Here is a 144,179-nt window from a genome sequence, read left to right on the forward strand (position 1 = left end):
ATGACTTAACTTCTGATTTTGTTTTTTTAACCTTGTAAACCAGAATATGTGAACAAATGAGAGAAAATCCCTAATAGCACAAGTGCAAAGGGCAAGGAAAAGATAAAAAGAAGAAATATTGTAAGTTTACAATTCACTTTCTAAAAATGACGAAGGAAATTATTCAGAACTGAATTAACAATAAGAGCAAATACAGTATAAATTCAGCTAAACAAACCCATTTTGACTATCCTGCACACAAATGGGGCACATTTATCTTTGATGCCTAGGAGACCACTGGAAATTCATTCAAGGTGTAACTTCATTAGATGTAATGCATTTACACCCTGAATGACTTTGACCCATATTAATATATACCAAAGGGAGATGTTTCCTAGGTAACAAAATCAGTTCAGAGTTTCCTCTGGCTTATGTAAAATGTCAACAGTTTTGAGGAGCTTAAATAAATCCCATGACCTTAAAACGTTACTATTGCTACTCAAAGGTCACTAGGCAGCCAATGTTCACATCTACTTAGCAGCTCAGCACATCTCGGCAGTTGACAACATATTTTAACATCTCTCTGACTTTCTGGCCATCCAAAAACATGTACTTATAAAGTAGACATCTGTCAACATGCTTGGAGAAGCAGCTGTGAAGTAACACACTTTCAATAAGGATGTGGACAATGAGATTGTTTTTGAAACAGTCAAACAAACAGATTAAGTGGTGATTTAAATGATTCCATGTGCAGATTTCTCAAATAGCCCTAACTGTGGTCGCTTAGAGATTGTGGTGGGTGACTGCATTGCAGAATTGCTTTAGATTACTAGTAACATAAAAACTACAAATATAATAAATGTATTTAAAACCTTATAAAATATGCATTCTGAAAAGTGTCTTTCATCTAAGATCAGAAAATTTATGTAACTAATATATTCAATTGACCCAAGTAGCTTGGTGCTAAATAAATTAGATTGGATTATTTTGGCATTTTATAAAACATGAAGAATTAGGACTATACAAAACTACAAAATTTTGAAATGGATATATATTAGAAGATCATAGATTATAATAGATATTAAACAATCATAGAAAGACCTCCCCAATATTCTCTTGTCTCTTCTGCTTTGTTTGGGAGTTAGAGTTATATTTTTTGTTCTGGTGAGCAGCAAGCCCCTAACTCGATCTTTTTATATTGGAATGACTGAGTCCCCTTTAAGGGACATTGTAATCAGTGAGAGTTGGACTATGACTTAAATTTGTCAAAGATCAAATTGAGAAACTGAAGTCCATTTCTACTTTGATTGGGTGGAGAGTATTATTTTTCTAGAGAATACCTTGGCTTCAGAAAACAAATGTGTTATTTGTATGGGCTAAATCTTTTATGTATGGTAATTGACAAAATATTTACTATGAATAAGTAAATAAAAAAAATCCATGCCATTGAATTGTATATCATTTCATATTTATTTGTGGTTTCAGATATAAACTCATTGAATTCCAGTTGAACATATGTTTTCAAAATATACCGTCAAAATTTTTCAGTTTACAGTTTTTCAAAGAAAGCTTGACATTTTTCAACATCTAGATAGGCATGTGCATTGCAGTGGAGGAGCTGGTAGTTGTGATACATGACATAAGGAAAAGTAAGTAAAAGGTCCTGGTGGCCAAATTTAGGCTGCTAAATAAGATATTAAAGTCCAGCACCCCGCCATCAACCTCAGCCTGGACCAGTCCACACAAGAGATCCACTTCCTGGACAGTACAGTACAAATAAGTGATGGTCACATAAACACCACCCTATACCGGAAACCTACTGACCGCTATACATACCTACATGCCTCCAGCTTCCATCCAAGACACATCACACGATCCATTGTCTACAGCCAAGCCCTAAGATACAACCGAATTTACTCCAACCCCTCAGACAGAGACAAACACCTACAAGATCTTTATCAAGCATTCGTAAAACTACAATACCCACCTGGGGAAGTGAGGAAACAGATTGACAGAGCAAGACGGGTACCCAGAAATCACCTACTACAGGACAGGCCCAACAAGGACAATAACAGAACACCACTGGCCATCACATACAGCCCCCAGCTAAAACCTCTCCAGCGCATTATCCACGATCTACAACCTATCCTGGAAAATGATCCCTCACTCTCACAGACCTGGGGAGGCAGGCCAGTCCTCGCTTACAAACAACCCCCCAGCCTGAAGCAAATACTCACCAGCAACTACACACCATACCACAGAAACACCAACCCAGGAACCTATCCCTGTAGCAAACCTCGTTGCCTACTCTGTCCCCATATCTACTCTGGCAACAGCATCAGAGGACCCAACCACATCAGCCACACCATCAGGGGCTCATTCACCTGCACATCCACTAATGTCATATAATCCATCATGTGCCAGCAATGCCCCTCTGCCATGTACATTGGCCAAACCGGACAGTCCCTCCGCAAAAGAATAAATGGACACAAATCGGACATCAGGAATGGTAACATACATAAGCCAGTAAGTGAACACTTCAATCTCCCTGGTCATTCTATTACAGATTTAAAAGTCACTATCATTGAACAAAAAAACTTCAGAAACAGACTTCAAAGAGAAACAGCAGAACTAAAATTCATTTGCAAATTCAACACCATTAATCTGGGCTTGAATAGGGACTGGGAGTGGCTGGCTCACTACAGAAGCAGCTTTTCCTCTCCTGGAATTGACACCTCCTCATCTATTATTGGGAGTGGACTACATCCACCCTGATTGAATTGGCCCTGTCAACACCGGTTCGCCACTTGTGAAGTAACTCCCTGCTCTCCATGTGTCAGTGTATAATGCCTGCATCTGTGACTTTCACTCTATGCATCCGAAGAAGTGAAGTTTTTACTCACGAAAGCTTATGCCCAAATAAATCTGTTAGTCTTTAAGGTGCCACCAGACTCCTTGTTGTTTTTTCAACCTGCTCTATTATCATTCTTTATTGTGCCTGCCAACAGGAATTTTCTTTCTTTCTTTATATTTATTTATTTCAGTCAGTCAAATTTTTATATTTTTTGTGTCCACTTAGTTAATCTGAAGTTTGGTAGTTCATGAAATCTGCCACAGAGTTATGAGATAATGAGAACATGAGCATATACATTTTACTGTAGTAAGACAAATCTCAGTGATATTATTATGCATGAACAGAGGATTTTAAAATCCTATCCTGACAATAAAATTTTATTGTGGAAATTATTCTCTGTAATGTTAAATAAGAAGGATGGACAGCAATGAAGAACAGAGGCCCAGATCCTCAAAGATATTTGGGCACTTAACTCCCCCTCTCAAAACTGGCCTTGTTATAATCACAGAATCATAGAAATGTAGGACTGGAAGGTATCAATAGGTCATCTAGTGCATTCCCTTGCACAAGGCAGGAGAGAGTATGAGCTAGAACACCTCAACAAGTGTTTGTCTGACCTGTTCGTAAAAACCTCCAAAGCCAGAAATTCCTCACCCTCCCTAAGTAATTTGTTCCAGTGCTTAACTACCCTCACAGTTAGGAAGTTTTTCCTAACGTCTTACCTAAATCTCCTTTGCTGCAATTTAAGCCCATTGCTTTTTGTCCTATCCTCAGTGGTTAAGGAGAACAAGTTATCAAACTCTTCTTTATAATAAACTCTACATACTGGAGGACTGTTATGTCACCCCTCAGTCTTCTCTTCTCCTGACTAAACAAACCTAATTTTTTCAATCTTTCCTCATAAGTCATGTTTTCTAGACCTTCAACCATTTTTATTGCTCTCCACTCTCCACAGACTTTCTCCAATTTGTCTGCATCTTTCCCAAAGTGTGGGGACCAGAGCTGGATACAGTATTTCAGCTGAGGCCTTATCAGCACTGATCAGAGTAGAAGAATTACTTCTTGTATCTTGCTTACAACACTCCTCCCATTCCTCCAGAATGATATTTGGAGTTGTTGGGTTTTTTTTGCAACATTATTAAATTGTTGACTCATTTAGTTTGTGATCCACTCCCCTTCCCCCGCCCCCGCATCCTCTTCTGCAGTACTCCTTCCTAGGCAGTCATTTACCATTTTGTATTTGTGCAATTGATTATTCCTTCCCAAATGTAGTACTTTGCATTTGTCCTTATTGAATTTCATTCTACTTAATTCAGACCATTTTTCCAGTTTGTCAACTTCATTTTGAATTCTAATCCTGTCCTCCAAAGTGCTTCCAACAGTCCCATCTTGGTATCGTCCACAAATTTTATAGGTGTATTCTTTATGCCATTATCCACAATATTTATGAAGATATTGAATAGAACCGGCCCCAAGAAAGATCCCCTGCAGATCCCCTTCCAGCATGACTGTGAACCATTGATAGCTACTCTCCAAGTTGGTTTTCCAATGAGTTGTTCACCTGCCTTATAGAACATTTGTGTAGACTATATTTCCCTAATTTTGCTTATTAGAAGTTCATGTGAGAGGGTATCAAAAGATTTAGGGTTGTCATCACATACAACTGTATGGCCGTAATACTTTGGTGAAGACACTACTACACCAATGGGAGAGCGTTGACCATTGGCATAGTTAATCCACCTCCCCAAGAGGCAGTAGCTATGCTGACTGTAGATGCTCTCTTGTCAACATAATGCTGTCTACACAGGGGGTTAGGTTGGTATTACTATATTGCTCAGGGGTGTGAAAAATCCATACCTCTGAGCAAAGTAGTTACACCAATATTACATCTAATGCTTCCCACCATCCAAGGCCTGTTGTCCTTTCATAGAAGGCTATTAGCTTGGTTTGATATGATTTGTTCTTGACAAATCCATGCTGATTGTTACTTATCTTATTATCCTCAAGGTGCTTACGAAATTGATTGATTATTTGCTACATTGTCTTTCCAAGGACCAAAGTTAAGCTGACTAGTCTTTAATTCCTTGGGTTACACTCATTGCCCTTTTTTATAGGTAGGCTATACTCTGTTTACCCTTGTCCAGTCCTCTAGGTTCTCTCCTGTCCTCCATGAGTTCTCAAAGCCTGTTCCTTAAGTATTATAGGATGTATTTTGTCAGGTCCTGCTGACTTGAAGGTATCTAACTAGTGATGTTTACTATGTTTACTTGAAGGTATCTAACCAGTGATTTCGTCCGATCACTGCTAAACTTTTTGGTGAAAGCAAACAAAAAAAATCCAAATTTAATATTGCAAGCATTGCATAATCGATCTGTGTCTAGCCCAACATCCCGTACCCTGTGCTGCAAGCAGTATGCATTGTGTAATCAAACCCAACAGTGGTCTGGAAGAGGCAGTTTACCCCTCCAGCCTCTACCTCTCAGTCTGATGCCCAATCAGTTTTTCTCCTGAATTCTCATGCAGACTTTTATTCAAATAAAAGCCCTTTGTTAACCCTGTGGTACTTGAACCTGATCAATCCAGTGCATGTATCTGCCCAGGTGATAGACTTCCAGCAAGGGATTCATTGTATTGTTCATCAAGTTCTGGCAATTGAATTATGATCATTGCCTAGTTCCTGGTCATGTGTGGAAAGCTCCAGCTGGAATTACCAGCCAGACATACCCCAGAGCTCCACCAAATAGAGAGATACACAGTATTCATTAAAAATAAAAAAATAAAAAGACAAGTATCTTCCATGCCCTTCACAGAAGTACAATGGCTACTCACCACTTAAGTCTCATTTAAGACTTAAGACTTTATAAGAATGTTCATAGGCCACAGACCTTCTGCTGATCTCATGCTATTGAACTCATTTCTGCTTAAGGCTGATCCAATGGAAGTCTTTCAATTAAGGAGAGTTAGATTAGGCCCTGAGTGAGGATGATGAGACTAGGCTTTGAGTTATGGAAAAATACACATCAAGGGTAGAAGATCAAAAGATTATGGAATTCAAAAATTTCTTGAAGTCACTCTTCCTCTTAAAGAATAAATTCACTATATTAGTTCATTGTAACTAGAATTTCACATTGCATTGCAGCAATTCAAATGGGTCTTGCATTCCATTTCACTATAAATGGAGTTTCATTATAGTTACTCGGAGGCCTGAACCTGTAGGTGAATGAATGCCTCCACCCAGGGGATGAGTGCTCTGAAATGCCATTGATTTAAATGTCAGGCAAGCAAAACTAATCCCCTATCAGGAGGCTCTTAGGGCCAGATTTTTAAAGGCCTTTAGGTGCCTAAAGATGTAGATAGGCACCTAATGGGATTTTCAAAAGCCTAGGTCCTTTCAGCATCTTTAGGATGCATAAAGACCTTTACAAATCTTCCCTTCAGCTCTTTGAAGGACTATAAGGAGCTTTGACATGTAATATAAAGAAAGAGGATGGTGGGGAGCCAGGGAAGGGAGCAGGTTAGTGTTCCTAAAGAAAGGGTTGGAGGCATAGAAGGGTCAGAAGGGGGGGGGGAGGTCAAACAATTGGATGCTGTTCAAAATATATTTATATGATATACCAAGTTATATATCATATACATATATTTTGAACAGCATCCAATTGTTTAAACTTCCCCCCCCCCCCTTCTGACCCTTCTATGCCACCAACCCAAGTCAACTTCAAACACACTGAGGCCACTGTCTTCGTAATTAATGCACTCCACTGGCTTGCTGCCACATTGTTTTGTTTTGCTCCTTGAGTTGAAGCTTTGAAGAATGTACAGTACCATGATATTGCAATTCATTATAGCTTTATATATCCCCTGCTGTGGCACCTGGATAGAACTGAATTCGATTATATATTTAAAGAGTTTCATGAGAAAAAGGTTCATGCTTATGGCCCTCCCTATTTCATTACACAGAATAGATTCAGGTCATGTAATTTTCACCTCAGCACCTCCCTAGCTCGGACTCACAAAAGGCCCTTTACTACTGCTGTATCGTACTGAGGGGTTAATGTTCTAACTCTTGGGTCTAGCAGACTCTGTTGGATTCTGATCAATTGTTATATTTAAATACTGCACATTTCAGAGCTTTCCAGGGTCAGAGGTGCCCTCAAATGTTATGCCACCCTGTTTCTGGAATGCTACATTGGATTTCATCTGGCCTAGCAGAGACAATTGGACTTCTATCAATGAGAGCCTTAGAAGAAATTAAAGGAAGTTGGCTTCCTGGGGAATTGTGGTGTGCTATTAAGAACTTTTGTTTTCAGTTTTTACTGAAAAATTCCTGGGTTTTACAAAAGTTATTATTTGGCTTTTACTGACTTTCACTTGAATTTCGAACCACTCATACATGAAAATTATGTTAAGAAAATCCAGTACATCAGATAGATGAGTTTATGTCAATAATACATTAGTATGCGTGTAAATGTGAGTGTAACGGAGTGCTCACTATGCCACGCTGGCTTCAGCCTCCTGGCCCAGCTCCCCAATGAGTCAGGACAACTTCAACCTGGTGCAACGCCTGTGCTCTTTATTCCTGTGTCTGGTCCCCACCACCCAGCGCAAAACTATTTACAGCTTATTTACAGGTTTTGCCATCCTCCCCCTCTCCCGGCAATCACTGCCTCCCAAGTTTTTAGACCTTGTTAACGAGGCTGGCAAGTGTGGCCAGTTTCCAGGCCAGTCCTAGCTAGTTACCCAGCACCAACCCATTTCCCCTGATTGTTGCTGGAGTGGCAGGAGCTGATTAGGGCTTTCCCTGCAGCGCCCTGCCACAGGGAGGCTATCTGTTAAAGTAAGATAATGTGGCGGAAGATACCGCGCATACACACGCTTGTGCATAGATGTACATACAGTTCATGAAATAAACCACAGCATTAAACTTTTTACTTTCAATACTCTTAAGTAACGCTATTTGTTGCTTTTTTCTATCCTCTCATCCCCTCTGATATTTACCAAGAAAACTTTGAAGTTAATTTTTTGCACTGATTTTTCACCATTTTTAATTTTTGCAATAAACATTGATAAATTTATGTGAAATTGTCCACAAAATAAAAGCTGAAAATGAGTCCTTGTATAGTATTTGTCCAGACTTCTAAATTAAAAGGCAAGATTTGGGATCTCAAACAGTAAGGAGAATAGGAAATCGTATCAAACAACATCTATTTTCAAATGGACCAACATCATAACTTTGAGCCATGTGAAGTAACTACATCTGCTCTAGCTCATGCAAAGATTTACAAGTTACTTTGCGGCTGACCATCCAGAGCCCAATCCTACTCCCACTGAAGTCAGTGATAAAACTCCTTTAACTAATATTGGATCTTTAAAGATTACACAGGAATTAACTGAAGCACAGTTTGAAAAAAAAAACACAAATATTAAATTTTGCTTATAAAATCAACAAAAAAGCTGACTGGCCAAGTGAACATACTAATCAGTGATACAGTGTCTACATCAAACCAGCTTAGAAGTTTGGGGCCTCAAGGCAACAAAGCTTTCAAAGTGAAGAAACAGATTGACAGAGCCAGAAGAGTACCAAGAAGTCACCAACTACAAGACAGGACCAACAAAGAAAGTAACAGAATGCCACTAGCCGTCACCTACAGCCCCTAACTAAAACCTCTCCAGCCCATTGTGAAGGATCTACAACCTATCCTGAAGGACGATCCCTCACTCTCACAGACCTTGGGAGACAGGCCAGTCCTTGCTTACAGACAGCACCCCAACCTGAAGCAAATACTCACCAGCAACTACACACAACACAACAAAAACACCAACCCAGGAACCAAACCCTGCTACAAACCCCGGTGCTAACTCTGTCCACATATCTATTCAAGGGACACCATCATAGGGCCTAACCACATCAGCCACACCATCTGGGGCTCGTTTACCTGCACATCTACCAATGTGATATATGCCATCACGTGCAAGCAATGCCACTCTGCCATGTATATTGGTCAAACTGGACAGTCGCTACGCAAAAGAATAAATGAAAACAGACTCCAACGTGAGGCTGCAAAACTGGAATTAATTTGCAAATTAGATACCATCAGATTAGGCCTGAATAAAGACTGGGAGTGGCTGGGTCATTACAAAACCTAATTTATTAATTAATTTCCCCAATACTAATTTCTCCCTACTGTTACTCACACCTTGTCAACTGTCTGTAATGGGCCACTCTCTTACCACTTTAAAAGTTATTTCTCCTCCCTTGGTATCCTGCTGTTAATTGATTTATCTTGTTAGACTGACTTAACTCTTGGTAAAGCACCCCACATCCTTTCATGTATTTATACCTGCTCCTGTATCTTTTTCTTCATACATCTGATGAAGTGGGTTCTAGCCCATGAAAGCTTATGTCCAAATAAATTTGTTAGTCTCTAAGGTGCCACAGGACTCCTCTGGGTTTTTTTCCAACAAAACAAATATTCATATGGTAAATGGTGCCTACTGCTATTTTTAGAATTGATCACAAAATGATGGTAAACTCTTTAAGCTACACATTTAAATGAGAATCAATTCCAAATTGAATCCTGTTGAAACTGGAATTGGCATTATCTGAATACGTGAGAATAAAATAGTTATTTTTTCATCTAAAGAGTATAAATCTTGGAGCAGAAGTTGTCTAACATTTTAAAACTGCAACTATATCATTGTACAGTAATAGGATATGAAATGCTTTTTCCTTTACAATATTTTCTGCAAGATGAACTTTATAATTGCCACCCACAGTATTTTAATGGGTCCAGCTAATTAAATAAACCCATATTTCAGCTACATTATTGGGAAGAAATAAGGGGCTATTTAGCTGTTTATACAATAAAATGCAATGTTCAAAAAAAAAAAAAAAGCGCAAAACTTTATTACTTTTAGCTTCCTTGAGGCTCTATATTTTGGGCTCTATATTTTGTTTTGTGTTTATCAGTTTATGAAATACACCTCTGGAAAGAAACAAACAATGCTAAATTATTTTTCTAAAGTAATCCCCAAATTTGATTTGACATTAATACTCATGCCAGAATCAAAATTTGGGTAATTGTACATATTGTTTTTAAAGGAACAGCTTAAGTAATTTTTATAGTCTTAAATTTAGAATTTCACTTTCATATTTTGCACTTTTCCCTTAGACATTTCTTTCATTTCTGTTTACCACATAGAAATGAACAAAAAATGAATGAAGGTATTGTAAATAAGGGTTAAGAAGATTCCACGTTCAGCAGAGAGCTGGTTGAACAAAGATTAAGGGAATGTGTTCTCAGTACTCTGTATAGCTGTGAAGAGAGACCTTGCTACTTCCTGAACTACTGCAACTTTTTTCTAGGTGTTATTGCTTTCAAGCAATCATACATTGTATTGCAATAATGTATTTTCAGGGTTGGCAGTTAGTAAGAGGAACAACTTTTAATTTGTAAATATAGGAGAATGTGATCTGGAATCAATTAAATAGCATGAACACAGAACCTCACAATATTATTTGTCTAGTCGCTTTTCAGAGTAGATGTGCACTTCAAAGAGGAATGAGTTGCATATGGTGAGACAACTAGTCAAAAGAAAAAGAAATCTGAGGTGCATGTGAGGCACATTGGTCACGAATGGAAAAGTCTTTACATCCACAAGTCTGACATAACATTCACCAATTAACTTTGGAGTGCAGATATAACCACCTTTTCTTTGGTCATTTTTCTGTATTTTGCATGACTTTTCAGCAATGATGTCATACTGAATATGCTATATATGGGAGCAGGGTATGTCTATTGGGAATGGAGTTTGTGGTCATTTCAGGTGGGGAACAAATCCTATGGGTTTATTCTTGTTTATTTTTTGACTTTTCAATTTGTTTAGATTTTTCAAACCCATCACTTAACATTTGGGGAACAGCTCATCAGATTCTGCAGTGCTGCTGCTAGTATCATGCTACTTTTTCCAAATAGTTCCCCCATTGGCAAATTTACCATTTCACCTTAGTATCTCCTTTGCTTCCACTCTCTAATATTTAAATAAACACCTCCCCCACAAAAAACGTATCCTCCTTAAAGTAAATGTATTTAAACAAGTTGTCGGTACCCCAAAAATTTATTCCATACTTAGGAAATGACAGACACGACATGACTTCTTTAAGACAACTTTAAGTGCCGGTCTTAAGGTATCTTTGTTCTTGGTCCACCTTGTATGGTTTATAAACTCATACACATGAGAATTTTGAATTGGGAAAAGCAATTAAGTTCGCCTAACTGTGTCTTGTTTAATTTAACCATTTAAATAATAAATCTTCCTTAATATGGTTGTTTTGATTGAAACCACATCTTCACATGGCTGAAATGTTCTCTCTTTATTATGACTATGTTAAATACCTTGTTTTTTTTTTTTAAATTAGAATATTCATAGAATAGTGCAAGTCTTCCAATAAGGATGCAGGTGAAACAAAGTGCTCCTTTGAAGAAAACATGTTAATTCTTAGCATTTATACTATCTGCTAATGAAGGAATTAGCATCCTCCTGTCGGCAGGAGCCATGTCAGATCTTTTTAAGAGTCAAGATCGGTCTAAAATTACACATCAGAGTTTTGGACTCTCAAAACTCAGTTTTAATATAAGAAATACCCAGGATTTTGTTTTTATTGTGAAACATTTTATTTTGTATTGACTGAGTTGTTCCAATTTCTTAGTACTGTACACTATGTACTTGTGTACAAAAGAATTAGGATTAACACAAACCCAAGTTAATCTGAAGAAAACAAGTGCAGCTATGTAAATCTAAGAAATAATTGGTTTTGAAAAATATCAACAGTTATGATCAATCTTTATCAGGATGTGAAGCAAAATTTGCCATTCAGGCCTGATCCTGCAAACACATGCACATGCACTTAACAGTAGCACCATGATTAGTTCCATAGAAAACAAAGGAACTACCCATAGTATTAAAGTTAAGCACACAGAAAAAAATGTTTGTAGGATCATGGCCTCAGTTCCTATGAAAAAGAATAGAAATAATCAGCTGCCCATATAATTCTAAAGAATTAAGAGATTAAAACTCACTGTGTAGCTAGATTAAAATCTTGATGCAAATGCTGACTTCTGTGGCCCCAATTCAAGAAAGCAGTTAAGCACATGCTTAAATCTATCCCTATTCAGAAAAACCATGTGAACACATGCTTAGGTGCTTTCTTGAATTGGGGCCTGTGTGCTCAAGACAAGATTTATTTTTTCATAATATTCAGTTGTCTTGAGAGTCATTGAATGGATTTGGGTTTTCTTAGAGGAAATGATAAAATATTTGTAAAATATGTTGCAATATGAACCGCTAAACAGTTTGGGCAGAGTGTAAGCACAGCACTTACATCAGACATGCACAGGGGAGAATTTTACTCTTTGAGAGCTTAGTGCATAGGATAATAAATTTTGCTGAATTGACACCTTTTCCCCATGAATTAATTTCCCAACAGCCATACTTTGGTTTTACTCAAGCATTTTCTTTTAAAATTTTGATTCCAGATTACAACCAGGTTTAGTAGCTGGTAGGTCCTCAAAAGGGGGGGGGGGGCGGAGGGGGAGAAGGGAGATTCCTTTTTAAAAGGAAAGGAACACCAAATCACAAAATATGTTTATAATTTGTGACGTAATAGAGGTAATTTATATAATCCAGACCATTGGGGGGGAAAAATCATCCTTTCTTAGGCAACCTAGGACTTTTAAAATCATGATTTAACACTTGTAAAATGGTTCCAGGCTGTCATTCAGTTGTCTGGAGGTGATCCTCAGCAAGTTTAATAGTATATTAAACAAAAGATTCACTCAAAAATACTATTTAGTTTAATTTCTCTTTCTAATGTGAACACACTCTTAACCTCCCCCTCCCTCCCCCACACAAATAGAAGTATTTGAGTGTTAAATTGATGATAAAAAGGGAAAATGGTCTTCTGCTGCAAAGATGAAGTGTTTATTTTCAAAGCAGGGTACATAGTAAAACATCATCCCAGGATCAATGACTCTGTTTACTATACCAAATGACTGGCGTAGATTTAATGAATTGAGCTAAAGAAAGTTGCTGCAGGAGAGTGAAATTTCTCACTGAACCATGTCTATCCTAACTGGCTCTGATTATAAGGCCTGTTCTACACTAGGAAATTAGGTCAGTAACTACACTGCTCAGGGGTGTGAAAAATCCATTCCCCTGAGTGATGCAGTTGAACCAACCTAACCCCCAGAGTGTAGACAGTGCTAGGTTGATGGGAGAATTCTCCTGTCAAAATAGGTATTGCCTCCTGGCGAGATTGATTATCTATGCCGATGAGAAAACCCCTCCGTTGTCACTGGTAGGGTCTTCATTGAAGTGCTACAGTGCTATAGCTGCATCACTGCAGCATTTCAAGTGTAGACAAACCCTTAAAAACATACATTCCCTGAGACCAACTTTTCCTACGAAAACAGTTTTGAAAAACTATTGATAAATTAGAGCCGGTTGGGAGAGAGGAGGAAGTATGTCTGTCTTGAAATGTGGGGAACTTTTTATCATTTTGTTTGAATTTTTTCACACTTTGTAATTTTTGTTTGACATTTATTTGAAATATAGTGTTTCATTTCAGGGGGTGGGAAATGAACTCACAAACATGTTTATTTTTTCTCTTTCTCCAGTAGGGGGTGAGATTTTTACTTTTTAAAAAATGTGAGTATGATTTTTCTACTAAAAGAAAATTATTTTAATATGTTTTTTTCCTTTTTTAACTCAAAACATTTTAAGTGCATCAGAAGCAGGAAGCCTGCTAAACAACCAGTGGGGCCCCTTGATGATCGAGATACAAAAGGAGTGCTTAAAGAAGATAAAGTCATTGCAGAGAAACTAAATGGATTCTTTGCTTCAGTCTTCACGGCAGAGGATGTTAGGGAGATTCCCAAACCTGAGCTGGCTTTTGTAGGTGACAAATCTGAGGAACTGTCACAGATTGAAGTGTCACGAGAGGAGGTTTTGGAATTAATTGATAAACTTAACATTAACAAGTCACTGGGACCAGATGGCATTCACCCAAGAGTTCTGAAAGAACTCAAATGTGAAATTGCGGAACTGTTAACTAAGGTTTGTAACCTGTCCTTTAAATCGGCTTCTGTACCCAATGACTGGAAGTTAGCTAATCTAATGCCAATATTTAAAAAGGAATCTAGAGATGATCCCGGCAATTACAGACCAGTAAGTCTAATGTCTGTACCGGGCAAATTAGTCGAAACAATAGTTAAGAATAAAATTGTCCGACACATAGAAAACCAAACTGTTCAGCAATAGCCAACATGGTTTCTGTAAAGGGAAATCATGTCTTACTAATCTATTAGAATTCTTTGAAGGGGTCAACAAACATGTGGACAAGGGGGATCCAGTGGGCATAGTGTACTTAGATTTCCAGAAAGCCTTTGACAAGGTCCCTCACCAAAGGCTCTTATGTAAATTAAACTGCCATGGGATAAAAGGGAAGGTTCTTTCATGGATTGAGAATTGGTTAAAAGACAGGGAACAAAGGGTAGGAATGAATGGTAAATTCTCAGAATGGAGAGGGAGAACTAGTGGTGTTCCCCAAGGGTCAGTCCTCGGACCGATCCTATTCAACTTATTCATAAATGATCTGGAGAAAGGGGTAAACAGTGAGGTGGCAAAGTTTGCAGATGATACTAAACTGCTAAAGATAGTTAAGTCCAAAGCAGACTGTGAAGAACTTCAAAAAGATCTCACAAAACTAAGTGACTGAAAAACAAAATGGCAAATGGAATTTAATGTGGATAAATGTAAAGTAATGCACATTGGAAAAAATAACCCCAACTATACATACAATATGACGGGGGCTAATTTAGCTACAAGAAGTCAGGAAAAAGATTTTGGAGTCATCGTGGATAGTTCTCTGAAAATGTCCACGCAGTGTGCAGAGGCGGTCAAAAAAGCAAACAGGATGTTAGGAATCATTAAAAAGGGGATAGAGAATAACACTGAGAATATAATATTGCCCTTATATAAATCGTTGGTACGCCCTCATCTCGAATACTGAGTACAGATGTGGTCTCCTCATCTCAAAAAAGATATACTGACACTAGAAAAGGTTCAGAAAAGAGCAATTAAAATGATTAAGGGTTTGGAACAGGTCCCATATGAGGAGAGATTAAAAAGGCTAGGACTCTTCAGCTTGGAAAAGAGGAGACTAAGGGGGGATATGATAGAGGTATATAAAATCATGAGTGATGTGAAGATAGTGAATAAGGAAAAGTTATTTACTTATTCCCATAATACAAGAACTAGGGGGTCATCAAATTAAATTAATAGGCAGCAGGTTTAAAACAAATAAAAGGAAGTTCTTCTTCACGCAGCACACAGTCAACTTGTGGAACTCTTTACCTGAGGAGGTTGTGAAGGCTAGGGCTATAACAGAGTTTAAAAGAGAACTGGATAAATTCATGGTGGTTAAGTCCATTAATGGCTATTAGCCAGGACGGGTAAGGAATGGTGTCCCTAGCCTCTGTCTGTCAGACGGTGGAGATGGATGGCAGGAGAGAGATAACTTGATCATTGCCTGTTAGGTTCACTCCCTCTGGGGTACCTGGCATTGGCCACTGTCGGTAGACAGGATACTGGGCTAGATGGACCTTTGGTCTGACCCGGTACGGCGAACAGCAGAGGCTAACAGAGGGAGTTTGCCTGGGAGCTGTCCGAGAGGAGGTACGCTAAGTGCTGCATTAGGGGGGCTGTGTTGGTGAGTATCTGAGTGTCTGCTGCTGGGACAGTTGGTCAGTTTGACCGTGTGCTTGATTGCTTGCTTGTTTGTTTGAAAAGTGTGAATTGGGAGTGCTTTGTTCCAGGTGGGCCTTGAGTGGGCCTGACTGGTATATAAGGGCAGTCAGCTGCGAACCAGCTGCGTGGCAAACAGCAGAGGCTAACAGAGGGAGTTTGCCTGGGAGTTCGCCTGGGGAGAACTCACTGAGGCTTTCATCTGCAGGTGTCTCTGAGTAGTTCCTGCAACAGTTGAGGAAGCTCTTAAGAGGACAGTGATATGGAAGGTGAGTGATCAGCTGTTGTAACCTGCACAGGTTGTGCCATGTTTGTCTTTCTTCCACAGGACAGAAGCGACTTTGTCTGTACAAAGTGCAAGCTGGTCTCCATATTGGAAGAGAAGGTTCGAGGGCTGGAGAAACGAGTATCGACTCTGCATTGCATAAGAGAAAACGAAGATTTCCTGGACAGACATCAGGAGATGCTTCTACGGCCACAATGTTCTGAAGATTCAGAGCAGGCGCAGCAGGGACAGAAGGATTGTGAAGAGGTTTGGCAGCATGTGACCTCCAGAAGGAGAAAGAGGAGTGTCCATGCACCACCAATGGAGATACAGGTGAGCAATCGTTTCCATGTTCTCTCTACAGGTACTAATGTGGAGAGTGGACTAGATGACCCATCTGAGGGAAGGGAGCAGAAGGAGACTCCACCGATTGGAAGGCAAAAGATGCACTATCGTAGGGATGGGGGTTCCATGACCACCACTCCCAAGAGGAGGAGGAGGAGGGTGGTAGTGGTCGGGGACTCCCTCCTCAGGGGGACTGAGTCATTTATCTGCCACCCCGAGCAGGAAAACCAAGAGGTCTGCTGTATGCCAGGAGCTAGGATACACGATGTGACGGAGAGACTGCCGAGACTCATCAAGCCCTCGGATCGCTACCCCTTCCTGCTTCTCCACGTGGGCACCAATGATACTGCCAAGAATGACCTTGAGCGGATCACTGCAGACTATGTGGCTCTGGGAAGAAGGATAAAGGAGTTGAGGCGCAAGTGGTGTTCTCGTCCATCCTCCCTGTGCAAGGAAAAGGCCTGGGTAGAGACCGTCGAATCGTGGAAGTCAACGAATGGCTACGCAGGTGGTGTCAGAGAGAAAGCTTTGGATTCTTCGACCATGGGATGGTGTTCCATGAAGGAGGAGTGCTAGACAGAGATGGGCTCCACCTAACGAAGAGAGGGAAGAGCATCTTCGCCAGCAGGCTGGCTAACCTAGTGAGGAGGGCTTTAACTAGGTTCTCTGGGGGAAGGAGACCAAAGCCCTGAGGTAAGTGGGGAAATGGGATCCTGGGAGGAAGCACAAGCAGGAGAGCGCAAGAGGGGAGGACTCCTGTCTCATGCTGAGAAAGAGGGACGATCGATGAGTTATCTTAAGTGCCTATACACAAATGCAAGAAGCTTGGGAAACAAGCAGGGAGAACTGGAAGTCCTGGCACAGTCAGGGAACTATGATGTGATTGGAATAACAGAGACTTGGTGGGATAACTCACATGACTGGAGTACTGTCATGGATGGATATAAACTGTTCAGGAAGGACAGGCAGGGCAGAAAAGGTGGGGGAGTTGCGTTGTACGTAAGAGAGGAGTATGACTGCTCAGAGCTCCGGTATGAAACTGCAGAAAAACCAGAGAGTCTCTGGATAAAGTTGAGAAGTGTGAGCAACAAGGGTGATGTCGTGGTTGGAGTCTGCTATAGACCACCAGACCAGGGGGATGAGGTGGACGAGGCTTTCTTCTGGCAACTAGCAGAAGTTGCTAGATCACAAGCCCTGGTTCTCATGGGAGACTTTAATCACCCTGATATCTGCTGGGAGAGCAATACAGCAGTGCACAGACAATCCAGGAAGTGTAGGGGACAATTTCCTGGTGCAAGTGCTGGAGGAACCAACTAGGGGCAGAGCTTTTCTTGATCTGCTGCTCACAAACAGGGAAGAATTAGTAGGGGAAGCAAAAGTGGATGGGAACCTGGGAGGCAGTGACCATGAGATGGTCGAGTTCAGGATCCTGACACAAGGAAGAAAGGAGAGCAGCAGAATACGGACCCTGGACTTCAGAAAAGCAGACTTTGACTCCCTCAGGGAACAGATGGGCTGGATCCCCTGGGAGAATAACATGAAGAGCAAAGGGGTCCAGGAGAGCTGGCTGTATTTTAAAGAATCCTTATTGCGGTTGCAGGAACAAACCATCCTGAAGTGTAGAAAGAATAGTAAATATGGCAGGCGACCAGCTTGGCTAAACAGAGAAATCCTTGCTGATCTTAAACGCAGAAAAGAAGCTTACAAGAAGTGGAAGATTGGACAAATGACCAGGGAGGAGTATAAAAATATTGATCAGGCATGCAGGAGTGAAATCAGGAAGGCCAAATCACACTTGGAGTTACAGCTAGCAAGAGATGTTAAGAGCAACAAGAAGGGTTTCTTCAGGTATGTTAGCAACAAGAAGAAAGTCAAGGCAAGTGTGGGCCCCTTACTGAATGAGGGAGGCAACCTAGTGACCGAGGATGTGGAAAAAGCGAATGTACTCAGTGCTTTTTTTGCCTCTGTCTTCACGATCAAGGTCAGCTCCCAGACTGCTGCACTGGGCAGCACAATATGGGGAGAAGGTGACCAGCCCTCTGTGGAGAAAGAAGTGGTTCGGGACTATTTAGAAAAACTGGACGTACACAAGTCCATGGGGCCGGATGCGCTGCATCCGAGGGTGCTAAAGGAGTTGGCGGATGAGATTGCAGAGCCATTAGCCATTATTTTTGAAAACTCATGGCGATCGGGGGAGGTCCCAGATGACTGGAAAAAGGCTAACGTAGTGCCCATATTTAAAAAAGGGAAGGAGGAGGATCTGGGGAACTACAGGCCAGTCAGCCTCACCTCAGTCCCTGGAAAAATCATGGAGCAGGTCCTCAGGGAATCAATTATGAAACGCTTAAAGGAGAGGAAAGTGATCAGGAACAGTCAGCATGGATTCACCAAGGGGAAGTCATGCCTGACTAACCTAATTGCCTACTATGATGAGATAACTGGCTCTGTGGATGAGGGGAAAGCAGTGGATGTGTTATTCCTTGATTTTAGCAAAGCTTTTGATACAGTCTCCCACAGTATTCTTGCTGCCAAGTTAAAGAAGTATGGGCTGGATGAATGGACTGTAAGGTGGATAGAAAGCTGGCTAGATCGTCGGGCTCAATGGGTAGTGATCAATGGCTCCATGTCTAGTTGGCAGCCGGTTTCAAGCGGAGTGCCCCAAGGGTCGGTCCTGGGGCCGGTTTTGTTTAATATCTTTATTAATGATCTGGAGGATGGTGTGGTCTGCACTCTCAGCAAGTTTGCAGATGACACTAAACTAGGAGGCGTGGTAGATACACTAGAGGGCAGGGATCGTATACAGAGGGACCTAGACAAATTAGAGGATTGGGCCAAAAAAAAAACCTGATGAGGTTCAACAAGGACAAGTGCAGAGTCCTGCACTTAGGACGGAAGAATCCCATGCACTGCTACAGACTAGGGACCGAATGGCTAGGTAGCAGTTCTGCAGAAAAGGACCTTGGGGTCACAGTGGACGAGAAGCTGGATATGAGTCAACAGTGTGCTCTTGTTGCCAAGAAGGCTAACGGCATTTTGGGCTGTATAAGTGGGGGCATTGCCAGCAGATCGAGGAACGTGATCGTTCCCCTTTATTCGACATTGGTGAGGCCTCATCTGGAATACTGTGTCCAGTTTTGGGCCCCACACTACAAGAAGGATGTGGAAAAATTGGAAAGAGTCCAGCGGAGGGCAACAAAAATGATTAGGGGTTTGGAGCACATGACTTATGAGGAGAGGCTGAGGGAACTGGGATTGTTTAGTCTGCAGAAGAGAAGAATGAGGGGGGATTTGATAGCAGCCTTCAACTACCTGAAAGGGGGTTCCAAAGAGGATGGAGCTCGGCTGTTCTCAGTGGTAGCAGATGACAGAACAAGGAGCAATGGTGTCAAGTTGCAGTGGGGGAGGTCCAGGTTGGATATTAGGAAACACTATTTCACTAGGAGGGTGGTGAAGCACTGGAATGCGTTACCTAGGGAGGTGGTGGAGTCTCCTTCCTTGGAGGTTTTTAAGGCCCGGCTTGACAAAGCCCTGGCTGGGATGATTTAGTTGGGAATTGGTCCTGCTTTGAGCAGGGGGTTGGACCAGATGACCTCTTGAGGTCCCTTCCAACCCTGATATTCTATGATTCTTATGTTCTTATGTCAAGGAAAACCTACATTTTATTGTGAACATTTCTTTTATCGAAAGTCCATTTTTCACTGAAAATACCTTTCAATTAAAAATAAAAATGTTGTCTAGCTCTAGCTAAATTTCCATTTTACAAAAGGCTCAAGTGGACGGTCAGCTTATGCCCCTTGAATTCAGTTCTCATCTGCCGTCTATAGAGGTGTTCCTTGTACATCCAGAGGACTGCAGTCTGTATGCAAAACACCTTATGGGAAATGGCCCCTTAATTAACTTTCTTTTGACCAAGAAGTCCCAAAGTAGTACTCTCCAGAGACCTGTAAAAAGAAAACGAGGAGGAAAGCAATTTTTAGGGCTGTCTGGAAAACATTTCCAGTTTGTGAAAAATTGTGAATATTCAACATTTGTTTTTGTTCTGATTTTTTTTTAAATGATATGGGAAAGAGAAAAGGAGTGAGGGGAGGGGAAGAGAGAGACAGACACATCCCAGAAAAGCCATTAGGCCACTCACTTGCCTGATTCAGATCAGGGATTTGCACCCAGTTTTCCCACACCCTAAGTGAATACTCTAACCTCTAGCAAGGGGTTTTCTCTCACCCTCATAAGACATAAGACATGTTGTTGAATGGACATAAGAAATGTGGTTGAATACATGTTGTTTCAATACAACTTTATTTTCAAATGCAAAATCAAAAACAGAAAAATTCCACCACACCCCGCAAAAAATTTCAGCTATTTTACCTCTTTGGGCTGGTCTTCAGGAAATTCTCAGATAGAACATGCCATGCAACTTTTCCTCAAAGCATTCTAAGATCTAGTGGTCTACCTAAAAACAAATTTATGAAGAGAGAAAACCGAGAATAAAACAAAAGTAAAAGGATGAAATTCTGGTCACATTGAAGTCAATGGGAACTTTTCATTGACTTCAATGAGGCAGGATTTCACCCAAGGTCTTCATCATGTGTCTAGTCTTAAATGCTGCAGAAGCTACCCTAGCAAGCAGGGTCCATCTTTTTGTTGCATATGTAAACAGTGCTAAGCACAAGGAGGACCTAGTTCTTGACTGGTGCCTGTATGTGATATCACATTACAAACACTGCTACTAATATTAATGGATAGATAAAATCTGTGTTTTTAGAAGAAATAAGCAGTATTTTACATTTCTCAAGCATGCATCCTCAATTTTTCCTTTTGACCCTGTATTCTGTGGCTAACTTTATTATGAGCTCTCCTCCCACTCAGGAGTTCTCTATATTAGGTACCTGTGGAACCTTTGGAAAATGGTTGTTGAATGGCCATGCCCGGGTGTTCAAACTGGACAACTTTTAATCTTCAGCAGATTTGGCGGAAGCAAAGGAGTAAATATCTGAATTTGAAACTAGGCAGGCACTTTGCTATGTTAATGTTGGCCAAAATGAAATTAGATTTAGGTAGATGACCTAGCTTTTCTAAATGGCAGCTCAACCAGCATGCAGGCAACGACTGAAAGATTGTCCAGAATCATAAGAAATGTAAGTAGTTATGGAAAAATACAAATACAATGAACACCAGCAACTCCCAGATCAAGCATTACATGGAAGGCAAAGGTATAAAAGAGGAGAGTCAATTTACATGGCTTGCATGCTATTGCCAAGGTAAAGTGGATGTCCAGAAGGAAATAATGTCATAGGTTGGCAAATTGGCATATGCATTCATCAGCTTAAGCTTTGGTCATAGAAAATTTACAGTTTAAAGACCCAACTATGAATCTTGAACTCAAATATTATTTCCACTTCAAGATATAGATATTAGATCTGGAAATCCACCAATGGTACAGAGAGACATCTAAATACCTTTGAAAGCAAATGTCTTGGGAAAATATTAAGTACTAAATGAAATGAATTTATAACCAATGCCAAAATTTGTTAGAAAGTTCAACTCCTTATCTCCAAAGCTATCCAGAAAAGATGATGAAAATAGTTGGGTCATATGTTAAGGGTAAAGCCAGAGCATCTGCCGTGACAGGTGCCAATGGTGGGCAGCTGGAGGGGCATGTACAAGTGGCCAACTGAAAGAATCCCTCTGAACAATGTTTAGAGAGGGAAAACATAAGATTTAACATACAGGAGGTGGAAAAACAGCCCAAGATAGGCAAGGATGGTGGAGATTTGTTCATACCTTAAGCAATATTTGACAACGAGGGAAGGCTTCTGTCCTAACTATAAAGGGAAGGGTAACAGCTGTCCTGTGTACAGTACTATAAAATCCCTCCTGGCCAGAGACTCCAAAATCCTTTTCCCTGTAAAGGGTTAGGAAGCTCAGGTAACCTGGCTGGCATCTGACCCAAAGGACCAATAAGGGGACAAGATACTTTCAAATCTTGGTGGGGGGGGAGGCTTTTGTTTGTGCTCTTTGTTTTGGGTTGTTCGTTCGCTCTAGGGACTGAGAGGGACCAGACATCAATCCAGGTTCTCCACATCTTTCTAAACAAGTCTCTCCTATTTCCAACTTGTAAGTAAATAGCCAGGCAAGGCGTGTTAGTTTTCCTTTGTTTTCTCAACTTGTAAATGTACCTTTTACTAGAGTGTTTATCTTTGTTTGCTGTACTTTGAACCTAAGACTAGAGGGGAGTCCTCTGAGCTCTTTAAGTTTGATTACCCTGTAAGGTTAATTTCCATACTGATTTTACAGAGAGGATTTTTACCTTTTTCTTTAATTAAAAGCCTTCTTTTTAAGAACCTGATTGATTTTTCCTTGTTTTAGATCCAAGGGGGTTGGATCTGTATTCACCAGGAGTTGGTGGGAGGAAGGAGGGGGAATGGTTAAATTTGTCCTTGTTTTAAGATCCAAGGGGTTTGGATCTGTATTCACCAGGAGTTGGTGGGAGGAAGGAGGGGGAATGGTTAAATTTGTCCTTGTTTTAAGATCCAAGGGGTTTGGATCTGTATTCACCAGGGAATTGGTGAAAGGTTTCTCAAGGCTTCCCAGGGAGGGAATCCATTGGGAATGGTGGCAGCAGACCAGAGCTAAGCTGGTAGTTAAGCTTAGAAGTTTTCATGCAGGCCCCTACATTTGTACCCTAAAGTTCAAAGTGGGGATACAGCCCTGACAGCTTCAAGTTCAGAAGATGATATTAACCTTTAATAATTAATCTCATGTAAGATGTTCAAAATAGATGACACAAATTAAGTTCTAAGGCCAAGATTTTCAAAAGCAGACATCTAAAATCAGGATCCTATATAAAGACTTGATTTTCAAAAATGCTGAGCACCAGCAAGAGCAATTGACTTCAGTAGGAACTGATAGATGCTCAGCACATTTGAAAAATCAAGCTACTTATTTAGGTGCTTAAAAATGGACTTATGAGCCAACCTCCCACCCCCTTTTTTTAAAAAAAAATTTGGCCCTCCATTTTTCTACTAATATATTATTTTGCAGTTAATGGAATTTCTTACCTAAGGAAATATAGCAGGACTAGACAATCAGAATCTGTCATACAGGTTCTTTAATAGCAGGATCTAAATGAAGCAGAAACTCTTTATTAGAGATATAGTTTGCTCATATCAAATCTACCTTTAAGAACAAATTGTCCATAAGATAGAAGAATGACTTTCACATAATCCGAAGATAATGTCAAGTGCATTCATTTATACTGAATATATGGCTAGAAAATGTATAGATAAGTTCCTGAAGCTTCTACCTGCTGGGGTATTTGCCAACTTGATCCTCTAGTTCCAGAGGGCTCAGTGAAAAAATGCATTACAAAATGTAAGTTCTTCCTTGATAGTCAATACTCTCAACTGTTAATTATGGTAACACACATGAAATCTCTAAGAAAAAGAAGCAGCCATGTCATTCGAAGAGGGGCAGAATACTGTTGTGAATTAAGCCTTACAGGTCAGCGCTCACTCTATGCTTTTTCTTTTAGTCTCCATTATAAATATTATAATTGGAGGCAGACTGCAATTATGGTTTTTTTTAAACTTTCAGAAGAAATAAACTATTTAAATTCTTTCATTTGATAAATTAAGAAAAGACTAATTATTCATAGCACTTTGTACTTAAATTGCCATCTGTGTAATTATCTCCAAGAAGCAGAAAATTGCAGAATGTTGTATAATAAATAAAGGTGCACAGTTTCAAGCTGTGGGTTAAAAGCAGTCTATAATAAATTATCATTTGCTGGTTTCCTGTAATATTAAATAAAGTTACGATATAATCTCATAAGTATAAGAGCCACATTCAAATGATTAATGCATGGAGAAAACACAGCAGGTCTCCTCTGAACAATTTCACTACCACTAAAATAAAAGCCCTGTTAAATTTCTAAATGATACATTTTTTTCATCTCAGATTTTATAGAACAGATCCTGATCTCAGTTTTGCTGATATAAATCCAGAGTTATTCCACTTCAGATAGTGAGTAACTCCAGATTTACTCTAATGACACCTGGGATTAGACTCTGCCCATACATTTATTGTCTACAACAAATTTTCCGTTTCAAAGGTTGTAATAGCCATGCTTTAGGATGTGAAGATAATTTAGGGCCCAATCTCACAAATTTATATCTCTAACTTTACTCACTGGGGGTCCAGTTGAAATCAATGCAGAAATGGAACGTACTTATCTGTCTCCATGCCAATGCAGAATCATTTCCTATATTTTCTAATCTATTATCCAGTCTACTGTTTTAATATATTAAGTGATGGGGCATCCACTAGTCCCTTAGGAAACAGCCCCACAGCCTAACGTAGGTCTCATAACATACAAGTTTTACCTGATAGTCAACCCAACTGTTCGTTTTTCTTAATTTTATTCCATTTATTCCTAGTTCTTCTACTACCCTAAATAATTCCACTCCCTCCTTGGCACTTACAATTTACAAATATTCACTGTCCATCATTAAGTCACCAGGCTATTCATGTCGGCTCATAAATCAATCCATCCAACTCGGAGCAGTTTTGGAGCTGTTTTCTGAGTTCCTGACAGTTTGCCAATATCAGATAACAATAAGGTACCCAGAAGTGAATGCAGTAATCCAGGTATAGTTGCAATAGAGCTGTGTGGAGAGGAACCGTTACACCTCCTTGCTCCATGACTGTGCAGCCTGAAATAGCATTGACTTTCTTGGTGATATATCATTTTGCAAATGCGTGTCTACAGAGTTGCCAAGTGTTGCAATTTTATCACAAATATCACAATTTTAAAGGGGTTTTGTTGATTTTGTTGTTTTTTCCTCTTTAATTATTAAGAATATTAGGGGCGCTCTCATTATTTTGACCAAAATAAAGATTGCTACCAGGTGCCTGTCTTCCCAATGCAACAAACCACAGGCTGCCCTCAGCGAACATTCTTGGGGGAGAGTGAGTGAAGAAGCATGTAGGGGCAAGGGATTATGAAAAGAGCAGGATGGGGGAATACAGAGAAAGAAAGCGAGATAATGAGACGAATAAGATGATGTAGGGAGTGGGAAAATGTGCTGGGTCACAGAGACATACAGGGCAGGATACTTGACAAGACAGGATGGAGACTGAGAAGGAGGGAGGTACACATCGCTGAATATGTGGGTAGAAGCTGGGAAAATGTGGAGTGAGGCAGGAGGGTGACAGGGAAGAGAGATGAAGAGGGATGGAATCTTTTGCTTTCCCATCCCAGAAGACAGGCAGAGGGTAAGTGGAGTACCCTTGTAAGCTGCCACAGAGTGAAGGTCTGCTTTGTGTGTGATTTTTAAGATTTGAATTTTCAATCTGAAATGATTACACACAAATTGGCGGTGGAGACTAGGGGGATCAGATAGCAAGTGTGAAAAATTGGGATGGGGGTGAGGGGGGGTAATAAGAACCTATATAAGAAAAAGGCCCAAAAATTAGGACTGTCCCTATAAAATCGAGACAACTGGTCACCCTAGTGGAGACGCTCTTTACAGTTTAAAAGGGAAGAAGCTGAAAAATAGCAAGTTTGTTTGCTTGGCATAAAAATCATTTAATAATGTCACCATTATTGGGTCAGATTGGTGAGTTTAGAACTCTTAAGGTTTGTAATAAGATTGAGTCACCATTACCCCTCTTGTAGGTCTTTCAGCATCAATGCTTTTCAAGTTTTTCCCTCCCATTTAGCCTTTTTATTTTCCATTATTTTTCTCTTATATAATCTTGCATTTTTCAATCAAAATATCACTTTATTGTCTATCTATAATTCTAAGCTTTCTACACCCTCCTGAACTATTTCTTGGTCCTCAGAGGTGGTCAAAACTTTTCCTAAAAAAATGTCATCTACAGATTGAGTGAGGCTGTATCTCTTCCATATCATTATTGAAGATGTTGAATCAGAATGGATTTAACACCAATTCCTGGCTTTCTCCACTAGTTGCCATATTGATGTTTATCAGCATCTCTTTGTCATGGTCTGTCAGCCTCATTTCTGTCCACTTGTCAGTATTCTAGCCTGTCAGGTCATAGAAATATCACATGACTCAAGATTTCCCCCCGCCCCACAAAGATGAAACTCCTCTATTCTGACAAAAACAACTAAAAAATGCATCTGTGATGGGGCTTAAGTCCCATCCCTGGCAAGGCAAGGGATAACACCCAGTTAGTCATGCTCCACACCTGGAATTGTGGATTCCTAAGGCAAGAAATGAAGTTTTTAGGGATCTATTGTGCCTTTCAAATGTAGAGCTAGCTGTAACAGGGTGGCCTGCCTCTTTAAGGGCTATAGACCAGCCACCTGCATTTGATCATCACACTATCTGGGAAGGAGTCATGTGATGCCTATGAAGGGCTGAGAGTTGCCAGTGTTTCATTTGCAAAGGGTGAAGCTGATGCAGGTGAAATTGAACAAGTGAAATTTTGTCAAACCCTGTGCACTGCTCTGTCCCTATGGATGAGCTGCTTCCAATCGAAATCCCCACATTCTGCTGTTTTCCTGTGTCCCCAGGGTGACCAGACCTCCAGGGAACTTGGGCACTCTGATTCCAGTTCCACTGGCTGATGTGGTGAAAGAATATGAACACAGCTGTTAACAAGCCTCCCACCTCTCAGATGACTTCCCTAACCCTAGACCAGGGGTCTCAAACTCAGTTTGCCTAGGGCCAGTGCCAGTCCTCAAATCCTCCCAGTGGGCCAATAACGTCACTGAAGATGTTGTTCAGAAAAGAAAAAGGTTTATATTGTATTTTTTATTTCTAATTTTTTAGAAATAATAAAGCTGTCATACAACTTTATACAATTCTTTGCCTGCCAGAAAGTTTTTAGTGTTTGCCAGACACCTGGCAATGCTTCAGTTCATTGATGTTTGACCTCAGTGATTGAGCAGTTGAAGCCGTCAGGATTGCAGCAAGGTGTGCATCAGATAGTTGTGTTTGTTATTTTGACTTGTTTATATTCATTGTGAAAAAAAATGTGATGCTGCCTCCATGGCTGACTCTGCCCGGCAACTAATGATGGTATCTCTGTCCCTCTCCCACAGCCAATGGGAGCTGTGGGGGTCAGCGCCTGCAGCAGACAGAGCCGGCAGTGGGGAGGTTCTCAGGCCGCAGATTGCCCACGGGCCGGGACTTTGAGACCGTGCACTAGTCTGTGGCTTATTCTGCTGGGGATGGGGTTCAGTCTCTCTTGTTGAAGCTATTCTACTGTATATAAATAGAGGGCGGCGGGGTGTGTGTGTGTGTGTCACACACACGCCTGGTCATTAGGGCACTCACCTGACAGATGGGAAACCCAAGTTCAAATCCCTTCTCCACATCAGAGAGGAATTGAATCTTTTTCTTCCATATCCCAGATGAGGCCCTAATTACTGGCATAAAGGTAATCAAGGCAAGGGAGGCCTTTGCTGCCAGCCCTTCCCCCAGATGTTGTGTTTAAGTTTGCACTCTCCACCTTTCTTCAAATATCTGAGGGACCTAACACCGGGAGCAGGTTCACAGATGTGAATCAGAAGTAGAGATGGGTGTCTGCCTCCCACCAGGCTTAGGCCAAACCCTTCTCTTCAGGATCTTCTATTGCCTCACCTAATTGGCAATATTCTGCGCATGCTGGCTTTTGTGAAACCCTTTCTTAGGTGACCTATTTCCCCATGCATTGTGTAAGGACCCTAGGTGCCTAACTTAGGGCTGTGGATTCCACTGAGTGGCAAGGTAAATAAATGTTAGAAGTTATGATACTTAAATCCCTTTGTGTATTTTAAAGGTATTTAGACACCTAACTCTGATTACAATGGGAGTGTCAGAGCTAATACCTTTAAAAGTCTGACATTTTCTGTAGTACAAGAGGGAAGCACTCAAGCATGGAGATCCCATTAATTTCAGTTAGAATTCTGTGGCAGAGTTCTAGTAGGATAAAACAACTACTGGATGAAAAGAAAGCAATAGATGTAATAGAATGGATTTCAGTAAAGCATTCGATACAGTTTCTCCTGAAATCTTATTCTTAAAAGTTATTTAAATTGGATTGGACAATTCTGAATTAAGATGACCCTGCTGAAGCACTGACCTCCTACCAACAGATAGATTTTAACACTACAGTTACCATTGTACAAAACAGATGTCAGTATTTTAAAAAAAGGAAAGATGGTGGGGCAGTGCTCACTCACCTTTGGACCACCCGCCTTGCATCACTGCAGAGATGTTGCCTCTATCTTTGGCTCCAGCATGTCCTGCAGGCTGCCTTCATCTAGCCCTAGATCTGTGGCTCAGCCCTCTGACCAAATCACTGAAGTTCAGACACCTTCCAGGGTATCATAAATAAGTCCAAACAAAACTGGATAATTCTGCACTCTTGGGCTACTGAAGTAGTCTTTTCTCTGTTTACAAACCATATCTCAGGGCTCACTCCCACAGGAGCCTACTCTGCTCCCTGCAGGTTCCCTCCACAGAAGTGTCCTGCCTTCTCCACAGTCTCTCCCTACATCTTGCTCCCTTTTTCCCCTACAGTCAATCACAGGGACCAATCCTGTCCCTGTGGCCTTCCTTACTCTGCTTACCCAAGGCCTTTCCCAGCATGAGCAAGAATTCCTCATCACTCATTTCCTAGATCTTTTCTCCATCCCTGAGTGCCCTCAGACTTCTTATAAGGCCCAGCTCCATCTCTTCTGGCCAGAAGGCAAGGAGTGAAGCTTTATTTAAGAATATTCATTAGTTATTGTGCCAAATTCTTCTGAGTCTAAGTGTAACCTCACTGACTTCACCCATACAACTGAGAGACTTATCTAACATAAAAGTCTTTCTGCACTGCATGTGCCTAGTATCACTATTTTCTCTGAGTTACTAAAACCCAATTCTCCCTACTCGGAGTCTCTCCTACAAGTTGTTGAACACCAACTTTAATTTAAATCCCTAGCAGTAAAACATTGCTAAGTAAAAAAAACATACTTTTCTTGGTTGCTGAGTAACAGTACTTTATATGCAATTGAATTAAACTTTTACAGACCAGGCTGTGGCCCAGCTAAAATGTCATGCATTTTTTGGGCACCCATACATGTAAGGGGCCAAAATCTGTTCTTGTTTACATCAGGGCAATTTCACTGACTACAATTTGGTGGTGAGGTGTAAATTAAATCAGAATTTGACCCAATGTCATGCTTGTCACAGACTTACGGCTACTATCTGAATCACTCAGTTATTTGTATCAGAAAAGAATCCACATTTTTGTTGCTTTATTGTGAACAGACATTATCCTCTACTGTACCTCACATTTTAAAGCATACTGTTCTTTCCTTTTGACAAAATACTAGTTTAACTAGTCTCCAGGAGTGCTCCCTGTTTGCGGTTATCACTCTTTTTGTGGATTACACATCTCTAGATAGTGGACTTCCGTGGAACTTTGATAAAGTATCTGAAAGACTAAAATCACTAATAGTCATGGAAATGTACAAAACAATTTACACTTACAATTACATTTGACATTTTAAAGGCTGCCAAAAAATTACGTTGGAAAACTCTCACCCCCTTGTATTGCAACCCACTTCGATTTCCTCAGATAGGTATACAGTTAGTTTCCCCAGTCCAACTTATTATCTACTTTTAACAGCTGCATTACTTCCATCATCAGAGAGTTACAGACCTGCACTTATTTAGGATATAAGTGCAGGTCTGTACCTCTCTGATGATGGAAGTAATGCAGCTGTTAAAAATAGATAAGTTGGACTGGGGAAACTAATGTGGGTAATTAAGATGCTATCTGCATCTTTTACCAAATCCTTTTTTAAATCTCCACTTCCAACTTTTTTCCAGGAGCTGGGAGGAATAAGTAAGTGGTCCAGAAATCTTGTTTGATTTACTGATTTCAAAAACTTTTTGTTTGTTTGTTTGTTTGTTTATACCTTGCACTTTCTGCGTCTGTCTGAAGTTCAGGAATTTGAAATATTGTAAGAGGCTAGAATCATGTCCTTTCCTCCCCAACCAGAAACAAGAAGCATCAGAAACCACATGAGAGCCCTATAATTTTGCTTATGAGACTTTCAGCACTATTTTGATGAATCAGGAAGGTCAGATTGCGTTGAGAAGTCTGGAGAGATATATAGATTTTGTGGTTCTTAGCTGAACTAAACCTCTGAATCTCTGGAGTTTGTCAACACTACTTTAAGATGCTTATAAATATCTAGCCAATTTGTTTATACACAACAAGGATTTTCACTTTCATTTAAATAATGAGACAAAAAAATGTAAACACTTCCAAATGTCTCTAATTGTCTTGTTCACGAATATTGGGATGTGGTGGAACTCTTTCTTCTGTTATTGTTTCATCAAGCATATTTTAGAATTTGTAGATATACTACAAAGCAATTGTCCTCTATGATTTTTCTGGCTAGCATCATCAGTGGAGGAAAAACATAACTGAATAATGTTTAAGGAGATAGTATTGCAGTTTCTTAACATCCAGTGAACCTCAAAGTGAAACATGTAAAACACTTTTTCATACGAATTCTAAAATTAAAGAGAAGTGGATTCTCACCAGACAGTTGTAAATGTAACAGTTCATTGCTTGACATTAAACATTTGTTTTCCATATAGAGAGGAAAGATAGTTGGAAAAAACAACATCCAACCCTTTTCAGTGGAAATGCTCTTCTAGGGGGTAATGAACTAGAAACCAGTCACTTCAGATAAAATAAGAACTGACCCAAACCTTGACCCAGAACTAAAACTTCTACAAAGCAAGGAAGTTTGGTTAAATTTGGTAATATTTTCACTCTTGTTGCAGTGTCTGCTTAACAGGAATTGCCAAAAGAGAATGAGGGAGGTAATATCCTAGCGTGGCTGAAACCAAGACATACTTGAACTATAATAAAACACTCTGACTTCTTACATTTTCAGTGTAATTTCTCAACAAAAAGAGGTTCAGGGATAAGATTAGACAAGCTTATACAAACTAAAATTTAATCCTTTGAGTTTTGCCCATTCTAAGTAAAATGATGAATCCCCAGAAGGTTATAATTTTCAGCCTTCACTCTTCAAAATGTGTCTCTTATATTTTGCTCTGCCGGAGCAAACACCTCTTCAGTGTGTTTAATTTTCTTTCTAACCCTTTTCTCTGCCTCTCCTTGTCTTTTTGTGGCCCTTCTTCTCTTTACTCACTACTTAATTTCTATTAGGCTACTCTTTTGGTGGACTGGATCTAAAGCCCACTGAATTAAGTAAGAGAGAGAGAGAGAGAGAGAGAGAGTGTGTGTTAAGGGGTGCTTGCTTAGATCTTTTCTTTTGGGTTTGATTGTTTGTTTTGTTATAATATATTTATAGATTTGTACTAGAGTATTTTTGGCCATAACACAAGGGGTCTACAGGCTACATCCTGTATGTTGAGCTAAAGCAAGTTAGCATACATATGTTCAGGATCTTTAGCCTAGATAAGTGATGATGAATTAAAGCAAATTAGACCTTTGGCATAAATAGATGGCTACCTAAATTCATGCCCTCTTTAAACTTAACAGGTACACCACAAAGAACATGGAAATAACTGGTTAGGCAGGAAATAACAGATGTGAGAATGAGCTAATGGGCATTAATACATATGAACATGCCAGCCTATAGAGTAAGCATACCCTGATATTTTGTGGGTGAGGAACTTAAGTTTGGGACATGGGAAGTGGGCACATAGTGCTCAGGGTTGATAAAATGGGCAACACACCATGTTAACTAGTTAGTTAGTTAAAGTCAGGCAATAAGTTAGCTCTAGCTTCTCCTAAATTCTGCATCTCCCACTTGAGAATTGAGGAACCTGAACCATAGGACTCTTTTGGCATGGCAGAGGCAAGGCTGGTTCTTTGTCTCTTACTACCAGATTATCAAGGAAGGGTTTGAATGTATTAACCTAGAAAGCTAATACCACATGTACCTCTAGAACAATGTTATTGCCTTTAAATTATGATTGATTAATTTTCCATTTGATTATTATTCAATTTATCTCAATAAAAGTCTTTAAGGATGTATTTTGTTTTCATTGTGAGTGTCCTGATCATACATCCCGAGGGTCCTTGCAAAACTCTGTGTAGCCTCATTCCGGGACAAAAATCTTATCTTCTGATCAGATTAATTGGAGAGCATATGACCCATATCAATATTATTAATCCACTATAATGAGGCAACCGAGGAGTGGTTCAATAGCCTTTGGCTCACAGTCTTGATCCCTGCAAACAGTTTTGGGCCTTCATATTTTAATTTGGATACTGATGTTCATTATCAGTTATTTTACCATGTCAACACTCAGTACTGACCACTGCAAAGTACTTCTTGGCAAAATCAGCAGGCCTCTGAAATGATTTTGGCTTGGTCTAATGCATTTTAATTGCATGCGAGCCGGAGGATAATTCTGAAAAGCCACTTTTTTGTGCTGGGAGAACGAACCAGGCCCATGTATGATTTGGGTTAGAATTTAATTAAATCCATTCTCCCATCTGGTGGGATGCACTCGGGTTATCCGGAACACTTCATCCTGTTCTGGGAGAACACTTTAGCCAGTTCTCTGGAATCCAAAAAGTCAGTTTGAATCCAGACTCATCACTGAGGTTTTTTTTAACTGACATTTCATAAAGCCACACCTCAGGTGATCAGGCTCAGATGTACGGGAGTGGGTTAGAATCATAGAATCATAGACTTTAAGGTCAGAAGGGACCATTATGTTCATCTAGTCTGACCTCCTGCACAATGCAGGCCACAGAATCTTACCCACCCACTCCTGTATCAAACCTGTGTCTGAGCCATTGAAGTCCTCAAATCATGGTTTAAAGACTTCAAGGTGCAGAGAATCTTCCAGCAAGTGACCCGTGCCCCACGTTGCAGAGGAAGTCGAAAAAACCCCAGGCCTTCTGCCAATCTGCCCTGGAGGAAAATTCCTTCCCGACCTCAAATATGGCGACCAGCTAAACCCTGAGCATGTGGGCAAGACTCACCAGCCAGACACCCAGGAAAGAATTCTCTGTAGTAACTCAGATCCCACCCTATCTAGTGTCCCATCACAAACCATTGGGCATATTTACCGCTAATAGTCAAACACCAATTAATTGCCAAAATTAGGCTATCCCATCATACCATCCCCTCCATAAACTTATCAAGCTTAGTCTTAAAGCCAGATATGTCTTTTGCCCCCATTGCTCCCCTTGGAAAGCTGTTCCAGAAATTCCCTCCTCTGATGGTTAGAAACCTTCATCTAATTTCAAATCTAAACTTCCTGATAGCCAGTTTATATCCATTTGTTCCAATTGTGTCCACATTGGTACTGAGCTTAAATAATTCCTCTCCTCCCTGGTATTTATTCCCCTGATATATTTAGAGAGAGCAATCATATCTCCCTTCAGCCTTCTCTTGGTTAGGCTAAACAAGCCAAGCTCTTTGAGTCTCCTTTCATAAGACAGGTTTTCCATTCCTCGGATCATCCTAGTAGCCCTTCTCTGAACCTGTTCCAGTTTGAATTCATCCTTCCTAAACATGGGAGACCAGAACTGCACCCAGTATTCCAGATGAGGTCTCACCAGTGCCTTGTATAACGGTACTAACACCTCCTTATCTCTACTGGAAATACCTCGCGTGATGCATCCCGAGACCACATTAGCTTTTTTCACAGCCATATCACATTGGCGGCTCATAGTCATCCTGTGATCAACCAATACTCTCAGGTCCTTCTCCTCCTCTGTTACTTCCAACTGATGCCTCCCTAGCTTATAACAATAGTTCTTGTTATTAATCCCTAAATGCATGACCTTGCACTGTTAACTATTAAATTTCATCCTATTACTATTACTCCAGTTTACAAGGTCACCCAGATCTTCCTGTAGGATATCCTGGTCCTTCTCTGTATTGGCAATACCTCCCAACTTTGTGTCATCTGCAAACTTTATTAGCACATTCCCCCTTTTTGTGCCAAGGTCAGTAATAAAAAAGATTAAATAAGATTGGTCCCAAAACCAATCCCTGAGGAACTCCACTAGTAACCTCCCTCCAGCCTGACAATTCACCTTTCAGTATGACCTGTTGTAGTCTCCCCTTTAACCAGTTCCTTATGCATCTTTCAATTTTCATATTGATTCCCATCTTTTCCAATTTAGCTAATAATTCCCCATGTGGAACCGTATCAAATGCCTTACTGAAATAGAGATAAATTAGATCCACTGCATTTCCTTTGTCTAAAAAAATCTGTTACCTTCTCAGAGGAGATGAGGTTGGTTTGGCATGATCTACCTTTTGTAAAACCATGTTGTATTTTGTCCCAATTACCATTAACCTCAATGTCTTTTAACTACTTTCTCCTTCAAAATTTTTTCCAAGACCTTGCATACTACAGATGTCAAACTGACAGGCCTGTAGTTGCTCAGATCATGTTATGTTAGCAATGTATGTAACTATGTTAGCAATTCTCCAGTCGTATGGTACAACCCCTGAGTTTACAGATTCATTAAAAATTCTTACTAATGGGTTTGCAATTTCATGTGCCAGTTCCTTTAATATTCTTGGATAAAGATTATCTGGGCCCCCTGATTTCGTCCCATTAAGCTGTTCGAGTTTGGCTTCTACCTCAGATGTGGTAATATCTACGTCCATATCCTCATTCCCATTTGGCATCCTACCATTATCCCTAACCTCCTCATTAGCCTCATTAAAGACTGAGGCAAAGTATTTGTTTAGATATTGGGCCATGCTTAGCTTATCCTTAACCTCCACTCCATCCTCAGTGTTTAGAGGTCCCACTTCTTCTTTCTTTGTTTTCTTCTTATTTATATGGCTATAGAACCTTTTACTATTGGTTTTAATTCGCTTTGCAAGGTCCAACTCTATATGGCTTTTGGCCTTTCTCACTTTATCCCTACATGTTCCGACCCCAATGAGGTAGCTTTCCTTGCTGATCACTCTCATCTTCCATTCCTTGTAGGCTTTCTGCTTTTTCTTAATCACTTCTCTGAGATGCTTGCTCATCCAGCTTGGTCTACAACTCCTGCCTATGAATTTTTTCCCCTTTTTTGGGATGCAGGCTTCTGATAGTTTCTGCAACTTTGACTTGGGGAATCTAAAGATGGAGGAAGCATGGAATTACTTCAGGTTCTTCAGTCCAATCCACTTCCCTAACTAATTTTCTTAATTCTTTAAAGTTAGCCCTTTTGAAATAAAAAACCCTAGTCACAGATCTATTTTTGTTTATCCTTCCATTTAGTTTAAACTGAATTAGCTCATGATCGCTTGAACCAAGGTTGTCCCCTACAACCATTTCTTCTATGAGGTCCTCACTACTCACCAAAACCAAATCTAAAATGGCATCCCTTCTTGTTGGTTCAGCAACTACTTGGTGAAGGAATCCATCAGCTATCACATCTAGGAAAATATGAGCCCTATTATTATTACTAGCACTTGTCCTCCACTCTATATCTGGAAAGTTAAATTCTCCCATGATCACACAATTCCCATTAGTATTTACTTCATTAAAAACATTAAAAAGGTCTCTATCCATATCAGATCCCAGCGATCTATAGCACACCCCAAGCACTATCTCAGGGGAGGTTCATAGATTCATAATTTTGTGAACCAATCCCCGTATAGATCATGAGCTATCCATGTGCTACAAAGTGTCCTAGTATGTGCAGCTGCAAGCTTATCACCTATTCTTCTTCTTACTGTTTATCTACTAGCTACATATTATTTACAAGGCCACTTGTGAATTCATGCTTTGTCCATTGTTAGCCTCTCTTACCTTTCACTGTTTATGCAAGGCCTACATTTCCATTTAAAAAAAAGGTTTATTACCCAAAAATACACACCCAGGACTACAGTGGTGGTTACTAATTGTACAACCATCAAAAACAAATATTATGTCTGAACTACAGGATCGAGACTTAGAATGGTGGTGTCCACCTCATTATTTTGTTCAGATATGACCTGGTTGATGGGCGTCAACTGTTCCAAAGTGTGTTCTGCCAATCCCTTGTTTTATTTCTTCTGTTCCCTAAACCAAACAAATTACAAAGGTTATTACTGGATATATCACATGCAGTAGCCTTGAACACATTATGTATTATTAAAATAACATTCCCTGGGTCCATACTGGAAGTGGTCCCCTCCAGCCACCACCCAACGCTTGCCATTCCCAGTATACATAGTTTTTAGACTTTACCATCTTCCCAGCATCTCAACTAAGCTGTGCAATGTGTAGACTGTTCCCTCAGAATGAACCCTCCTGTCGGCAACTCTGTAAGACATTGCACCTGCACATGTTAGCATCCCTCAAGTGCAAACAGCAATACAAGTTTGGGGCTTTCCAGACCTTGTCATGGTCTCATCCTTCTATATGTAACCCTTCTGCCCCTCTGAGTTGGCAGCAACAAGGGCCGGGTTTAGTATCTAGGGGTTCCGTTTCAATAACACAATTCAAAACCATCTTGAGCCTCCACCCAGTGACCTGGGACAATTACATACCACCCCCCGGCGCCTTTAGGAGGCAATACTTCCCCTCTCGCAAGCACGGAGTCCGAGTGTAGCAAAAGCCTTTTAATAAAGGAGGGAACCAATGCAGCATTATGTTGGGGAAACACCACAAACAGCATTCATAACACAAACCATGAGCAAAAGACCCACCTCCAAGTAAGTTTGGCAGTAACCTTTTCCCCTCAGGGTCTTAAGTCCAATCACTCCAAAGTCCAACAACCCCAAAGTCTCTGTCCCTGGTCAGTGCCGCCACAGAGTTCAAAAGTTTATCTGCAGAGTTTTACCCCCCCCAGCCTGGGCAGAAATGGGGGGGGCACACAGGATGTTAAGCGGGCACCTTACGTGGTCCGAGGCCAACTGCCCCACCTCTCCATGGAGTTCTGCTGCAGCCTTTACCACGAATGACTCCGCTCTACCAAGCGCGCCGCTCCGCTCCTCCAGCCGTCCCATGAACTGCTCCAGCTGCCCCCGCAAATGGCTCAGCTCCGCTCTGCGCCGCTCAACTCGCTGTTCCATGGGCCGCTCCAACCGTTCCACAAACTGCTCGGCTCTGCCAGCTGCTTAGCAATATTTCTTCAGGCTCCCCCACTGGTTAACACAGCACTCAGTGATCTCAGCTCAGCAATTTTAGCTCTTTTAGTGATTTCAGCTCTTAGTAAGGGAGCCCCAGTGCCGGTGCACCCCATTGGCCCAAAGTGAATTCAGCTCAGCAACTTCTAGTTAGACTCCTAATGGAAGCAAACTTAGCTCTGCTATTCAACAGTGGAGAGAGGGGATAATGCAATTGGTGTTCCAGGCCCCCAAAAGGGGCCCATACCATCAAGTACACATACCTGTCCCCAACCTCTCTCCATTCACTGCGTTTTGTAACCCATGCCCCTTGTCTAGCAAGTGCTACTTAGTTACTGGTGAGTCCCTCTGTCATACAACAGTCCCACTGGCCTTGATTCACAGAATCAGGGTTAGACTTTATTCTTCCTACCCCAATAACAGAGAAACTGGGGATCCCACACCAGCCAGAGTAATCACTTTCAGTTGTTGTTGTCCGAGGCTAGGCAGGTGGGTGTGCCTATGCAAACAAGATCAGCCCCTGAAGTTCTTTTCCACCCTTGCCATAATTCACCACCAGATGTCAGAGTAGAGCTTATCCTGACTCTGCTTACATATACCATATGGACTGCAGTGGTTTCCCATTTAACTCCATGTTAATTTCCTTGCCCTGAACCATCCTAGACTTGTGAATGTTTTCTAAATTTGCAATATCCTTGATCAGTTGAGAAACTTGATTGTGAAGTTTCAAGAATATGCCCTGTTGGGATACATCTGAATACTTGAATAGCTACTATTTATTACTTTCAATATAGTAGTACCTAAAGGTCCTTACCAAGATCCGACCCCTTTGTGCTATGCACTAAACACACAGATAGTAAGAGACAGTTCCTGCCACAATCTATTACTTTTAAACTCTGCACTCAGTTTTTGGTTTGAAGTCACCTGATGTGCAAACTCATGTGCTTAAGGATTAGTTTTTTTTCCTTGGTTTCATTATTTGTATTGTGAAAAAAAAAAACTTTTAATTTGCAAGTGTAATTAAAATAGTAAAATGAAAGGTAAAATGGTTGACTCTGATGAACAGTTTAGGCCAACAACTCTTACTAGAGAGTTACACGTACTCTAATTTTTTACACCTTAATAATCATAGGACACTTACCATGTTTGCCACTAAGTGAATCTTATGTGAGCACAAGCCTAAAACTCCTGTGTGGCTCATAGCTGTGCTTTTGCTAGGATGACAGGCAGCTATTGAGCTTTATTGATTTTTTTTTAAATGTTTACAGCAATCTTTATGCACTGAAGTACTGAAGCCAGTGTGTGCTAAGGGCCTTCAACATATGAAGAGTGCTAGGGGCTAGTTCACTCATCTCTTCTCTTCAGCTCTTTGGCTTATTCCCAGGAGCTCTCCTCCTTGGACTCCTCCTCTCAATTCTAATGGATCCTTCTATTAGCTGAACCCCTGCACCATCTAAACCAGTATCCAATTGCTGACTAAAATGCGGGCACAAGACATTCCTATTTCAGCTAACGAGAGTTTTCAGCTAAACTATGCTCCCACGTGTTATTTATTTTACAATATAATTTTGTTTGTCCACTCTTACAAGTCATTTGACCTCCTGCTGTTCCTTGCTATACTGCTCGTGGTATTTCCTGCCGCTGTGTCTGTAACTTTTTTTTTTTTTTTTAACGGGACAGGGTTGTTTGCAGTACAGGTAGAGGATCAAGTTCTCACCAATGTAGGAACATTCACATACTTAGGCAGCACCATCAGCCAGGACAGTGGAACAAGACAGGACATCAGGAACAGAATCAATAAAGCTAGGCACACCTTCAGGAGCTTAAATACAGTCTGGAAATCATCAAAATGTAACACCAGAACCAAACTCAAGATTTATCAGAGCTGGGTACTCTCAACACTACAGTATAGTGCAGGATGTTGGGGAATGACAAAATATGACATGTCCAAACTGTCTTCATTCCATACAACCTGCCTCAGAACAATCTCAAAGCAACAGTGCAGCCAAGAGGATCTGAGCACCATTATTATCAGGTGGCTTTGGAGAGGGATTGGCCATGTGCTTTGGGTGGAAACTGATTCCATCACCAGAAAAGCAATAAGGTGGCTACCTGGCGGCAAGTGAAAATGCGGCCGCCCGAAAAAACATGGCAAAGATCTGTGAAAACCGAGCTGAAAAATCCGGGACATAGCTGGGGAACAATTGAAAGACTTGCCAGAAACAGACAGGCATGGAGGCGCTTTGTCACTGCCCTAAACACCGGAGGAATAATGGGTACTAACTAACTAAATATGCTCCCACTTAAATCAATGGGAGCTTTAATATTCAATTTATCAGGCCTAATATTTTAAAAAATCAGAGTTAGTCCTAACTAAATTTAGAATAATGCTCTCCTACTCTGAGGGAAAGTTTGGAAAAACATGTTTTCTTAATAAAAGAACAAGCAGATTTTAAACCTTGCATCCAAAATTGTAACAGTCAATAACCTTAGTTAAAGAAATGACAACATTAAATGAGAAAATTCACTCAGAATCCTTGTATAGTTTTAACACTGAGCTATCATTTAATTAAGTAACTGCAACAAGGAATGAAACTAGTATCCAGAGGGAACCAATAAATACAAACTGTCTGGCATTCCAGGATAAATCCTCCACTTTGAGACTTCCTTAGTTGTAAACATTCTTTAAAATCAATAAAAATGTTCAATAGCAATGTCTAGCATCCGAGCAGTAACCCAGCTAGGACCCTCTCTGATGTGTTGGTGTCTAGCCTATCTAAGAAGTCGCCATGCCTAAAATCTCTCATGGGCATTAAAACAAGCATCTAGGGAACTATCCAGCGGGCATTACAGAAATTCCTCAAAAACCAACAGTTTACTGTACCATTAGACTTTCTCTCTATGAATTACAATCAAAGCTTTCAGATTTTCAGGTTGTTTCATTTTTAAGGTTGATTATTCTGGTTGGTTGCAAATCCTTTGGGAACATATCCTCTACAACACTAATTGTCCTAATTGCACTTTCTATTGCAGTTGCTGAAGAAGACCCCTAGTGCATTTCTTTATAGAGGAAAAACCAGAAGCACTGACTGCAACGAGGTAAGACATCTGACTGTGATAGTCACATTTAGTGAATGGCAAAGAGTTTAATCTCTTCCTTGATAGGTTAGGAGCACTGAGTAGTCTTGACTCTAGTGCCCCAACACCATTAAAAATATTGCACATTCATGCTGTGTGGCAAATGCAATTTCCTTCTTTTATCTTCTCTACACTGATGATCATTTAATCACAGCTGGTTCAGGTCAGATAGCATTCTTCATGTGAGATTAAAACACACTAGCAAAGGGGTTCTGCAGAGAGGGTCAAGACTCCTCCTTGAGCCTACTGTTGCCTAACCTTGAGGGAGCAGGGAAACACTATGGAATTACACTGTTAGATGAGGGTGTAGAGCAGGGGTAGGCAACCTATGGCACGTATGCCGAAGGAGGCACGCAAGCTGATTTTCAGTGGCGCTCACACTGCCCGTGTCCTGGCTACCGGTCAGGGGGCTCTGCATTTTAATTTAATTTTAAATGAAGCTTCTTAAACATTTTGAAACCTTATTTACTTTACATACAACAATAGTTTAGTTATATATTATAGCTTTATAGATAGAGACCCACTAAAAAGGTTAAAATGTATTACTGGCACGCAAAACCTTAAATTAGAGTGAATAAATGAAGACTTGGCACACAACTTCTGAGAGATTGCCGACCCCTGGTGTAGAGCTATCCCCAAAGACTTATCTTCACATGAAGGCTTTAGAACTTTTTTCCACCATGTAGAGAAGTTCTAAAGCCTTCATGTGAAGATGTTTCCTGACTGCCTTTAAAGGGAGGTCCAATTGATTTCTCCCTCCCCAAGTATGGTGGTATTTAAAAATAGGCAAGTGCATCTTTTTAGGGGCATAGATTGCACAGTTGCACCAGTTGTCTTGGCACTAGTGCAACACATCCCCACAGCAACTCAGCTTTTGAAACAAACAGTTTGGCACATCTAATCATGATCTCCCTGTCTGCTGTTTTTGCATTGGTAGATTCTGGGATTCCCTGAAACACCTACCAGTATCCCATTGTTTCCGTCAGAGATCTTCAAAACAGGAACTTTGGGGAAATTTTCAGAGCAATGCCTGAAATGGCATTCAGGGAGTCTTGTGAATGCATCTCAAAATTCTGTAAAACCTCCTCTCGCTGGCAATGCAGACTCCATCAAGCGGGAAATGTAGCAGCTCGACATTGGAGACAATTTTCTTCATACGATGTAATCTTGGGAAATTGTGGGTTCTGATTGTTAGAGATATTGGCAGAGACTGTCCCGTCTGTATAAGGTAGAGAATGAAAAGCATGGGTCCATTAAAAAGACTGTTGAAACCAATAAACACATTTTATTTCTAACTTTAAAGCCAGCTTCACAGAAGAAAAAAAAATGTATTTAAAAATTCTGTGACACCAAGCCCACTGAATTCAGACTTTTAACAAGAGACTAACAGATATTTTTATCTTCCTTTTTGGTATGGGCAGGTGATGCTGAAATCTCCTAATGGCTTACATTAGGCTAGCCAGGTCAGAACCATACATTTCAGAAAGGACAAAGGTTGAAAGAAATATTTTTACACTTCTTCCCATTATTAAGTTTCTAGTATTATCTTTCACAAACCCTGTGATCCAAGTGGTAATCTTACACTTCCTTCTGGTCTGCTAAATGCTGGCTTAATAGAAAGTGGAGTTAATCCTGTTAATAGATCTTGCTTCTGCTGATAGCAGGCTTTTTTCCTTCTGAAGCTCAACTAAAATAGCATGAAGAACAGGAGTACTTGTGGCACCTTAGAAACTAACAAATTTATTAGTCTCTAAGGTGCCACAAGTATTCCTGTTCTTTTTGCAGATACAGACTAACACGGCTGCTACTCTGAAACCTAAAATAGCATGGACATTAGCAAAGTAGCTTAAAAACTTGTTTAGTTTAGTATAATACTTTTTTCAGTGAAACACTTTTGTATGACAGTACAACTGTTTTCAGCCAAAGTTACTTGGAGAAGAGCTACGACAACTACGTATTTGGAGCTAACTTAACTCTCTTTTTTTAAGTTTCAGTTCAATAATTGCATCCCATGCAAGCAGAATATGAGAACAAGAACAAGTTTTTTAGTCACCTATGCAGTATCTAGAGCAGAGGTTCCCAAAGTGGGCGATACCGCCCCCTGGGGGGCGCTGGAACGATCCAGGGGGGCAGTAGTAGCCTCGGGTGCAATTGGGGGGCGTTGAATAAAAATAAGGGGGCGGTGGAAGCATAAAGAAAGAATATAAGAAAATTTTGAAAAACCGTTCGTACATGTTTCTTCTGTTGTGTAACATAGAGTTAAAGTTGTAGTGATTACTTTATTTTCCAAATAAATTCACAAATTATAACCGATCAGGTATCAAGTCCGCCAACAGTTCTTAACAAGCAAGTGTTGGCAGGCGAGCGTGTCGCGCATTGTCGGGAAGTCCAGCATGCATCGGCAGGAATATGTGCGTGTAATGACTTGTTTACAATACGATACTATAAATAGGTGACATGTATGAAATCTAATTTAGATTGTTTCTTAATTGTGTAAAAAGCAGTTAACAATAGTTCAATAAGTATTTAAAATTTTTTATTCATATTCAATACCTTCGATCTTTACGGATTACGGATCACATACAAAGCAAATTGTATTATTGTTGTTTCAATAAAACAGCAATTTACACGTGAGTATTTTTATACATTTTCTTACATATCTACCGTACGTTTCTGTGTCTCTAGTGCTTACTAATAATAAAATCGTAGCAGGCTTGTGTCGGTACAGTACTATTTGAAGTGTACAGTCAATATATTTGTCATATTTTTTATTACAATATTAACGAAAACGGGAATGAAATCGTAAAAAAACTGTTAACTATTAACATTTATTTATATCTATCGAATCATCTGTGTTAATTGGTAAATAAGGCGTGTGTTAATAAGGAACAATTATTTAAATAAGGGCAAATTAAATTAAAACTATTAACTGATTTTTAATTGCATATTGATTATTTTTAATTAATTATTTCTTGATAAATTTAGTTTGATATTTGACAGTTTAATATCAAATACATATTTCTAATGCTGAGCAAAGAACAAAACCCAGTTTATTAGTTTCATTAGTATTTTTGTTTGGTTGTCTTTTGCCATCTTACGCAAAAACCACTGTATACCTGATGTCGTGGGCGATATTCTAACAACATCTTTCTTTACTATATTGTAGGATGTTGGTAGAAATATAGATACATAAAAGAACACAAATTTGTCACTGCATCTTTCTGTTTGTTCGCTTAAAGAAGGTAGATTTCCAGGGGGGCGCTGAGTAATTTTTTTCCTGAAAAGGGGGGCGCTGAGTAATTTTTTTTCTGAAAAGGGGTGGTAGGCCAAATAAGTTTGGGAACCTCTGATCTAGAGGCAATAGGTGCTTACAAGTCTGAATGCACATTTTGGCACATCAATAATTAGCCCAAATATGCAGCGCAAGACTTCTGTGTGTTTACTTTGATGATCTAGTAAACCTTTAAGATAGGACATAATAGAATTCTAGGTATTTAAGTGGTCTGTTCTCATGATATTCAATATCATGGGGAAAAGAAGTGAGAAAAACTTCCATTGAATCCCTGAATAGCTATTTAGAAAATCATCAAGGGTATCCCTCTGGCAGGGAAATGGTTCATGGCATATTTTTTGTTTAGGGTTTTTTTTGGCCCTATTGGAATTGATATGTGGAAAATTTAAAAGAAATAAAACAGTGCAAATTGTGTACATATTTGCATGTTCAAATTCCTGGACAGAAAATGTAAGAAAGCATAAGAATCAGTTGAGCTTTAAGAGTCATTCTAAGGGAGGACTTTATGAACTTCATATTAGTATATGAAAAGGTTAAGTGGTCATCATTACAAAGTTTTGATAATAGACATTCAGTTCATCATTTTCAGGCTCAATGACCTTTCACAAGTTCCATTTCAAATCATTTGTGTGGGTTTTGGTATGATCTCCAGAGATTTATTGCTTCTTTTAAAATGTCTTCTGCAGCCTAAAGCTGAGAGATTCTACAAGGCTAGTTGCATTCCCTTGACTAATGTAATGGGCCTTGAAATTAAAACATACATATTTTAAGGCATAATAAACAATTTTGTATCCAGATATTAACACTTGCAGTTTAAAATTTCAATGCAGAAAAAATGTGTTGGAAAAGTTTGCCCTGTATTTAAAAGATTGTTAAAGAGCTGAATATTTATAAAATTTTATGAACTTGTTAAGCATTTGGGGTTACACTTTAAGAGGTATTGATTAAATGCTTTTTAACTAATAGGTATAATATGTGATTGTATCACTACTTAAAAGCTCATTCTAATAAGTCCTACCATCAGCTCTATTCAATAAACCATACAATACCTGAAGATACCATATGCCATCCAGTGTGAGTTTGCATGTGTGAGTCACTCATTCCAAAAGTATTCTCCCCATGGAGAAAACAGCAGCGCAGTTCTACTCCATAGGTAATCACTCAACATGACAAGGGACTTGGAAACATCCAAATATGTAAATGGTGGAGTGAGTCACAAGATACCTCCTCTGCTTGAGGGATCAATGCGTTTGGAAGTGACAGCTGTCAATGGGACTTATGCTCCTAAATCACTCGACCCCAGATTTTTAAAGGGCTTTAGGTTTGATGGACTCATTTGCAAGAGGATTTAGGCTCCCAAGTACCTAAATCCCTTTTGAAAATGAGATTTAGGTGTTGCAACACTGAGCACAGCAGCATGTACATCCCTTTAAAAACCTGAGAGCAGAATCTAATTTTAAAAATTAAAATAAACTCTTACAAAGATGGGGAACAGCAGCACGTAAAAGAGAATACAGTGGACCATATCCTCAACCCTCACTATAGGCCTGATGTTTCCATTGTCCTCACTGGATTTTGGATGAAGTCCCAAGGACTTGATCTTGCTACCATTGAAGTTAATGAGAGGTTCTCCGTAGGGACTGATCCTCTCCCATTCATGTGTCCTCTACATTGCTCCAGTGGAGTAAAGGGCACTTGAAACTTCCTTTAGCAGGCAGCTGAGGCACCCAGCTCCCAATACAAGGGAAACTTCTGATGTACAAAGGATGTCTTCATTATATAAAGAGTAAAGTTATTGTGACTAATCTTTATATATGGGTGAAGGCATGTTTATTTATAATACTTACTTCCCAGCTGTGCTGCCTGCCAAGGAGTTATGATCAGCCTATGAGCTGCATGGAATAGGAGAGACACACAAGAGCAGGACCACAAGTGATTGCTTGCTATAATTGTCCTTAAGGCCATTCCTGCATATGGAATCTCTTGACCTAGCCGTCCCACCTTGAAATGCTAACAAAGTGTTAACTTGGAATAAGAAGAACAGGAGTACTTGTGGCACCTTAGAGACTAACAAATTTATTAGAGCATAAGCTTTCGTGGACTACAGCCCACTTCTTCGGATGTTCTTCTTTTTGCGGATACAGACTAACACGGCTGTTACTCTGAAACTTAACTTGGAATGTTCACCTTGCTTTGGAATGGATTTTTTTTCTAGCTGTTCAATTTGCTTTTGTTTGCATGTAGCAATTACTGTGGATACTGCAAAATGTTGAGGCTAGAAGCTTTTCCCAGGTGACAGATTACTTCCCCTCTAATTGAGTCCTTGAATGTTTCCTGCTGTTTGTGGCATCCCAGCTTGTCTGTAGAACCTCTTCAGTACTACAAGCATCACACTACTGCTTTCTTTATGACAGATGATATACAGACGGTACAGTGCTGGCAATAGTCTCCAGAGGCCAACTACTGCCCACATTCTTAACTGAAATATTAATAAGAATGAAACATTGCACTTGCAGCTTTAAAAAAGCATTTATAATGGATTAAATGTGTAAATTAATAGTTTTATTCAAAAGCATGCTTAGCTAATTTATTAAGACACATGCAGAACCGCTGTGGTTCTATAGAGATACAAGAGTGTTCAATACTTGACTAGCGTCCCTCTATAGTGTAAAAGCCCTCGATTGCACTTTTATTTTGAAGGAGTTACAAGTGAATGTTAAGGAAGGAGTATTCATTTACATCTATGAGCTCACCTGTAGCCATAAATGAGACTTATGTAAGAAGTTAATCAGATGTTAATACTGGATGTTTAAAAAATGAAATGCAAGGACTGTTAAACTTCCCAAAGCATTTTTTTTCCCCCAGGAAAAACATGTTTGCTTAAAAAAGTAAAATCATTCTGGACACAACATTGAGAAATGGTGATTAATCAAACAGACAAAACCTTAAAATGTCTACAAGTAATCATCCCCTAATCAAAGAAGCTTTTCCATTTTATAAATTAGAATCCGATTCTATGTTGCTAGAGAGTCTGAGCACTACCATCTAGAAGGCATGACAGTCTTTTGTGCCTGATCCTGCAAACTTGACTCATTGTGAATGAACAGTTCTTATTTAGCTACATTAGTTCCACTTATAGCAATGGGAAGTGTGAGAGATCAGGAGTTCATAGTTGCATGCTCTGTAATTCAAAGTTTTGTTTTTGACATTTGTCTACAATTATCTTTCCTTTTTAATGAAAAGTCATTACTTATCTAAAAGTACTTGTCCATTACTAATTGATTGATTGCCGTAATTAATTTTCACATACAGTCTTGACACAGCCTATTTACACCGATCATTCTGGTGGACTTCAGCTATCCTCTCATTATTCTGGGTGTGAATTACTGAATCTTATAATACGTACTACTAACTTAGCATAGTAGCGGATTTTAATGGAATCCAAAATACAAAAATAAGTCACGCTAGTAACTTGCTCTTGGAACATTGGCTTGCTCTTTGTGTATACATCATTGCAGGTCTTTTGTTCAGGCTAGTATAATGTGTGGAAGCTGATCCCATTGAATTTACAGATATAACCATGTGTGATTCAGTTTCTGTAACGGTAGTTCTCAACTTATTTACCATTGTGGGCTGCACCAATACTACTTGTATGGCCCTGAGGATGCCACATGGGCTGCAGCTCTGTGCTGATTGGGCCACAAGTGGCCCACAGGCCACAGGTTGAGAACCACTGTTCTATATTCAAGTGGCTGGTACTGAGACCACTACTTGAATCATGCTTCAAACTTTTTCAGCAAGCTAGAAAAATGGGTGATTTTAATAATGCAGTTCTAAAATGTTTACTTGCTCAAAACCCTGTATAGACATTAATTACTTACGGCCAGATCAAAACTCATTGAAATCAACAGGAATCTTTCCATTAGCTTCACTGGACATTGTCAGGTGTCCTAGTCCTCTCAACATCTCTGTGAAGTGCCTAATTTTAGGTTTATCCCTGTAAGTGTATTTTAGTCTGCACCAGACAAGTCTAAACTTCAATCTGCACTAGCATGTCATTCACTACCTGATCTGTGTGGACCCTACTGGCATACACTAAAAGTTCCCTAGTGCATGCTAATATAATCCTGTTTCAAACAGTACTAAGTTAATGCACACTAGGGAACTTTTAGTGTATGCCAGTAGGGTCCACCCACCCATGCCATTTAGAGCATGACACACTAGTGCAAACTACAATTTATACCCCTCTGGTGAGGTCTAATGGGCTGTGTAGACAAGCCTTGTGATAGAATGAGAAAATGGCTATCAAGTTAGGGATCTGTGCAAGCAAATCAGTGGAAGAACTATAATTGGGCCTGATCCTGCCCATAACAGTAGTCATTCCAGTAGACCATAGTGCTTCTGAAATAAAACAGGTTCTCCATCAAGAATCATGCAGTGGCTTTGACGTGAAACTAGGTAAAATTCAACAGTTTTGACGGAGTTTGTTTTAATGTTTGAGCGCAAAAGTCAATGCAAAACTGGAGTTTGCTCACAAGCAAAGAAAATATTGCCATAAAACCCTATGAAGAGAAAACACCATGTTTCACACAGCTCTATGCATACTGGCAATTTTATATTCTCCATCTAACATTTACTTCTTTGTTACAATGCATGATCCACTGTATATGAGCAATTTTGCAATGTTTGCTTTGGTGGCTTCTTTTGTCTGAACACCATAAGTGCCATAATTATTTTGTTGAAAGATAAACCTAAAAGATTTGGATGTTGATACAATTCCTGCACCAAAATGACAAAACCAGAAGCATACAGTGTAGTTGTGCCCATGCTGTTCCACCATATTAGAGAGAAAAGGTGGGTGAGTGTGACACCCCCCCAGTATAACCTGGACTGTGGGATTGTTGTACCCCCTTTAGTTTGCTACTCCTTCAAAAGGTAGTGGACATGCACCAACCTTTGTAATCTGAGCAGATTCCCCAAGCACTTTAGACAAACTCACTGGTAAAGATAGATACAATGTTAAAATAAAATCTTTATATGGTTAAATTTAAGTGATTATAAGTGGTAGGCGAAAAGGTCAGACATGGTAACATAAGAAATAAAAAGTAAACATGCATTCTAAATCCTAAACTTTCAGACTAAGCAAGAGTTGAATCAAACAGTTTTTTCCTCACTCCATGAGGCATTGTAAGCAGTTCACAGTTCTTAATACACAGGCTGAATTCCCTGCTCAGCCTGGGACCAATCTCCCCAGTTCAAAGTCTTTTTCTTCCAAACATTCTTGTTTTCAGAGTAGGTGGAGGAGGATGAGGAGAGGGTATCAAGTGGTGATATCATTGCCCCTTGTTTTATACTCTTCCATGTTCAGTAAAGATCCTTGCTGTGTCATTGGGGGTGAGACAGCCCCACCGTGTGCATGCTCTCTCGGGAGTCTTCAGGAAGGTTCACTGTGAGAGTAGATTCTTCTTAATGTACCATCAACAATGGGTGGCTAGTCCTGCTGTAAATATATCTGGGGGGTGTTAGTTGCTCCTTTGTTGCCACTGAAGGCTAGCTGTAGGCGTCTCCCAGTAACAAACAGATTTCAGTAACAAACAGATAGCCAAACTTCATAACTTCACATACAATGGTAATACATTATTCAATAGGATACTAATGTTCAGCAGATCATGATTTTTCAAATGATAGCTCACAAGACATACCTAGTGCAAAAACATGTGATTATGATAGTGGTGAAGGACAGAAGAGTTCTGTGTGGCTCGAAAGCGTGTCTCTCCCACCAACAAAGTTGGTCCAATAAAAGATATTACTTTACCTACCATGTCGCTCTAAAACCAGGAGCAGTATTTAAAAAACAACAGCCACCATAAGCTGAGGGATATGGCTTTGCCTTTGTAGAACTGCATTTTTATCACCATGGCTATGGAAGAATTTAACAGAGAAATTGTTGACTAAGGCCAAGGCTGTGAAAATTGACTAATCAGATAAAGTGGAACAGCAAACCTATCTCAATTTTAAAACCTCTGAAAGGGAAACTGAACAAGGTGTTAGCTCAGAAGAACCTAAAAATCAATTTATTTTTCACCACAGTAGGCAGAATCCTACAATACTTGTGATATCTTTATTGATAGTGAACAGTCATTTCCCTTTAGCTTTCAGGGCACTATACAGTAACAGAAATAAAAGAGACTTCCTTAAAATGTAAGCTAGTTTTTAGTCTACTCGCAATTGAAAATGTTTTGAATCCCAGATGTATTATTTACAAGGACATGCATAAAAGGATGACAACTAAAAATCCCATCCTACCATATAGAAATTAAAGCATTTTAATGCCCTCCTATTTGACAGTCACAAAAAAGTAGATATGTTTGGTTATGATGGCTTTTTAATCAACAAAATATTTGGCAGTATAACTTTACCATTGAGATTTTGCCTTCAGTAACTTGAGATGTGTAACCAGACTTACGAAAAACTGTGGGGAATGAGATGTTAGAAAATTTTGGTATAGTTTAGGGATATTATGCAATAGTAATAAATAGATAATTATATTTAGCAGTACACAGGACACAACAATTGAACGCATTTTGTATCCAAATAATAGATTCAAATACTCTCAGATCGAGAATCCCTGAGAAGGGATGACCTTAAAACTTTGTTTTATATTTTATAAATCATTAAGGATGTTTTGACAAGATGGGAGTGGGAGGATATTTTGTACAGAAGGAGTGGCATGAGAAAGAGATACAGAGAAGGGAGTAGAAAGATCAATGGCATTGCTAGTGGAGCAGGAAGGTAGATGGGGAAATAATGTCAGACTCTGGATGCAGGTGGAGTTTGTCAATGTCTTGAAAGTGATCTGTAGCCAAGATTATTTTGGCTGCATGATTTTTGCAGGAGTGATGGGTCTCAGGAAATCTACAGAAGTTACAGGTTTCAGAGTAGCAGCCGTGTTTAGTCTGTATCCGCAAAAAGAACAGGAGTAATTTTGGCACCTTAGAGACTAACAAATTTATTTGAGCATAAGCTTCCGCTGGCTACAGCCTACTTCATCGGATGCATGTAGTGGAAAATACAGTAGGAATATATGTATGTATATACACACACACACACACACACACACACAACATGAAACAATGGGTGTTACTATACACATTATAAGGAGAGTGATCAGTTAAGGTGAGCTTTTATCAGCAGGAGAGAAAAAAAAAACTGTTTGTAGTCGTAATGAAAATGGCCCATTTCCAGCAATTGACAAGGAGAACTGTGTGTGTGTGTGTGTGGGGGGGAAATAAGCATGGGGAAATAGTTTTACTTTGTGTAATGGCCCATCCACTCCCAGTCTTTGTTCAAGCCTAATTTAATGGTCTCCAATTTGCAAATTAATTCCAATTTATCAGTCTCTCCTTGGAGTCTGTTTTTGAAGTTTTTCTGTTGTAATATTGCGACTTTTAAGTCTGTAATCGAGTGGCCAGGGAGATTGAAGTGTTCTCTAACTGGTTTTTGAATATTATAATTCTTGACATCTGATTTGTGTCCATTTACTCTTTTACATAGAGACTGTCCGGTGAGTTGGGACAATGTACATGGCAGAGGGGCATTGCTGGCACATGATGGCATATATCACATTGGTAGATGTGCAGGTGAACGAGCCTCTGATTGTATGGCTGATGTGATTAGGTCCTATGACGGTATCCACCTCAATCTCAAAATCTCTCTCTCAATCTCAATCTATATTATATATATTCTTCCTACTGTATTTTCCACTACATGCATCCGATGAAGTAGGCTGTAGCCCACGAAAGCTTATGCTTAAATAAATTTGTTAGTCTCTAAGGTGCCACAAGTACTCCTGTTGTTTTTACAGAAGTTACAGTAAGTGGTGATAGAATGATTATTGCATGAAATCTTGGGACAGACAGGATGTGTCAGAATCTAAGATATCTATGATCTTTTTATCTGAGCACCATATCTAAGATTTGGATGCCCATGAAGAAGATCCAAGCAACCAGGCAAAGCTGACCCTGAGACTGCAAGTCTGGGTGAGAGAGAGGATGAAGTGCTATTAACAGCAATGGAGAAAAATAAATGGCAGCAAAGTGAGTCTTGCAGTTAAAATGAGATTAGGTTTAGCTTTACTAAACTTGAATTGATGGCAATCCCCAGGATATGAGGAGATTGGCAAGATTCCCAAAATACAGGAGTGGAGAAAGAAAAGTTAGATATGGGGAAGTAGATTTGCCAATTGTCAGCATACAAATAAGTGAATCAATGTGTCAAGGAGGTGATAAGGCATAGCCAGAATAGGAGGGGGACAAGGACAAGTTGAAGTTAATCATTACCCAGAGCAGATACTACCTGAATGTCCAACAATGCAGTAATTACTTATTGTTTCTTTATGCAAAGCCCACATTTCACAAATAAAACTGACTTAGACAATTTAACATCCTATTTTCCAATAGCTTATAAAGTTATAGCTTGAATATATGACTGTACCAGTCTCAAACAGCCAGTTTGAAATATGTGCACCGGCACAGGGTCTGCTCCAGATGAGACAGGCTTTAAAATATATGTCAAGTCTCAGGAACACCACTTTTTCATGAAAGAATGAGACTTATAAAATGAAGAAAAAATGTAGCAAATCTTTTGCAGCCATTTGCATGCAACAGAATAGATTTTTTTAAAAATGAAATCCACAAGATGTAAATAAGTAGCAGGAGAAGACAGACCAATTTAATTATTGACAGCTTTCATTTTAATGTCATGTGCTATAAATGTACTGTTACCTATCCTATCTGTCTTAATTATTTACATGTTATAGTATCAGTGAAACACTTTGTTTTCTCAGCTTCAGGTTCTTTAAAGTGCATTCACCAATGTGTAAGAATTTAATATTTGCAATGGCTCAATTAAATATTTAAAATAAAACTCATTTTCATACTACAACAAAAAACACCTATGACTACATATTTAATGGGGTGGTAGTGGGGCTGTCTTGTTATTGAAATCCTTGGTTGTAGCTCTTTTGAAAATGAAAGTCAATTTCAAGTTCCATTTTTGTTAGGTCACTGGATAACTTGGTGGGCTAGTAAAAAAGTATTTAACAATTGATCTGATATGGACTGTCAGCAGGGTTCGGGTCTGGGATCTAAGTACTATATTACAGACCTCTGGTTTTTGAGCTAAAGGCATAAACTCCCTCACATGGTAACAGCAATAGGCTATTATTCTCTCATGGAACAGTCACTAGAGGCAGATGCGACACACGCTTTGCCAATATGTTGTATTTCAATTGCCTTAGTGAAGAAAAGCTTGGATTCTAATGCAATCTAGCTGGACTGAGTGTGACCAAAAATGGTCATCGTTTGCTGATTGTTCAGTGACCTCTATAAAGTGAGCTGATATCAGTACTTTTGTAGTGGTCATATGTATGTTTCAAAGAAGCCGCTACCATAACTGTATTAATGAATTTTTTGTCATTCCTGATGCTGCCTCTGCAGAGAGGCCAAGGACTGAATGGACAGGGAAAATGACCTACCATATCACACAGAATGGCATTTCATCCTTAAGATGATAGAAACACATTAATCAGGTGAGAACCTGCATATGCCTTACCTGTTCTGTAAATTAATAGATTAATTTCAGTCTCCATAAAGGTAAAAAGGCCAGCATTTTCATTATCGCTTTAAAAACCTGATATTCATATGGTAGAAAATGTTTTATTGCCCTAACTTTCTTAATCAGCGTCTCATATATGAAAGATGGAGACAAACTATTCTCATTGTTTGCTTCAGTTATACATACAACAAGTAATCAATTAGTATGATAATAAGGAAGCAATGGAGTGGAGTATGGTGCCAGGGGATATGCATCTATTTAACTTAAAGTTTTGAAGAGATCCTATAAAATTAAAATATGTATCACAGGGAAAGGAGTGGAAGAAGAGACATGGGAGGTATGACGACTCAAAGCCAGTTAAAGGAAACCTCCTTGTGGACAAAAAGAAAAAAACCTCACTCATCAAGGTGCCAGTATAACTTTCTTCTCAGTCTTTAAGACCTACCCTAAAGGAACTAAGTCTGGCAATGCCCCATCAAGTATGAAAGAAGCAGGTATAGGAGAAATAAATATGGAAACAGATAAGAAAATATTGAGTACTTCTACTTCTGGGGTCAAATTTAATACCTGGATTCTGGTTGCAAACTGCTGGCAACCACAGCTCCTTCAGGGACTGGCTGGCACTGCCCACAATTTGGATTACAATCAGTCAAGAAGGAAGTGGGGCAATAGCAATGACTCAGCACGTCCAGTGCAGTTTCTGTCAGTATGAATGTTATGGAAGCCTGGCCAGAGTTTAAATCTGACTCTGCTAGTGGAGGGCAGTGGTAATACTACCAACAATATTCCCAATTGGTGTGCAGCACATTGTATCCTCTACTCGTAGGGGGAAATCAAACATATGATGACTTGTTTATGATTTATTTGTCTATTTGTCCATTTTTTCTTTAATAGTTTTTTTTGCCTATTTTCAATTCTGGAGTCTTATAAAAATACGTTAATAGTATACTTGACGAAAAGGAAGGATAATTTAGCAGAGCTGTTAGGAACCCTTGAAGTTAAAGTAGCCAAAGTCTTTCCATTATAAACCCATTTTCAGCTGTTTATACGTCTTCCCAACTTTAACAACTCAGGCTATACCTTTTCATGTCTCAGGCTGAACTTTTTTATGCATGAAAAGCTTCAGATGAAAGAGTTAACCTCACTTTTTGAAAATAGCTGAAGGGGAAGTAGGTAGTTTTGTCAATGTCAAAAATGTCTTCTGTTTCTTTGAAGAGTTTTAGCATTGTGGTTGGTTTGGGGCAGATATTTGGCAGAGTACCTTATGTAGGTTCCATGAAAATCCACCTTGTTTTGGCAGAATTATAAGTAGAGCTGACTGAAGAGTGATTATTTTTCATTGGAAGTTCTGAAAAAAGTTGTTTCGATTTTTTTCCTAAACAATTTTTACCAATACACAAATTTTTACCATAAACAAAAGCTGTCTGAAAAATCAAATCAATTTCTGTTTTGGTTAAAGAAACAGAAGATTTGTTATAAGTCTCAAAAAAGTGCCATTTGCACACTCAAACTTTGACAGGTTTCAGAGTAGGAGCCGTGTTAGTCTGTATCCACAAAATGAACAGGAGTACTTGTGGCACCTTAGAGACTAACAAATTGGTTAGTCTCTAAGGTGCCACAAGTACTCCTGTTCTTTTCAATAAACTTTGTTAGAGCCTTGCTGATAACATTTTAAAACATTCATCTGCACTGAGCACGTACCAGTCTCCCATAGCCTTTTACATGCCAACTGTATTAAGCATATTCCCAAATGCTACTAGGTATCCAGACAGAATGCAGCAACAGCAGCTGCCATCCTCCTTTGACCTGAAGAAAGATGCACAAGGTTGGAAGCCAGCATAAGACCATGAATTTTAGTCTTGGTTGTTTCACTAACTGGTGCCAAGTTTCTGATGTTCATAGCCCCTACTATTGATCAAGATGTCACAGAAGGAAGGAAAGCATAATTTTACAAAGAAGTTAACTGAGAAGTTGCAAAAGGTCACTTCTGACATAGTTGGGGAGTAGAACCCATATCTCTAATATGGCATCTCTTAGCCACAATGCCTTTCTGAATGAATGTAAAAATCTGTGTTTAGCAAGGCTTTCTAAAACCACTAGCCCACTCTCCCATCCAGAAACTAGTGTCTCTTCCTGAGACGACTTCGTAAGTGGAATACTATTGCCACTACAAGTTAGTAGTTCAAGTTGCATTTACCTTAAATTACCAGCATGAATGTTTTTATATAAAAATAGAACAGAAATAGCATTTTACTTGCCTCCAAATGTAGTAAGCACACAATAGTTTTGAAGAAATCCATTAATTCATCCAAGAATGAAAATAAAAATCAATAAAATCCTGTATATGAAAAAAAATAGAATGAACAGAATCCACAAAAGAATGTCAGTAATTACAAAGTATGGAATGATATATTGATTTATTTCACTAGGAAAATATTTGAAACAAAATGATAAAATCACAGTTTTATGAACTATAAACATCTAAAGCACAAGGTGATATTTGCAGTTTAAAAATACATCCCATAGTGTTTTTCTCTTACCAAAGTTGTGTCTTCAACCAACTTGGTCTGTGTACAGGTAATTTGAGAGCCTAGGCTCCTAATTCTTTTTTCACTCACTTTTCCTAGAGTGAACACAATTGATATCAATGTAATTTCTCCTGACTTATACCAGTGTGAAAGGAGATACTGATCCTAGGTGTCCTACTGTAGTATATAAATGCATGAGTCTTTCACTGTTGGAGACCTCACCTGGATAGGGTGACCACACACCCCGTTTTGGCCAGGAAAGTCTCTTTTTTTAAGCCCTGTCCGAGCATCCTAATTTTTTGTCAAAAATGGGCATTTGTCTTGTTTGCTTTTGCCAACTGATCAAGTTGACAAAACCAAACAGGAAAACTGCCCACTTTTTTTTTTTTTTTTTTTTTTTTTGGACAAAAGGGGTGCGGAGGAACGTATGGAGGGAGTGAGTGGTGATGTCAGCCCTGTGCTAGGGTGGTAAGGGAAGGCTCCGGTGAGCAGCAACCACCAGCACGGGGAGGGGGGCTCAGACTAGCTCCAGGCAATGTCCCATTTTCCCTTTGGGAAATATGGTCACCCTACACCTGGAACCAATGCAAAGTAAGACATTGAGGTAAAAATAATCTGAAACACACATCATCATTGAGAGGGAGAAACTTCAGAAGCAGTAGTACTGAAAGACAAAGAATAATAGTGAAAAGAAAATTAAATATGAGTAGGAGCAAAAAAGCCAGTGGAAATTTGAGTTGCCAAGGCAAAGGAGAGCCTAGGGACTAAAACTGTATTTGACTTTAAGGAGCAGTCTACGTGGCAGGCTCCTTTGTAATGTTCTACCTTGCACATGCAGACAAGAGACACTAACAAAGCGGTGCTATAAAGCTCTAGTGTGACAGCATCTGGAATGCATTAATTAAAAAGACTGGAAAAAAAATCTAAATGTGCTTCCACAAAAATCTGATTTAAACACGGTCGTTTTAAAAGTTCCGAGCCAATGTTTTTCAAACACAGTTTGCGTTGTAAGTGTCAAATAGATCTAGAAAGCAGGACATTTCTAAGCAATGTGAATGCAAAAGTTTTCATCTGAACATCCAGGACACACCACACAATCCATTGTCTACAGCCAAGCTCTAAGATACAACCGCATTTGCTCCATCCCTCAGACAGAGACAAGCACTTACAAGATCTCTATCAAACATTCTTAAAACTACAATACCCACCTGCTGAAGTGAAAAAACAGATTGACAGAGCCAGACGAGTACCCAGAAGTCTCCTCCTACAAGACAGGCCCAACAAAGAAAATAACAGAACACCACTAGCTGTCACCTTCAGCCCCCAACTAAAACCTCTCCAGCGCATCAACAAAGATCTACAACCTATCCTGAAAGATGATCCCTCACTCTCACAGATCTTGGGAGACAGACCTGTTCTCGCTTACAGACAACCCCCCAACCTGAAGCAAATACTCACCAGCAACTACACACCACTGAACAAAAACACTGACCCAGGAACCTATCCTTGCAACCAAGCCCGATGCCAACTCTGTCCACATATCTATTCAAGTGACACCATCATAGGATCTAATCACATCAGCCATGCCATCAAGGGCTTGTTCACCTGCACATCTACCAATGTGATATATGCCATCATGTGCCAGCAATGCCCCTCTGCCATGTACATTGGCCAAACCAGACAGTCTCTACGCAAAAGAATAAATGGACACAAATCTGACATCAAGAATTATAACATTCAAAAACCAGTAGGAGAACACTTTAACCTGTCTGATCACTCAATAACAGACCTGAGAGTGACAATTTTGCAACAGAAAAGCTTCAAAAACAGACTCCAACAAGAAACTGCTGAACTTGAATTGATATGCAAACTAGATACAATCAGTTTAGGCTTGAATAGAGACTGGGAATGGCTGAGCCATTACAAACATTGAATCTATCTCCCCACGTAAGTATTTTCACACTTCTGATCAAACTGTCCGTCCTGGGCTATCTTGATTATCACTTCAAAAGTTTTTTCCTCTTACTTAATTGGCCTCTCAGAGTTGGTAAGACAACTCCCACCTTTTCATGCTCTCTCTATGTGTATATATCTCCTCAATATATGTTCCATTCTATGCATCCGAAGAAGTGGGCTGTAGCCCACGAAAGCTTATGCTCAAATAAATGTGTTAGTCTCTAAGGTGCCACAAGTACTCCTGTTCTTTTTGCGGATACAGACTAACACAGCTGCTACTCTGATCCAGGAAAAGTATACTTCGAGTTTGGATATCTCATCAATGACAATGGATTTTGCACAAACTTTAAATCAAACAAAACCCCCATTGAGCATTTCAGTATGAAAAAAAATCTTGACAAACAGCAAATATAAATGATTATTTGAAATGATGACATGGATTATTAGACTGATTGTCATTAGAAACTTCCTGACAATGAGCTTTACTGTGGAATGAATTACCCTGGCAACTGGTAGGATACTTAAACTAGATTGTACAAAGCACTAGAAAATGAAGAGTTACAGGCCAGGAGATAGGTCAACTAATCTAACAGGTTTTTGCCAACTCTTACTGCTCTGCACTTTAGTTTTGATGAATTGAAATATTTTTTAAAACCAAACACTGTCATTGAAACATTAAAACTGTTCTATAGGAGATGGGGAAAAAGCCTTATTTTTACCTTCAACCTGACAGTATTTCTTTTTATTATTATTATTTAAAGATAATTTGAGTTATTCAATTTAAATTGTCTTTTTCGGTTTGCATATTTTAATATCTTACTGTTCCATTGAGCCCTGAGTTTCCATTTCACTGACCCTGCAGATTCCTCCAAACCAAACTATTTTGTCAGCAGACTTATTACATTGCCAACCACTGTAGAATATTAACAACATTGTACCGTACACGTTTTAAGGAAATGACATTTTCTTTTCCTTTTAGTGCTTGTGAAGGAAAGAAGCAAGACCAACAGCTCTGGAGCTTGAAGTACCATATCCAGGGCACAGATGCAGAACAGTCAGAGGGTACGCACGTTCTTAACATCATCCCATTGAAGGAGCTAGTGAACAGGAGCAGCAAACAGGTGAGTTTTGTGAGAGAGTTCTCCAGGGGAGAAGTGACTATGTGACCATTGGGGTGAGTTGGTCATCTGTCTGTTTGTTTTTGTGCCTGCTTGATTTAAGTTTATAGTGTGGTCTGTTGGCGGGAGAGGGGGAACTGTGTGCTATGTATCGTGGCCTGCTAGGTAAGACTGAGAGCTTCCTAACAAGGCTCTAGCCTGCCATCCTTTGATCTCTAATCCCTTTAGGATCACTTGATGAGGGACAAGGACTAACTCAGGGAGAACAGTAGTTTAAAAAGCCAGCTCCTAAGCAACCAGAGGAACCAGTGAATGGAAGCAGCAAACAGGAGAGTTTTGCGAGGGAGCATGAGAGCCAGATACACTTAATTGACATTCTCTAAACTTAAGCCAATAACCACCTGCCCCCCCTGGGGAAAAAATACAACATGCACAAAAGAACAAAAAAAAAAAAAAAAAAAAAAAGCCAGCAAGAGTAAAATAATGCAGGCAGAAGTCTAGCAACAGAGTGAGGGCTATCCAGTTTACTGCACTGAATACAGCATGTATGACAGGTGGCATGTGCTGCAAGCCCCTCCTGGTTCCCAAAGACAGAGTATGGCCTTTTGAGAGAAGAGTGGCTTAATTGGAGGAACTAAGGGAGAGACACTCAGAGTGGTCCTACCCCCAGTCTGACAGGAGAAGGATGAAAGTCTCAGGGAAGGAGCTCGCAAGCTGGAGTGAAGGGAAATAGTCCCTTCATTGGGACCTTCCTTACAAATGATGTCGTGGTATCCTCTCAGACTGATGATACCCATCTGTGGAAGAAAACCCCAGTTATTAGGAAGAGACAGGTAATAGTTATGGGAGGGATTTGATTTATTAGAAACACAGATAATTGGATTTGTGATGACTGGCAGAACCACACGGTGAACTGCTGGGTTGCAGACCTCTTGAGATATGTAGACAGCTTTATGTGCAGTGCTGGGGAGGAGCCAGTGGTAGTGACATAAGAAAAGCTAGGAGAGAGGTTCTGGAGGTCAAATTTAAGATGCTAGGAAAGAGATTATTGTTTAGGATTGATGGTAGCAATCTCTGAAATGCTTCCAGTTCCACATGCAAGGCCAGTTAGTCATGCAAAACTATGGAGTCTCAATATGTTGATGGGACAATGGTGTTTGGAGAGAGGATTTAGCTATATTAGGACCTGGGGAAAAAGAGGCGCCGATAAAGGAAGTATGGACTTCACCTAAACCAAAATGGAACCAAACTGCTGGCATGTAGAATTAAAAAGGTCATAGAGGAGTTTTTAAACTCAGGGCTGGGGGAAAAGCCTACAGGTGTGGAGGAGCACACTGTTTAGACAGGCACATCCCTTATGGAAGGATTTATTAAAAAAGATACTCTGTATCCTAGTAAAGAGTAGAGAATAGAAATTGATCAAGTACAGGCAGGAATTGAAGAGAAACAGTCAAACAAGAGAGTCCCGTTCAATTACATCACATGAAGGCAGACAACTAAATATTGACAAATTTTATAAGTGGTTGTATACAAATGCCAGAAGTCTAAATACTAAGATTGGTGAACTTGAATGTCTTTTATTAAAGGAGTGTATTGATATGATAGGCATCACAGAAACTTGGTGGAATGATGATAATCAATGGGACATGGTAATACCAGGGTGCAAAACACACAGGAATGTCAGAGTAGGTCATGCCATTGGATGAGTAGAATTAAATGTGAAAGAAAGCATAGTCAAATATAGTAAAAATCTTAAAGGAATCAAACCAATAGGATCTCAATGGTAGAAATTCCATGCTTGAATAATAAGAGTATAGCAGTAGGAATATCTACCAACACCTGACCAGGATGGTGACAAGTAATTGTGAAATGCTCAGTGAGATTAGAGAGGTGACAAAAAACAGAAAACCGAATAATAATGGGGGATTTCAACTATTCTCGGATTGACTGGGGACATATAAGCTCAGGACAGGATTCCGAGAATATACAGCACTAATGATGGCTTCTTGGAGCAGCTAGTCCTGGAACCCACACAGGGAGAGGCAATTTTTGATTTAATCCTAAGTGGTGCACAGGATCTGGTCCAAGAGGTAAACATTCCTCAAGAGCTCAGTAATAGGAACCATAAAGTAATTAAATTTAACATCCTTGTATGAAAGAAAATACTAAAGAAACCTATCACAGAAGCATTTTTTCTTCAAAAAGGGGAACTACCCAAAAATAAAACTAGTTAAACACATATAAAAAGGAACAGTCACAAGAGTGAAATGCCTGCAAACTGCATGGATACTTTTTAAACACACTGTAATAGGAAGCTCACACTATATGTATACCACCCCACAAAAAAAATCACAAAACAAAACAAAAACAAAAAAACCCACACAACACAACAAGTAATAGGACCAAAAAGTGCCACAATAGCTAAACTACAGAGCAAAAAAGAGTCAAGTAGAAACAAAATGACATCTTAAAAACTGGAAGTCAAATCCTAATGAGAAAAATAGAAAGGAGCATAAACTCTGGAAAGTCAAGTTTAAAAGTATAATTAGGCAGTCCATCGAACAATTTGAAGGGCAACTAGCAAAATGACACAAAAAAAATCATCATCAGAAGCAGGAAGCCAGTCAAACAATCAGTGGGGCCAATGGATGATCAAGGTGCTAAAAGAGTACTCAAGGAAGACAAGGCTGTTGTGGAGAAGCTAAATAAATTCATTGCATCGGTTTTCACTGAAGAAAATGTGATGGAGACTCCCCCAGCAAAGCCATTCTTTTTAGGAGACAAATCTAACAATATATAAACCTACAAATTGGTTGTCTAGAGGATCCAGAGGATAGCGTACTTGGGCTCTCAGAAAGCCTTTGATGAGGTTCTTCACCAAAGGCTCTTAAGCAGTCACGGAATAAGAAAGAACGTACTCTCATGAATCAGTAACTGGTTAAAAGCTAGGAAACAAAAGGGTAGAAATAAAGGGTCAGTTTTCATAGTGGAGGGAAACAGAGTCCCACCAAGGATCTGTACTGGGACCAATGCCATCCAATGTATTCATTAATGATCTGGAAAAAGGGCTAAACAGCGAGGAGACAAAGTTTGCAGCTGATACAAAATGACTCAAGATAATTAAGTTCAAAGCTGCATATGAAGAGTTACAAAGAGATTTCACAAAACTGGGTGACTGGGCAAAGTAATGCACATTGGAAAACATAATCCCAAGTACACATACAAAACAATGGGTTCTAAATTAGCTGTAAGTTTTCAATTTGAATTTTGCCCATACTTGTGAGCTAGGAAAGTATTACCATCACCAATAATAATCTCTGTGCTAAGTGACTTTCCCTAGTTACACATGAATGATGTGGCAGAGTCAGGAAAGGAACATGCAACTCCTAAATCCCACTCCAGTGTCTTAATTGAAAGAGCATCTTTCCTACTGTTAGTATTTGCACCAACCCATGAACAGATCATTAACTGCAGCCCCCCCGCAACACCCCAAAACAACAACAAAAAACTGTGCACCTAAAACACTTTTTAAATACATAATTTGGTGTTCTGCTTTCCAGGATCACCAAGAGATGGGCATAGGACCCTTCCTTCAAAGACTGTCTCACTGAAAAAGCCGGTCATCTGAAAGAAGTGGAATCTAAACTGACAGATAAGATAACTCCAACACAGTAAAATAATCTACAAAATGAAACAAAGTTGATGGGAAAAGAATATGATCAGCATCAAGGACTACGCTGACCCCTAAAAAGCTGGAGGTGGGAAAGCACAGTAATTGCTTATCTGTGCAGTTCAGTATATTCCCTATAACTCTCACAAGAGTGAGTGCCTTCATATACATTTCTCTTCGTATCTAAGTGACAATGGGGAGCTAAAAGAAGCAACTGAATGTTCTGGGACTTGGCACTCACTACAAACGTTTAACAGGCTAATCATTCTGCATAGTGGCAGAATGATAGCTTTAAAAAAAAAAATAATAAAGTTAGGACTGGTATTCCTAAGCAGCAAAAAGGCAAATTTGACATAGAATGATTCATGATAAGGTAACGACACTAAAGATTTGTTCAACAATAAAATTTGTGGAGCATGTTAATTTAATGGTTAGTACAAAGTTTAGTTATCAAGATTTATAGCATCCTTCAGTGAATCTGGCAAACAAATACCATACAAGAAAACTTCTTCATTTAACACTATTAGTTTAAATCATAGCTTTGAATGATTCGTGACCTACTGTTTGAAATATTTATGTTCAAAAGCATGTGAATTGGAAGTATCTCTTATAATAAAAGAGAAGAAAATTGCTATAGCCATGCCAAAAGACATTAAAATAGTAAATAAATTGATTTAAAACTGTTGTCTCCCCTAGACACAATGCATCTGGTTTGAAATGCTAATTCATATGCAATAGTATTTTTGACTCCCGAATTCTTCACTGAATTCAAAATTGTCATTTTGAAAGCTAGCTAGTGTCACTTTCGGACAGTCATGTTTCACTGACATTGCCCATCCTGTAGTAATATAGTTCAACTACCGTGCTCCACTTCCAATGAACAGGAGCAAACGGGCTGGTTGAGAAGCAAATAATCCATTTCTCTCTTCAAAGTGGGTTCTTAAGTTTGAATAAAATAAGATACACTAAGAAGAGAATACCAAGAAGAGAAAAGCAAAATCAGGAAACAGAAATCAAGCAGCTTTTCACCTGGGAATAACTAAGGATCTGTCCCAGTATTTGGGTCTGACCTTGAAATGTTTTTGTGCTCAGATCTCTCATTGAGGCCAATAAGATTTTCTACGTTGATTGATTGCGGGTTTAGGCCTAGACAGCACTCTCAAGAAATAAAATTGTCAATGGTGATAAAGCATTATATACAAAATTATGATACAATTTGTGCTGTGGGAAAAAAATCTTATTGTAGCATATCAGTAAGTGTTTAAATTTATTAGAACTTCATCTTAAATACCTGAAGTACAATATTAATTGAATGCATAAAATAGAACATTTGAGAAATGTATATGTTCTAATCTGACATGCAATATAGCCAATTGATTCATTCTGATACCCCATTCATTTATATCATAGCCTATTATACAACTCCAAAGAACTAGATAAATTCATGGAGGATAGGTACATCAATGGCTATTAGTCAGGATGGGCAGAAATGGTGTCCCTAGCCTCTGTTTGCGAGAAGCTGGGAAATGAGTGACAGGGGATGGATCACTTGATGATTACCTGTTCTGTTCATTCCCTCTGGGGGCACGTGGCATTGGCCACTGTTGGAAGACAGGATACTGGGCTAGATTGGCCTTTGGTCTGAACCAGTAGGGCCATTCTTATGTTCAGAGTTAGGGAAGGAGTTGTTGAGCCATTGACCATTTTACTCTTTTATATAGGCTTCTAAAAACATAGCATCTGATTCTCCACTGCCTTGCACTTTGTGGAGTCATTTCCACCTTTGCAAAGTGGATGGGTAAGGCCAGAATGTAGCACTTAAATTCCACTTCAGCCTTTTCTGGGTTATACAATGGTGACAAAAATACACTTTTATTGAAAACAAGACAAGCCTCTTTTAAAAAACTGAATTTATCACCTGATATTTTCAAATGGGCTTGTTCTGGATAGGTCCTTTCATTAGGTGAAAATTATATATAACATTTAAAGTTTAAAATTTAAACACTCGAGTTTCATCCCTGAGCAGTAATACCTTTGGCTGCTTTTGGAAACTATGATGCTAGCTGCAACTTTCATGGTAAAATTAACTCCTTTACATATGGCAAGCTCAAATGTAGTGCACTTGTTACAGCCCATATAAACCAATAATTCCACCATGGAAAACGTCAGGCCAAAAAATAATTGTTCTGATAGTTCAAACATGTAAACAAAAACAAAACAAAAAAAAGGTTATGGTGAAAATGTTGATGTAACAATGACTATATAGTTTTTGCTATTGGGAAAAGACTATAAATGGGGCATAATCCTGTAGTTTTTGCACACCTAAAACGCCTAATGACTTCATGCCCACTGTTCATGCCCAGCATTTTTCAGTTCCACTGTTCTTCTGGATCACTTTAGCGACAGGTAAAGGTAGTTTATGACATACAAAATATTGTTTATTGGACATTTCACATTTGTTTAATTTACTGTGGTCAGAGTTTATTTGCTCCATTGGAGACAAAGACGATACAGATCCCCAGAATGTCTAATTTAATTCTTCATGGGGGATGACAGGGCAAAGAGCTTTCTAGGTTTAACAGCACTGCCTTTTATTGATTGTTGTGTTGTATGCACTTGGGATTTGTGTGTGTTTTCTGCATGTTGAATTGTATTGTTTGTACCACTGTCTTTAGTAATCTGTTTAACCTGTGTGTGCTGCACAGAGGAGAGGTGAAGGACTGGAGAATCTATTTTTCACCTCCATTAGATATAGGTACTTTTTCCATAACCAGACACAGCCTGTGACTATTCCAGAGGAAGAGCCTTACCCTCATTTTACAGATAGAGGATCTGAGATGCAAAGACTTATTTATCCAAATTCCCATGGTGAGCCAATGGCAGAGCTGATAGTAGAACCCGAGAATCCTGCCTCCTCGTTTGCCCTACTCTAGTGACATATTCCTGTAACATACCACTTTTGAAATGTGTTACAGGACAGGAACAAAACAGGACACTAGAAGAAGCCCAGCAGGTGTGGGGGAGAGAAAGGGAGGAGGAGGACACAGACAGTCTTACTCCTAGGTTTTGTAGTTGCTTAATGAAACATTGAGATTATGAGCACAAAAGGAACTACCCCTACTCCTATCCACTCAGGGCCTCCCCAAGTCAGACTGAGAATTTTCAGTTTGGAAAAGAGATGACTAAGGGGGATATATAATAGAGATCTATAAAATAATGACAGATTATGGAGAAAGTAAGTGTTATTTACTCCTTCACAGATCACAAGACCCAGGGGATCACCCAATAGGCAGTAGGTTTAAAACAAACAAAAGGAAGTACTTCTAAGCATCACACAGAGCCATTGTGTGGAACTCATTGCCAGGGGATGTTGTGAAGGCCAAAACTATAACAGGGTTCAAAAAAGAATTAGATAAGTTCACGGAGGAGAGGTTCATCAATAGCTATTAGCCAAGATGATCAGGGATGCAACCATGCTCTGGATGTCCTTAGACCCTGAAAAAAAAAAAAAGGAATGGATCACTAGGATTGCCTGTTAATTCCCCCCGGATTGGCCGTTGTTGGAAGAGAGGATATTGGGTTAGATGGAACATTGGTCTGACCCAATATGGCCATTTTTATGTTCCAGTGAGAATAACAGTCATTTACCACATAAGAGCCAGGACCAGCTAGACCTAGATTACACTTGACCGGTGTTTGTCCAGCCTATTTTTAAAAACCTCCAATGATGTTTTGAAGCTCCTTTGAAGCCTATTCCAGAAATTAACTACTCAGAGTTGAAAAGTTTTTTTTCTAATATCTAACCTAAGTCTCCCTAGCTTCAGATTAAATCCGTTACTTCTTGATCTACTTTCAGTGGACATGGAGAACAATTAATCAGAGTCTCCTTTATAACAGCTCTTAATGTATTTGAAGACTTCTATCAGGTCAACCCTCAATCTTCTTTTCTCAAGATTAAGCATACCCAATTGGTTATCTAATCCTGTTTTTTTTTTTTGTTCTCCTCTGAACTTTTTCCATTTATCCAAATATTTCTTAAAGTGTGGTGCCCAGAACTGGACATAATACTCCAGCTGAGGCCTCTCCAGTCCAGAGTAAAGTGGAACAATTACCTTCTGTACCTTACATATGACACCACTGTTAATACACTCCAGAATATTAGCCTTTTTTTCCAACTGTATCACATTAACTCATTCAATCTGTGATCCACTCCAGATCCTTTACAGCAGAACTACCACTTAGCCAGTTATTCCCCATTTTATAGCTGGGCATTTGATTTTTCCTTCCTAAGTGAAGTGCTTTGTACTCGTCTTCACTTAATTTCCTTTTGTTTATTTCAGACCAATTCTCTAATTTGTCAGAGTCATTTTGAATTTTAATTCTGTCCTCCAAAGTGTTTGCAACCCTTTCCAGTTTGGTGTCATTTACAAATTTTATGAGTAAACTCTCCACTCAGTCATCCATGTCGTTGTCGGAGAAAAACAGAGTTCTCACTATTTGTTTTGGTACAGCAAGTCAGATGTTTATTAACTCTCACATGTGCAGAGGGAGAGACCTGTTTAGCTCTCTCCCTCTGCACATGTGAGAGTTAATAAACATCTGACTTGCTGTACCAAAACAAATAGTGAGAACTCTGTTTTTCTCCGACAATTTGGGGGCTCGTCCGGGATGGCAACGCCCGCAGAGGCACCGGCAGCTGCTACGGATCGTTCCCCTTCGAACCCCATGGCGCCACAATAGAGGTAGGAGACCTTTTGAAATCTCTATTGGGGTGTCGGAGGAGGACTGTCCGTGGGGCCGTCTGTCCCTGTTGGGCTCACGCCATCCGAACTTATTGACTGTGCAGCAAGGTCAGATGCTGAGCGGCGTAATAGGGGAATTGTTTGCCGCCCCCTGTATGCATATGCTAGGTGCATAGGGTTTGCACCTGTGTTGAGGAGTTGTTACTGCCTCAGGAGGGGTTTTTACCGCCTCAAGTGATGCATCAAGGTACTTGGGAATAGTACCTGGAGGTACTCAGGAGTAGTACCTGGTAGAAGGCCTTGGTGTGGGTGTGTGTGTGGGTGTGTGTGTGTGTGTGTACACAGTGTGAATTGAGTGTTACCGGAAGACGCCCAGAGTACTCTGCGAAGTCTTTTGGCTCGTGACCAGAACTACTCTAACGCAAGCCCGGTAACTAGAGGATCTTTTAGGAGATCCGACCCACGTAGGTTGACTCGGCCTGGCATCGTCCGGCGAGGAGGCTACCTGGGTCTAGGAGTGTGTGAACCCATCTTCCCTCCCCTTTTCCTCTCCGTGTGAGCCACTGACAGTCTGATCATCTCACTGGATGCAACAGAGTAAGCGGCGCCGTCTCTCTGAGACTAGCCGACGCTCTTTGCTGAAGGGAGGTGTAGGAGGGTCGTGGCCATCCTCGTTAGTCTCGCCTGTGTGAATACCCTGTAGGGAGAGATCCTTAGTTTATGTGCCGCTAGTGCGGACAGGGCATCCTCCTCCCTGTGTGTGTGATTGGAAAATGGGTGGGGGACAGTCTAAGGATTCCCTCTCACCCACTAAGGGTACCCCAGCTTATTTCATGTACGTACATTATGGTACTAAAACCTGCAGGTATTTAGAGAATTGAAATCATTACACGCGTGAAAATTCATCTAAACAATGCCCACTAGAAGGTACCTTCGATCTAGATAAGATCATACATCTCAGAGGAGCTTTTAATCACCAAAAAGCCTCTGACACACAATGGGAGCAATTTGTCTATTGAGGAAAGGAACGGGTTAATTTGAAATTCAGCTTGGTCCAGAGATAAAGAGAGAGTTAATCTGCGTTCAAGGTCAAGAATCAATGCAGACCAGGCTAAGTACAAAGAAAAACTGCTTTCGGCCCCAGCTGACTGTGAAAAAAATATAGACATAGTCAAACCAAAGGCAATACAAGTTACAGTGCTGGGATTACATTTGCAAAGCTTAACTGTCCAGTGAGATCCAACAGTCTGCCTTTGCGACCCTGGAGCTGGCGTGGTTTGGGGAAGCTGAAGAAGCCACAGGCAGCCGGCCTGGACTGGAATCACTGAAAAGACGCCCCAGGAGACCTCAGGGTGTAAAAGAACTGCCCTCCCAAGAGAGGAAGCAAGTTGGAGATTGCACAGCACCTTCTCTGAACGTTATACACAGACGTGGCCAGTCTGGACGTACGTGTGTGAGTATGAAAGTGTGCCTACTCTCAGCCGCAGTAAGTCTGAGAACCGGAGAGGGATTTAGCATTCCTCTTTCCACCCCGGTTGACCGGGAAGGGTGTCAGGTGGATCTACCCCAGTCGTAGCAGGACTGGGCAATAGAGAAGTTGGAGAAAAGGGAAGAGTTGTGTACTTGATAACTAGAATTGAGCAATTAAGAGCATAGATCATGAACCAGGCAGCAACTCAAACCTACGCCCAGGGCAAGTTGCAAGCCTTGAGACAGGACTTCCAGGCAGAAAAGGAAGCACTGGCTAAGCAAGTACCGGTCCTTCAGGGACTTGTCAGAATTTAACCATTTGTGTTTGCATATGCTGTAAGAGCAGTGTGCTTGCCACAAGAGAAAATTGAATAGTTAAATGCCAATGGGTCATGCGTTTTGCCCAAGTGGCAAGCCTCACGAGGGAGGACTTGGGTAGCCTTGTGAGTAAGAATGTTTAAGAGAAGAGACTAGGAAGGGTGGGGGCTAGTTGAGAAGCCCACCCTCCTATCTAAATTGGTAGTGAAAAAGCTGGTGCCCATGGAAGGGACGGTTCAGCGAGAAAAGCAGGATCGGGCCCAAGCGGGCAGGCAATAGATAGAGAGATTGGAGAACAGGTTGGAAACTTTGAGGGCATAGTGGAAGGAAAGGAGTAAGTAATTATAAGCATGGGGATTTCAAATCCCCAGGATAATAATTGAAATGGTAAAATGTGTGTAAGACAGAGTCTTTGTACCAAGGTGCAAGGCTCTCCTTTCTTCTGCTGAATAAAGCAACTCTTCCTTATCCCTGTCTGGCTGTTATTGGCTCTCAGCTAGGTGGACCCGATATTTCGGTGACAGTTACTGGCGACTCCGGTTAATGAATTTCTGTCTTATACATTTAGGTGTTAGGTGTGTGGACGGAACTGAGCCTCTCATTCGTAATTCCTCAGAGTGGAAGCCATCGCGAGCGATGAAGCTCTGAGGTTGAATTGGGATCCTTCTGTCCCGTCCCCTGTAGCGGTCAGTATTAGTAGAAATTCCTGTAATAGGATCCTATTAGGCCATAATTCCCTCTGTTCTCTGTGTAATTCTCTGTTAGAGTATCAGCAGGCAGATGGGTGGGTCTCTGGTAAAACCCTCTAAGGATAGCCCTTTGAATTATATGTTAAGTAAATGGCTTTTACCCAGTGTTCAGGAAAGAATAAAGATTTGAATTTGTTTTTGGGTAACAAAATAGCAGATAAAAGATCTGATAAAAAGAGAGAGAAGGACAGTGCCCCTGGCTCTGTGTGGTCGAGCTGTCACTTTACTAGGGGTGCATGGAGATTTTGTAAGCACAAAAGAAACAGTTACACCTTGTGTAGAAATTGATGTGGCTAGTGTTGTGGAAATTGAATTGTGGATAGGACGTGCATTTTCCCCAGAACATGTGCAGTGTATATTGTAGCAGAGGTAAAAGAAATGCAAACCTACCAATATAGGTTGTGTTGTCTCTTTCAGATCACTGGGTGTTTGAAAGCAGGAGTTAGAAGTAAAAGGAAATCAAAAGTCTGGGAAAGTTAATTGTGACTTCTTAAGTAAGAATTTTTAAGCTGTGGATAGCTTTGGATCTGGAAGCAAGCCAGAAAGCATCTGTATTAATGCAATTTTCTAACTAATAAGGTAGAAGCCACTGAAACCTGGGCTGCCTATGAAACAAATACAAGGAAATATGGGGTAATTCCTCTGTTTTGTCTAAAAATCAACAAGAGTATGTGTGTATATAAAGGAAATATTTTAAACAATGACTGACTGCCCAGAAGGGGTAGACCTCTGTTCTTTTGTCTTTCAGATCATCAGAGAAAACGGATGCCAGCTGAACAGCATTCAATGTACCATGCATTTACTGGTACAATAGGAATTATTTTTGTGTTCTTTGTCCTGTCTTGTGGTGTTTGTCTTGTGGCCAGAATTGTTGGGTTTAATATTTTCATAAGACAGTCTAGTTCAAAATTAAATAGAAGGGTTAAATCAAAAAGCAGATACTTGTTTTTATTCAACTTGGAATACAAAAAGTGTTTGGATAAATCAGGAAAATGTGATATACTAAAGTCTAATACAGTTGCTTAAGTAAGAAAAAGAAACTTCATTGGCCAGATTTTTTTTAATTGAAAAAATTGTTGTTAAAATTTGCATACCAACAGTCTTTGGAAGCAAGGACATGGAAGGTTAACCCACTCCCCATATTGCCCATGGGATCCTTCTGGCTACTTCAGATTTCTAGCCAGAGGGCTGGGGAGGGAGGAAAGCTATTGGACACCTGAGGTTGTACCGAATGGACTCCTCAAAAGTGGGTGTGCTTGTCCTGGGTTGTTGCTCCAAAGCTCTGTAATAAAGTTATTTTACTGGAAGGGTGTACATGGCATACATTGAATAATCAGACTAATGTACTGTATAATGGCAATGTGTATGTGTTCATTGTTGGGAAAAGGTGTATGAGTGAAAAGTGGAAGTTTCCTTTGTAGGTTAAAAGAAGCCAAGAAGGGGAGAAGGAAAAAGAACAGAACGAGTTAACTGAGGAAAAATAGCTAGCAAGCTCAGTCCAAAGATAAGACGCTGGCACCATCCAAGGACACTGCCTACAGCTAAGACTTGGCTGATAGCCAAGAAAAGGGGGGCCTGAATGTGCCCAAGCAACTATGAGATCTGCAAAACACTGCCAGGCATTAATGAAATGTGTTAGGTTTCTTTTCTCACAGATAAAAGAAGTGCTACCCAAAGACCCTAGCAGCCCTGCCATTCATTGAAACAAGGAGACTGAGTCTACGTAAAGTCCATCAACGAAAGACTGCTTTGGCTCCACACTGGAAAGGCCCTTTCCAAGTCCTGTTAACCACCACCACCACTGTGAAGTGCCAAGGACTACCTGCCTGGACCCATGCTTCTCACTGTAAAAAGACCCCTCCACCTTGGGAGGACTCTCCGACTGATAAGCCTATTTCTCCTTCTAGCTCTGCTGTGTCTTCTGGACAGCAGGAAAAAAAAAAAAGACAAGGTGAAGTGCTAGTAACCTCTCCCTTGTCCACTGACAGACCTACTGTGCCTCTGGATTTTTCTAGAAGAAGCAAAACCATTACAGGGTGATGTGCTAGTAACCTCTCCCCTGTATGATGCTAAACCACACTGTTTCAGGAAAAGAGAAGAAGGAACACTTGCTTCATTGAAACCACAAAGTCCAGGGATTCCTGACTACAAGAGACATTAAGAACTGACCCTGGTGAAGAAACAAAGAATTATACACTGGCAGGAAGAAACTTGAGGGACCCATGCTTGGGAACGTGGTATTGATTGGATTTTGGGGTTTATTCTACAGGCTGCGCCCTGTGTTTTGGATAAGTCCTTCAGCATGTATTGCCCTCCCTAATTGGATTGTAAATGATAAGTACCAAAGGCACCTTGTTGCCATTGCCCCTGCCATCTCCTCCATTACACTATTACCCCTATAACACATTCAAATACAGACAATGCCATATATTTGATAAAACCAATGACTAAGGCCTTCACACTTTAGTGATTTATTTAAATATTGTTTGAAAAAATATATTTTTAAGGTTCAGGATATCCCATATAAGCGAACAATTGAATGGATCAGTGGAGATAAAAGTATATGATATCACTACCAGTGAATTTATAATTGCTCACAGGGGGCTGCCATTAGATTAGCACAACAGAGGGCTTGGGTTATTTCCTCTAGAAAGAAGAGAGACTTGACCGGATCCCTTTGGGATGGGGCCAATAATGCAGCAGCAGTCTGGAATATTTTTAAGAACCAAGAACATGATGAGAAATTGGGGCAACTAGAGAAGGCCATAGGCCTTGTTTCTGGAGCACAACTAACCCAGGTACAGGCTGGAGTTGGTGAGTTATACGTTATTTCCGCCCTTAGTTCAATGACCCAGAAGTTACTGACAGAGATGGTATTGAATATCACTGAGGCTGGGAAGGCATTGAAGTGGGATCTAGCATGCTCAGAGATTCAGGATTTTTTTTTGAATGACCAGCTAATGGCCATTCGGAATGATCTAGAGCACCAGGCTTGGCCCACTGCCCTTACAGACACGTCAGGAGTACCATCTGATCTGTGGCCATGGAGACATACTTGAAAACTTTCTGGGTGGAAGTGTGGATGTTCTCAGTGCTCCTTCCAAGCATATGGACCGGTACAGGGGGTGTGGGCTCCCACATACCGTATTCTGCCGGGTCCATGGGGAGGATGCATATGGGATTGGGTAATTCATCGAGACATCTGGGAAATTAGACCACCTGGTATGCCCAATCGATTTTTAGTTAGTGCTCCTAGGATTACACCTGACATTTGGATGGGGTTAGGTAACCTATGGACATTCTGGCCATTAGAACCCCCACAGCTTCAGTGTACACGTAAACTGAAGCCAGGAGAAGTTGTCACTGTCTATGACTACGTTTGCTGGGAGGGTAGGGGACAAGGAACTACCCTGACAGGACACTTACTCTTCCAAGCTAATGATAGCTGTGTGTATGTTAATGACACCATATCACAAGACATACATTTTAATCTCACTACCACTGCAGGCAATCATATCATTTACTGGCCTGCAGATAGAGTTTTTCAAGTAGCCCTTAGGTTCCAGATACCCTTTAATTGGACTAGCTTACTATCTGATAGATTTCAAAATTTGCTTTCATTGTTACCTGAGATCCAGAAAATCTCTGAGGTACAAGGGCGAATTCACATGCTTCAAAATGTATATCAAGTAGAAAAGTATGCCTTTCACACTGCTTATAGAGTATCTACCTTATGTACTAAATATGATGTATTGTGCTTTATGACAAAGGCTGTACAACAACCCCATTATAGTATTGCTATGGGAATGTTATTGCTTGTATTGTTATTAGTTAGTTTAGGATTATGTTATTGTTGTTGTAAAAGATGTAATAATAGTAATACCTTTCATGTTCATGCTAATCATGCATTGTCGTTGCATCCAATCAAAACCCCTAAGGTTGAAGCATCTGATTTAGAATCAGAAGTCCAGGACTTGATGCAAATAGAGATTTGAGAATGTTTGTTGTACTAGAAGTACAAAAGGGGGGGTTGTGGAAGCAGAGAAAAGAACTGACAGAAGGGAACAGTAATGCATGACGTTTGTTAGCAAGAGTCAGGCTAACTGTAACCCTGATAACGCGAGATTTGTAGAAGCGAGGATTGTGTGAGGCGGGTGAGAAAGAGCTGTGTAAGAAGTTATGATGACCTCAGCATAGATAAAGTGTAGAAGACCTTGGGTAGATAAGGTATAGAAAATAATTGTATGTTGGCAAGAGTCAAAACAACTGAGGAAATGAGATATCAAGATGGCCTATGTATAAACAAAAATGCTGCTGTCTCTCATTATTGCCTGTAACAAAAGGTATAAATGCTTGCTGTAATTGTTTACCTGTTGAGAGACCTGTTTAGCTCTCTCCCTCTGCACATGTGAGAGTTAATAAACATCTGACTTGCTGTACCAAAACAAATAGTGAGAACTCTGTTTTTCTCCGACATCGTTAATGAAAATATTGAATACCAGACCCAGGACTGACCCCTATGAGACTCAACTAGATACTAATTTTGACAGGGGACTATTGATAGTTACTCTTATAGTAGTTTTTCCAGGCAGTTTACCCACCTTATAGTAATTTCACCTAGACCACACTTCCCTAGTTTGTTTATGAGAATGTCATATGGTACTATGTCAAAAGCTTTACTAAAATGAAGATATATCACCTCTACTGTTTCTCCCCTCCCCCCATACATTAGGCCGGCCGGTAACCCTGTCAAAGAAGAAAACTAAGTTGGTTTGCCATGATTGACAAATACATGCTAGCTCTCCCTTATAACCCTGTTATCCTCCCAGTCCTTACAAACTGATTGTTTAATAATTTGCTCCAGTATTTTCCCGAGTATTAAAGTTATTCTGACTGGTCTATAATTTTCTGGGACCTCTTTGTTCCCCTTTTAAAAAGTATGTTCTATGTTTGCCCTCCTCTAGTCTTCTGGGACCTCACGTGTCCTGCACAAGTTCTTGAAGCAATCTCAGAACTGTCAGCAATTATCTTCAACAAGTTCTTTAAGTATCCTAGGATGAATTTTATCAGACCCTGCTGATGTAAATACATCTAACTTTTCAAAATATTCTTTAACCAGTTCTTGAGCTATTTTGGCTTGAGTTCCTTCCCCCCTATTGTTAATAGTGTGTTGAGTGTCCAATCATCATTAACGTTTTAAATGATGGCTGAAACAAAATAGGCATTGAATACCTCAGCCTTCTTCATGTCATCTGTTATTAGCTCTCCTTCTCTGCTAAATAGAGGACTTACACTTTTTTCATCTTTCTCTAGCTTCTAATGTATTTAAAGAACCTCTTCTTATTGACTTATGTCCCTTGCTAGGTGTAACTCATTTTGTGCCTTAGCCTTTCTGATTTTGTCCCTATACGCTTGTGCATATTCTTTTGTACGCCTCCGTAGCAATTCGTCTTTGGTTTTCATTTTTTGTAGGATTCCTTTTTAATTTTCAGGTAATTAAAGAGCTCCTGGTGGTGCCATATTGGCATCTTCATATTCTTCCTATCTTTCCTTCATATCAGGATAGTTTGTAGTTGTGCTTTTAATGTTGTCCCTGAGAAAATGCCAGCTTTTCTGAACTCCTTTATTCCTTAGATTTTGTTCCATGAGGACCTTGCTTACTAGTTCTCTGAGTTGGTTAATGTCTCCTTTTTTGAAGTCCATTGTTATTTTCTTGTTACTCCTTCCTTTCGTTAGAACAACAAAATGTATCATTTCAGAATCACTTTCACCCAAATTGCTTTCCACATTTAGAGCCTCACATGTAATGTTCTTAATGTGCTTTACTATATTATTTTCTTTTATCATCTTACCACATCATATCTCCAGGAGATCTGGAACAGACTATACAAACATGTAATTTTCACTTTTACTGAACTGTACTTGTCTCTTGACAATGGTTTTAATAATTCACAATTAATTACAAGATATGCATCTATTAATTCTTTCAACCCTACAGGAGGTAACTAGTATTATTGCTCAAGAAACAACTTAATTAATTAACTGTTAAATGCTGTAGTAAATCATATAGTCCTTATACAGAATACATAATGGGAACATTTAAGAAACTTTCAGTTATATAAAACATGATATTAATATTAAACAAACTGTTAAAAGAACATAAGTAAGCTTGCAAAGTCAAACACTCAAAAGTTAGGAAACACTAGACCTCTGCCACTTGAGCTAACAGACTCTCTGATAGCAGTAGTAGGTTATCATCCTCTATGTGGATCAGCACTAGAGGGGGGTGATACACTTGGCCAGTGGGTTTCACAGATCTTTGCTGGCAGCCGAGAAATGGGGAGACTCAGGAATCACGGATTTCATTCTGGGCTCAGGAGAGAAGTGTGCACAGATTCATCTGCTCATTCCTCCCAAGCATGGTTCTCCCCATCTCCTGCAACTTGCCCTGTCCCGTGTCTTCCTTTGCCTGACTCCTTAACCCATTCCCACTCTCCTCACCTAGCCAGTCAGTCTCCACTCCTCAAGCTTTTATCTGAGTCCCAGTTTCCTTGCCCAGCCATTTTTAATTACCCCTGCCTCTACCCAGCTCCTTTCCCCCAATCTTCTTACTGAGCCAGTTCTAGTCCCTCCTCTCTTCCTGGCATCTGATCCAACCTGCCTACCATTCCCTCCACACATCCTGGAATCCTATTGCCCCTTCATTCCACCAACACTCCCCAACCCCATTGAATCTCCCTCCCCAGGCTCTACATCCAATCTTAGTGTCTCATCTCCCCTCCCAAGCTCCTCATTCCAGTCATCTCCAACCAATCTGAATTTCCCCCTCACATTCCAATGCCTGATCAGATCTATTTTCCCTCTCGCCTCACCCCATCCCACTCTAAGTTCCACTATCCTTCCCAACCCGTCCCCATCTCCACCCTTTCACCCTAACTCCCAATTCCACTCTCTTCCCCATGAGGCTCCAGCCCCACTTTCTCCCACACCCCCCAACTTCAGGTGGCCTGGGCCCAGCGGCGGGGGGAAAAGGGGGGGGAAGGGGAGAGTCATTGACAGCATCTCCCTGCTTCCAGTTCCACTGTCCGGACCTGAACCCAGCATAGTATACAGTAACCCAGAGCTGGTATTGCAGGGAACATCCTACTTAGCCCCATGCAGGAGCATTCTCAGTGTGGTTGGAATCTTTAAGGAGTTTATCTGCTAAAATCTAAGAAGTCTGAGCAAGTGCAAACTGTAATTTTTCAAAAGTTTATAATTTGGGCAGATTCTCACAGGACAGCACAAAGTATATCCCTGACACAAAGGCACCATCCTACCAAAATTCAAATCCCAGCTCCAAAGCTTGGACACACGCAGGAATTTTTTTGTTTGTTTGTTTTTAATACAGTTGCCAGAAATTTTTAACCTGGGTAAAAACATTTTTCACTTGCCTTGCTCTTGGAAATGGCTGAGCCATTTTGGCTATTTTCCCCCCCAAAATCAGGGGGAGGTAGACATGTAAAATTTCAGCTGAAATAGATTGGCAAATTATAAACAACTGAAAATAAGGTCTTATAATGGGAGGTGTTGGGTAACCTTCATAAAAAGTAAAATTACCAGCCCTGCCTATAATTCTATTACCCTTATAGTTCAGATCTCTGATGAATGACTATATTGACTTGTGAAAATTCACCTCTCACATTTCAATAGCACTTCAATAACATTCTGTATTTCCTACCTTGCAGCAACTCCAAGTTGCCCCATCCCTTGGAGGCTTCACTCCTTTACTCCCTACTCCCTTCTTCATTTAATTACTGATGATTTTATTGAATGAAACAGATTATGCTGACATTCAAAGTGTCATCACTAAGCTTCAATATTTCCTTTAGAATGTTAATTCTGAAGAGGAAAAGAGTTCATGACTCAGTCATTATTTCAGGTTATCTGAAGCCTCAGGACAACAACACTGCACTGGGAGTAACCAAGAGACCTAGAAACATTTGATTTTAAATGAAATCTTATATCTTACGGGTGCACAAAAATACATGACATTTGACACCTCTGCATTTGGTAAACCCTGTCTGCAGTGTCACTTTATTTCTCAGTTCTCTGCTATTGTGTACTGTTTATAAAAGCCCTTTAAACTTCTTAATTGTAGGCACAATTATATCTTCTCATGTATCATCTTTGATCTATTTAAATGATAGCCTCAAGGTTCTCTGTTGTATTTTGAGTTATGCCCCACAGTACTGTTTTCCTCATATATTGCATACCCTTGTTCCCAAAGAATTTCTCTGTTTTTACTATAGGCTTGTCTTGAAAATAGTCCTGTTCTTTTTCCAAGAGAGAAAAGAAACTTCCTTCCTTTATGTATTCTGTTCTGCATATTTGTTTTCAAATATTGAACACAATATTTGAACACAAAGCAGTTAAGGTATTTGGACAATTTAGAAATGAAATGTCAATGCATTATTATTGGAAACAGTAAACATGCACTGGATAAGCTGATACTTATTGCCACTTTTGAACAGAAACAGGGGTAGTGGTGTCCTCAGGGAAATTCTTAGGTATTCACATGTGGATCAACTGAATAAAGAACAAGTGAATCAAAGAAAAACACCTTGGAAATAAGATTATGTATGAAGATTTTTTCATATAGATACATCTTTTGATTACTAAGACACAATACAATGCAATTTTAGATACAAATGCCTACACATCGTCATTTTGTACTAATATCTAAATCTAAGTTTACATTGAATAATCACTGTGTTTTTCCATTGGGGGCGGCGGGGAAGAAACACAGTAATTATTCACTTTTAAATGTGAAACTGAGCACAACCTTCCTCTATTTCCTGAAGCTTTTTGCTGTAAAATACAGTATCAGTAACTGATTAAAAACAAGTGTAGAATAAAGTTGATGGCTACTTCTTTGGGTGACCTCTGCATATACACATTTGAGTAATCAAGGCAGCTGTGGCTGGAGCTCTTGGAATCTTCCCATGAGCAGTGTCTATTGGCCATCTCCTCTCTCCTCCCCTTGTGCAGATTTCTGACAGTATGAAAGGTAGAAGGGTCTCAACTATTATTCTTCAGTGTGTAACCTTAACCTAGAGATACTCAGTGTTTAGGGCTAGCTGAAACTCTGTCCCCTTTTTGGTTTCTCAGTGCACATCCTCAAATGTCAGGTCTCATTCCACTACTTTAGTTCAGGGTCAGGTACCGCCCTGACTGTGTCAGCTGTTCATTACTGAACAGGCTCAAATAGGTTCTGGTGCTCACTTGGGGGACCTGTGGCCAACAACCTTTCTAAAACAAGTATGTTTATATTGGCCAATGGGACAAAGCATTAGAGAAAATTCAGAACAACAAATAGACTACAAGCATAATTTGTCCAATCTAGTCTTATGCTTCACTACAAACTGAGTTAGATGGGCTTCCCCCCTTGAATTATAAGGGAGAACAGGCCAACTTACATTCTTTAAGGGAGCCAAGGAGCTCTTGGACCCAGCCTGGGACCCATTTAGGCCCAGAACCCGCACTGTATTTTTCCCTTTCCAGAAAGCTAGTTTGTTTTTATCCCCCCAAAGTCACCACCTTCTCTGTGTGCACTCCTGGGCCCAATCACCATATTCTCATCTGTCTTTGTGTCTTTGCCTCAAAGCCAAACTCAGTTTTACACAAACTGGATCATTATTTGAACTTCATTCTCAGCCCACATCTATTAAATAATCCGGAAGCTGAAAGATAAGCTGATGTGTATTTTCAGAAGTCTTTCTTAAATAGGTGGGATGTGACTCTTTGCTGTGTGTCACAGCAATGCAATATGTTGCTAAAGGAGATAAGCTGCAGTATCCTCACACAGTTTCTTGTTACTTTTATAGTCAGAGGGTTTCATGCTCTGAACAAAGTTAAGAGCTGTTGGATGTTTATCCCAATGAAACTTGAACTCTAAAGACCTATTCTCACCGGTGTTCTTTTACCACTCTAAGTGTAAAGAGGCCATACAGTTGGCATAATCAATGTGAATGTAGTGTAAATGAGAATCTGGCCTCAAGATTTGAAGAGTTGTCTATTACTGTTCAACACAGAATTAGTTATTCCTCATTTATGAAATGTTAAAGTTTCTGGGGCAGATCCTCAGCTGGTGTCAACTTGTCATAGCTCTACTGAAGTCAATAGAGATTCACTGGAAAGTGGAATTCAACCTTAATGAGATTCAGATTCAATGGACTTGGTCAGTGCCAGTCTTATTTTTAAAAAAGGACATGCAAGAGCTGCCAATAGGGTGCTGCTTTCCTCAATCTTCTCATCCTTAACAGGTCACAAAAGACTATCTAAGGTACTTATATGGCTCTCGCCACTGTACCTTCTGAGCACCTCACAGTCTTTAACGTATTTATTCCTCACAGCACACCTGATAGGTAGAGAAGTATTGTTATCCCCATATTACAGATGGGACACAAAGTGGCTATGTGACTAGCCCAAGGTCACACAAGAAGCCAGTACCAGAGGAGGAACTTGAACTGAGGCCTTCCATGTCCTACTGCTGTAATCACTAGACCATCCTTCCTCTTTGTAAACATACTTTATGGCTATTACTCCTGAGAAGAGATTGGTAAATAACCAGAAAATGCATTTTTTATACACTAAAAAACACAAAATTTTGACATGCCACGTTCTGATCTCTATCCAATGTATGCCACTGAAACTTGTCCACACACATTCATTGAATAATGAGCAGATTTGTTAGAAAAAAGTCTGTTTGTGAACCAATCAAAAACAGAGGGCAAACTTAATCATATGACTGTTCTCTACAGATAATTTACCTAATTCTATTCTTTGCCATAGAGAATTGGTCACCAAGACAGCACCACAGACAAAATGGTATTCTTTTTGCACATGCCTAGGACCATCTCTTTTTCTGATCATTGCAAGGACCCAATACATATGCAGCTGCCCTGAACTGTGATAATTACCATTGCATAATGAATCCCTGGCCTTACCCTCCTTCTCCTGCAGCCACAGTCCCTTAACTCAGGCAAATAGAGGCAGAACATATGAAATACTACCCCAGATCTGTGCCACCAGAAGGTTCCTAAACAGGGGTGATTGTTCCGTGACCCAATGTGACTGCTTTAAGACTACCATGTGCCAGCCATGCAGCACAGAGCAGCTGAGTATCAGGATCAAACAATAAGAACACAAGCATTACTTAAAGGGAGAATAATTACGACTGAGACAACTAGATAGTGTATCAATTCTGAGAAATCCTTTAAGCACAAAAAGCACACTTAGTTTATAGGAGTGGACAACAAAGTTAGGGCAAAGCTGGTTATTTTACCAAGCACACATCACTCATATCATTTTCTAAATTATGCACATATAATATTAAGTATTTTGTCAAATGGCATCAAATATGTACAATTTCCTAACTGCTAGTACTACCTAGAGAATTACCTACAACTTAACAATCAGAGATATGGAATAGCAGACAATTTTAAAGTTTATATGGCTTCTAGAGCCAAATAAATGTGTTTGAGCCCAAACAAGCTATCAGGTTACAGTTGGTTCATGTTTTCTTGATGACCTGATCTTTGATACATTCTGTGAAGATAAAGCAATCAACTGAGACTACAAAAATTCTTCATGTAAGATATATTTTACTGCTAATACAATATAGTCTTCAGGGAGCCCCCTCACTGTATAAATATATTGGAACAGATAAACCTACTGAACCTACTAAGCACCACTTTTATTTATATGATTTTTATTTAAAGCTAAAACTTATTATAACATGATGACAAAAGAAGAAAAATGGGGAAACAACAGCCTTCCAGGCACTAAAGATGCCAAGATCTTACAGCTATATTGCATACATACATACACACACACACTCCCTGCAGATACATTTTTACTGAGAATGTATTTTGATGCTTTAGCAGTTATTTAGGCTTTTTCTATCAGATGTCTAATAGTTAGGATGACATTCTCTTTGACTGTTATAAATAGCTCTATAGTATTTTCTGTTGAGAGGCTATGCCAGTTGCAGCATTAGTAACACTGCAGATCACCTCATCTTGCTCATGTCATGGATCAAAACTATAGAAAAAGAAAAAAGGTTCTGACATAGAAAACTAACATCTTTGATCAACCAGTGATGAACTGGTTTTCCTGAAGGCATAGGATGAGAGAGAGAGAGAGAAAATGGGAGAGTGAGATTAGTCAGCCAGGCTCAAAATGCACTATTTTCCTGCTGTTCAAATCTCTGAATTAAATTTTGTTTATTTCTTAAAATTAATACTGTATATAAATGTTTGTTTCTGTATCTGAAGAGAAAGGATACGCTATTGGCCAGATCAGTTATATAATCGTGAAATTAGTATCAAACTTATACAAGCCTCAATCTAGACATTATCCTAAATCCACATAATACCCACAAATATTAATATGAGATCTATACAAAGATAGGAAAGGACTGGTTTAAGATGCACTGATGTAATTCTGTCTCCTCAAACTCCAAACCATAAGACACACACCAAAAAAAAAAAAAAAAAAAAAAAAGTGTCAATGGCATTATCAGAAGCCAGATTTACTGGCATGCTTCAGATGCTTCTGCTGAGACAAGCTTGGCTCAACTAGATTGTGAGTTTGCAGTTTTTTTGTGTCACTGAAGCAGTGCAATGTAGCTAGAGTACGCTGGTGAAATCTGGCCCATAGATTGGTATGTTACCACATTCAAGGAACAAATATGTACTTTCAGAGTACAATAATTTTAGTTTAAGAAAACACAAGAAACAACAAAAACAAATGTTCTGAGAAAGCACAGCAGGTTTGCAGCAATGCAGACCAAAATGGCTTCTGAGTCTTCAAACAGCATCAGAAGACAGTTGGAATGGAGGTCATTTTGCAAATAGCAATATTACTGTGTTAATAATTTAATTTCACCTTTAAAATCAAGTGCATTATTTTCCCAAAAGTCAAAGAAAAAATAGGCAATGCCTAAAGAAATATGAGCTGCCAGCCTAACAGTCTTTTTTTCTTGTTGATGTAAGAAGTGTAGAAACCTAGGCTTTCTGTGATTATTGATTTACTAGTGTATTAGGTTTTAAAGAACTGCTGGAACATTTCAATAAAACAAGCAAGCGTAGGTTAAAATGTCTCTATCCATGCCGAAAGAAGGTGCAAAACATCAGATGTTACCAATGCCAATCTTCTGTTCCATGGCAGGCAGTAAATTGAAGGCAGTACCAGAAGGTGTGCAGTAAAAAAATTCCATAAAACTTCGTCAATAAATTTTACTTGAGTAACAATTTTTTCATCTGACTGTTAAAGCAGCAGTTGTAAAAAAAAAAAAAACTTTCCCTAATATACCTGTCAGTTGCTTCCAGGAATATGGAACATTTTGCCTTTCAGGAAATAGTTTTTAGAGTTTACCAACTACACACATAGGCTGAGCAGTGCAAGGAATGACTATAATTTTGTTTTCCCTTTAGGTGACCTGATCATTGCCTCCTCCAGCATGAATGGAAATGAGTAATAGAATGAAGTTGGGTATAGGGTAAAACACAAATATGGTATGTTCTTACCATGATATGCACTCTAGATGCTCTTCAGAGAGAGTGGTGTGAGGCTAGGATGCAAAGAGATGAGGTTTGCTCCCAATCGGTGCCACAGGAATTCTTGGCAAGTTTAATAGTGATCGCTCAACATAAATGTAATTTGGTTTCCTCATCACGCACCAATTTCATACAACATTGGGGAGGTGGAGGCGTGGAGGGAAGCTGCTAGAAGGAAGGCATTGACAGCACAGCTCCTATGTCCCCAAGCCCTGCCACACTCCTGAAATTAAGACCACCTGCAAGAATGTCTGTGGCCTCCAGACTCTGAGCCTGAAGGGGACAGGATTGGGTTCTGTCTACATCACATGAAGGAGACAGGATTGGGTTCTACTGTTCTGCGCTAATACCTCCTAATCCCCAACCCTTCCCACTGACTGATTCTAATACTTCCAGCAAAAGCAACCTAATCATAGCCATCTCATCAGCCGCATAGAACAGTTATAATGAAAACTCATATCATACTATACTTGGATTGTGCTTAGAATATTGGGGGGCTCTAGAGAAATTTGAGGTGAGGCATTTTAACACTCCTCCTCCATAGATGTACATATTCTTTTGAATATTCTCTTCTCACCACTGCTTTCTCTGCATGGCCTTTTCAGTTAAATTTGGGTGACTTTCCTGAAGATCAGCTACTGTTGCTTTGTAATACCCTGTTGGAACAAGCACTACCGGGTCTGGAATATTAGATGTGGGGTGCCTGCCTCTGGAAAATGAATACTCTGATGATATATTAGCAGCCATAGAATATATAGAAATGGTATGAAAAATATTCTTACTTTGATTTTCCCTTGTTCCTGAGTAGACCAGTATTCCAGGCACCCTAAAGGGGAAAATCATCAGAACACTGATCTGTTATTTGCATTGTGATCTAGTGGCAATATCTATATAGTTTCTGGCATTTCTATGCCTAGACATATCAGTCGTCTTAAAACAGTAAGAAAAGAAGTTTTAAGATATGACAAACATTCTGATATGACACTGACCTTAACCCCAACACCTCAGACTACATTAGAGCAAAACCAAGAAGGTCAACACTCCAGTCATGAGGATATTTCTTTATGCAAACTTTCAGAAATATATTAACAGTAATCAGCCATGGTTATTATGTGCCAATATACAATATTCCATTATTTTGCACGGTTAGGTCTCAAAAGCTTATTATTCATGGCTCATTTTTCTAGTTCTAATAACAGCCTATAAATGCCACAGTATTTTCATTAAAAATCTCATTGTTGGACTCCATTTTGTTGGCATTTCATATACACTATACATCATAATGAACTGTACATTTGTGGGTATAAACAGTACTGATAGCAGTTCAATTACAATGAGATGTTTAATAATTGTCTGCTAATTTCACTTTGAGCAAGTGTTCTTTTGTTTCAAATCTGATCTGCTTCTAGATCATTAAAGCACCAATAGGCTGCTATTGAACTTTTTTTATGTGTCTAATTAAAGATACAGCTTGAATTATTCATGCACTATGGTATCCCATGAATAATTTATGCAGAAGTTTCATTGACAAAACTTAATTTTTAACTTCAATAAAACCTTAAACCTTCTTACTTTTCAAGGTCTTTCACAATAATCTCCTTATGACTTTTTATAACCGCCCGTTACCAATTAATGTCACAAAAATGAAAGAAAAAAAATATTAAGACAGGTTCATGAAATTGGTTTGGTTTACTTGAACATCTTAGTTATATTGTCTGTATATTTTTGAAAGAAGGTCTGATAAAAAGGACGGGCGATAATCTGATTAGAACAACTTGATCTCACAATCCAACCAACCACTGGAGAATGGACAGACAAAAGGGCTAGTCATAGCTAGAAGAGGAGCAGAGTCAGATATATAGTATATTAAAACAACAAATGGTTGACTAGTGGTCACAATAAAGGCTGAAATTTCATCCTCAACCTCCCTCTTTAAGGCCTTTGTATTGCTTCTGGCTTCAAAGTTAAGAGGAAAATTATGTGGCAGTGACAAACTGTGCAAAAGGGGAGGCTTTGGCAAGCATAATGCCCCCAGCCATGAGGAGGTGGTAACTGTTGTTACTCTACTGAAAATGCATAAGAAGAGTGCTTAATACCACTCTGCTGAAATGCAGGGACGGGGACCATTACTCATTACTATCAAGAACATGGTCTTACTGAGTCACTAGCACTGCTTTCTGTGCTACCTTAAGGTCTACTTCCACAGCAAATATATCTACACACAGATACTCTGCACTTAGTTCCTACAGATAAATTATGGTTACCCCTCTGTACGTCTGTGGTAGAAGGAGCCCTGGTATACCCCCCCCTTCCCCACAAAATTCAGCACACACAAATGATGGAATAATTGGTCCTAATGGTCAAGATGCTTTTTTGGACTAATTCTTAGAGGAAAAGCACACTCATTTTGCTCTGATGATCAATCTGGAGTTATAAAGCTAAAATGCACTTATCACCATGAATAATTTCTGAAGTCTGTTTGAAAAATTGAAGTTCAAATTTCTGTGTCTAGAATTTGTTTTATCACAAAGCCTGTGCAAAATGACCATGACAAAATTAGGATTCTACATTTCATTTTGATTTCACGATGATCTAACTGCTTTACAAAAATTAGGTCAGATGAAGAAATCAACCTGCTAAGTTTTCTCAGTAAACCATTTCAAAACTAAGTTCCCTACTAACAAACTTTGGGGACAGATATTGATAAGGGAATGTGATTTTGCACATACATTTGCATGAAGCAACAAAGAGTCCTGTGGCACCTTAAAGACTAACAGATGTATTGGAGCATAAGCTTTCGTGAGTGAATACCCACTTCATCAGATGCATGTAATGGAAATTTCCAGAGGCAGGTATAAATATGCTGGCAAGAATCAGTCTGGAGATAACAAGGTTAGTTTAATCAGGGAGGTTGAAGCCCTCTTCTAGCAGTTGAGGTGTGAACACCAAGGGAGGAGAACCTGCTTTTGTAGTTGGCTAGCCATTCACAGTCTTTGTTTAATCCTGATCTGATGGTGTCAAATTTGCAAATGAACTGAAGCTCAGCAGTTTCTCTTTGGAGTCTGGTCCTGAAGTTTTTTTGCTGTAAGATGGCTACCTTGACATCTGCTATTGTGTGACCAGGGAGGTTGAAGTGTTGTCTGTGGGTGAGGACTGGCCTGCCTCCCAAGGTCTATGAAAGCGAGTGATCATTGTCTAGGATGGGTTGTAGATCACTGATGATGCACTGGAGATACCCGTATGAGGAAATAAGGAAACAAAATCAACAGAGCCAGTCGTGTACCCAGAAGCCTCCTGCTACAAGACAAGCCCAAGAAAGAAACCAACAGAACTCCACTGGCCATCACCTACAGTCCTCCGCTTAAACCTCTCCAACGCATCAGTGACCTACAACCCATCCTGGACAATGATCCCTTGCTTTCACAGTCCTTGGGAGGCAGGCTAGTCCTCACCCACAGACAACCCGCCAACCTGAAGCATATTCTCACCAGAAACCACACACCGCACCATAACAACTCTTACTCAAGAACCAATCCATGCAACAAACCTCGATGCCAATTCTGCCTGCATATCTACACCAGCGACACCATCACAGGACCTAACCAGATCAGCCACACCATCACCAGTTCATTCACCTGCACGTCCACCAATCTTGTATATGCCATCATGTGCCAGCAATGCCCCTCTGCTATGTACATCGGCCAAACTGGACAGTCCCTACGTAAAAGGATAAATGGACAAGTCAGATATTAGGAATGGCAATATACAAAAACCTGTAGGAGAGCACTTGAATCTCCCTTGGTGTTCACACCTCAACTGCTAGAAAAGGGCCTCACCCTCCCTGATTAAACTAACCTTGTTATCTCCAGACTGATTCTTGCCTGCATATTTATTCCTGCCTCTGGAAATTTCCATTACATGAATCTGACGAAGTGGATATTCACCCACGAAAGCTTATGCTCCAATACATCTGTTAGTCTTTAAGGTGCCACAGGACTCTTTGTTGCTTTTTACAGATCCAGACTAACACGGCTACCCCTCTGATATTTGCATGACGCTAACTGATAAGACATGTGCGAAGATAGATATAAATGCCTTTCTGACCTTGTGCGTGTAAGTGGCCATGAACACACAATTAATATGCCATTCAAGAATAGATACCCAGTATTTATGCACATATTCTAGGCTCATGCAAATGTACATAATTAAGAACACCTAGTGTAATGCAGAAAAGTCTGGGCTCTGATTATTTACCGATATTGATCTCTAAATTCCAGTTACTCCTGCTTATCTTTCTAAGAATATCAGCCTCTATCTAAGAATGATACAAATGAAACATTAAGATTATTAAGCCTTTCCAGAGAATCAAGGAAAAAGAATTCAGAAAAAACATGAGCGTGATTTAAAGCTCCTCTAAAAGTATGACCGGGACAAACCAGCATGTTGTGCAAGGGTAAATTATGTTTAACATGTTAAAATTCTTTGGAATAGTTAACAATATAGTGATAAAGGAGGAGAACCAGTAGATGTAATTTACTTAGACTTCCCAACAAATTGTGATAAAAGCCTTTCAGAAGAGGTCATTAAGGGAACTTGGCAACAATCCCAGTGTCAGAGGTGAAGTTCTGATATGAATTAAAAACTGTTTAAGAGATAGGAAGCAAAGTGTGAGAAGAAATAGGCAATTCTCTCAGTGAAAAGAGGTTAATAGCAGACTGCCCCAGGATCAGTATGTGGACTGGTGGTGTTCAGTGAATAATACGGAAAAATATTATAATGGCATTAAGCTTGTATCAATAACTTGGTACATCATCACCTTGAATATTGTTTTCAGTTTGGTCACATATCTTGGAAAAGGTAGATCAGAAACAGAAGAGTTCAGAGGTCACTGACCTTGATTAGAAGTGGGTGAAAGTGAAATTTATTTTTAAAAATAATATTCAAGTCAGGGATCATTAAGTATAGAAAAGAGAAAAGGAAGATTAAATACTACAGAGAAATACTAGATGTCAAATTATGAAAGATCTAGGAAAGGCTAATCAGATTTTCCAGAATATATAAAAATGTGATATTCAATTAAACTAAATGGTTAATCGGTTTAAAACAGATACAAGAATTTTCTTGCTAACATAGTCCATATTTAGCTTGTTTCTCAGAAGATATTACTAAGGTAAAAGTCTTCGTAAAATTAAAAGAGATTCCACACAAATAAAAATAGAATCCTCAGGAAAAAAAATTAACATTACAGGATTATTAGAAGCCATAGTACTCCCATTTCATAAGGAGATCCTCAGCCTTGGCCAGGAAGACATCTTCCCTCACAGTATGGTATCTCATTTACTAAATGCATTGTCAAGGTATTTTGGGTTTTTTTTGCCTTCCACTGAAGTACTGGTCATAGGTCACTGTCAGAGGCAGAACATTAGCTAGACAGACCATGGATTTATTCCAAAATAATAAATATCTGTGTTACCATCACATCCTTCCTCCTAATCACTTTTTCCCCCAACTTGTAATAAGCACCCATGACTTACTGTAAATGTGCTTGCCTGCAATGTAGAAGACTATCAGGTCAATGACAGTTTTGCCAAAGCTATTTTTTCCTCTCATTTGTAAATGTTCTAATGAAAATCATTTTAAAGAACAACCCACATTTAAAAAAAAAAAAAAAATCTATACACTCCAGGAAAACACAAAACACCATGTATAGTGCAGCAGATTTTCAACTAGCCAATACTCCAGTGTCATCAAATCAAAGCATCATGGGACAAATTTATAAAGATGCAGATGCGTGCGTAGTGGGATTTTCAAAAGCACCTATGCTCCTAATTGCATGTGGGGAGTTAGATGTGTAATCTCAATACAGCAAGGAGACAGCCCCTTCTCCCCCCCCCCCCCCCCCGTCTCTTAAACCTCACAGGAGGGAAGTGCAGTGGGGTTCCAGAAATGGGCTGGGACAAGCTATGGAGGTGTGGGAGGGCTGATGGCAGTCTTCTGCCAGGTGGAAATAATTAAGGAAGGCATTATGACTTGCACTGTATGAATTATGTTAGTTCCAAGAGGAGTTAAATAATAAAAGTTTGTGGACTAATTAAACCATGTCCATTGCATCTTCTCTTTCTTTTCAAGAGTCTGGGAAAAGCCCATTGGGCACCTTGCTACATCTTTAGATGCCTAAAGACCTTTCAAAATATGGCTTATACTTAATGGTAAAATTGTGGCATAACAAAGAGACTAAGTAGAATTTGAGCCAGCTGTTGGGATCCATGAAACCTGTAGCCAGGAAGATCTGAATTCCTGAGTACGCACAATTGGAGAATGGTCTGAAATTTAATAGGAGACTGAGTCTACTGCTGCCTACATGAACTGACTGTTGAATCTAAGGAAAGTTCAGAGTGTACATCACTGTCATGCTATGGATCCAGATCTAGTCGTCTTCTTTCCCAGTCACATAGGTGGAGGAAGATAAATGAAGGACCATAATCTAGCTGACAAGAATCAGATTCACTGAACACTGAATTTTGTTTGCTATAGATCTATTAAGTACATAGCCTGCAAAATTATGTCACTGTATTTAAGGTGGTTGAATAAGTACAAATAAAATAAAAATGACCCTGTCAATCACTCAAAGCTTAAACCAAATGTGACCTGAATATATTACGAGATTCAGAAATGTTTAATTATTTTTAAAACCTATTCAGTCCATAAACTTGATTACTCTCAGAAGCAAAAGTGCAAAAATACCAGTTCTTAGTTTTATATACAACCCAGATGGAAATAAGAAGTCCCTAGAATCCTCTATGAAGTTATATTTCTGGCACATTTACCCTCCAATTCTGAGTAAATAAAAACAAAAACAAAAACCCCAAATAAGCTATTTTATCTAAACCAAAGCTCCCGACTTGAGAGGCCCACCCTTCAGTTGCTGTAACTTGACGTAAACCTTTTATACTTTAAAGGACAGAAATATTCATCTCTAATTTGTTTCAGTATATCACAATGATACCTGTGCCCAAAAAAATGGGAAGTATTCGATGGTCCTACAAATTTTGTTGAGATGACTTGGTGATTGCACATTGAGTGATACTACAAAAAATATAAAGAATTGAAGCGTCAATTCAAGAACACTTAATACATTTCATTTTATATTGCCTGCTAAATGCAATGGTGAATCTTTAGAAAAGTATACAGTTTTGTTTCTGTAAGTAATGTCTGAATAGACCAGTTTAAAGAAGAAAAATGCATTCCCTATATTACTGATAACATTATGGGGAGAGGGGTCATCACCATGTTGAGTAACCATACTGAGATTGTGAGACAAACCTTAAAATAGTTCAGAAGTGTAACTTTGAATTGATAATTATATGAAACCTTGGACCAGATGGCCACTATCTGCAGACCTATCCATATATTATGTTTTGATTGGCCCCATTGTTTTGTTGTTTGAATTCTGAAATATTTATATATTTGTTGTAATAGAGTCAAAATTGGGAACATTTTCCTGTTTAAATGTATGCCTCTACTACAAGTGCAGATGAGGCATCACTATATGATTCTACTGCTACCTGTTTGCATGTACCAATTGATGGAATGACCATTATATGGTTTGCTATAGCTTGCATTCTTCTTCAGGATGTAAGATTCACCACACTGACTTTTACTTTTCAACTTCTGAACTCACTGCTGTTATTTACTGGCCTATGTTACTTCTCAGTTTTGTTTCTTTTTTTCTTTTGGGGGGGGATGTGGGGAGAAGGAGCTTGATTGACAAGATGCAGAGGATTTATGCAGAGCAATGGGTATCCTGTGTGAACTCTCTGCATGCCTATACCCAGGGATCAGAAGGGAGAAAAGTGTAACTAGAATACAGGAAGAGAAGGGGTAGGACCAGAGCGGCTGCTTTGGCTTAGCAATGTGTATAGGTCATGTCCTATATTCTACAGGTTAGACATTTAAAAGCTGCCAGGTTACCCACTGGGCTTTGGCAGAAACATAAAAGAGCAGAGGTTACTTTTAAACTTGGACTTTGAAATATATTTCTTGCAGAGGATATAAAGAACCTTTTTTTTTTTTTATCTGGTGGCTGGGAAGTTCTTGCTGATATACATTCTCTTAACAGATTTATCTTATTGACTATGCAATCAATATGGAACTGTCATATTTACTTGTTCCTGCTCACAGCAGAAACTTGGATTATTTGCTGAATTAGCCAACAATTTTTAGAGGCCATTTGGAACCATCAAGTTGTTCAATAGCTACCTATGTAACTGATATGTTCTTTATACTCATCCTCCTTCCCCTACATTCCTTCTTCCTTTTATTTTTCCCCAGACTCATTTGTTAGTCTGTCATGAAGAGTTTACAGTCTATCGCTATGTTCGCACAGCACATAACATATTGGTCCTCTTTCTCTCCTCTCCCAACAAATATTGATAGTTGCCTCGAGGTTCCACAATAATACAGATAATAAGGATACCGAGTGAGCAATATATACCAAGAGCAAGATTCTGCTACCACTACACTGGCAGAAACGTACTTCTCTCCATGAGTAGCTCCATTCCTTTCAGTAGGGCCATTTGTACGCTAAGGTACTATTGTGAATGGGAATGCTAGAAGCAAGCTCCAAGTTGTTAATTAGCATGTACAGTTTTAATTTATAGAAACAAATCTCAGGAATATTATCAATTTAGAGTAAATTGGAGCTTCTTTAATAAAAACTCCATTTGGAGTTCACATCACAGAAGGCCAAATAAGGCTGAGCTACAGGCACTGGAAGGGTTAATTAATCAAAATTAATTTTATTGATTTTCAAGCTCACTCTCTTTATTAAGTACGACTGTTAGATTTTAAAACTAATTTTTGTCTTTCACTGCGACATGTTTTCAATGGAAGTTCGGTCCGCTTTTTTTCTTTAGTTTGGCAATTTATATTCTGCAAATGGCTGTTTGATATTCAGAAGCCACTTGCCATAAAGGTTCAAAGAATTTTTCAATTTCCCACCCCCTTTATCTAAGATATCAACTTGCATGATAAAACTATGTAAGCAGCTAATTAAAAAAAGTCACAATCCATCAAATACAGATCAGTTCAGAAAAACTGTTTTTTGAACAGAAAAAAAGTTTCTATCTCATACAAGAACAAGGAGGTGTCCAGTGAAATTAACTGGAAACAAATGTAAAACTCAAAACATATTTCATTTATTTTTATATCTATAGATAGATAGATAGATAGATACACACACACACACACATACACACACACACACACACACCCCTACCTAATTTGTGGAACCCACTGCCACAAGATATTAAAACCAAGAGTACATTCAGATTAGACACAAATTAATATTGAAGTCCATAGTTATTTTAAAATTTATAAAATGATACAAATCGTCATGGGCAGGGCACAAGCCAATCAATAACTGCCTGACTTTAGTAAAACTCTTATGACTGGGTTTTTCATAATTGCCCCTTACAGATGTCTTGCACTTTCTTGTGCAGTATCTGGTATTGGCCCCTGTTGGTTAAAGGATACTGGATTAGATAGATCACACACGTGGTCCAGCATGGAAATTCTTAGGGCTTTAACAGTCAGTGAAATTCCAGATTTTATATTCAGTTTCAAGAATTTATTGTCTGTGGGTAAAACTTTCAAATCCACTAATTCAGTCATTATCACCTGTATCAATCAATCATTTTTCCCAATACCAAGAGAGATGGAGCTGCAATGAAATGTGTTGGATATTGTTGTCAATGTCAAGAGATATTTGCAAGTACAATGCATTAATATTTTGGTATTCAGAAATCCTGAATTCAGATTTGTCAATATATGGAACAATATCTTGGCACAACATCGCAGGTTAGAATTTGTAAATATTTTAAGTGTTTATCATACTGGAACAAAACCATTTGGGGGCTTACTGCTGCACCTGACCCTTGGAGACATGTTTAATAATGCACATAAATTATGACAATATTTCAGCATAGCCACATGGCAAATTGTATCTTATTGCTTAACTATCCACACATTGTGTCATTATTATTAAATAAGCAATAATACCTCTCTCATCCTTATTCTCTTTATAATACTCTTAGCTGTTTTGTATTGTGCAAGATGATTGCACAGAAAATGCATATTGATCTAGGAAACATACCATTTTAAGACTAAACTAAAAGGGTGGTATTAATGAAAAAAGGAATTGTTCAGATCTTTGTTACTGCATACAAAAAATTGCTTTGGCTAACAACAGTTTTCATGAACCAACTTATACAGAAAAAAGATTTGCTTGCACAAAATGTGTGCACTCAAAAAACCTTGTTACAGAAAGATCTCATTATGTGCAATTTTAATCCATAAAAAGTTGAGCAAAAAGCTCCTATGTTGCATTTTTGCTGGAATAAATTTTGTGCATTAGCCATACAGAAAAAAATTTAGGCTTGAGCCAAAAATGCTATTAAGACCTCATTAACTATGAAACTCCTACACAGCACAGTGAAGAATACATTTCTGAAAAGCAAAGAGGCTAGAAGGTTCTCTTAGCAGCATTTTGGCTCCATTTTTCTTCCTCTACTTAATGTTCCACATAACTGTATTTTTGTCATTTTGAATAAACCACTGGTGTTCCTATTTATATAGTTATTTTATTAAAGTTGCACTGACAGTGAGCCTAATTTTCTGGAAAGCATGTGAAACCCCAATATTTGGATTTTCAAATCTGCCTTGTGGCTTGTGAATGCCTTTTCTGAAAACAAATTTGAGCATCCAAATGTGTTATCTAGGTGCCCTGTTAAGGACCTCATGTTTGGAAATTGGGCCAGAATCTGTAATTGATGGTTAAAGGTTTGATGCAAGTGATGGGAAACTAGCAAGCTAAGGGTTATTGTTCAGGAATAAGTTTTACTTTTGACTCCTGTGTCAGTCTCTGTGGGCACTGTTTCCGAGTGAAAGATCCATATCTGTATTTATTTCAGAGTGGAAACCTGCAATTCACCCCCAATCTAAGGCTGAGTTACCATCTTATAGAACTCATGTGTCCCAACCATATTACTTCAGCAGATCCCATGGGATTTGGGCCCTGCTATAGATTTCTCTCCAGGAGCTTGTGAACTGTATGAAATTGCACTTACTCAAGATAGTTTCTTCAAAACAGATACTTATTTGTCCATAGGATAAAGAGAAAGGGGTTAAAATAAAAGTTTAAATGCATATTTTCCTATCTCAAGTTAGCCTTTTCTTCTTAGTTTAAGAAGGTCCCCGTTGGCCCAGGAATCTCTCAGCATTTGTGCTGAATGAGACAGGCTGCATCCATTCAACTTCTGCTTCTTTGACCCCAAATCAGTACATCTCTCATAGGTCATGGGCTGTTTATCAATTTCAAAGTTCCTTTGTTCCAAACCTCCTGCCTAGGTTTTCCTCCTTTCCCAGGATGTTGGTGAACCTCCAGAGGAACTTGCCCAACCACCAATACATAACACAATATAGGCATCATCTAAAACCATGCCTTCCTGCAGTCCCTCTGTACCCCCTAGTACTGAGTTAACTCTTAGGATTTCATATAGCGGCCACCCACTCATAACCAACAAATAGAATTCCCACAGTATTCATAAAAATGGCACAGATAGGTCCCATGTTCTTCACAGTAGTGAAGGGAGTTTCAGGGGTGGGAGGGAATAGGATTGGATGGAAGGTAATTTTCATGTTCAAAATGAGGATGATTTGACCTATATGAACAAACTACCTCTTGATTCAAAATATTTGAGACGCTCCCTTAGGAGTTCTATTTTTCATGACAACCTCAGAAGTTAGCATTTTGTGAAATCTTTAAAAAAAATGTTGCATTAGTGTGTAGTCTGTAAATAGAACCAAGGATTAATTTAAATATGTGCTAAAAGAAGAAAACAAAATGTGTTATGACAACTTGACAATAAGGATGCCTCTGAAAGCTCACAACAAAAATACTGTTTTCCACTTTGCAGATGATTCCTGAAGCAGACTTCATACTCCAACATGGTTATTAATTTGGGGTTTTCTTTTTTTCAGCACATATTCTTGTGTCAGATCACCTCGGATGTTTACAGGAGTCATATCAGAAACTGTCCTTGATCAAATCCTACAGTGTAAAAGCACAAACAGTCCTTCAAGGAATGTACATTTTCTTAGGTTATCCTTTCCTCTCCCCATCATAAAGCATTTTCTTCAGCTATTTCAAGGAATTTTATCACCCACCCATAACAACCCAGGTCTTCTTTACAGTACAGAGATCACTGTCTTAACTAAATAATGTAGCCAGAGTTTTCATTACATTTCTTCAGAATAGTAACTAATAAATGTTACTATACTGTTAACATTATCTAATGATCAAAGGAAAAATCTGAAAGCTTTTACAACAAGATGTTATACTCTGTATGGGAAAGACGTCGCATACAACTGGAGCTGTGAGAAAACCAATTTTTTTTGTTTCAGTGGCTGAATAGAAACAATCCATTCATTTCTACCCCACGTGAAAATTTGTTGCATTTTTTCCAAATGGAAAAGGTTAAAAAAAAAAAAAAATGGGGGAGGGAGGAGTCAAATGAAACATTTTGTTCTACTTGAAATGAAATGTTTAATTTTATCTGAGGGTCTTGGGGGTTACCTTTTTAAAAAATAAATAAAGTAAAATTTGAAATGAAGTCACTTTGAATTCAAGTTGAAACTTTTCATTTTTGAAAGTATTGAAATGAAACCTTTCCAGGTTTTCAGATATCCCTCCCCTTCCATGGAAATAATTTGATTAATTCAACAAATTCTATAAATGATTTGTTCGCCCCAAATCTGCATTTTTCAGCAAAAGAAGTTGCATCTGAAAAAGTTCACCCAGCTCTTGACATAAAATTATTATTTAAATCACAAATGCACACTTGGAGGCATCACTAGATCCCTGGTCCTTCAGTTCTCCAAACATAAGTATTAGGACTAAAAGAAAACTCATGTAACAGTAGTAGCACCTTATCTTCTGTGGGCCCACCACCAGAAAGCACTACTTTGTTAACACAAAGGTTCAGATTGTGATTAGCCTGTGTGGATGATACTACTACTTGACTGACAGCATAATATGCGTAAACACCAGAACCTACAGGGATTGCTAAATCTTTTTCCCCTGAGGGAATAAATCATGCAGAAAAGGACAGAGGAAGTAGGGCCAGGGCCCCACCCCCACCAGACTTTGCTGTTTGGGCACTGTACCATGGAAATAATCTGAAACATCCTTATGGATAAACTCCTGATGTTGGGGAAATCTGGGGGAGAATGTGCTCTGATCCAGCAAACTTGGGACAATGGAACGGCTGTTACTGCCAGCATAAGTTACAACAGTCCAAAGTAAACCATGAGAATCCTTTCCCGCCTTACCTGGAGGAGGTGATTAACATAGCTCAACTGGACTCAAGGATGGAAAATACAAGGCAGTGGAGAATCATGCTGTAAAGTTTTATGTTTATTCAATCCTAAAGACATGTAAATCAATCCAGTGTTTTGTCAAAATATAACCTTTAGGGTATTTTCACCCTGAGGAGAGCTGGCAGACATAAAACTAATGCTCCCTGACAGATCTTCTACCTAAGGAGAACAGCTATACATTCTAGCTGGGGGGTCCATAGGAATCCTGCCAGTGAAGGCTACCTAGGAGATGTGCCAAATCAACTCATCTCCTGGCTGACCTTGTGCTGCCCCCTCCTAGCAGTACAGGATGGCAATTGGCACCCTGATGGAAATGGAGTTGGAGTTGAAAGTGGCTTGTGCTGCTGTGCTCTGGCAGCTGGCAGTCATCCATGCATCAGGGTCCTTTGTTCTGTGCTCTGCTTATGAAATCCTGATGGGGAATTTGTCACACTTATCAAATTCAAATAGGTTTGTAATCATTTAACACAAAATTAAAAAACAGTAAAATAGATTATATCCAAGCACGGGAAAGATGCCTTTGCCCCATCAGAAGCTGAATAGATTTTTCTACTGAGACACAGCAGTTGATAGGAGGTTGATGTACCAAGTGCAAAATAAAACCAATAGCCAACGATATATGAAAAAGTACTTTTTCCATTTTCTTGTCTGTTAATTAATTAATAATGACTACACATACTCTGCATAATATTAATGAAAGTTGAGAAATAAATAAAGGGTTCATCAATTACTTATTACATCACTAAATACTGCACACAGTACAGCCAGGTCTTTAAATACACAAAAGAAATATTTATCCCTTGTCTTGGGTTTTCTTCTATAGTTATTTTTGTAACAGAATGTTTGCTGTAATGCTGTAAATTGCTATAATTATTCCTCTGCATTGACCCAGGAATTTGCGGCTACCGTAATACCATGAGACTATCGAAGGTGGTTTCTGATTCAGTAAAGTTGAAGATGGCAGATTCTAGGAACAATCAGTGGGCTAGTCTACACTAAAAAGATATCGCAGATACAGCAATACTGGAATAGCTATACCAGCCCACTTGAGGAGATGCATCTGATATGTGCATAAGGAGATCTTTTGTCAATAGTTAAATCAGGACATGACTATTTTACCAGTATAGCTGTGTCTATGTGGGACAAGGGAGATGAGGGGAGGAGGAGGTCCTTGATGGCAGGTCCCTGATGGCATACCTATGTCAGTCAGGGGGGTGGATTTTTCACCCTCCTGACCAACATAGCTATGCCAGAAAACCTCTGTAGTGTAGACCTGGCCTGAATTCTTGTTTGCTACAGAAGTAAAATTTGAGTAGCAACATTGAAGAAAGTGACTTCCTGGCAGTACAGAGCCTATAAAGCGTTAAGGCTGCAACCTTTGTAACTTTGATATATATAAATTGGTAAATACTGAGAGCAATCTATGGTTCAAGAACTAAACTCTGGTCATCAGCAGTAGGTACATCCATATGTTAGCATAGACTGAAGAACAGAACTAAATCTGGATACAACTGATCACAACAGGATGGAGGCTATAAAATAGGGAGCCTAAAATATGTACCACCTTTATATGGCAGAATATTTAGGATGACTTAGAACTAGATTCATACTGGCAAAGGGCATTGGGTAAACATTGCCTGCTATGAGTTTAGTAAGTAAGACTTCCCATGATATCATGACATAATATAAGAAACATTAAATTGTGCTAATAAAATTTGCAGATAAGAAGTTGGGAGATATTGCCAATATGAAGGAGGACTGGAATATCAAACAAGAAGATCTGGATGACCTTGAAAGCTGGAGTAATAGAAATGGGATCAAATTTAATGGTGCAAAGTGCATTACCTTGGATTTAAGGACTAACAACAAAAAATTTGCTATAAAATTCTGGACTTATCATTGGAAGCGACAGAGGAGGAGAAAGACCTTGGATGTATTTGGTTGATCACAGGATGGCTATAAGCTGATAATGTGATTCAGCTGTGAAAAAGGCTAATGCAGTCCTAGGATGCATCAGGCAAGGTACTTCCAGTAGAGACAGGGAAGTGTTAGTTCCATTTTGAAAGGCACTGATAGGATATCTCCATTAATTAAATTAAATTAAAAAGATGTCTCATCTCGTAGAACTGGAAGGGACCTTGAAAAGTCATTGAGGCCAGCCCCCTGCCTTCACTATTAGGACCAAGTACTGATTTTGCCCCAGATCCCTAAGTGCCCCCCTCAAGGATTGAACTTACAACCCTAGGTTTAGCAAGCCAATGCTCAAACCACTCCCTCCCCGCAGTTTTCTGGAATACTGTGTGCAGTTCTGGTCTCCCATGTTTAAAAAAGATGAATTCAAACTGGAACAGATGCAGAGAAGGGCTACTAGGATGATTAGAGGAATTGGAAACCTACTTTAGAAGAGGAAGCTCAAAGAACTTGGCTTGTTTCCTCACCCTTCTTTTGGTTAGGCTAGAGACAGAGGAATAAATGCCAGGGATGGAGAGAAGTTCTTGAAGTTAAGTGCCAATGTCGATACAAAAACAAAGAGATATAAACTGGTCATCAACAAGTTTAGGTTTGTAACCATCAGAGGAGTGCAGTTCTCGAACAGCCTTCCACCGGGAGCAGTAGGAGCAAAAAACTGTCTACAAGACTGAGCTTGATAAGTTTATGGAGGGGATGGTCTAATAAGAACATAAAAATGGCCGTACCGGGTCAGACCAAAGGTCCATCTAGCCCAGTATCCTGTCTACTGACAATGGCCAATGCTAGGTATCCCAGAGGGAGTGGACCAACAGGCAATGATCAAGTGATCTCTCTCCTGCCATCCATCTCCTCTGACAAACCATAGAGGCTAGGGACACCATTCCTTACCCATCCTGGCTAATAGCCATTAATGGACTTAACCACCATGAATTTATCCAGTTCTCTTTTAAACGCTGTTATAGTCCTAGCCTTCACAACCTCCTCAGGTAAGGAGTTCCACAAGTTGACTGCACTGCGTGAAGAAGAACTTCCTTTTATTTATTTTAAACCTGCTGCCTATTAATTTCATTTGGTGACCCCTAGTTCTTGTATTATGGGAATAAGTAAATAACTTTTCCTTATCCACTTTCTCCACATCACTCATGATTTTATATACCTCTATCATATCCCCCCTTAGTCTCCTCTTTTCCAAGCTGAAGAGTCCTAGCCTTTTTAATCTCTCCTCATATGGGACCCGTTCCAAACCCCTAATAATTTTAGTTGCCCTTTTTTGCACCTTTTCTAGTGCCAGTATATCTTTTTTTAGATGAGGAGACAACATCTGTACCCAGTATTCGAGATGAGGGTGTACCATCGATTTATAGAAGGGCAATAATATATTCTCAGTCTTATTCTCTATCCCCTTTTTAACGATCCCTAACATCCTGTTTGCTTTTTTGACCGCCTCTGCACACTGCGCGGACATCTTCAGAGAACTATCCACGATGACTCCAAGATCTTTTTCCTGACTTGTTGTAGCTAAATTAGCCCCCATCATATTGTATGTATAGTTGGGGTTATTTTTTCCAATGTGCATTACTTTACATTTATCCACATTAAATTTCATTTGCCATTTTGTTGCCCAGTCACTTAGTTTTGTGAGATCTTTTTGAAGTTCATCACAGTCTGCTTTGGTCTTAACTATCTTGAGCAGTTTAGTATCATCTGCAAACTTTGCCACCTTACTGTTTACCCCTTTCTCCAGATCATTTATAAATAAGTTGAATAGGATTGGTCCAAGGACTGACCCTTGGGGAACACAACTAGTTATCCCTCTTCATTCTGAGAATTTACCATTAAATTTCTACCCTTTGTTCCCGGTCTTTTAACCGGTTCTCAATCCATGAAAGGACCTTCCCTTTTATCCCATGACAACTTACTTTACTTAAGAGCCTTTGGTGAGGGACCTTGTCAAAGGCTTTCTGGAAATCTAAGTACACTATGTCCACTGGATCCCCCTTGTCCACATGTTTATTGGCCCCCTTCAAAGAACTCTAATAGATTAGTAAGACATGATTTCCCTTTACAGAAACCATGTTGACTATTGCTCAACAGTTTATGCTTTCCTGGGTGACTGACAATTTTATTCTTAACTATTGTTTTGACTAATTTGCCCATACAGGCTACCTACAATGTATGAGGCTACCTACAATGTGATTGCTTGTAGCAAATATCTCTAATAACCAGTAATGGGGCACTATGTGGGGAGGTTCTGAGTTACCACAGAGAATTCTTTCCCAGCTCTCTGGCTGGTGGGTCTTGCCCAAGTGCCTGGGGTCTAACTGATTGCCATATTTGGCATTGGGAAGGAATTTTCCCCAGGTCAGACCAGCAAAGACCTTGGGGGTTGTTCACCTTCCTCTGCAGCATTGGCCATGGGTCACTTGTAGGTTTAAACTAGTGTAAATGGTGGACTCTCTGTAACCCAAGATCTTTAAATCATGATTTGAGGATTTCTGTAACTCAGAGAGAGGTTATGGGTTTATTGCAGGAGTGGATGAGCAAGGTTCTGTGACCTACGATATGTAGGAGGTCAGACTAGAAGACCACGATGATCGCTTTTGTCCTTGAAGTCTGAGAGAATCATTTGGATTTGGGTTGCTAAAAAACCTAGAGTATTTTCAGAGGCCTGCTGTAGAACAGTGGAAAATTATCACTATCTTAGTCATCTAGAAGATTTTGGGTTTCTTTCCCCATTTAAGGAAAGGTTTGACAGATACTGTATTATATAAACAATAAGACTGGCATTTTGAGGCTTTTATCCTTCAGATGAAAAATTTCCTTTTCAAGATCACAGTAGTACTACTACATTTCAAGAGTGTATAGTTACATAAGGAAAGAGAAACACAGTAGCAACCACAGCTTGAATACAATTATAGAGTGGTATATTATGGTATTGTTCAATGATTCCATATTTTTGTGGACCTAAAAGTGAGAGATCACGAAAAACTTGCGGAAAAAAGTGTCTCATGGATTTTCATGAAAAAATATTAACTTTTTTCCCACCTCTACATACAACTCTGAGAAATTAGCTCACAAATCTGCTTAACCAAGTCTTTCACACCACTAATGGAAAATTTACTTAGGAATCTGACAGAGTTTTTGCTTAAATAAAAGCCGAATATTGGCCTTGCTTGGAATATATACATCTCCATCCCTCCCTCCCTATCAAGGCCAATATATATTATATTTATTAGAATTTGGCCTCTATAGTTAAGATGCCTTTCTATCAACTTATAGATGTACAAATTGCAAAAAAATTAAGTATGGAACAAAATGGGTCCTATGCTACTTTCATTGTAGGGAGTGGTAAAACTCCCAATTTCAATGGGAACCGGAATAGGTCCAATAATGACAATTGTACTAGATAGTCAGATTTTCATCTGTTTACTCATCACACCATCTAACATTCTTTAAATTAACCACCTGTCTATACACAGTTCCCGATTTTGCATACAAGGTTTGCATACACAAAGAATGTGTATGTGTTTTTATGAAGGCTGGTGGAAAATTTGCTCCCATGTCAGTGCAGTACATTTTTATGCTTTTTCATTGATGCATATTCTCATCTAACATGTATGTGTATGTATAGAAGAGATAAATTATCGCCTCAGCCTAAAAAGGGAAAACCTTCTCAAAGATTTATTTCCAGCCTTCATTATTATTTTTTTTTCAGCATTCAATCGTGCAATAACTTGTAGAAGGTAGTCAGATCTAGGGATTGGAGTGACTTAAACCTCATATTTCAAATCTGGATGCAAATTTCTTCCAAGTTTGAGGAGTTTTGGATTTCTTTTTCCAGCTTGGTGAATTATACACGTAGGTCATGTTGCATGAATCCAAAGTTTCAGGACTTCACAGCTAGTGTTCCCTTTAGGCCCCACCCAGATCTGACTATACCATTATTTAATATTGAAATGTTTAATAAAAGAGACTCTGCTCTAAAGCCTCTAAATACTAAGCTTCCTCTATAAAGCTACAGAGATCAAAGAATTATAGTTTTTGGAACTCTACAGGTTTCCCTATGTATTTACTGCTATAAAAAAGTTATTACAATAGTGTTACTTTGGGGCCAATCACTACTCACACAGGGCAGTGCCCTACACAATTGATTAGTACAACAGTAAAGTGAAGTTTAAATTCAGTTGTAAATTGAAATCAATGGATCTACTCACTGAGTAAGCTGTTACAGAATGTGAGAGGTTGCTCAGTGATTGAGACCTTTACTATATTCTATGTTACCAAAAAACCTGCTAATGTTTTTAATATAAACTACCCAATACACAGATACTGTATTTTCCACTTTGAATACCTTCTATTTTAGAGAAAAAAAAATCAAAAAAAAAAAAAAAGGCTCCAGGAGACAGCTAACAGTATGTGAAGCTCATATAGTCTGAACTGAACACACACGACTGCCTGTCTCTGCAGATGGCAGAATCCTTAAGGAGATAAGTTATCAGTACATATAGGTAAATAAGCCACCTCCTATCATTATTTCCCCCACTTTATATACATTAGAGCTGTACAGAAGCCAGAATTTCCATTCCATAGACAATGTCACAGTTCCAAAAAATTTTTTACATGTTGAATCAGAATAAGTAAAAATGTGATATTGTCCATGGAATGCAATTTTTTGAAAAATTCTGGGAAGGGAGTTGTCTGGCTGGCAAATGAGCTAGACAGCCCCAAGGTCCTTCTGCCTGCCAAGGTGTGTCCCAGGGAACTAGCCAACTGGGGAGCTGACTGTCCCGGGAGACCAGTACCCCTGCCAGCCCTGGAGCCAGACAGCTGGGGAATACTGGAACCCAGGAACCCTCCTGCACACCAGGAGAACAGCCTAAGGAGCATGGCTGCCAAGGGAACATGGGATCCCAGAGAGCTGGGCAAAGTGCCTGCCAGCTGGCTGGTGAGTAAGTGCACTGGCAGGAAACAAGGCAGGGTGACATTTCAATTCTGTCAAATCAGCATGTTCCGACAGAAACTGTTCCAGTCACATTTTTTCTCCTTTTTTTATTTATTATTATTATTATTAAACTGGAGCTAAAAGTATAATATGATTTGTTTCTACTTTATTCCCCCCCCTTCTGATCACTACTTAACTCTCCTCATAGGTATTTTCTGAAAGGCAATTATCTTCAGAAATCAGTGGAAAACAAATTTTACCTGTATCCGTATATACAGTCAGTTGAGCAGTAAACTAGTCCATCTCATCTTACACAGGGATTGCCAAATCCTCCCTAGATTTAGAAGTATTCAAACTACTCATTAAAGCAGCTAAAAAAGTCACAGCTAACAATCCATTCTACTTAGTAGCAAAATGACTATTTTTAACTTAATACGGTAAAAAGGATACATTTCAATCAAACTCTAATGTTTCCAACCTAATCACACTCTACAGTGTTTTCTCAGATTCATTAAACCCTATATATCAAGGCTGCTGCATTACTACTATTTGTGCTTACCTAGCAACATCTTCAGAATGCCTGCAGTTATGAAGAACAAAAAAACCTCAAATGTGAAATTTAAGAGAAAAAAAATGAATATTACTAATCAGTCTGAACATTAAAAAATAGTACTAAGGCACACTGTCCTAGAAGAAAAAAAAGTCAACTGGCTCCATTTCTTGTTTGCATAAAACACGAGGAAGGCCACAGAGATGAGAGAACATGCTGACTTTCATTACACTAAGGATCTGATTGTGTGACGTACTGAACAACATCCACTTCTATGGATTTCAATGAGAACTGAAGGTGCTCAGTACCTCCTCCAAGACACTCAGCATCTTGCAGGAATGGGTCACAACTGAATCATTTCCCAGGATTAGCAGTGAGATCAATAGAGCAAATACATTTGTAAACAGTAATTGATGCAAGCAATTTTTCTGTGTCTTTGTTTGCAAGCAGATTGTGATTTTTCTCAACTTTGACATTATTTTTCTGGACATATAATTCTGGAGAATAATTCTGCACTGGAAGATTGTTCACAGAATGTGTACATTCAATATTTCAAAATTTAAGTTACACTTCACTAGTCGCATAGATCACAAGGAATGTTTCTTCACACCCCTCCCCCCCCAGTTGGAGAAATGTCTTCAGTAACGTTTCTGGTGCAAATGTGTGTGCACTTACAAATCCTAATTTATCTGTCCGCAACGATTCTTCAATATTTACTTACAATATTCCATTTTCACAAATATTCCCATTAGTAAACTCATTCTCTAAATGAACACAAAAAGGCATGTGGAAGTGATGGAAGGCATATGCTGTTTGAACTGTTCCAGAGCTGAAAGCATGATCTTTTATAATTTGAGCTAAAGGATTATGTTGTGTAGATGGGAGCTGTAACAGACTCTTAGCTTATGTGAATTAAAGGAAGACAGACAGTGGATTACATGGACATAGCTGATGCAGATCCATTTAAAAATTCAAACAAATATTTCTGGCTAGCATATTGGAATGTTCACCCAGACCTAGAGCTCAAGAATTGTTATGAAATGTTTAGTAATAAACATAAGAAGGTGTCTACAAACTAGGGAGTTTGACTCATCCTTTTTGCAAAGTTTGGAGGGTGATCCTGGGTTTTGGGAGATGGGAGCAAATTGTAGAGGCTTCATGCCAACTGTGAGCTCCTACATGATAAGGAATTTTCGGCCTATTATATCTGACTGCTTTCTGGTCTGGTGCAAAAGGTCTGGAATGTAATTGAGAATTTGGCCCTGTGACTTTTACAATAGTGGAATATAGTATTTTTCTTGGCCAAACCCCAAATCTACATCCCTTAACTTAATCCATTATTTTCATGGCATGATGAGTGCTGTCGATCTGTGTAAAATTCAAATTGACAATCTGCAATTCAGCATTTATCTTCATCATTATGATGTACAACTTTGAATTTCACCAGTGCCAGATTTCACTGGGTGAAAAATGATTTTTGACCTAAAAAATTCACACTCTCACACATTGCTTTAGACAGAACTCTATAAACCAAACAAGGATTCCATCAGCAATGCTACTATCTATTCCCCCCCCCCAATTACTGCAGATGCATAGTAATAAGTCACTAATAAGCAATTAATATAGCTCAAGGTATCCTTAAGAAAAATTTTAGAATTCTTAATATATGACAATTAAAAAAAAATGTAATGATACCCCTTTTGACCCAGGTGGTTAGTCAATATTTGGGATGCTTTGTGGGTTGCTTCAGTCAGGAGGAGAAACTGATGACTAAGTCAGTTGTTTCTTTAATGCAATTCTGTTTGTTTAAAAAAGAACATACACAAAATCCTGTTTGCCTGAACACAGTAGGAACAAAGCAAAAACAGAGTTTCTGTGCTTACGGTTCCAAATCTCTTTCTGGCTAGCACTCTTCCCAAAAAGTTCCCTCTTGGAATTCAGGGTCATACTGCAAATGCATCTCCTTGGCTTTCTGGCTGTCTTCTGTGTCTTCTTGTGGCTTGCACCACCCTCATCCCTGAACCAAAACAATATCTAGCCCTCCACATTTGCGTTTATTCCTCTGCAAAACCCTCTGCATACATCACTCAGCTTCTGACCACCTTGTGCATGACCTGTGATTTGGGTGCTAGCTCCTACTGTTCCAGCTATCTTAGTCCAAAAAGGGAGGCAAACAATTTCTTACAATTATCCTGAAAAAGCCACAATAATGATTAGAAGATTGGAAAACATGCCTTAAACTGAAAGACTCAAGGAATTTAATCTCCAAAAGAGGATTGAATTTTCCCTCTTGTAAAATATTACATGGTGCCACTAGATACTACTGACAATTGCTATGTATGGCATCACACCATACCAGCCACTTGTGGTCACCCCTCAAGCCAGAATTGAATGCTCAACTTCAAAATGTCAGAACATATATAAGTGCAGGTCACTGATTCCTTAGGCATCTATAAGATTTTTCCCACATGCTCCTAGATGCCCTCACTTTGATTAACTTTGGTGACAAAAGTTGCATGGTTTCCCTATTAGCCCAGACTACCTTTTGTGGTCAAAATTTTTACTCATTTTGTGAGAATAAAATTGTTCTATTTTGTTTTCTTCCCGAGCCAGATGGGAGAAAAGGCTGCTAACAGGGAACAGCTCTATACTGCAGTGCAGTGTATATCAGTAGCCACTTCAACATGCATCAAAGAGCCACTTTGTCCAGAGCCACTCCACCCTTATATCCCCAAAGACAACAAGAACAGTCCATCTGGCAGATATATAGGAAGCAAAAGCCGGCCACAGGTCATTTTCTGCGAGTCACCACCAAAAAAAGGGGTAGAAGGGGAATTGTTTGGAGGAGGGGGCTATATGATTTAATTGAGATAAGTATTCAGATTCTGACCCTTTTGAGATCTTTCAGCACTCTAGATATGGTCAAAAATGTAGACTTTCCTGGTGGACATTTGAAGCTTTTATGCTCTGCCTATGTGGGTACTGTCATGAACCAAGAGTACAGGAAGGGCATGATTTGAAGATAAATATTCATTATGAAAGAATCTGAGCCAGCAGCAAGGGTCTTCTATGTTACTATCATTAACCTTCAGTAGAAATGTTAATTGAGATAGAATAGTCCCACATTTTGTTTTGATTGCACTGGGAAGCAATTTTGAACTGAAATATGTTTGTATGACCTTCATTTTGTGACATATTTAAGCTAAAACAGTTTTTAACCACCATCTACAGCAAACGTCCATAAGGTGATGTTCACAGAATACAGTTTACTCTGCAATTGCACCTTTAATTGAAGAATCTACTCTGGTGTTCTGCGGAAATAAATAGACTCAGCAAAAAGCTCATTGTATGATGAAGTGTGAAATGAAGTTTTGACAGTCTGCATACCCCACACTTAAGCAGCAATCAACTGCTGCAGAATTATATAATCTTCAGTATGCTGCTGTACAGGGTGAAATTAACTAGTCAAATACATAATGAAGTACAATATTAAGTATGAACGAGGCAGCAGAAAGCTTCTTGAATACATTATAGCTAGACCAAATTATGAAATATCAGTTCAGTTTCATAAAGGAACAGAAGATCGGCATTTCTAAAAGGAAAGCATTCATATTTACCTCTCAACTAAAGTGGGCAAACCCTTTTGTTTTTTGGCCAGAAAAATGCATATTTTGGTCAACTAAAATAGTTCACACATGTGGGTCAATTTCAGTGATTTGTTTCCACAGAAAAGAAAAAATTTGGAGATAGCAAAAGTGAAACTTTTCAACTTTTTGTTTCAGAATTCACTTGGAGTGAAAAAAAAAACATTTTAAAAGCTTTGAAATTAAAAATGAAGGATTTAATTGTTGGTTGACAAACTGTTTTATATGTACATAAGTACTTTTGGACCTGCATTTGAACTGAATATTTCATTTTTTTGAACAGCCCTATTTCTTGACCACTACATGCTGTAGGCATTCAGGAATTAAGAAGGTATCCTATAACATTTACTGCCTCACAAATTACTTCAACAAAATATTAAGTTGTTTGGTAGGTATTTTGGAAATGTAGCCAAGTTGCACTCTTCTAAACATTCATGAAACCATCTATAGTAGGGCTGGCCATACTGATTTAGAAAATTAAATACTATTTTATTTACCCAAAATTTGAACTGAACCAAAGTATTAGAGATTTTGTTTTGGAGGTTCAGAAACATTTGGTAATGGATACATTTTTCCAAGAGTACCCATTAGAACTCAAATCCCACTTGCAAAATGGACTTTAGCTCCTAAGTCATATAAGAGCTTTTGAAAATTTTACCCAATATCTTGGTGTATGGTTTGTTTTTGTTTTTTGCATGTCTCTGCACCTTCTGATCCCAGCAGGGCAAAAAAATCAGATATTGCTTCACTCATGGCTTGTTCTTTTTGCAGTATTTTAGACCTGATCAAGTCAGAACACAGCAAATCACGAGAGAGCTTGGTTGTTGTGAAATTTCCTTCCCAGGGTTTTTACCCAAGAAGTCCAGATAAGTTTAAATGAGCAACTGAACTTTGGTTATTCTTATCCCAAATTAAAGAGAGAGTATTTAAAACAAGCTTCCTCTTCTTGAATGTGACAGTCACATTAGTGACAGTAGTTAATTGACCACAACATCCTTCAGCACAAAAGTGCCTGGCTTAAAATTGAATTGATAGCTTAATAAGTAACACTGTCCTCCCATGCAGTAGGGGACTCTCTAGGTGACTTCTGAATCCTTGTTCTAGGACAGTGATCCTCAGGATATCATTGATCCCACTTTCAGCCTTAGTAGCAATGGGAGATCCTTGTGTTTATTTTACATCCTCTGGCAGTTATTTTGGGATAATTTTGTTGCTTTTCAGAGGATTCTTTGCATTTCCACTACTGGATAAATACAGTCATACAAAATACAAAATAGAAGTAAGCCAGCTACCAGGAAAGAGTAATATTGGTCTTACAGGTGTAAGATGGATGTGTTAGAAGTGGCACAGTGAACAAGAAGTGTAAAACCACTATTGAGATTGGCCAGAAACCCAGAACTGTTGTCTCAGGTAGGGAGCAGGCAAGAACCTCTTTTCTCATGCATTGGGAGAAAAAACAGCTAATGAAGCGAGAACAACCACATCTGGACCCAACACATGGCTGGGGAGACGGGGAAAGAGATCAATGATTTGCCATCTTTTCTGATACAGTATAGCAGAAAGAATGTACCACCTTCATTTTACTCTAACTAAATATAAAGCATAATTACCATAATTATTTTTTGCTGATTGCCTGATATGATGATCCCAACTACTTGCTTTATTCAGCTATTTATCACATATGCAGATACAGCCTCTTTTGCAGTTGACCAGCCATCAATTTCTATAATATAGTCATAATTGTATGTTATGTAATCGCTTTGACCTGATAATGAATGTTTTTATTTTGGACTTTTGACTCATTCCTGTTGTATATGAGTCAGCTAGGCAATCATAATGTGCCAACTTCCTTTCCAGTGCTATCTGGATTCTTTTAAGTGATACCCTTTTAGCCTTTAGGTATGGGACTCCTAGAAAGTATAAAAATGGCTTTTTGATTTGAAGCTTATAAAAGAGAAAAAACTAGTAGTTGTGTAGTTAGGCTGCTTTAAAACTAAAAGTCAAAATGCTATTAGTGGCAATGGGAATACAATTTAGATCTTGGACTACCCAAAATACATAGCAAAACTCCCCCCAAAACCAGACCACATGGACACATGTTGTGTGTGTTATTTTAGTACAGAGAAAATTCATTTTTAATCAGTCTCTACTGAGAGGAATTCTGTCCATGGGGCTATGTAGTTATACTGAGATTCTAGGTTCACATGTATCCTTGTGCCTATTTTGAAGCTCACATTGACTATAACTGTGCGTACCAGTGTTTTCATATGTAATAGTAGGGCTATCAAGCAATTAAAAAAAATTAATCACGATTAATTGTGCAATTAAAAAAATTAATTGTACTGTTCAAAAATTTAAATGGTATTCTATTGTTTATGTTTTCTACATTTTCAAATATCTTGATTTCAATTACAACAGAACACAAAGTGTATAGTGCTCACTTTATATTTATTTTTTATTACAAATGTGTGTGCAAAAGAAATAATATTTTTCAGTTCACCTAATACAAGTACTGTGGTGCAATCTCTTTATCATGAATGTTGATCTTACAAATGTAGAATGTACAAAAAAATCTGCATTCAAAAATAAAACATGTAAATCTTCAGATCCTACAAGTCCACTCAGTCCTACTTCTTGTTCAGTCAGTCACTCAGGCAAACAAGTTTGTTTACATTTTCAGGAGATAATGCTGCCCACTTCTTGTGTACAGTGTCACCTGGAAGTGAGAACAGGTATAGCCAGCGCTGCAAGATATTTACATGCCAGATGCATTAAAGCATCTGTCCTTTTATGCTCCAACCTCCATTCTAGAGGACATGCATCCATGCTAATGAGGGATTCTGCTTGATAACAATCCAAAACAGTGCAGACTGACGCATGTTCACTTTCATCATCTGAGTCAGATACCAACAGCAGAAGGTTGATTTTCTTTTTTGGTGGGTCAGGTTCTGTAGTTTCCACATCAGAGTGTTGCTCTAAGACTTCTAAAAGCATGCTCCACACCTCGTCCCTCTCAGATTTTGGAAGGCACTTCAGATTCTTAAACCTTGGGTTGAGCGCTGTAGCTATCTTTAGAAATCTCAAATTGGTATATTCTTTGCGTTTTGTCAAATCTGCAGTGAAAGCATTCTTAAAATGAACAACGTGCTGGGTCATCATCCAAGACTGCTATAAAATGAAATATGTGGCAAAATGTGAGTAAAATAGAGCAGGAGATATACAATTCTCCCCTAAAGTGTTCAGTCACAAATTTAATTATCTAATTTTTTTTTTTAACAAGCATCATCAGCATGTCCTCTGGAATGGTGGCTGAAGCACCACATGAATGTTTAGCCTATCTGGGATGTAAATACTTTGCAATGCAGGCTACAAAAGTGCCAGGCAAATGCCTGTTCTCACTTTCAGCTAACATTGTACGTAAGAAACCTTCAGCATTATCTCCCGTAAATGTAAACAAACTTGTTTGGCTTAGTGATTAGCCGAGAAAGAAGTAGGACTGAGTGGACTTGTAGGGCGCTAAAGTTTTATATTGTTTAATTTTCGAGTGTCATTATGTAACAAAAAAGAAATCTACATTTCTAAGTTGCACTTTCACAATAAAGTGATTGCATTATGGTATTGTATGAGGTGAACTGAAAAATACCATTTCTTTTGTTTATCATTTTTACAGTGCAAATATTTGTAATAGAAATTAGCACTGTACACTTTGTATTCTGTGTTTTAATTAAAATCTGTATATTTGAAAATGTAGAAAGACATCCAAAAATATTTAATAAGTTTCAATTGTTATTCTACTGCTTAACAGTGCGATTAGAACGGCAATTAATGAGGATAATTTTTTTTAATTGCGATTAATTTTTTTTAAGTTAATCGCATAAGTTAACTGATATTAAATCGACAGCCCTAGTAAATAGATGTTTAAAGGGGCATTTAAATATATAAACATGCTAATAGTGGATATATACTTTTTGTGCCTATGCTGTGTACACATGTATTTTAAATCTCACTTAATAAAAATCTGGTACATAAAGTAGAACCATTAAAAAGTAGAATGATTCTGCACACACACTCCCTCCCTAGTGCTCCCGCCCTACACTCTCCCCCCCCCCCCCCCGCACACACCAGGTTCACGGTCACAGGAGGTTCATTGTAACTAGATCATCTGTTTTCACATTGCAGCACTTCAGCTGAGGAATGCTTAGGGCACTGCAGGGATGGAGAGTTCAAGGATACATTTGAGCCGCTCACCCCCTCCTGCTCAGCAGATAGCTGGTCTCCTGGCCTCTGACCTGATCTAAACTAAACTAGCACCAACAGCCCCAGAGATCATTCTAGGGTATGCTGGAGACAACCTGGCCATATATCTTACTACATTTCTACCTTTCTCTGGCTCTTGGTGAAATTGCCACCATGTCCTTACTCCAGTTGAGTATACCCTTAATTGGTCATTTGAGTATTCCCTCAGTTAAGATGGATTTAGGGTTCAGAATGGCTGTATTATGGCTTTGCTTGTGAAACAGTAACAATATATATTTATGCTGTGATGGGCTCTTGAGTCAGAATAAATATGAGGAATGATGAGAGCTAAGACTTTTCTGAATAATTTTCACATAAATCCCTAATTATAAGGAAACCTGTTAACTTGGGAATAGATTGTAGTCACCTTTTATATGGCATTCAATGGTAGGGAGCCTTTCAACCTGTTGCCCCACCTGCAAAAAGGACAACTAGAGTTGCAGCCCCTGAACTCACGCTATATGTCAGTCAGACATAAGAAAGGTAGTAGAAACCTTTTCTTCTCCTAATAATGAGCTAGATTTCTGTTAAGTATCCAGTGCCTGAAATAATTTGAGATGTAACATGGATGCCCTCATTGTTTGTTTTTGGTGTCTTGGATATTGACCTTTGTTATAATTTTACTTCGGATTTACCAAATTGCTAGATCTTTTTAATTTCTGAAATTAGAGCTATTCAACTACATGAGCCAGTAAGTCATAGTTCAGCTCCCTTTATACTCTCTAATCACCTGAAATGTTTTGTTATATACAGTACTTGTGACGAGAAGATTAGGTAGAATTAGAGTAACAAGAAGAGAGAAGTAGGTCAAACACCCAATAGAAGAGTTTTCTTTTTAAAATGGTTTTGCATGCTGGAAACAGCAGTTGTAAGCTTTGTTTTTTCCCCCCAATCCAACTTTGTATAAGCTTTTGATAATTCAGGAAATGAATGTCTCATGTCATTTTGAGTAATTAATTAGCAAATACTTTTGAACAACATTGGGTAGGAGTAATTAGCGGGTACCTTAAACAAAAATACATACATACTCACATCTGAAGTCATCATCAAATTCGCTGCTGCAAAGCCACCCAGCAAGTCTTCTGTACCACTTAAGCAGGTGAGAAACTCTACTAAGACCTTGTACTGGTCCTCTGCACAGTGGTGAATTTCCCCTTGGTGAACATATCACATATGTTAAATAGAATAGTGTATGAGGGAATAGGTTTGATAGTTAACTAGAACTGCAGATAGAATGTTTTTGTTTTGTCAGTTCTGCAAACTGACCTGCTACTTTCCAGAGCCATTACAGTAAGGAAACATTAAAAACTTCATATTCAAACAAGGGTGCAGCTAGCTCTGAATACATTCTACTCTAAGATGCCATACACAGTTTGTGAGAAAAGACAACGCCCACTTCTTCCCCCACCAGACGGGATGATGCCTGAAAACAGCCTCACAGGGAACCTCATGAAATTTCCTCCTCCCAGACTCCCCTTCCACAGGTTTCCCCCTCCCCCGCCACAAGGTAGTGATCAGTCCCCCCGTTTTCAGTATATTCTGTGTATGTGTCTGTCTGTAGGGATTTGATACTTCCCTTCCAGCTTCCCTTTCCCAGGGAAATTCCACAGCCAATACATAACTTTCCATTCCAGTCCTTCTGGGCTGATGCCAGATATTGTTTACCTGTATCCTATCTGAGAATTCATTCACTTTGTTGATTAGCCTGTTTGGGGCTGAACTGAAACTGATAGAAGCGGAGGATCTAGTAATATTAGTGCTCACAACAAGTGACACTCATAGGCTGCAGAGGTAGGAGGCTTGCTGGAAATAGACGCTCTCTGGCTCCCTCTATAAATAAACAGGGAAAATTGAAGAGATTCCTATGTGCTACCAGATTTCATTTGCATATATATTCTAAGGCTAGAAGTAACCAGTGTAATCATTTAGTCTGTCCTCCTAAATGATTGGCAGAAATGGTGTCCCTGCCTCTATTTACCAGAAGCTGGGAATGACAGGAAATGGATCACTTGATGATTACCTGTTCTGTTCATTCCCTCTGGGGAACCTGGCACTGGCCACTGTCATAAGACCGGATACTGGGCTAGATGGACCTTTGGTCTGACCCAGTAGGGCCATTCTTACATACTTGCATTAAATATTTAAAGTTGTGTTATTTTGAGTTCCATTATATTATGCCACCATCTCAGATGGATAGCATTGTATGGGAAACCAGACAGGTTAAGATCTATACAAGTAATATTCCTCTGCAGCCTCTGTACTGTATGGTCCAGCTTAGTCCCTTCTGTTTGTCTTCAATGTCAATTTTTTGGAGGTCCTATGGAAAAATCATATGGCAAAGAATACTCTAAGGCATAATGCCTTAATTACTCATTTCTCTTTTCAAAATTTGAAAATATAAATTTATAGTGCAAAATAAATTCAAGCAGAGAGGTGGAAAGTTAGAATTATTAAACAAAACAGTAGAACTGAAATGCTTGATTAGATGGCCTATTGTACAAGTCATCATTCTTTTTTGGAAAAGGCATACCAGACTTAGAATATTAAGCTTGCTGATCATTCTTGCTTTATAACCATTGGCTTCATCTTCACAACAGGAATTGGATCTGTACCTGATTGAAATAAATATGAATGACTACTCCTTTTTATGTGCTTTAACTAGAACAGAAAAGAACTACTGGGCCATACCAGCTGGTAATTTTAAATGGTAAAATACAAAGATTCAAAGCCCTATTTTCCCCTTATTGTATGATTCTTCTCCACAGAACCATATAATCTCAAATGGAATCCTATGATCATAGATCACTAAGCCCGTAGTAGATAACTGGAATTTAAAAAAAGAAGAAGATGCTATCATTGGTAATCTAGTGCATCACTTCGTGCATCCAGCTAATGACAGGGGAGACCAAAAGATTTTGGAATATGTAACTTGTGGACATACAACTTCAAACCTCAAGGTTGTCTCTCTTCTAGGAGAGCTTTATGAGACATAATATGCTATGGGGACAGCAGCTGCAGCTGGACAGACAGGAGGCCCACAATGCTGAAGCAAGAGTTAATTAAGTAGGAACCATGGTTTGTGGAATATCATGTAAGCAACACAGTTATTTCTTTTCAGTGGGCTCTTATGCTTCTTGATCTGGGACATGATAAAGCTCACTTCTCTAAGAGTTGCATTAACTAATACACACATACTTCAGCTGTGAAACCAGAACCTGTGCGCATGCACACAAAATTGGATGGTTGAAATTTTTCCTAGTTTTATTAAGCATTTACACAATGGTATTGCAGTGGCTGAACATCTTAGAATTATAACAGCCTCAAAACACTTTAGTTACATAGAGGACAAACAAGAATTAGTTAAAACCAACCTTCACTTTGAACTATACACCGTATAGTATACATTCTTTAAAAAGAAATTTTGCAAATAAAACTCTGTTCAGATAGTCTTAAAATTATGGTAAACTGTATCATGGGGAAACAACAACAACAACAAAAACAAGACTCATTCACAGTGTTGGATCCTTTCATTTTTTGAAAGCATAGCATCAGTTGCTCTATTGACGTTTAGATTTAGTTTCTTTCATGTTATGTATGCAAACAATATTAGTGCTCACAACAAGTGAGGGCCTTGAGACAGAAGGCCTGATTCTGTCCTCCTTTACACTGGTTTTATGCCAAAAATTAACCACTACAGTGGAATTGTGTTTCACTTATTCCAGTATTAATGAGTTGAGATCTGGGCCACCCTGTGGGAAAGTACTATGCAACCATCTCCATGCTACTTTAATACCGATTCAATGTACTCTTTCCCCCTCCCCCCACCCTTTGAGCATCTCTTATGCAAATCAAGCTAAGTTGATTTCTAGTGATCTAATTTGTAATGGAGAGTAGGATAAAAATCAAAATGTGTCCTTAAAATGCAGTTTGAATTCCAGTTGCCTGACTGGCTTCTCATCCATTCCACTTCAGTGTCACAATCAGGACCCATATCAACCAAGAGAGTCTCTAGAGTTATCCTCTGCATCTGTGGGGGGCTCCACAGTAGTGCAGGGGTCTACTTGTGTTTTGTAACGTCTAGGATCAGAACCCTTAGTGTTATACACATGTACTTTTTTGTATTTAATATCAGCATTTCAAATATACTTAAGTGGTCACCAGTGGTTGAAATACAGCCGATGTGTAAAACGGAAGACTACTGATCTTAATGAATTGTAAGTTAACAAAAATAAATTGGTTTTGCGTACACAACACTAAAGTAATAACATTAGCTTCCCAACATAAATATGCTTTAAGTCTTCCCTATCTACCTGAAGTACCGAGTAAAACAGACAGAGAGGGTCAGATCATCAGCTGGCATAAATTGGCATTTGACATCCAAATATGGCTCTGGCCCAGCAGGAATTACAGAATCAAAGCATGGGGTGTAACTTCTAACATTTGAGTATCATGTTTTACAGGAAAATATAAAATGTAAATTGCAGACTATTCACTGTTATAAGTTAATTGGGATGGTCATTTTAGAGCTCATAAATTACTCCTAATGACTCAATCCACATGCTCTATCATGACAAGTTTATTTAATGATACTTACTATAATGAACTAGAACAGTACATATTGTGGTTGCTTTCTGCTTCACTGATAGATTATTGCTACTTTTCATCCACACAGAGTTGCCCCTTTATTCTCTCTTATAACCTTCATTAGTATGCCATCTTTAATATTATGAACCAGGATTAATTTTCTCCAAATTGATGGTCATTTAAGCTTCCAATATTCTTCCTACAACATGTTCTCATCTAATTTACTGTACTAGTTTGTAACATTTTGCATTGTCCTCTATTGCAAATGCAATGTGTAATACTAGAAGTTTCACGGGCAATTTATACCTGTGTCACTCTCTCACATACACACACACACACACACACACACACACCCCTACCACTCCCCCCAAGCGGTTACATAAATTGGCATGAGGCAGCATTTTAATCCTTTGCAGCATAGGAGGAGGAGGTCATGCTTTTTATGCCATGTGGAGTAAGCCATTGTGCAGGTGGACATTAAATCCTAAGGAGTGTTGGTCCAAGCCCGTAACTGATTTTAATTTCATAACTGATTTCCCATTCACAGCTAAAGTTACTTAAGGGCCAAATTCAGTAACCATTTCACCATTTTAGAAAGGGTAGGAAAAGATAACCATGACAGATACTCTACTCTTCAGTTAGAACTCCTCTCTCAAGCTTTCTTGCATAGGCAAGCATATTTCTGAAAGGTGATCTGATATTGCAGATTGGCAACTTCTATACATGGGGGCGGGGGGAAAACTGTCAGAAAATACCAATTCATCAAAAATCAAAAGGTTTCACAGACACTTGTCTATTTCAATGAAATTGTGTCTAGAAAAAAATATGAATGGATCATTGATAAGGATGAAACATTCCATTTTGACTTTTTACAGATTGGAACATTTTGATTTTTCCATTTTAAAATGACTTTAATACATTTATATTTTTAAAAAAGGAATAAAGCATTTTGATTGAAACACAATTTTGTTTTGCAAGAAATTGTGACACTTTTGGTTTTGTTCTGAAATCGAATGAAAATACTTTTGCAATCACAAAATTACCCTAGAAATGGAAAATTTGTTAGCTCTAGTTAGGAATCAGGAATAGAGATCCATCTACATGACTGAGGGCAGGTCTTCACTACGGGGGGGGGTCGATTTAAGATACGCAAATTCAGCTACGCGAATAGCGTAGCTGAATTCGACGTATCGCAGCCGACTTACCCCGCTATAGGGATGGCGGCAAAATCGACCTCTGCGGCTTCCCGTTGACGGCGCTTACTCCCACCTCTGCTGGTGGAGTAAGAGCGTTGATTCAGGGATCAATTGTCGCGTCCCGACGGGACTCGATAAATCGATCCCCGAGAGGTCGATTTCTACCCGCCGATTCAGGCCGGTAGTGTAGACCTAGCCTAAGTCAATATGCTAAACAGAGATGGTCATGTGAACACAGCTGTGTTTTTGTAGGGCGAGACATCAAATACCACGTAAAGTTTGCAAAAGTGATTTAGGCATTTGAGCCTTAATCCTGCTGACTTTCAGTGAGACACTTCTAAGACATCTAGGTGACTTTGAAAAAATTTTGCCAGTCTTTTGAGGATGTATACGTGATGGACAAGGAAGTGGGAGCAATATAGAATTATAGTAAATACAGTGAACACACTTGAAAAGTTTTGTTTCTAGAGGTAGGAGTTCTGGAGGCATTCCTTATTTGAAATAGGTCACTGAATTGGTCCTCTCTAAAATTGGAACTGAAGTATTAAGTCTTCCCAATTCTGACCAAAGGGATGGTGTGTATAGATGTATACTGGAATGCCAGAGTAGGGAAGTTTTTAGGCAGAAACTTTTCAGTCAAGTAGATAGTATTATCCCTAAAACTAATTTGTTTTGCTTGTTCTAATCAAGTTCCTTCATCAATGTCTAAGAGAAAATAACTCCTATGTTGATTACAAAAAAAAAAAAATAAATACCCACACACACCACCATCACAGGACACTGCTAAGTGGCCTAGATTGCTATTCTAATTTCACACTGGGTCTTGGTAATGTCACTCGAGTCCCTGGAGTCATACAGGCATAAGCAAGACAAAATAAAAGTAGGCCCTAATGTCTGATGTAAGCAGGGAAGCACACCACTCAGGGATTCTCACTACACAAGAAAAATGCAGAAGTTGCTAATTAAGCCATCTTTCTGATTCTTTTGAGTCACTGAGTATAAGGGAGGATCAAGTCCTATGGGATGGTGGGTGAAGGATGATGGTAATTTGCCCTGGGATATCAAGAGCCATAAACATGTTAGTATACAAGTCCAACAGGAGAGAAACCCTGGTGTGTGGTAAGTACTGCTTTGTACAGATTCCTAGGATATTCTCATAGACAATTGATTATAGTAGTGAATAAAATTGGAAATGTTGCTAATGTTATGAGAAAAAAAGTGTTTCCAATATTTGCACAGTCCTGCAAATATTAACTTTCCCTAACATGAAACAAAGAGGGCCTCTGTAGACCCATATGTTACTGCAAGATCGATCAACCTCAGACTCCCTTTAGAAGGTTCAGAGACTAACTGGCAGGCGTGTATAGCAGTAAAGAGAGTCACTCAGACTGACTGAAGTTGAGAAAGGCCTGACAGTCAGTTACTGGAAAATAGAGTCTAAAAAGATATGAGTAATTTCATTTTCAGTCTTTTCTGTTAGGCAGTTACAAGCCTGAGCTGTACCTAGATTAGCTATTGCCAGTTTAGGCTAGATATGAATTGGTCATTTATTTTTAATTATTTCTTCCCTTTTCACTCTGTTTTTAATTTAGTTTCTTCTATGACACTTGAGTCTTAGACCCTTTGGGGGTAATTCATGCACAGCCAACCTAAAGGGAGAGAAAATGAACCTTGGACCTTTGAGGAGAGGTTATGAAATCTAGACTTAAACCCTTTACAGTTCTTATTCAAAGGCATGAGGCAAAAGGCCCTGTCCTTAAAGTTGCTGTTGATGCAATACAGGGTGAAAACCTAATGAGGAGTGCAGGTAAAATAGAGGTGGAAGAAGTGATCTGGCTAAGATAAGATGGCTTAGAAGACACAGACTTCAGTTTTTTTGAGTGAACTGAACTTTTTCCTGTTTTGGATAGGGTAAGGAGTGAGGTGTACATGGCTCTGGCATGGAATACCACTAGCCTAGGGAGAGCACCCAAATGAACCTTTAGGAGAGATGAAAAGTGTTTACTTCTCTCACTATTGTTCATGTTTGTGTGTCAGACATCCATAAAACAAGGGATGCTCTCATGGCATCTCCAGCTCATCTAGAAACAAGAGATGCTGGAAGTCTCATGAGAAAACCTTGTCTCAAGATTTCCAGCCCAACATTGCAGGTGTGAGGAGGATAGTTCAAACAAACCTGAACTTTCAGCTACTCTTTCAAATCAAAGAATTGAATCAGCTGAGATTCACTTAGTTTTTGGTGAGGTTTTACAGAATAATATGCTCAGCCTGCTCTATTCCTGGAAGATTTCAGTACATACAGACATCAGTAATAAAAATAAATACGACTTGGTTGTTAGCTAATTGAATTTGCAGCTACTGACTAGCTTGTCACTGGCTACTCAAACAGTCAACATTGTTTAGTATTCAGTTAACAAAATATCCCTTTACCATCCAACATGAAAACTTCAAGCTTATGGGGAAAAAGATAAGCAGACAGTGGCCAGTTGGCATTTTGGATTGGTATGGCCGACAGCCAGTTGGCTGTCATTTCCTCAGCCACAGTGGAATGGAAAACACATTTCTTGCTGTATGTACATACCCATTTCGGTTTGTAGTTTGCCCCAGGAATGAACTAATTGCTGCTGTAAAAACTATTCCCACCTTACCCAGAATCCATCTATAAACCCTGGGAGAGAGAAATGTAAGATAGTGCCAGCTGGCCTTTTGGTTTTGACTAACCAATTAATTGTTGGCTGCCAATTAGCTGTTCACACTGGAATAGTCAAGAATGAAAAAACGTCAACTCACATGTAAATTAGATTCAGAATCTATTTATTCTGATAATTTTCTGTTTCATAAAATCAGAGACATTAAAGTTTCAAAAGACCCATTAGGTCTATCCCCCTACAAGAGCAGGATTATTCTCTTTTGTATACTTACTAGTGTATTATCCAACCTAGTTATAAATGACTCAAGTGGTGGGACTACCACGACTTCCCTTGGGAGAGTAATTCAGAGCCTCAGATTTCAGCATCATGAAGATTCGCCTCAATCACCCTAAATGTTCTCTTAATTTACTCCTTGTTTTGTAAAATTTCTATACAATTCATCTTTTTGCCCCCTGCCTCTTTCCTGTGCTTGATCTGAGGATGCACATGAAGTAATTCCTATATTCCCTCAAGTGTACTAACTTCAGTTTTCTCTTGCCCTCATTTGAGGGGTGCTTGGAAAAAGCCTTCTCTCCCCCCCCCCTTCATGTTCATGGAACAAATCTGTCCCTTGAAGAGCAGTGCTGGCACACAAATGCCTGCCCTCAAGTTACTTAGTGAGAGAGGTTCTGACCCATGTACTGAAGGCCTCTGTTTTGACTTACTGCTTTTTATAGAAGAGCTCTGAACAAAGTTAATGAGAAATTTCAGTTATAACCTACATTCTATGAATATTAAAGAAATTCCCACACAGTTAAACACAAAGGAGTAATCCGTCATTTGATCCCACAATGGGATAGAGAATCCACTAAAGAAAGTAGTTCCTAGTGTATATATTAACTAATTAAACATCTTTGATATTGAGCCTCCATCTGTTTTTTTTGCCATTTGGTCTTAAGGGTATTGTGCCTTTTTCTGTTCATCACTGAGCTCACTGTCAGGTACACAATAAATAATAGTTTTAGAGCTACTCTATCATAATTACAATGGCAAGAGCATTTACACTTTGGAATCTAATACAAGACCATCTAATATCTGATGGTGTTTACAGAACGCTGAGATTTGCCATCTTGTGGGTGGCAAATAAAGATTAAATCAATTAAAAAAAAAAAAACACAACAACAACTTTACATTGACCATCATTTAAAAAAATGTAAATAAGCATATGGCAATTACATGGTGCAGACCGCGTGTTGGCATTCTAAAAGTTTTAGCTCAAAACAACTGTTCTCATAAAGAACATTATGTTGCCTAATCTCTTCATAAGTAGAGCTTCCCTTCATAGGAAACTTTTCCTATCCCACAAATATTTGAGTTTCAACAACTTGACTGTTCCAATTTGGGATGAAAAATGTAAAACATTTTGGGGATTTCAAACAACAAAAATTAAACACACAAAGTCAATTTGGATCAGCTAGTTTTCATTTCATCCTTCCTCCTTCTCCCTCCCAGCATTGATTTGAACTGGAAAACCAGGTCATTTTGTTTGACAATTTTGAAAATTCTGAACTTTTTTGAATTATGAACAGTTTCAATTTTGACAAACTGGCATTTTTCAGTGAAAAGTGATTCATTGAAAAAATTCTGACTTATTCCTGAGTAGAAATAAATATGCTATGTGGTTCTGAATTTGAGCCTATGCACTTCTGTAAGTAATGGGGAACAGAAATTTGTTTATGTTCTTGTCTCCATATTAATGATGGATCTGCATGACCAACCTGACAAAAAATGAATTAGAATTCTGTGTAGGGAATAGTTTATTTGTAATGAGGTACATATGATTTGAGGATTTATGAGGTTGGATAGCGTTTCAATATAAATGAGGTTTACAAGTGAGATGAGAAGTCCTGTAGTAGCAAAGAGAAATATTCCTCTGCTAATCCTGCTTCTAATAAAGATATTAGTCCACAAGTAGAAGAAGAGTAGTTCTGAAAACTTTCCTTTCACCTTGAATTTAGGACTAGAAATAAATTACAGGCAGAAACCCAAAATTTTTTCCTCCCTCACTTTCTACTCAGACAGACAAACTCCACTAACTTCAATGGGATTTTAATACTGTCCACTTACACGCACTGGCTTGTAATTGACCTGGTGGTACCTTCTGGCCTTAAACTCTGACAAACTGAAGCAGAGCAGTGTATCTTGTAACTGGGTCTAAAAAAACAAAACAGACCACAGATTAGAGTGGTGATGCATCTTAACCTTCCCATAATCATAAGTAAATAACTCAGCTTCATTCTCACAGGTACCACAGAGATCTGGATGGTCACATAGTGTTGGCTCACCCCCCCACTAGAAATGGGATGGGGGAGGAGAGACAGCAAAAGGCACTTTGATTAAGTTGTCTCAAAAATGGACAAAACATCTGAATAAAAGGCAGGTACAAAAATGTATTTTCCCTCAAATATTTTTCCCCCATGTGTAAGCAAATGCTGTAGTTGCAATAGGAGTGCTGTGCAGTTGTGAGGGGCAGAAGGGGTAGCCTCGGTGAAGGTGAATCGGGGGGGGGGGGGAGGGGGGGCTGGTCCATGAGAAACTCTTATAGAAAGGTGAGAAGAAAAGCACTTGAGAATCTGTCACAGGAGTGCATTGTTTCCCAGGGGGAAGTGACTACGTACCAGCAGGACTGAGCATGTAAAAGACTGTCACACTAGAAGCCAGACAAATAGGAATTATCTTCACCACTATGAAGCTTTTCTGTCTTTTCCATCCACCAATGAGAAGTAATTCACTAAATACATAAGCAACTCTGGGTATATTAAAAGGGACATTTCAGAGTAATTACATCTTGACATTTCAACGTGCTAGTGCAATTTTAAGGGTTGTTGTTTGGGCGGGAGGGGGAAGGAAGTTGAAAGGTTAACAGTGACATTTGATTTCACCAACTTTGAAGATAAAGACTTAGTTTGAGATTTAGTTTTGCTTAGCTGTAACTCACAACATAGACCTTCTAGTCCCAAAAAGCAGACTACCTTGTTTAAATGAGCTAGTCGTTTTGGCCCCACATTAATCCCTTCTTACGGGACAGCGGTAGTCATGAAAAGGAAGAGTCCTAGATGTTCGCTTCCAAATTCTTCAATCGGGGTATGAGGTTTGGGGAGGGGGTTGACTGGCCCTGGATGAATTAGATGACCCTTCTATCTGTGGATCTGGGAGAAATGACAGGGCCCCACATTTCTACAGCAGGTCCCACCAAAGAAGGACAAGCCCCTAGTGGTCTACACCCTAAAGCTAGTATATTTATTTGTAGTTTTATCACTTCTGAGGGAGGGGAAAAAAACAACCCCCTCCCCCGCACACGCACCCTCCAAAAAACACACATGCTTAGGAAAGTGAACATTCCCTTGAGACATGTAATGCAAAGAACAAATCATAACACAAGTTGGGAAGCAAAAGAGACTGTGTACATTGTATTTTAAGGAGCAATAAGAAGGGATTCCTGTTGTGTGAAGATAAAATAAAAAAAATAATAATGTTTAAATTACATTTTCTATGCATTTTGAAATGGAAAACTACATAAAACTAAGACAAGGTTCCCCCATAAATGAGGAACATGGATCATAGCATTGTTTGGAAGAAGAAGAAGAAGAAAAGTCAGCCACATGAGTTATGTTGTAGAGATGCCTTGACCATGTACAATGCAATGAGCAGATCAAGATCAGTGTCAATCACAGACTATAATGGGAGGGTTTTTAAATCTTACCTAAACTCTTATTCTTGGAAACCTAAGGTCTATTGTTGCTCAGCTTGATTTCTATATATTACCATATTTTACACTGTGCACTGTGTTGGCACCAAGCAATGCAATTCAGCCTCTTAGGTCTTAATATAGAAATATGAGACAACATAGTAGTTGCTAGTTATCTCAGCCTTTACAGGTAAAGAGCATTGTGTGTTAAAACTTAGATAAGCTCTATTCATTCAAGCTGAGAATTGCACTAGGTACAGCTGCTATGAGGAATAATTTAGGAAGAAGCTAAGAACTGGAGGTAAAATAATGAAGTCCAATGAATCTTTCTTAAATAGAAAGCCCTAACAAATAGTATTTAGGCCAAAGGAATTATGTTGGAAGCTTTATCTGAAAAATATACACAGTTTAAAAAAATAAAAAAAAATAAAAAACCCACTCAACAACAATCATCCACAGCAGGGAAAAGGTGCAGACAAAGTTCTGGGACTGCCATTGTGATCAAAGAAAAAAAAATTAGAAGAAATCATGTCGGTCAAAAGAATTTTAGAGCAGTTTAAATTAATTTTCAGATGTCTCCGTTTCTTCTAATTCTCCAAGGTAGGATCACTGATGAGTGCACCTTTTATGAGACAATCACAATGGCCAGTTTATAGAATGGCTTTGAATACTGACTGTCAAAGACATTTTACAATGAGTAATGAGCAGTTTACAATAGAAGGCAAGTTTATGGGACCATAAACCTAAATATAGCGACTGGGTATGGAAATTGGATTGCAGTAAAATATAGCAATTATATGGCTGTTCTTGAAGTTTACAAGTTTGTTCATGGTTCCTGTGAAAGTTTGCATAGAACACAGGAACAATTTATTGACTCATGTCCAAGGCTAGGAGTATCATTATAGATACTTCGGTGGGGGAGGGGAGAGAGAGAAGGGTTCTTAATTAAAAAAAAAAAAAATGGGTAATGAGTAAATTGGTGCTCCCTCACTGTATTTTTCCAGGCTGTGAAACTAAGATCTGATTGATCTAAAGCCCCTTGAAGTCATTGGGAAGACTCATTTAATCAGCTTTGGATCAAGCCTCTCAGCAGAATTATGGGGAAAATTGGGATTTTCACTTTGAATATTGGCATACAAAATTATGCAGCTGCAAGCAAAAATTTCCTTTGGTTTTGAAAAATACATCAAATGGAAATTCATTTCTCATGAGCCTATAATATGATCTTTTAAAAAAGGACACAATGGTGGAGGGGGGGAGGTTGTTTTTTTAAGTTTTGGCCAGCTGTAACCTGGAATGATCATATTTCAATTAACAGAGAATTAAAAAAAAATCAGTTTTAATATATCCCAAACAGATCCTCTTCATTACACCTTGAGTAGATACATAAAATGTGTATTGGGCAAAGAAATATTAGGTAGAATCTTCAACTATTGTGAAATTGCTTGAACTATGTCATGAGCCAAAGATCTCACCAATTATGTATCTGCACTAATCAAAAGTAAGCCACACTCATCTTCAATTATTTTCCTACTGGCAGACAATAGGGATAATGCCCATATATTATGTGATTAGATCTGTGCCTAGGAACCCAAGACATTTCCCTCCCCAAATGAAAATTACATTAAAAAGGCACATCTTAGATTTTGTTTTGTATGCCTAATGTAGTATATCACACTATGTCCATACACAGGTTTTCGAACCACTTTAATTATATTAAAGGAAGTAAAGGATATATATATTAAAAAAAGTTCTATCTGCACAACCTCTAGATTATACAAATAACTGTGCACAAAGTATATCTTATATCAGCATAGCTTATTCTCATTTTCATACAGGAAGGAGAAAGCTATTCTGATATGTCTACAGAAGAAAAGAATCCTAGAGACATTATTCATCTGCAGACTGGCCTCTGTGTAATGAGTTGCTGATGACAGATTAGAAAGGTGATCAAGCACGAAAAGAAACAGTAAGAGCAGAGAAAAAGAATAAAGAGAAAGAAAGAAGATCAGGAAAATAGAAAAACAGAGCAGAAGAAAGGATGGACAGAGAAAGAGGCAAATGAGACAAGAAGATAGGGGTGGGGAAGAAATTTCAAAGCACTTCCTAAATATTCTGCACTTGTTCCATGTGCATGGAATAGAGCACTGATAGCCCTGCTTTCGGGAGCTAATTAAAAAGGTTTTGCCACAAAGAAGGAGTTTCACCCTTCCTTGTAAATTAACCTAATTCTCAAGGTTTGTGGAAGAAACAGTAACTGATGTATTCTATGCTCAACTATGGTTGCCACAAACTGCCAGTTCAGCCATACATTTTACTAAGTGAAATACATGGAGTTTTGACAACTTCCCCAAGCTGTATTCATTTTGATTTGTATGTGAAAAGACAAACAGATCAATAGTTCACTGCCTGCCCAGAAATGAATATTTCCTCTGCAAGGTTCTGATAATGAAATAATTAGCATTACATAATAAACATTTTTCATAGTTTGTGGTGAAACACTGAATGACTAACGTTTTGATGAATTATACTCTACTCATTAAATATGAGAGTCCAGAAAAATGTAACTGGCACTAGCATGGAGAAAGTTTGATACCTAAAGTAAAAGTGTCAAAAAGTTCACTTGTCTTTTTTTTTTTTTTTCTAAATACTAAAGACAAGAAACTCTGTTACTAGTGCAATTACATTTCTATTAATAGAAAGCTTTTCACAACCTAAAATCTGGCTTTTCCTAAGAAAGTACAACACTAAGGATAGAAAGAATAATCTTGGGTCAAAAATGGAAGTGGATGAACTGAAAAGATCTGGACCTCAGGTTTTGTTCAGATAAGTACACAATAGCCTGGATTATTATCCAAACAGCTGGAATCTATAAACATGTAGACATCTCATGAAAACAGGCTCTCCCACAATAGTTTTAGTACTTCAGATGTCCAAATAGATCTATTGCCTTAAAAAAGAGATAGCAGACATACCATTGTGTGGTAACTGTTAAATGTTGACTACAATAGTATGTTAACAACTTCTCTTGTGGTTTTTCCACATTTCCTCTCCCAGTTCCATGTAGAACCTGAAATGCATGAACTAAATAAAGAAAAGGCAGTCTCTGCTTATGAAACACCCCCGCTGCTCTAGTTTTGGGAGGTTTTGATCAGCATTGAGATACACTGCTCTGCTTCAGTTTGTCAGAGTTTAAGGCCAGAAGGTACCACCAGGTCATCGTGTCTGACCTCATGCATATTACAAGCTAACACCAACACCCAGCACCTGCACATTAACCCAGTAACCTAAAGTAGACCAAAGTATTACAGCCCAGAGGAGACTAGACTATTATGTGCCACAGACAGATAGAGGTGTACCAGTGTCTGAGGCCCCTGCAATGGCAGGTAAATGATCAAGTCAGATATACACAGATAATCCTGGAAACTGACTTGCACCCACAAGCTGCAGAGCAAGGTAAAAAAGCCCCAAGGTTACATCCAGTATGACCTGGGGGAAGAAATGTGGTCAAGTGGAAGATGAAGACTGACATAACATGCACGTTTTCACAGTGTTAGTCTTCACTGTACCTGACTCCAGCTACTTCCATTACTCACGAACACAAACACTAAACATTTACTAAGCTTCACCACCTTTCCTCAGACTATATAAAAAATTAAATAGCAGCCTTGGTTCTCATAGTACAAATGTCAAGCTCAGCTGGAAATGCAAGTAAACAGACAGCAGAGAAGAATCAAAATCACAAAGCAATTGTATATAGTTTATTGGAGCTGAAAATACTGGACAGTGGCATCCAAATGCAGGATTTGACTGCTACAGAAATGAAGCACCAGTATGTTATATGTTGCCTTGAGCACAAAGAAGCAAGCAACAGGCTGTTGACTTCAGCATGTGCCAGTGTGATAAGAGTGGTTTTCTCAAGCAGTGAGAGCTGAGGGTTATTTGAAGGGGGGTGGGGGGGAGAAGAGAACAAAAGCTTGAACAAAATTAAGCGCTGAGCTGACTTTGGTAATTTGCAAAAGAAGCTGTGCATATAAGTTGCCAGCCATTAGCCTGCATTAGGTGAAAGCATGCAATTTATTTCTGTTACCAGAAACTACAGTGTAAACTCAAGGGTATTGTATCATCTCAACACTTTGAAAGAAATCATCAAATGTTGTTAAAAAAAGAAATCACAGGAATATTTTGTGAAAATGTTCTAAAACGCTATAGAAAGTTCAGTATTGTAGCTGGATGTAAACACCCATAAAATTAGATGAACCTTTTGAAACATGACTTGAGTATGAAAGGATCACCATGAATTTCTACTCATTCCTGCTCCATGATCCCAATATTGCATTCACCTATGCATGTGAGAAACTTCATACACACAAGTTATCCTAATGCTATGGGAATTGCCTGTTTGTAGGATTGGGGATGATGCTGTCAACCATCTTGTAGACAGAATCCAGGCACACAGCAGCAGCATAATTTGGTCCTTTACCAAGGGGAGGGATAGCTCAGTGGTTTGAGCATTGGTTTGCTAAACAGGGTTGTGAGTTCAATCCATGAGGGGGCCATTTAGGGATTGGGGCAAAAATCTGTCTGGGGATTGGTCCTGCAGGGAGTTGGACTAGATGACCTCCTGAGGTCCCTGACATTCTATGATGAAGAAATAGTTCAGAGCACTGTAGTTTTAAAGGCCACTGATTTTACTACATGTAAAGTGGTCTGTATTTATAGTTGCCCATATAGCCCACCAACTTGATGGAACATTAATAGCATTATTGGAGTTAGGCCAGAGCCAAAACCTCAGCTCCAAACATACATGTTCTTTAGAGTGTTCAAAATCTAGATTCAGATCCATCATGTCTGGCTTGAATCCACACCTAGATGCTTCCAGCCATGAGTTTGTGAACTAGTTGTCTGATGCATGTTCACTTTAAGCAAACAGACTCCCATAGCAACTCAATATATATTAAGTATTGAGCAAGATTAGAGGGACCAGCCAATCATCTGCATATCATACTAGAAAAGCAGGCACTGTTCCCACAATCAGTTACAATATTCACAGCCAGTTACATCTTAACTGAGGACGGACATGGCCTTACAGTAAGTGCCAGGCTATTTACAGTATATTAATATTCACATTACAAAGTAAAATTATGTACTCTTTTCTGCTTTTATATTCAGGGCTTGAATGTTTTATGTCCTACTCCACAAGTCTTGATGTATAATGCTCAGCAGGTAGAAGAAAAAACACATACCATAAATGTTACTGAGCCATTGAATTAGAAAGCCTATGCACCAAGATTTTTTTTTTAAACTGTCAAGTAAAAAGTGATGAGACAAGAAAGAAAAAAAAAAAAAATCTGTTCATTAGCTACCTACCATGAACAAATAAGGAACATATACAATAAGACATACAAAATCTGGGTAAATACAGCTTTCAAATATTTAGTCTATCAACATTGTCTGCAAGATTTAAATGTTATTACACTTTAAAAATATAAACTGAAATGTTTCTGCCAACATCTGCTTCTACCACTTACACTAAGCATGTAGCAAGTTCTGGTGATGACATGACCTAACCTTCCTTGCAGCACACTTCCATTTTCTTTTCCCTTTGATGGTTAGAAGTAACAATCTGACTTGATTTAATTTTAATCTTTCTGAGAGAATACCACGTTATGATATATTACCAGCTCAGTGTATTGGTAGATAAGTGACTTGCAAGAGTACATAGATTAACATTTTATGTTTTATCAATGAAACATTTTAAGAAAATAATAGAAATGCAAGTAGAGAGATAGTGGCAGTGAAATATTTTTAGTTGTTACAAAGCAGGGTTTTAAAAAAAATTCTGCTAGCATCATCTACTCATGCTAACCTTGAAGGAGTTATATTTTGTGTTACAGGTTAGTAGCCTCTTCCCCCCCCCCCCCCCCCCCCCCCAATTCACTGGTTGCCTCCAAGACATTGTGCTATTTTTTTTCTGTCATTTTCAGTTTGTGGTCTTATTTAAGTGCCTCGTTTGCCAGTACAGGGGCCAAATTCCAGCAAAGCATATAGTTTATCAGGGGATGGGGCTTAGAATTTCCCCACCGCTTGTACAGCCTCCATAAGAATTCTCAATGCAATGCCTGATGACTGTTCCTTCCCTATTCACCTGGAGACTTTAAGCTTTCCAAAGGAAGCAGAGGGGTAGGGAGAAGATCGTAAAGACACCAAAATGAGAGCTGCTTTGACAGTGGAAAAGTGGGCGGTGGTAAACACTGGGGAAGCTTGCAACTCCAGATTGCTCTCTGTTGGTGGGCAGTTGTCATCTAAGTGTGCAAAGCCATTAATCAAGTCCTATTCCACAGGATTGCAACTCTGAAATGTGCAGAAAACAAAGTGGATCTAATGGGCTTCCCTAACTACCGTGGGGCAATAGATGCCTCCCTGCCTCCCCTCTTGCTTCAGAGTACAAAAACAAGGAAACTTACCATGGTTATGCAAATGTGGGTGGATCCCAGGGGACATTTCACTGACATTAACATTGGATGGTCAGAAAAAGGTGCACAATATATGCATCCTTACTTCTTTCCAATGCCAGTTGAGATTCTCATGTTTCCCTGACTCATGAAGCCATACACTGGGCAGCTAGACATGCACAAGAAAGATCACCACTGATGTGGGTGCAGGATGACTGTAGAGTATGCCTTTGGCAGATTAAAGGGCTGGTGGAGAGGTCTCAGAATATGACAGGATGTCACTAAGTATACCTATGGTTATTACAGCATGTTGTGCTTTAAATAATATTTGCAAAGTCAAGGGGAAAGTATTGGAGGCAGCAGGGAGAGGGTGGAGTGAGATTGGAAAGATTGTTGATTTTGACCAGCCTGATACAGACAGCCTGTTACCAGAGCACTTAGAGGCACTGTGTAGTGGAGGGAGATCTCCAGGTCGTGTTTTGAGAGTGTGTCATAGTCAGCCAGTGTGCTGTTTTGCAAATAAACAGGGCATAGCCAAGTGGTGATTTGATATAATCTTGTGGTGTGGTGCAAGGCTAGTAATTTGGAGTGTTTACATGATTCCCCCCCCCAAACAGATCTGTTTTTCCACATAATAGAACTATATTGTACAGTTGTAGTACTAAAAAAAAAAAGTGTTAAAAGATTAAAAAAAATAAAGGTGGTGGCCACTCTGGGATGAATCCCAGGTCAGTGCAGATGAACTCATAGTAGATTTTATTTTCCACTGGGGTTGAACAGGATGGATACTGTCACCGGGAATGCTGATGCCTGGGGGATGTATGGCAGAAGAAATTGTCCAAGCAGTGTAATGGCTGCTGGGGTGTGGACCTTGGGATGTTTTACTCCATAATACTTTGGAGTATCTGAATTTTTCCTCTGAGAAGCTACACTATGTCTTGATTCACTTCCGTTTCTCAGTCCTTCTGCCTTTCCTCGAGCAGGTCTTTCCTCCATCCCATGAACTGAGCAGTTCTAAAACAAGGTATTCCTTTGTGTCTGTCTTTTTTCCCTCCTTATCCAGGGATGTCTTTCAACAGGTGTTGAGAGGATGCCTCTCAAGAATACCTCAAAGTACTCTGAAACAACCAGACAGACCTTGTTGGATGTAAAGGGTTAGCAGACATCAGGAGTAAGTGTCCCATACAGACCTGCTTAAGAATATGAACAAGGTCACATTCACTAATATTTGCTTCAGAGCCATGTAACAGCATGTGGGAGTACTTTTCAAATCTTCTGTCCTTCTACCAGGGAGGAGGGACCCTAGGCAAGTGTAGGAAAGTAGAGTAAACACTGCTAAAAATTGAAGGCAGTTGTGATATTAGTTACACATCATTCACAAGGGCAGGCACCAGAGGCACAAAGGCAACTTATGCTCAAGACAGCCTGTTCACACTGGTGGAATTCCTGGAACTCTTTGCAGAGTGGTACAGAGTGGTGGGAGAAACATGGCTGCTCTTCCTAGAAAGCTGCAGACAGAGACCAAAACAGTACTTTGCTTAAAACGTTTTAGCGAATGCATGCTATAACACAAGAAAAAGATGTCTTGGCCAAGATAAACCTGAAGCTCCACAAGCTGAGAAGAACTGTGGTCATCAGCTATTGTTGTGAGCCAATTCAAAGCCAAGCCCCTAGACCCCAGCAACATACCCTTTCTACCTCTTTCCTGAATCTAATCTAATAAGACCAGCCTGCAAATAACTTGTATTGTCCATGGACTTTCATGCTGGAAAACGTGCATCCACTAAGTTCACCTGTAAAGGGTTAAGAAGTCTCACTGCTATGCATAGGTAAAAGGAAGTGAATGGACATCGGACCAAAAAGCCAATGGGAAGGCTAGAACTTTTAAAAATTGAGAAAAAACTTCCCCTTTGTCTGTCTGTGGTTGTTCTCCCAGTGACAGAACAATGATGCTGTAAGAAGCTTTGGGCCAGATATGAAAAATCTGTATCATACTTAGAAACTAACTATTCATTTGAAACCCCAGATATGTAAGCAGATCAAGAAGTGTCTAGGAAAACGCAATTAGGTTTATCTCATTCCTTTATCACTTGTGGATTCCTCTGTGCTAACCCCACGTGCTTTTGTTTTGCTTGTAACCTTTAAACTGGAGTTCAAGAAAGCTATTCTTGATGCTTAATTCTTGTATTTGTTTTTAAATCTAAAAATAGCTTGAGTTTTCAGATGCATTTTCTTTCTTTGATAAAATGTACCTTCTTTAAGAATACGATTGGAGTTTGGTGTTTTAAGAGGTTTGTGCATTTTTTTTTAAATGAGCTGGTGGCAACAGCTGATTTCTGTGTTTGTTTGTTTTTTGTTTTTTTTTCCCCCTTCTCAGCGCTTCCCCGGAGGGGTGTGAAAGGGCTTGGGGGTACCCCACAGGAAGGAATTCCCAAGTGATCCTTCCTGATCTCTCAAAGGGCTTCTGCACTTGCGTGGTGGCAGCATCTACAAATCCAAGGTCAGAGAATATCTGAAACTCCCAAGGTTAAATACAAATCTGCAGTAGCAAGAATTAATTTGCAGAGTCCTTGCGGGCCCCCACCATCTGCACTCAAAGTGCCAGAGTGGGGAATCAGGCTTGACACCATTCTTTTGTATTTTCAAAATATTTAATTTGAATGCTCAGATATTGGTTTAAGTACATTCCTTCTCAATTTCAAATGCACTGAATGTGCTTTGCTTTACTAATATTTGTTTCGGTCTGCAACATATAAGCACTTGGGTATATTTTTACTTGCTTCAGGCATTCTGTGAATTTTTGCCTAATACTGTCCTTACTTACACTTAAGTCTTCTACTTTTTCTTTAAGAAGTAAACAAATAAATAAAATAAATAAATAGCCTTTGTTTCTTGCCCATGCACTGTTGGCAACAGTTTTGACAGAGCTGGGTGTAGTGTTTCTTAATTTAGATGGTATAAATGGGCCAAGGTGTTAGCATAACTCATTGTCCAATATTAAACCATGTTAAACTAGGTTCAGGTTTTGAGATAGAGACCTCAGCCTGTTTGATATCATTAAAAACAAGCATTCAAAATCCTTTAATCCTTTCATTAAAGATAAAAAAAGGGGGGAGGGAGTTAAAGCATTTGAAATGTAGAATATGAAATAAAGATTTTATTTTAACATCCCTGGCTCCCTTTCACTGAAGAGTTTTAGAATGGCATGGGGGAACCCTCTTGTTTGACAGTCTTAGATACGATCAAAGATGGTAATAACTGTCTTTTTGGGGAAAGGAGAAGTTAGCAAAGATGAACTTCAGCTGTTTGAGACCAATCCCATTTCATCCCAGGTGGTGTTTGGGATTCAGCCGGAGCTGGTAAGGGTGATGTCATCACTTGGATCTTTCTATCTGGCCTGGCCAGGTCAGGACACCTCAGTATGACAAAGGCCATGGTTCCAGAAGATGGTGGGTTGGGAGCCATCATGGTGAAGCTCACTCTAGTGGCCTCCATCTGTTCTTTCTTTCCTCCCTCCCTCTTTTGTCTCTCTACCACCCAAAGTCTCCCTACGGACTAAAAAGGAAGTGATGGGTGCAATAGCCCATCCCTCATTCCCCCACCCCCCAAGCTTGGCACAATCAGATATCAATTTTTGTTGGTTAATTTCCAGTTCCACAGCGTCTCTTTTCTCCAAGCATGATTTCAACATTATTAATTATATAATTTCCTTAAAATAATATTAACAGGGCCTAGTCCAAACAAAAAGATTAGTTTACCTGGTTTTCCTGCACCAGTTTATAACATTCATTATAGTTGCAGGACTATCTGTTCCGCATACACAAATGCTGATTCTGGCATACAGATAGGTGACAGGCATTAGACAATACTCCAGTCTACTTTCATCCCAACTAAAAATCATTGAATCCAAAAAAACCAAGCCTTCTTTATTAATAGATCTGGAGAAATAGGTACAGTTTTGTCTGTGTTCAACCTGTGCCAATTGCTGATTTAGAATGGGGCTTTTCCTCTAGGCTCTGAGCACTGGGAGTAGTGACAGTGAATACAGGATAGAGCCTGGGCAAAGATAACATGCTTGCTACACTGCTGAAAAAAGTTACTCATCCATTTCAATCTATAAATGTTTAACTCGCTATAATGTGTTAAATTATGCCTTGAAATGTCAATCAGGAATAGGATATTGCAGGGGAGAGTGCAAATGGAAGTCAGTACTTTTTAGAACTGTAACTTCAAATGGTCATTTTTGATGTATTAGAACAAGAGTTTAAAAAAATAAAAACACACATTGGATCTATAACAGTGCTGTATTAAACAGATCGTAGCCTCCTCCCCAAGATACAGACAACATTCTAGTTTGTTTGTGAAACACCATCTTATCCTGTCAGCATTTCAGACACATGTAATGGCTGAATTCATCTTGGGTATAAATTATAGCAGGGATTAAATTGGCACAATATAACTCAAGCAACATTAAAAAGGACACCTGCTCTAGTCCTAAAATGTCAAATATATATTTGGTTAATACAACCTTTGTTTGTGGATGTGAACATCCATTTTCTTAGAATCCACTGCTTCCACAGAAAAAGCCCATTATTCCTATTTGTATTTAAAAGTACAATGTCACTTGCCTTTAGGAACCACTCAAGGACCTTACAAAACAATTTGTGTCATATGGGGAGTCTAAGAAAGGTGGAGCAGAATTTTAGTTCATGTATTTGGAAATATTTTGGCATCATTTCTTAAATTTGTCAATTGCCTTGTAAGAGTGGTTGCTGCACTAAACTGAATACGGGTATCATTGCACTCAGACTGGAAACTTATGCCAAAGTAAGGCAAAACCATGATGGTTGTTACTTGCATCCTTTTTTTCTGAGAATAATCTTGATAGCTAACAAACCACATATGAAGAAAAAAAAAGAGCAACACTAATTAATCCCACTTTAAGATTACAAACTGGAAAAGTTTTAAAACAAACAAAACAAAAACCATACATAAAACCCATCTGCTCTCCAGGCAGATGTTTTCCACAGAGCTATCACACAGCTGTAATAAGGAAATATTTATAACCATCTAAAGTTTCCTGCAGTTTTCACTAGTACTTTATCAAAACTGTGCAATAGGATACCTTCCACCTTAAATTAAATGTCAAAAATACTGCCTAAGAAACAGACATCTGACAGATCTGAAAGACGACAACAGCACAGCTCAGAGTTCATAGTGTCAGCCTAATTTGTCTAAAACATGGTTGGAAGGAGGCGAATAGCTGCTTATTTTAGTATCCACCTTATTTCCCACTACATGGCACAATATACAATCTTCAAAATGTAAATATGGTGTGAAAATGAACTTTTTAACCATACAGCTTCACTATTGGTAACACCTGAGCAGATCACAGATCAGACAGTATCAGGATTTAGGGAAGCCCCAAACCCAATCTAGAGGTCTCTTTGCTTTGACTTCTACTCCTCCTAGTTAATGGTCTCAATCCTGTGTGAAGGGTAGAGATAGGTCTATGAAAGATTATGAGGGACAATCTCCAAATCACAATATTTTATTGCTGTAAGATGTAATTGAGCTTTAAGTTCTCTTTTGGACTATTATTTTACTGTTTTGCATTCAATTGAACAAAACTTGCGCTTCAAACACTGGAGGGGTATCACCAAGGTCCCTTTTTCTCTTCCCCAAACTCCCTTCCCATATTTATCATCCTCTTTTGCTCATATAACCATGTCAAGTTACCAAACTCTGAATTTTTCCCTCCTTGTGTGTCTCTTCTGTAAATGAGTGCCAGAACTGTGAACTGTATTATCTCAAGCACTTAGTTACTGCGGCCCTCATAATTATAGATTCATTTTGTCTGAGTTGTTTCATACCTTATGTTCGAGTTTAACATAGCCATCCAATTTGTACCTCTACTGTACAATTCTTCTGCTAGACTTATAAATTAATGGGTAGGGAAATTGGCCTTAATTATCTTCATAGAAATCAACTTCTCAACTCAATTAAACCCCAAACACTTCCTCCAGGTACCTCCTCCTTTCAATAGCCAACGAATTAATCCACTCAAGTCAGGAAATACCTCTAGTCTACCTTGTGTTGACTGATCTCTATAGAACATTATTTCATATAGTCCCACTTGAAGCCCTATTAAATTTTAGGTTTTACATTCAGTAATTTACAACAGTTACATTCTACTTCCCATCCAATATCCATGGGATTGTCTTTTGGAATATAGATTTCACCAAGCATATAAGAAAAATGGAACATGATATTTCAAAAATTGCAAGGTTTTACTTTGCAAAATACTTATTTCTTTCTTTGTAGATTGGACAGTAGCAGATCCACTTGGCTGATTGAATCTTGGGGAAGAACATCAGAAGCAACTCTTGCCTTCATGCTGCAGCTAACAAGCATAGCAGATAGTTTTGGCCCCTTATGAAATGTTAATGATTAAAGATGAAGGGAATTGTGTAGCTTCTTAAACTAATTTCTGCCATGGCAAACAGATGCTCTCTCAAAGGAGATTCCATTACAGTGCAGAAGAGGAAATAGTTTTGAGTGGCGAGAGAGAGACAGACAATATGATCCACATTTGACTCATTAATGCTTTATGTAATCCCTCAGACTGTGGGTGAAGCACATCTATTCTACTAATAACTGAGATGTAGGTAAGCCATATAGTTAAATAGATAGATATATCTAGCCCTTTCTAGTATGCTTTTATGAATATCTTTTCCTATACTTATTTTCAGATTGCAATTTGTAAAAAAAAAAAAATTAAAAAATTTAAAAAAAAGGCTGCCACCAATTTTTAGTTTAAAGAAATTGTAATCAAAGAGGAGATTTTCAAGGGCACAAAATGGAACATGTTATAGTAATCAGGCCTACAAGTTTACCCTCATTATAAACTTTTTACAATTGAGCTTACAAAGTGTTACAAAAGAAACCCACAATAAAATGTTGAAGGGCAAAGGTGCAAACCTAAGATTAAATAGCACACTAGGTCCACTGTAACAATTCTTGAATTATATTAATCATGCCTGGTAAATGAGGGGAAAAAAAAAATCAATGACTCAAAATTGGTATTGTAGAAATTTGACTCAATAGGTAAACAAAGTTAAGTGGTGGGCTATTCTGCCCATATCCCCTTCTGTGGGTCCTTTTTTATTATTAAAAAAACCACACAGGAGGAGGGGGAAAATTGGACCCAAGGCAGCTGACAAAAAAAGTGGGGGGGGGGAAGAGAAGGAGTGAGCTTAATCATTATTGCTGTTATTCCCACCATCTCTTATGACCCCAGGATGCACTATGACACTATCAGCAAAAAAACAGGAGTACTTGTGGCACTTTAGAGACTAACCAATTTATTAGAGCATAAGCTTATGCTCTAATAAATTGGTTAGTCTCTAAGGTGCCACAAGTACTCCTGTTTTTTTTTTTTTTTTTGGCAGATACAGACTAACATGGCTGCTACTCTGAAATATGACACTATCAGACCTTTTTCCTGATCGTGAGAGGTGACCTGACCAGACCAAGTCAGAAAGAGGGCCCCAAATGATATTGGATCTCTACCAGCTCTGAAGGAATCCTGAACATTATGAGACTGTCATAGACACAGCCTTTGGGAGTCCCTTTTATCTTCCACACCTTATTTTTTTTATCATCCTATCTAATAAGAGTCCAGCTTAGCAAGCCAAAACTGCACATTTTGCAACACATTTTGCCCTATGATCATAGGGGAAACTGTGGTGTTTTGGAGATCCCCTAGACTCACAAGGGGTATTGTCACTGCCTGCCCTGTAACATTATGTTGTGAATGGTTCAATTCCCTGATCCCAGTAGCTTGCTCACAAACACAAGATCTCACCCTGACTTCCAGAGTCCTAGTTACTCCTTTTACTGTGACACCAACAGCCCTTACAGTACCAAATCTTCCCAAATCCATCCTCCTTGAGTTCTTAAGTACCAGACCCTTGGACTTCTCCCCTCTGGTTCATCAACCCAAAGGCAGGAAAATGGCTCCTAGAGATACCACTTACTATGTACTCCTGGTGGAATTCTACACCACTGTGTGCATGCATAATTCATGTGCTGTGCATATTTTTAATTTTTTTGCCAAAAATAGCTTATGTGAGAAAGTTGCCACAGTTCTGCCTTTTGCCAACAAGAGGCTGCTGTGGCACTAGAACAGAGCAGCCACTCCCAGCCAGCTAGGGAAGAGAGAAAGTCTGCAGTGCCTTCATAGCACCTGTTGGGCCAGGTCAGGAGACAGGGGATAAGGGGAGACGGAGCAAGGGACTGCTCATAAAGGCTAGTAGGGAAGGACAGACTGGGGCAGGGGCTGAATGGGAGTGGAGGTGGAGGGCCATAGGTGGGAGGCAGGAGGTGTATGGCCACATGGAGATGAGGGGAGCGGGCTGGCTGAGGGAGTTGGGGGGGGCAAAGGGCCACATAGGGAAGGGGGGGGAGGACACGTGACAGGGGGTGCAAGGACATATGAGGGTGCAGGGACACTTGGGGGGTAGGGACAGATGTGCCTGACTGAATGGGAGAGGTTAGGGTCTGCATGGGGGAAGTTCCTTAACAATCCCTCCCCACCCCCCAAAAACCCCTGTTTCATACTTTTCCAAATATACACAACAACCCTCCAAGTTCACATCCAGGCTCCTTCACAGCAATTACTTCCCTCTCCCTCAGCTCCTCCATTACCCCAAGCCTTTGCATTGCTTCTGAGAGGTGCGGGAAATATAGTTCTGTATTGTAGTTTAAATGAGTTACTCAGAGTTTTGTATTAATGTGCCTAGCAAGGAATCTATTTGTCAAAAAAAAAAAAAAAAACATTTCCTGAATCTTTTGTTGTCTATATTGTTAGAGACATACTTGCTGATAATTTATTTCAAAATACCTACCAAAATAATTGAAACTGGTGTGATTATATTCTGTTATTATGACAAATAAAATATGCAGAATTTTAAAATATTGTGTGCAGAATTTAATTTTTTGGCACAGAATTCTCCCAAGAGTATCTATGGTGCATGCACACTCCACATGGATACTTGCTTGGCATAAAAACAAAACAAAAATATAAAAAACAGACAAAGATGAAATTGTAAGGGAAAGCAAACATACAAGGGGCACAGAAAATAAACAGACAGACAATCTCAGGCTTTACACTTTCATATTAGACAAAATCCCTTTTCTAATGCAAGTTACCTATTGGCTCTTAAGTTTCCCACCATACCTATTAGCTGGGGGGGGGGGAGTGCAGAATTATTCATAGACAGCCTCCCACCTACAGACTGTCCCTCAAATTCTGGATGGACCATGGGATGCTGTTCCAGGAAGCAGGACTGCTAAGCAGAGATAGGGGAAGGGGAAAGAGCCTATTTGAATACAGACTGGCTAACCTAGTGAGGAGGACTTTAAACTAGGTTCAAAGGGGGCAGGTGACCAAAGCCCACAGGAAAGTCAAAAACAGGGATACCTGGGAGAAGGGTTGGAATTGTGGTGGTGGTGGGGGGGGGGGAAGGCGGAACATGGGCTGTTATAGTGGGGATAAGGGAGAGAAGACAGAACTGGGGTGGGGGAATAAAAAAAAAAAAAAAAAAAAAAATCAGTATCTTAGATGTCTGTATCCTACCGTGAGAAGTATGGGGAAATAAGCAGGAAGAACTCAAAATGCTAGTTGTGTTTTATCTACTATGACATAGTTGGCAGAGAGACTTGGTGGGATCATACACATGATGGGAATATTGGTATAGAAGGATACAGCTTGCTCAGGAAGGAAAGGCAGGAGGTATTTCCTTATATATTAAAAGTGTATACACTTGATCTGAGGTTGAGAGGGAAATAGGACTTGTTTTTTACCCTTTTTATTCTTACCCAGAGACTTTCAACAAGGGTGATGTCATGGTAAAGGTCTACTACAGACCACCTAACCAGGAAGAAGAGGTGGATGAGGCTCTCTTTAAACAACTAACAAAATCATCCAAAGCACAGGACTTGGTAGTGATGGGGGACCAGGAGAGGTGGGTATGTCCTGGGGGCCCAGACAAGCATGGAGAGTGGAGAGTGCCAGGCAGAGAGGGTCAGGTCGGACAGAGAGGTGTACAGGAGAGAGAGTGTGTGTAACCCCTCCCCCTATGAACCCTAAAGCCTTAAAGATAAGAAGATAAATAAAAAGAATCCAACTACACAGTATTTATTTTGAACAGAGGCTCAGTCAACTTGATGTTAATTTAAATGTTTGTACTGCATAGTTCTGATTGATTTCCATTGAACTAGCTTGCTGATTAGTAATTTTACCAGGTGTCCCATATGCAGCATAGGGAAATATGGTCACCCTAATGTCAGCATACCTGTTGGCTGCAAGGGGAAAATGGACTGCCATTCGGTTCAGCTTTCTTTTGCTTCTCATGGGCAGTGAAAAGGGTTAAGATGATATATCTCAGTAATTTCTCAAGACTAGAGTACATAATTAATTAAGGTGGCATTGAGAGTACCGAAGATGGGTTCTATGGTCTCTTTCACACCTACATGCCTGTTTTTTCTTTTGTCTCACATGGTTTTGGGTTACCCTCAACCCCCACCTGGTCTTGGCCTTTTCCTTGCCCCTCTCCCAAGATCAGGTAGTAAATCATGGACAGTGGAGATCAGCATGGTCTTGATGCCTCTGTATCCCTACAGTGTATTCTTTTTTTATTGGCATGGGTTTGGTCTGTCCTTTTGGGAAGTTTTGAAAAACTATTAATTAGACAGGAAGGTTAAAAAAAATGCAAAGTTCTTCTTCCAGTCCTGTTTTAAAGGGTCAGCCAGGGGTTTTTGAACTGCTTCACTCATTCTGTCTAATAATTTTCCTTGTACAGAATGAAATGTCAATCTTCTGAAGATATGGCTGTCATGAATTCACCTGAAAGACTTTTTAAACTTGGACTTCTGTCATGTACAGTGGCAAGACTGAAAGCTGGTATTATTTACAATCAAGCAAAATAATATTTGTTTTAGAGATATTGAGCTGCACACTAGTGAAGATAGCAGTGAACATGAGACAGCTGACGACATACTGGCAGTGTTGATTTCCTTTGCTTAGTGGCACATGTTTCTTACATACCCTTTGGTGAACCTCCCTGTACAGAGGCATTTCCAAAAGCAGAGGTAGTTATTTTATAATCATGGGGAAAGAAACCTAACAGAGGCCAAGACATGGCTAATATTGCAAAGCAAGTAGACCTTGCATCTCTTAGTTGTAATATGTTCAAATATATATATGTCTGATGTGAAACTTTCAACTTCTCAAAAACTAAGACCTAGGTTCACAATGACACATACTTTTAGATGTTTAGTCTTTCATTTGTTTTACCACGGATTGCTCTGACCTTTACTAAGTTTTGATTGCTCAAAGCCAGTGTTCTGGCTGTCATACCATAATTACAGATATTATCAATTCCTCGCCTAAGTATTGAGCTGAAGCCCACTGAAATCAGCATCGGTCATTCCATTGACATCAATGGTCTTAGGTTGAGATCATTATAGTTGACACCCCTGTTTTATTAAGGCCTCATCCAAAGCCCATTGAAGTCAATGAAAAGACTACAACTGATGGTTTGGATCAAGTCCTTAAATTGAGGGTGTCAGTCATTTTTGAAGATTCAGAGATGTAGTCCTTGCTTAACCAGCTCTCTCTTTAAACTAAAAGACGTCTATTTCTTAGGGAATTAAGTGAGTTTTATTTTCTATAGTCCACAGCAAAGATATGATCATTTTGCAACCCAGGATGGGTAATATCGGTGTTAACAGCATCCCAGGCTTAGACTTCACTGGGTAAGGTTCCAGGAGGAGGTCTTCAGTATGACCTGGACCTTTACCAAGAAATGCTCACCAACCAACTCAAAGTCACAATGAAAACGTGCAAAGTAGGCAAAGCACGGTCACTGATGTTCAAACATGTGGCTCCACAGTCACATGGCTTGCAAAAAGGGTGATTGAATGTGACACTTAACATGCCATCCAATTGTATTAGGGCAAAACATTGCCCCCAAACTCTCATGATGTTTATTTTTGTAAAGCTTTTTTATAAATCTAGGAATTTTCTGTTGTATTATTTTGGACACAAACAGACCAATATCTATTTCTACTATCCCCTATTGTCTTCTTTGATGCTATTTTTCTTCTGTCAGACCATGAAATATTTGATTAAAAGGATCACACGGGCATACATCTTAGAAATCTTAGAAACTTGTAAAGAATTGTAGACTAATAACTGAATAAAGACTATCCATTTTCAAAAGACAAGTTGCACATTAGTCTGCTGTAACTCTGAATAAGCCATTGCCGAATTATTTTGAAGAGTTCACTGCCTCTTACACCAGCTTCCATTCAAAGCTTATTTGCACAAACCCCTGACTCTAAAAAAAATCTTCAAAAGTTGTAACTTCGAAGCAGGGTGACCAGATGTCCCTATAAAATAGGGACAGTCCTGATATTTGGGGCTGTGTCTTATATATGCGCCTATTATCCTCCAATCCTGATTTTTCACACTTGCTATCTGGCCATCCTACTTCCAAGTTAGAATGTGTGTGTGTAGTCTGAACAGGATAGACTTTCGGTTTAACTTGCAATGAATTTGATAAGACATTTTTGAGATTATCCCTTATTTTAAGGCTTCTCTGCCCACCCTTAGTTCAGAAATAGTTTGGCCTAGAATATTCAAGTCCTTATATGTTTAGATGGATTTTTTCCTTCAGGAAGTATCCCATTGTTTGAGATATTTAGAACTGAACTAGGCAAAGCACTAGAAAAATATCCTGTAGATTAACAGGATTCTCTCAAACTTCAGGGTCCTCACCCCAAATGTAACTCCTGCCAATAAAAGCAAGGAAATTCAAAAGTTTAGTCTGATATTTCAGTCTTAACTTATGCTATCATGGATAATCATTGACTTCAGGGCACCACCTACTCCTTAATGTGCAATTTCCTGGCCTTCCCAATTGTTGTCACAAAGCTAATGTGTTTTTAAATGTAGTTTGTGTATTAATATGACATATTGATCTTAATTTCCTACTGAAATGCACTTGCTTTTTATGCTCATTCCTAGATTGAATGTATTTACATAACTATTAAGCATCAAAAACATTCACCTCAGGGGGCATGCAGTTGTACATAAATGTGAACAAACACAGTGCTCAGGTAGTATATATTATATAAACTGAAACC

The 144,179-nt window shown here is 39.2% G+C and overlaps 1 long non-coding RNA gene across 1 annotated transcript; it reads right to left on the bottom strand.

The window, feature by feature from the left end:
* Positions 1–19,860: 19,860 nt before the first annotated feature.
* On the bottom strand, positions 19,861–84,344 carry LOC117878747. Its single transcript, XR_004646071.1, has 6 exons — positions 84,297–84,344; positions 41,419–41,674; positions 36,178–36,268; positions 23,303–23,365; positions 20,610–20,694; positions 19,861–20,185 (listed from the first exon to the last, which is right to left on the bottom strand). It is a non-coding gene; the product is annotated as an uncharacterized LOC117878747 (long non-coding RNA).
* Positions 84,345–144,179: the final 59,835 nt, after the last annotated feature.

This window comes from Trachemys scripta, chromosome 6 (assembly GCF_013100865.1).
Source record: "Trachemys scripta elegans isolate TJP31775 chromosome 6, CAS_Tse_1.0, whole genome shotgun sequence".
Lineage (NCBI taxonomy): Eukaryota > Metazoa > Chordata > Testudines > Emydidae > Trachemys > Trachemys scripta.